This window comes from Rhineura floridana, chromosome 6, assembly GCF_030035675.1.
Source record: "Rhineura floridana isolate rRhiFlo1 chromosome 6, rRhiFlo1.hap2, whole genome shotgun sequence".
NCBI classification, from domain to species: Eukaryota; Metazoa; Chordata; class Lepidosauria; order Squamata; family Rhineuridae; genus Rhineura; species Rhineura floridana.
In genome coordinates, this window is record NC_084485.1 from 56,276,456 (window position 1) to 56,420,634 (window position 144,179).

Consider the following 144,179-nt stretch of genomic DNA (forward strand, 5'->3'; position numbering starts at 1 on the left):
CCTCTCCTCTGTTCAGAACAGAAAGGAGGGTCTGTGTCTGGTCCTGTTATACAATGAAATGTGGGCATATTTAAGGTGGCATATTCTGTGTAGGAGAGGCTGAGCCAGTGCAAAAGGAACTGAACAGGAAGACCAATGCAATACATGACCAACACTGGAGGCATTCAAAAGGCAACTGGACAGCCACCTGTCGGGTATGCTTTAAACTGGATTCCTGCATTGAGCAGGGGGTTGGACTTGATGGCCTTATAGGCCCCTTCCAACTCCAATATCCTATGATTCTATAAATCTCAGGTATTGTGAGTTTTGAGGGGACATTTACTAAGCACTTTCACGGTTGCCATAAGAGATACTGGTGCGCACACTGGTGCCAGTGAGCACCATATTGGTGACTCCTGCTGTAACTCAAAGCAGTAACAGTGCACCACTGATACTTCTGAACGGCTAAGCATATTTTCGAAAAAGATTTTTTTAGAAAATGTGCAAAAACCTGTTGGCATAAATGTTGTCTCTGTTGGTATTACAACAGAGGTTTACTATGCTTCCTCCTCTTTCTTCCCTTCTCAAAATTAGATAAGGGTTCCTGGGTAAAAGATTGATATTAGTTGGCAAACAGAAGAATTTGAGCAATGTAGTTATCTTAAATGGGAAAGAGGCCTTTCTAAGGGAATATGGAATAATAGTAATAATAAAAGACCTTCCCAATTTTACAATTTTAGATTTTACAAGCAATAAATTAGGTACAATTTAATATTTAGCCCATTGCATAGGCCAAGAGCTGAACTAAATCTCCCAAAACTGAAAGGGGAAGGGACCCCACAGGAGCTACACAACAGTAACAGAAGACCCAGATTATGTGAAAATGAGGATTGCAGTCTCAAAATCTACTGGTAAGGTGAAATAATTCAATAATCATACATGGTGCACAACATTCATTGAAACAATACATTAATATTGTATTGGTGCAATTGAAGGAATGAACAATGTCAAATAACACTTATTAGATACATATAACAATAACTAATGAATTGACCAGGGTTAGTTCAAAAAGCACATTATCAGAATCTGATATGTATCAAAATGTTCCTTTCAACACATTTCTCCACCAATTTTGTTCAGTAGAAACTAGCAAAATTCATGGGTTGTATCCAATGAAGCAATCCTGTTCGTGCAAGGATTTCCTTCTGTGCAAGGCCTGGCACCAGTGGGTGGCCAGGTTGGGCAAGGACCAGAGGGACCCTGCAGCCCAGAAGGGCCCCATCCTTAGTCTGAGAGAGTGGAGCTCCTGTTCCATGATCTGCAAAGCAGGAGCTTCTCCCTCCAAGGTAACACACACACACCCCAGCAGCCAGCATGGGCTTAAATAGCTGGCAGCCCTACCTCCCACATCCACTGGAAGCTGCTATTGCAGAAAGAGAGGAGACCATGTTTTGCTGATTTCCCCTTCACCCTGCAGCCCTTAATGCGACCTCCCACACCCACTTTTCCTGAGGGTCCCCAATCCCCCAGAGCAGATTTTCAGGAGACATCAGGGGTTGTAGGCATTGGCTCCTTTCTCCAGCAGAAGCATACAGATAGTGAAATTTTGCTCCAGCATCAAACATTATACAAAATGCTCTTTGTCCTGTAGAAAGGAAAGCTGAATAATTTGGAAATTCAGGTAAATTGGAATGGGGGGGGGGGGGAAAGAACTTTGCTCTTCATACAGTGGTCTTTCTTCTCCAATTCGATAATGAGGATCTCAGTCCAACCAGTTCAGTGTCCCATCCAGGAGATCCTACAAGTGAGAAAAATCACTATTGATTTTTTCCTCTCTCACAAAGTTGTTCCAAACCATCACTATTTTCAGGTGGGATTCAATCACATACCAGCAAATCCACATTGTGTAATTAATGCTGATTTGTGTTGCACAACAAATCCACTTCGTTCCCAAAATCAGATTTTTTTTTTGTGATAATGAAAGTGACAGGAAAATGCAGAAAGTGTGGAATAACACTTGCTGTGATGCAGTGTTGTCTAGTCTCCACACAAACGAATCAGAGTGAATGCTCATTAAATATCCAAAGTAGTCTAATCTTCTTGCAAATAAATCAACATGAATGATCAATTGGCAGATGGTCCAGAAGTGCCCACAATGCTAACTCCATTTTGGGAAGTTCTGTGCCAGAGAGTCAAAGAACAAGTTGTTTCTTTGCATACATGAGCCTCATATACCTGCGAGTGAAAGGCTGTCCTCCAACTGGGCCACAGGGTAGCCCTGTGGAAGCTGGCAGGGATGTACTAAGCTAAGGTCAGGGCCTTTGGTTTAAAGGTTTCCTGAAGCTATAACAGGATCCAAAGGCCATTTTATTTTACAAACTTAAAAGGCAGAACAAAGTTCAGCCAAACATAGGACATGCATAGTTGGCACAAGCTGGACACAGATGATGTGTCTGTTCCTAATGATGACAAGGACTGTCTGACAACATTACAAAGTACTCAGTACTGACCCCAAGAAAAACAGGTTGCCTCTATCTTTTACTTTCTCTGACTTTTCTGGATGCTCCTTTTCCCTCCCAGACTCAAGTGTGGTCAAACTTTGCTTCTCATTACCGAAATGCTAAACATTATACAAGTTGCTGTGGTTAGTTGGCCTTTGGGCTTTAATGATTTCCCTCCTGGGCCTCAGCAAGTTTAGCCCAGTTTGTTAGGAATACTGCTTACAACTTTAAATTTCTTTGAAAAAAATAGTAATCAGGATGAAAGATCATCCCTTAATCTAGGAACAAGGAACCTCAAAATATTGTAAATTCCATCTTGTTTCTTTCTAAGAAGAAATTAGTTGCCCTTCATGGATCTAAAGTGTGTGTGTGTGTGTGTGTGTGTGTGTGTGAGAGAGAGAGAGAGAGAGAGAGAACTCACAATATAATGTGTACCCATATATTTGTATAAAATTAGTTCACTGGTTTATTTTTATAGTTTCTGTGCATAGTTTGATATAGTCACTATTTTTAAAAAATAATGTTGGTATTGTATTGTTTGTAAATTTTATGTTGTATGTTTAAAAATTTGTTTTAAGGATTTTTACTGTAAGCTGTCTCAAGACTGATTAGAGCATTGATACATTATCTTCAAACTCAGCTTTCATGTACCTGTAGTGGTCAATTGCCCAATCACACATCATAGCAAGCCATTCTCAATTTCTGTGGAGCCTTCTGGTTCAGTATTGTCAGTGGTCAGTGTTGTTGTTTTTTAAAAAAGGACTTGGAACCTGGGAATAAGGGACAGAAGGCCTCTTGCTTCAGTGAACTATAAATGTAAGAATCTACTTCCTGAACTTATTTTAGTTGTATCTGGAGATCTCCTCACAGATTTTTGACTGCTTTTTTTTGTCAGCTGTAAATGCAATTCTTGTTGTTGCTACTTACTCTTTCTCCGGAGAGCTGCCTTTGACATCTTCATATGCATTATTGTTCTATTTCCATAAGAAAACAACCATTTAAAACAAAACCATTATTTGAAATGCACAAGGCAGTTTAAATCAGCATGGGATCACAGAATTTGTTATGCATCAACAGGAGGGAACAGATAGAAAAATTGTGACAATGTGTGACAGGAGACTCCAAGCTGTTAGCACTCTTTTCTATTGACTTTGGACCAATTTACATACAATAGGTTGTATCCAGTGTAGGGCTAAGCTCAAGGCACTTAGAAGTATATTTATGCTGGTGAAATATTTTGTGCCAGAAAAAGTTGCACAAGAGAATGCATAAGATGTTTGCTGGCAACTTGTGCAATGAGTTTCTGCTGGTGCACCTATTGCATTGAATTCCGTTGTTGTGCAACATTAAAAGTCACTCATACACTAGTTCAAGAGCCCTTGTACTACCAGACAGAGAATGCTTGATACAGCCCAACTGTGTGTGTGGAAGAGTGTTGTGTTTTTAAATAAGCCTCTGCCCCTATCATTTCACTGAAGTGGCATGCGGGCAGAGAATCCTGCTAAACTCTCCCACTGTCCATCTCCACACGGGATAAACTGTAGATGCACCAGTGATGTGGGGGGGAGGGGTTCAGCTCTTCCTACCTGTGCACTCTTGTAAACTGATGCTTTAAACTACACTCCTTCTTTCTGCTTTAGATGTGATTGAGGCAGAACAACCTTAATCTCTGCCAATTCTGTTTCATCTCTCCTTCTGTTTCTATGTCCTCAATATTTTTTATGCCTCTTTGCCTCCATCTGTTAACCATACTTCTTCCACTCACCCAATGCAACATATTACTTTATCTGTGTATGATGTGTGAATCCCTAAAATTTCATCCTAGCACCCTTGAGGTCTTCCTCTGGTGCCCACAAAGGCTCGAGCTTCCCCCTCACTACCTTCTTGGGCATGAGGCTGTGAGAGTGTTACCTTTTTCTTCCTTGAAAAGTACATAGAGCTGAAGGAAGAAATTGGAAGAGTGATACTTTTTCCCTCTTTCACATCTATGTGCTTTTCAGGGCTCCAATTAATTATGTTGGATCTGACTTTTACACAGGTCCCTTGGAAAAGTGAAGTGTGTGTGCATGATTGTGCATGCACTTTCTCTTTTTCTATCTCTCAGGGGGGACTGATCAGGGGAGGAAGGAGACCAGAGGTGTTGTTACCCACAGCCCTAGTGCAAAAGTCCAACCCATGGGCCTAAAAAAGACTACCGCCCTCTGCCCTAAACAGTCATCTCTCCATGATCATAAAACCATGAGTGCTGTATGCAGCAGACCACAAAGGGTGCTACTGTTCCTCCATTCTCTCTCTCTCTCTCTTTCTCTCTCTCTTGCTAAGTGCAGGAACTCCTAAAGTTGGAGAATGCAAGGTTTGTCTTTGTCGCCTACATGGAAGTAATATTTCATTTAACTGGGAGCAGGCCAAAAACAAATATTTTATCAAAAAAAGGCATTTGTTACATAGCTAGCGGTGTGATCTTGAGTCACCTGATGCAGCAATCTTGCTGAAGCTAAGCATGTCTGAGGCTAGTCAGTGCCTAGATGGGAGAATGTCCAGTGAATCCCATGTACAGTGCCATGGAAGCCTTCATAGGAAAAAAGAGAATGATGAATACAATAAACAGCATTATACAGTGGAGGTATTAAAATATGTGCTGGGATATTATGAAGGGAAAGGGCTGTGGTTCAGTGATAGGACACTTCCTTTGCATGTAAAAGGTCCCAGGTTCAATCTCCAGATAGGGCTGGGAAGGACCCCTGCCTGAAATCCTCGAGAGCCATTGCTCAACGGACCAATTGTCTGATTCAGTATAAGGCAGCTTTCTGTGTTCCTGTGATAATGTTGGGATTCTGTTTGTAATTTTTTTTTTACAAGTGACAAGAAGCGAGGGGGTTAAAAAGTTTTTTTTTTTAAAGTATGACATGTTTTATGAACCATCCCTGTGAGGAAGACTGTGCTCCTGTCTAAAGAGCGGGCAGAGAAAGTTCTTGTTCGCTGATTTTCACCAAATTCCATAGGGCAGCCTTCATCAATGTGGTGCACTCCAGATGTTTTGGGGGTACTATTCCCATCATCCCAGACCACTGACCAGACTGGCTAGAACTGATGGGAACTGAGGTCTCAAACATCTTTGCTGGTCCATGACCGTAATAAACTGTATTGTATTGTATTGAGGTCTCAAACATCTGGAGGGCACCAGATTGAGGAAGGCTGCCATAGGGTCTGCCCATTGATATCCAGAACTAACTTACTTGCTTTATTTATTCAATATTCCTTAAAAGGCACTGTATAGGGATTATTTGGAAGACACACAGGTATTCTTCAATGGATAAATAATTGTGGAAAGGGTTTCCTAAGTGTAGGAAGTTTGGAAACCACTGCTTCCAACATTTAAAATCAATATAATCCTCAATTTGAATGGGGAGGCCCCCATGCTTTTGCTGATTTTGATGGAGTGCTGTCAGTATATCATTCAGATATAATCTGGACTATAGCTGCTTTCAGAAATTGCCTGTCTATGCTAAACTAAATTACACTAAACATGGGGAGGGGGACGATGAGTGCTAACCCAACCCCTAATATCACTGCATCCTGCTGACCCCACCCACCAGACCTTCATATAATAGCTAATCCACAGAAGTCGGGGGGGGAATGCCACCCCCTTTTATTTAGTTAATACATGGATGTTCCTGTTTATATTGTAAATATGGTAAGTGCTGGTTATATAGAAGACATATGGTAAGTGGAGTGAAAGAGGAGGGGGAGTACATGAGCAGTAGAATGCTGGATGATTGGCTGAGCGTTTGAATGGCTGGGAGTATAAATGGAGGAATGGCAGTTGAATCTGGATGGTGGATGTTGGAGGTTGAGAGAGGTGAAAGAGAGGTTTTGGTGGTGTTTGGAGGCTGTTGTTGTTGAGAGTGAGTCGGAGTTCTGAGGCAATTAATGAGAAGTAAAGTACATGTCAGAATATATATGAAACCATAAGCTTGTCAACAAAGTAATTAAGTAATCTTGTTATTTTTAGTGTTCAATAAATATTTCTTGGTTTACAAAAAGCCTGATTCTTCGGCTGGGATACACAATCCAGGGGGGATGGCAGAGTAACCAAGGCTGAACAGTAATTGTATCGAATGGTGGCAGCGGCGGAGGAAAAGATATTGTATCCAGTACCACAGAGAAACCCAGGGCTGTAAGCTTCAGTGCAAGAGGCTGCAGGGGGGGTTGGGAATTACCTATACCCATAGACACAAGGTATCGAGATAGCCTGGCAGAGACTAAGGCACAGTCTAAAGGTTATAAAAGATATAGAGTGATGGGTAGTAAGGCCTAGCAGGGGGATCTTCTGAGAACTAAGAAAACCTGATGTTCCTGTCTGCTGGTAGCCACAAGTGAGAGCTTCACAGGTGGTGCTGGGGAAGGACGCCACAAGGGGAATGCCACCCCCTTTTATTTAGTTAATACATGGATGCAACTGCTGAATGGGGCATGCAAGACCTCTGGCAAGAATAAACCTGGAATACCCTGAACATTTTATTAGCAGGATGTGTATGACTTCATAGGTTGCATTAGTTAGTTGTGAGGATTTTTCTGGGCAAATGCTGGTATTAAGAAATAACAGGTAACCTAAATGAGGGCAGGCCGTAAGGCTCCCAGGATTTGATAGGATGTTTAGCATGCCTTTATTTCCCGAGATATAGGTTAGTTAGTTAGGAACATTTGGATTATTGGCCTAGTAGCAGCTAAGGTCAGTATCCAAGACACACAGTGCATCACTCACCAGTGGTTTGCCCAACTCCATGCGCTTGTATGGCAGTGTGAGTCCCTGATACTTTTCAGGCCCTGCCCTGGTATGAACCACAACAAAGCAAGCCTGTTGTGCATACAGTGAGTGTGTATTTAAGCATGTGCATGTGTGCGCACAATCTCAACGAGAAGCTGAGTCCAAGACATTATTTTGCATGGGGCTTTGTGCAATGTTGTAAGAGAAAATATTCCCTTTAGGATCTTTTTCTAGGTACTGCAAATAACAGCCATTCGACAGGGAGTAAAGTAGCAGCAGTTTATTAGTTCACAACTAAGACCCCAGTCTCTGAAATGAGACTGCAGCCGCGAAGAGAAGAGGCCAGTCATTTTTATACCTTTTACATTATAGACTTTGCATAGTGGTCTCTGCCTCATAGACATGTCACATGGTATCCATGGAGACAGTTCTTTGCATAGATAAGAACTTAGCACTTTGCTAACCACACAGGCTATATGGTACAAAACAAGCATGGCAAATATACTCTGCATAACCACAGAGGCACACTGTCTAGGACAAAGCAGGCTACTGGAACAAAGTTTGTGGTTAATAACAGGATGCTATATAAAATAAGCTGAAAGAACAGGATGTGGTGTTCTGCTACTCCTGAAGTCACTGGGCAGATTTCACAGTGTGTGTCTCTTGCTCGCCTCGAGCCTATGTCTATCGATCACATGGTCTCAGAAATATGGGGTAACTTTGGCTCTTATCACAGCAACCCATCACTAATAATATCAGGGTGTCCTGCCAAATTATCTCCAGTGATCCTGTGACTTTATCCAAAATGACAGGGGGGACTTGTTTATTCTACCAAAAAGGCGTCATTGTATAAACATGATCTGAGAGAATCCCAGTCCTACAATTCTAGTCCTGTTTGGACCTGTGGGGAGAAATGAGAGCCTTCCCTATAATTCCTCATTGCAACCTGAAATCCCCTCAACTTGATCTGCCAAAGCCCTTGGCTGCTGTAGAGGCCTACATTTGATTGCCTTGACAGAAGCCACTTACTAATTGCACTAATGGGGGCTCAGCAATAAGGAGCAGGACAGAAAGATGGAGAGAGTCCTGTGTGGCTAATAAAATGTTTGAAACCCGGCAGAGCACAAGGTCACTCTCTTGCCAAGCTTCTAGCTAAGCTGCCTGTCCCGCTAAATTGAGAACTAGGAGGTGACTCTGGGGAAAAATACACTTTCCCATAACTTCCATTGTTAAAGGGACAAGTGATGTTTTATTTTCTAAGACCGGATGTACATTACAGTATCTGTGGTTGGAATGATGTTGAAGCCTTCCATCTCTGGCATCTGTTTAGGAAATAGTATGGGTGGCTTTCCAATTTAAGATACCTGTGTGTAAATTGGAAAGTCATCTTCACCTCCCAAATGTTTTATTTTAAAAAAGCCTGAAAATGATATACTGTTCCTTACCTTGACATACTACCAATTAAACTATGCTAGTTCCTTCCTTAAAGTCTGAAGTCTGGCTGGAAGAAGGAGAGAATAAGGTTGCATACAAGTTTACATTATTTATTAGAGCCACTGTGAAAGTATATTCTCTGTATTCTACATATGGACAATTTCCTTTTCAGATTGGAACTCAGGGCAGGAAGTGAAGAAGATTCTGCAAGGTTGTCCATTTATACAAATATTTATATATTGTTAATTCATACAGACAACATCTAAGTGGTATACAACAAATATGAAATCACAGTAAACAGAAAAATATAAAAACAGAAAACATAAGGAACTGGCGAATTGCATGAAAACCATTCGACGGACAAGGCCTGTCGACACAAGAAAGTCTTAAAAAGATGTCTTAAAATCAGAAGCAAGGATGCTTGGCAGATCCATCTGTGCTGATTGACTGGTCTAAGTGATGTCATGAATCCCCCTCCATCTCCAGAAAACTGTGATTTAAAAATAGTTTTGTACATTCTTTTTTAAAAAAGCAATAAGGTAATAAATGAACACTTGATTAAATAAATGTACAAATGGAGCTTTCAAGCGTAAAAAAGTAGACAGCCTACCTGATGCATGGGGGCAGGGGCAAGACTGATATGCGAATCAGTGGTATACACATCTTTCTTTTGAACTGCAGTTAAGAGGCAACTGTGCTTAAGCCACAGGAACACCACTGTCACCAACACCTATGAAGGTGCTTTTCAGTAGCTTGCTTGTATGCAGCCAAAGCCCAACCCAAAACAGGTAATGACAGGGCTAAGGGCTTTCTCGGTGGTGGTCCCTGCTTGTAGAATGCTCACCTGGCACTTCTTCTGATGTCTGCCTGCCTGCCTGAAAGATTATAAATAGCCCAGAATATACAACAAATGTATTCATGGTGGACAATTTCAAAAAGAGTTTTAAAGAAATTGTGTCCTGAGTTCCTGGACTTCAAAATTTCCACTACATCTATGATGATTTAGAGTGCACACGAATGCATTACATTTCTTCAGGTGTCAGCTCCCATCTTTGCCCCAGTCTCCAAAGGCTAAATTTGGGACGGGGAATGGGAGGGGAGATGTATCTTAACTCTATTGCATAGCCATATACACTAAATACATGCCCATAGACAGATGCAAAATGCCAGAACACTGCTTCTCTTGCATCCCCACCTTCTACCTAATCAATAAGTAAATTGATGAAGATATTGCTGCTTTTCTGTAATGAATACAACCATAATCACGGTGGGATTAAACATTTTACATTTATCTTTAAAAAGGAAAATTGCTATGCTTAGCAGGGCCAAGTCAAAACATTTTACTGCCTAAGGTGAAGAACAAGATGGCACCTCAATTGTAAGTGTAGACACTGACTAGGCTGGCAGTTGAATCTTATTTAGACACAGATGATGGGGTAGTGATCAGGGCAGCAGACTAACTTAGGGGCTACAGGGAGGATGGTCCTCCAACACCTCACTGCCATTCCTCATCACTCCCCAGCATTTGCCACTTGAGATGACTGCATCACTCTGCCTAATGGCAGGGCTGGCCCTAATTAGGGCCAGCTCCAGGCATGTGGGGGCCCTTGGGCATCAGCTTGCCCTGGCTCCCCGGTATGTGTGTGTGTGTGTGCGCGTGCGCATTGCTGCCATCAACCAAGATGGTGGCAGAGGCTTCATCCCCTTACGGAAACCTCAGCCGCCATCTTGATTGATGGCAAACCTGTGCGCGCAGCTGCAAAAAAGGCAGAAAGGTAGGTGAAGCAGGGGGGATGGGACAGGATGGCGGGTAACTCAGAATCAGCCTAGGGGCCCTCCTCAGCTTAGGGGCCCTGACTCAAGCCGTGAATTATGAGGTAAGCAGCAGTAACGCAGCTGAAGCTCTGCTCACGGTCGGAGTTCAATTCCAACGGAAGGAGGAAGTTGAATCTCCAGTAAAAGGGATCAAGGTCCACTCAGCCTTCCATCCATCCGTGGTCTGTAAAATGAGTACCCGGCATATGCTGGGGGATAAAGAAAGGCCGGGGAAGGAACTGGCAATCCCACCCCATATATACGGTCTGCTTAGTAAACGTCGCAAGACGTCACCCTAGCAGCCGGAAACGACTCGCACTATAAGTGTAGGGACACCTTTACCTTTACAGTGTGCATGTGTGTAATGGGTGAAGGACGACAACAAGATGCTGTTCAGTGCAGCCGTGTGAAAGACAGTTGAAATGCCAGTATATTGGCTGAAAAAGCTACTGTTCCTTAATGCAACATGTACTGCAATGTGAAAGGAATTTTAGAAATTGGGACAGAAGTGCTACTTTTTAAAACTAATGCAATCAGCCCCATGTGTGAAAGCAGCCTAAACAGCCTAAAGGCAGCAGTCAAGGGGAAGGGGGAGGTGGCTGGCTGGTTAAGGAAGCAGAGGCCTGAGGGACAGCTGTCTCTCCTAAAGCTTCCCCTGCCAATATGCAGGCCCTGAGATGATGCTTCCCCAACCCTTAGGAGAGAGGATACTGGGGAACTATCCTACTGGGTGTGACCATAGGAGCCCTAAGATGGTGCCAGCAAGAGGACTACTGGACATGTCACTTCTCAAGCCTAGAGAAAGAGGCTACTCAAGTTAGTGCCACAGGGCACAGAAGTGAGCAAGTCCCTAGCCCCAACATGCCAAGGACACTAGGATTGAACTGAACTCTGGGCGTCTGTGGTGGCTCTCTCATGAGAGGACCCCAGTAAAGAGTAAGAACAGGCCTAAGGACTTCAGAAAAAATTGTTATTGTTTTGGCACTGTGTGTGTGTATGGAGGGGAGAGCGATTTGAACCTGTATTGCCTCAAGAAGGGAGTAGGAGTTTGTACCAAGGGCTAAAGCTTCCATAAAGTCAGAGTTACTGCACTCTTGTCCTTCCTGTTGATAACTGGAGAATGCATTTGAACCTACTTCCCTATGGAACCCACAGATCAAAGGACATTCAATAGGCCAGTCCTCCAGGATGGCCCTGCAAGATCATAAATTAGTATTTACCACAAATGTTACAATGAATGTGTGCTGAGCTGTGATAGGTTCACTTTCTCAATGTCACTGCCCACGTTAACACCCCACCCCCTTTTAAAAAAAGATGGATCCCTTACACGCAACATCAGCAGTTGTATTCATTTGTCCAGCTGTTTATTTATTTATTGCATTTATATCCCGCCTTTCCTCCAAGGAGCTCATGGTGGAATACATAGTTCTCCCCCTCTCCACTTTTTAAAATTTTATCTTCACAACAACCCTGTCAGGTAGGTTAGGATGAGAGGCAGTGATTGGCACAAGGTCACCCAGTGAGCTTCATGGCTGCATGGAGATTTGAACCCCGGCCTTCCAGGTCCTAGTCCAACACTCTCACTACTTTGCCATACTGGTTCCATCAGCATTTGGTGTATGCACTGATGAAAAAGTTCAGTTCATATTGTGGAATCATTGATGAAACATAGCTTTTTTGATGTGTGCAAGGATTTATGTTAAAACCACAGAAAGGAACTGATAGATTGATTCTGGGCAGCTTTGACAAATGGGAAATGATTCTTGAGGATTCTTGTTTTGAACAGGCAGAAATTCTTGTTATCTCAAAATGATCCAAAATGGGATTGTCCAAAATGTGGTAACAATGCATACAACATAACTGGAGAGTGAAGAGTTAATAATCATGGGACAAGCCACCTGCTTTCCAGAGGGAAGAAGGACCCCTGGTTTTTGTTTGTGTGAAAGATAGCTAACTATGGTTAGGGGCTCTAGGCCTCAATTGTGTTTTATATTAAAATAAACCATTGGGTTCCATTAGTAAGTAGCAGTATCTGTTGTTAAAAGAGAACCTGAGAACACCTCTAATTCTCTGATACAGCACAACATTCAGTTGAATTACTTAACAGAATATATACTTGGAATAAATGGTGAAAGAGAAGGCAGATTCAAAGAGCAGCAAACCAGCCTCAGTACTCTTTGGCTTTTTGACCATCCTTATCTTTCTGTTTTTCTGCCTTATTGCTAGACTGACCAAATATTAAAGGAATGTTTTGATAGACAGAAGGGGAATTTAAATTGGATTAGCTGAAAAAATGTTTGAGATTCAACATGCATGGGATAGGGGCCAATAAACTGAAGCTGAATCCTGATAAAACGGATATGCTGTAGGTAAGCGGTCCTCCTGTCCGGTAACTAGGTGGATGACTCGGTCTGTCAGGGGTTACATTCCCTGTGAAGGAACAGGTTTGTAGGTTGGGAATACTTTATTTCAATCTGTCAGTGGAGTCTGAAGTGACCTCTACGGCAAGGAGTGCTTATGTCCAGCTTAGGCTGGTTCACTACTTATGGCCATTCCTAGACTGGGATAGCTTGGCCTCAGTAGTCCTGCAATGTGCTCTATGTGGAGCTGCCCTTGAAGACCCTCTGCAAGCTGCAGCTAGTGCAGAATACAGCTGCCAGGTTGGTGAGTGGTACAGTCTGGTGGGACCATGTGTCAATCATCTTGAAAGCATGGCACTAGTTGCCAGTGAGCTACTGGACCCAATTCAAGGTGTTAGTACTAGCATACACATTCCTAAATGGCTTGTGTCACAAGTATCTAAAAGGTTACCTCACCCAATATCAACCATCTTGGGCCTTATGGTCAGCATGCCTTGTTGGGTGGTGCCACTGCTTAGAGCTGCCTGCTTGGTGCTGACTCACAACAGGGCTTCTCAATAGTGGTCCCCCTTTAAAGGAATGCCTTTCCTGAAAAATCTCTCTACCTTATTATTAAATTTAGGTGGAAACATACTTATTCACCCAGGCATTTGATTATTCCTTGCTACCTCGAAATTATTTAGCTCTGATGATATTTGACTGTTCTAAAAAATCTTTGCAGTATTTTTACTGTTTTGTTGTTTGTCCCCCTGGGCTCCTTTGGGAGGAAGGGCGGGATAAAAATATAATAAATTATTATTATGATAATAAAAAGATTTATTAGATGCTATTTGGGGGATATATATTTTAATTAACTAAAAAACACAACAATAATAAATATTTGGAGTGAAGCCCCTACACATTTTGGAACCTTTTACTCCCATGTGCATATCATAGCAAAGAGATATAGGGTCAGGCCATAGCATGCTACTGTATTTTGGCCACCCACCAACACCTCCAAATATAGCATATGATTGAGTATGAGGTATTAATATATTGAGACTATCCTTATTCTGACTAGTTGGCATGAGACTGAAATACCAAATGACCAACAAAGACCTAAGAACCCATCAAATGTTGCCCTCAGGTCTCCAGTCCTGGAAATTTCTGGCCTCCTAACATGCTCTTGTCTTGTTCCAGTACAAGTGCTGCTTATCCTTTACTCAGCTATGTTTTGTCTTCTTCAGTTTCATTTTCTGTTTTGATTTAGTCTTGTCAGGTCTTGGCCAACAGACAGCAGTGAGGGCAGGGATAGCTGGGAGCCTGGTTCCAGCCAGCCCAGGATCCAAAGGGCCAGAGGCAAATGACAGAGGCAAAGACGGGTTAGATTCTAGAGGAAATGAGGCAAGGTGAATCTGTTCATCATTTCTCCCAGGAAATAGCTGCAGAGAAAAAAGGAACAAAGCTTGGAACAGCACACACAGAGCATGCCAGGTCCCTATTGGTTCCTTAAGTCTCCTGGTCTGGCTGAACTGAAGAGCAGCAGCAGCATCTATAGCTATGCCTGTGAGGAAGGAGACTGGTCTCGACCCTTCCTCAGAGATCCTAAGTATCAATATGCTTTAGTATGCTTTCAACTGTGTCCAATAAGTGCTTTTATATTAACCACAAATAATAAAGCTGCAATAGCTGGCATTATAGAGGAAGTGGTTAAAGTTACACAAAACATCTATATATTGTTGGACTGCAAATCTCAGCAGCCTCAGCCAGCATGGTCAATAGTCAGGTAGATGGGAGCTGTAGTCCTGCAACATCTGGAGTTTCCCCACCTCTGTCATAGACGAGTCTCATAATCACTACTTTTGACCATGATGTCTCCTGGCAAGCAAAAAATGAATAAAGCATTCCTGTGAATAGCAAACTCTTCCAAAAATCCAACCTCTGTTCTACAGTCCCGTACTAACCAACTCATGCTAGGGCACAGCAAGACTCTGTTCAGTATTTCTCACTCATTCCATTTCCACAGGCCAATTTCTACATCACGTTTTTGTTTCAACCAATTTATACATTTGCCTATGTAGGATCCATCACCCAAAAAAGAGGATGCCTATTTGCATAAAATTTGCATGCAATATATTATGTGTTTGGATGCAAAAGCAAAAATTGAAACAGAAATATGATACCACTCAACATAATTGACACGACTGTGTGAACAGGTGACCTGTCTGCCTGCTCAGTCTGCTGACCAGGTGCTGCTGCTAACTGGCAACTTCAAGGACCCTGCAGGTCTCCCTTCTTGTGGCTCTTTATCTTTAAACTGAACCTGGACCAGATAACCCTTCAAACAGTGGACACCTTCAAACAGAGGTCTTTTCTCTGAGAGTCCTCTGAACAGTAGGACACATGACCGCCTTATGTCTATGTCTTTTTTCATTCTGATTTACGCACTGGGAAGCTAGCCTCTGCATGTTTTCAAACTTGTGTACTATGACTGGGGGAGGGGGGAATACACTGGCCCAACTATTTTAATTGTGTCCTTGGGTAGAAGCATGGGTCAGAGAGTACAAGAATGTAATACGGAAATCTGCTTCTGCAAAAAGTTCAGAGAATGAAAGTGAGGTGATTTTTGGAAGGTCTTACTCTTTTCCTGAAGTTAAATTTCTCAAAAATCTGGTATTAGATACAACTGGACTGGAATTTGTCTGGGGTGGTATGTTTTTAATTTCTTTTTGAGAGCAGATGTATCCCAAGCTTGGCACTCTCATATAAAGGATTTAATTGTGAGATCCTACACGGCATCCACCTTACTTGTCAAGATGTTGTCTGATTTCTCAACATCCCAGCCAGGTTTGCTCTCTGTGTACAATATGCGTCAGTACTTTATATGTATTGATAAGAACCCCTAGAGTTTGGGTTTTTCCTTATTTTGCCCTCTTTGAAGAGTGCCTTGCATTCTAGTTCATACACAATAATCACATTTAGCACATTTCAAGTGTTCAAAGCACTCCCGGAAATCCAAATAACATCCCTGTCAGGTAGGCAACCTTTGTTATGCTGATATTGCAGTGAGTGGAGGCTTGCCTCAGGTCACCTAGTAAATTCTTAGCTGAGATGAGATTAGAACTAGGGGCCATTGTGGTTCACAGCTCACATTCTAAGGCTGCAATCCAATACACACCTGGAAGTAAGTCCCATTGAACCCAATGGATCTTACTTCTGTTGGAATATGTGGTTCAACTCAAACTGGTGGGTTGAGGCTGCATGGGGTTAAAAAGGGTATCTAGAGAGGAGACCTCTTGATTGCTAGGCTAATACCTATCCTTTGATCTGCCGACTCTCCCTTCCTGCTAGACTGATATGCTTAGGATGTTGACCACATCTACTGATCTCCTTCCTTCTTTTTTCTTTCTCTTGATAGGGAGAGCAGACTCCTCCAAGCATGAGGGCAAACACTAGGCTTAGTGTTTGCATCTCCAACTTAGCTAGTTAGCTAGATGTAGAACTCTTTCCTATCAAGTATGTACTTCCAGAATAAAGTAGTTATTTCTTATTTTAAAGCTTAAAGTCTCTGTCTGACTAATTCCAGAGAAGGTGTAATCTTCAGCAAAGATTCAAATACACAAAGCTCACTCAGACGCTCAAATATCTAATTTCGCTACTCTGCAACACTTTATAGACTAATGATGGATTAGCTAGTCCATCACACATTTAATAATTTTGTTACTTGATTAAATCCTGAACCTGCAAGAAAGTCATAATCATCTATGAATTAGCCCTACTGAATCTGACTGATGTAAACAGATGAAATAATAGTGTGGATAAATATTTCGCAAGAATGGAAATGAAGGGTTCTTAGAAAACCGGAAGTAAGAGAAATCAAAGTTTTAAAAAGGGATGATATAAAGAAAGGCACTGATCAGGATGCCATCAGCATGATCTAGGAGTCTTACAATGCAATCCTGTGCATGAATACTCAGAAGTAATCCCCACTAAGTTTAATCGGGCATACCCACAGGTAAGTGAATAGGATTGCTACCTCATGATCATACTCAACTGTATATGAGGAGCCACCATAGGGATGCTAAATTGCTAGCTCCCTCTATACTGTTACCAAATATCAGGTTTAGGAAGGACTTGTCTCTATCCTTGGTTGTGTGTGTTCCTTTCTTTGCACACCAAGTGGCCATTACTGCCCTTTTCCATATGTTCAGTATAGAACACTCTACTGTAACATTACTTACTTCCAAATTTACAATTAATCCAAGGGCAGGTGTGTGGGCAAGTATTCTAGAACTGTTTAATCACTAAATATTTCTTATGAAGCAGGAAAGAATGGTTAACCTCCACATTTTGCTCCTATAATGCAAATACCCCACACTATTTTTTTTTAACTGGGCATGGTCCTCCAAGTATAATTTAAAATCTTTAGCTACTACTTTTATAATAACTAGCGTGGCCAGTAAATCTATTCTCAAGAATTAGACAGACAGACAGAGAGAGAGAGAGAGAGAGAGAGAGAGAGAGAGAGAGAGAGAGTATAGGGTTGTATCCAATTTAGTGGTAAATCAGGGTCCCATCAGTGCAAGGATTACCCTAGCGCAATGGGACTCCCCCCTCCTCCCCGCGCATGCCCCTTAAATCTCTTCTAGGGCTTCCTCCAACCCTCTGGAGCAGATCTGAGGTGGAGAGGGAGGAAAGTCCTGCTGCACTAGAGGTAATTCTTGCACTGACAGGATGAGTTAGTCAAATAACTGCTGAAATGCTAGCATAGTCCTTGCCCTTGGATTAAAGTCTTAGTCAAGTGATCCAAGTATTGAGTTGGCATTGGGTAGGCAAGGTTAAGTTGGTTGCATCATTTTAATTATTAGTGTGTTTATTTATTACTTTGTACATTTTAATTGTAAACACAGCCAGAGCACTATGTAGCTCAAATTTCTGTTTACTGTCATGACCTTGTCCTCAAGACATCCTAGGGCCAAGACAGTGACCTTGACATGGATGAGCCAGACTTAAGATGCAAGATCACGAGGGAGAACAATGTGCAAATTGTGCTCTTTTATATTGTTTTGATTGATTTATTGTATCTCTCTGTTGTATTAATATGTTGCTCACAACTTTGGGTGCCTTTGGGCAAAAATATAGTATATATATAAAGCATAATACAACACAACACAAGTAATGGGCAAGAACTGTAGCTCAGTAGTCAAGCACATGCTTTGCATGATGGTCCCTCCCAAGTTCAATTCTTAGCTTCTCCAGGTAGGGCTGGAAAAAAACAAACCCTGACTGAAACCCTGACTGAGCTAGATGGATCAATGGTCTGACTAGGTATAAGGCAGTTTCCTATATGATAGGGAAAGATTGTAGCTTAGAGGTATAGAACATGCTTGGCATACAGGAGGTCCCAGGTTTGATCCCTGCCATATTCATATAGGGCTGAGAAATACTTGGATTTGAAACTATGGCAAGCCACTCAATACGGAGTTGGGTGGCCCAATGTTCTTCTGACTTGGTATTATACAGCTTCTTATGTTCCAAATGTTTGAACTATTCTCCAGAATGTCCAGTCACTTCCAGTGGTAGCATTCCAGCAGCACTTGCAGAGGCTGAATGGCCACCTGTCAGGGATGCTATAGCTGTAAATTTCCTGCATTGCTAGAGGAATGGACTGGATGACCTTTGAAGTCCCTTCTAACTCTGTGATTCTATATCTTTGGAAGGGGCCTGCCGTTGAACTGCTAACATCTGTGTTTCCTGGAAGCCCTGTTTGACTTTGCTGAATCCTCCCTCTGAATCTTTGCTGACATAATTTGGGCTGTTTTCATAGCTTTTGTATTGACAGGAATCTGAACAGCCCCTGGGAAGGCAGAAACAGAGGGAGACAGGAAAGAAAGCATTTTTCAGGGTTAAGGTGTCTGAACAAAGAGCATTTCCAAAGACTGTGCCCTAGAGATGTGACAAATGGCACCAACAGTATTGAACTACAGCGGCCTTTGCCAATGTAATGCCCTCCAGATGTTACTGCAACTCCCATCAGCTCCAGAGCATGAAGTTGGTGAAAGCTGTAGAGAGACACAGGATATTAGCATCTATTCTAACATTCTAAAAATACTTTCCCAAATAACTGTCTGAGGAATTTCACAATTCTTTATTTCCTTATTTTGACAGCACTGAGATTGCTTGCCCTGCCATTAAAGTCTTGCTGAATTAAATCAGTATTGTAATTTCTACATTAGTCTTGTCTTACAAATAGAGAGCTTTTTATATTGTGCAGATTGTCATACCCAAGTGGCTTTTGTAAACTTATTGAAGACTAGAACTGTACTGAATTTCTTCTGCCATTCTGAAGTTGTTGACTGACTTGATCACTATTCATCAGGACATTGCCCTGGACAGATTGCTAATTGGTTCTCATATTGCATGTAGAAGGAGTCCCAGAGATAAAGACAGGCTCGTGTCTCTTCAAACTGTTGTTATGCATCATCAGCCCTGCCAAGTTCATGGTATCTCTAGGGACTTCTGGAGCAGGATGTTGGGCTGATGGCTCTATTCCCGCCACACATGTCAGTTGAGTCATCTTTATTCATGCAATGGCTCTGGAGTCAGGATTTTTGAAAATAAGCAAGAAAAAGCAAATTTCTTCTGGCTTCTGCAACCCACTGAACTCATTTCAGGAAATCCCAAGTCCCTCTTGCACAAGATACCAGCTGTAACTTGTGCTTTGAAAAATCTGCCCTACGCCATCCAGTCCAATAAAGATATGTGCCTATTTTAGGTCAAAATACCAACTGGGATTGTTTGCATCTGTGTAGGAGATAGCAAACTTGATGTTGGGAGTTAAGGGAGAAATGTTCTCTTCTGCTAGAACAGCAGAAAATTTGATTATCTAATTCTGACTGCTACTAGAGCTGACTACTTGGTGGGACACGTCTGGATAAGAGCCAGTCTTTATGCAGAAGTGTATGTGTGGGTTCCATGGCAAGCAACCCTAACGAGAAAGGGAGTCCAAGGTAGGTGGGAGTTTTAAAAAAAAGAAATTCTAAAGGTACAATGGCAAACAGTTCCAACAAGGAAAAAGGGTGGAAGACACCAGAAGAAGCCAATGTGGCTTCACAAAAAGCTTAGAGATGACCTGAAAATAACAAAGGAAACATACAGGAAGTGGAAGGAAGGCCAGGCCACAAAGCAAGAGTACAGACAGGTAACACGGAATGGCAGAGTTGGCGTCAGGAAGGCTAAAGCTGAGAATGAACTGAAGTTAGTGAGGGATGCTAAAAGCAACAAAAAAGCTTTCTTCAGATACATCCATAGTAAAAGACAAAGAAAAGAAATGGTGGCACAGCTACTCAGTGAGGATGGCAAAATGATAACAGATGACAAAGAAAAGGCAAAAGTGCTCAATTCCTACTTTGGCTCAGTCTTCTCCCAAAAGAGGGTCTATGACCCTCCTGGAAAACATGAAGCTGAAGGGGCAGGATTGGAGCTTGAGTCTGACAGACAAACAGTCAAGGAATACCTAATCACTTTGAACAAGTTCAAATCTGCAGGGCCCAATGAATTGCATCCTAGAATATTGAAGAAACTGTCTGAAGAACTCTTGGAATCACTATCTTATCTTTGCAAAAGCCAACATGGATTTATTAAGAACAAATCCTGACTTCAGCAAAGCTTTTGACAAAGTGCCCCATGATATTCTGATTAACAAGCTAGCTAAATGTGGGCTGGATGAAACAACTATCAGGTGGAACCACAGTTGGCTACAGAATTGTACTCAAAGAGGGTTTATCAGTGGTTCCTTCTCAAACTGAGGGAAGTAATGAGCGGGCTTCCGCAAGGCTTGGTCCTGGGCCCACTTCTCTTCAACATTTTTATTAATGAATTGGATGAGGAGGTACAGGGAATGCTTATGAAATCTGTAGATGATACAAAATTGGGAGGGACAGCTAATACCCTGGAGGATTGAAACAAAATTCAAAGGGATCTTGATAGCCTGGAGCATTGGGCTGAAAACAGAATGAAATTTAACAGGGATAAGTGTAAAGTTCTACACCTAGGAAAAAGAAACCAAATGCACAGTTATAAGATGGGGGATACTTGGTTCAGCAAAACTACATGCGAGAAGAATCTTGGAGTTGCTGTTGATCACAAGCTGAATATGAGCCAACAGTGTGGTGTGGCTGCAAAAATGGCAAATGCTGTTTTAGGCTGCATTAAAAGAAGTATAGTTTCCAAATCGTGTGAAATATTGGTTCCCTCTATTCGGCACTGGTTAGGCTTCATCTTGAGTACTGCATCCAGTTTTGGACACCACACTTTAAGAAGGATGCAAACAAACTGGAACAGGTTCAAAGGAAGGCAACAAGGCCGATCAGGGGACTGGAAACAAAGCCCTATAAACAGGGCCAGCTCAAGGTTTCTTGGGGCCCCTAAGCACAGGATACCAGAGGGCCCTTTGGCCCCATCCTTTCATTCTTAAACCACACCCCCACCAAGGCTCCTCCCCTTTAAACTAAAACAGATTTTGAGTGATGTGACAACCACTTATTGTCAACCCCCCCCAAACTTTACTATTCCATTAAGTGTCTTTTCAGTTGTTTTGTCAACCATATAATTTAAGAGATATAACTTAATCTGCAATCCTATGCATACTTGCCAGCCATCCTGGGCTCCCTTGGGAGGAAGGGTGTGATATAAACTGAATAAATAAATAAAATAAACAGATTCATAGGGACTTTCATCCAAGTCGATATGTACATAGGATTGTACTGTTAGATATAGAACCTGAGTTCTAACTTAGCATGCAAAAGATCCCTTGTTCAATCCCTGGCAAGTCCAGGTAGGAATAAGAATATTTCCTGTCTGAAACTCTGGAAAGCCACTGCCATTTAGCCTAGAGAGGGATTTTATTTATTTATTTAATTTCATTTATAAACCGCCCATAGCCAATGGCTCCCTGGGCGGTGTACAACATACAATAATACAATAAATCAACAAAAATCACTAGATATAAAATACAGACACATAATAACACTAAACAGTATTGAGATAACTAAAACATTAAAATATATAAAATGCATTAAAATGCCTGGGAGAATAGGAAGGTTGAGCTAGATTGGCCGCTGCCAGTCCTTATTTGGAATACCAAAATTCAAGAATGGGGAAAAACTGAGTTTCTAGGTTACCTTTTTGAGGGGGGTGGGTAAGGGAGGAGGGAAGAAGAGGGAAAGATCCAGTTGGACTTTGCTCTCTTTTTAGGGAAGGGAGAGGAAAAAAGACTTGGGGTGAAAGCTGCTGCCACCATTAAGGTGAAATTAGAATTTTTGTCCCAATGAATATCACAGTAGCATCAAAAATTGGTGAGTTTTTAAAAATATATATTTATGTTAAAGTGCCAACATGGCAAACAAACAACTTTGTGTAAAAAAACAAGACAATAAGTCACAGTAAAACATTGTGTAGAGCGTGCTTTGTCTCTCCCAGGGCCGGTTCCAAAGGGCGGCCAGATTGGGCACTGGCCTGAGGGCCCCGCAGCTACAGGAGCCCCTGGGGGGCCCCTGAGGGGCCCTCTGCTCCCCTTCCGTGATCCGTGGCACGAGCCATGGATAGCAAGACAAGATCTTCCGAGCCACTAGCCGCTGCCGCCGCTGCCACCACCCACCATCCCCCCTGCTTCACCTACCTTTCTCTGCTGCGCGTGCTGCGTGCTATCAACCAAGATGGCGGCAGAGGCTTTAGTCCCTTACGGAAACCTCGGCCGCCATCTTGACTGATGGCAACCCTGCGTGCGCAGTGCGCGCAGCCGCAAAGAACAGCAGAGATAGGTGAAGCAGGGGAATGGTGGCGGGGGGGATGGTGGCGGGCGGTGGCGGGGGCAGGTGGCTCGCAGCTCTTGCCACGGATCACGGAAGGGGAGCGGAGGGGCCCAGGGCAGGCTGATGCCCAAGGGCCCCGGCATTCCTGGAGCCGGCCCTGGTCTCTCCCTCCCCTTTTCCATAAGTTCTCCTTAGCTTACTGTGTAAAAGGGCTTTGCAGGGTTGCTTGTTTACTTGCACAATGCTTACTATTTACTTATGCAATTTCCAAGAAAGTGCAAAGCCTTTCAGAGAGACTGAAAGAACTGGGCATGTTTAGCCTGGAGAAGGGAGGACTGAGGGAAGATATGATAGCACTATGCAAGTACTTGAAAGGTTGCCACACAGAGGAGGGCCAGGATCTCTTCTCAATCGTGCCAGAGTGCAGGATAAGGAATAATTGGCTCAAGTTACAGGAAGCCAGATTTTGGCTGAACATCAGGAAAATCCTCTTAATTGTTAGAGTGGTACCACAATGGAACGAATTACCTAGGGAGGTGTGGATTCTCCAGCACTGGAGGCATTCAAGAGGCACCTTGGCAGCCACCTGTTGGGTGTGCTTATGTTTGGATTCCTGCATTGAACAGGGGGTTAGACTCGCTGGCCTTAGAGTCCCCTTCCAACTCTACTATTCCATGATTCTATAATACTTGTATCAGCAGAAAGCAACTTGGATAGCCCATGTTTCAGTTGTTTTATTAATTATTATTATTATTATTATTATTATTAAAATTTCTAACCCACCCTCACCATGAGGTCCCAGGATGGGTTACAACAATTTAAAAATACAGTATTAAAATCAGTTAAAACAAATTACAGTCAGGGGGAAAAGACCTAATATAGATATATCAATCAGGTGTCCAAAGTCCAGGGTAAAGAGCTAATTATGTGGTTTCCCCCCCTTCTATGATGCATACTTTAACGTGGGGAGGGGTTTGAGTGTGTTGAAGAAGCTGAAGCAATGCTGTCAGGAGTCTAGACCAAGAGACTAGACTCCTAGCAGGGGCACCCAAGGCGGAAAGGACAAAGCCTCCAGAAGGTGGTGCTTGGGGAACATTGCTTGGCACCCTGGACTCTCCAGTATGGGGTTCCGCAGGGGTCAGTTCTGTCCCCCATGCTGTTCAACATCTACATGAAACCGTTGGGTGTGGTCATCCGGAGCTTTGGAGTGCGTTGCTATCAGTATGCTGATGACACGCAGCTCTATTTCTCCTTTTCATCTTCTTCAGGTGAGGCTGTCAATGTGCTGAACCGGTGCGTGGCTGTGACAATAGACTGGATGAGGGCTAATAAACTGAGGCTCAATCCAGACAAGACTGAGATGCTGCTAGTGGGTGGTTCTTCTGACCGGATGGTGGGTGTCCAACCTGTCCTGGGTGGGGTTGCACTGCCCCTGAAGGAGCAGGTTCGTAGCTTGGGGGTTCTCCTAGAATCATCTCTGTCACTTGAGGCTCAGGTAGCCTCAGTGGCACAGAGTGCCTTCTACCAACTTCGGTTGGTGGCCCAACTACGTCCCTATCTGGACAGGGATAACCTGGCTTCAGTTGTCCATGCTCTGGTAACCTCTAAATTAGATTACTGCAATGCACTCTACGTGAGGCTGCCTTTGAAGACGGTTCAGAAAGTGCAGCTTGTGCAAAATGCAGTGGCCAGATTGGTAACAGAGACCAGATGGTCCGAACATATAAAACCAATTCTGGCCCGCTTGCATTGGCTGCCTTTATGTTTCCGAGCTCGATTCAAGGTGCTGGTTTTGACCTATAAAGCCTTACATGGCTTGGGACCACAATACCTGATGGAACGCCTCTCCCGATACGAACCCACCCGTACACTATGTTCAAGATCAAAGACCCTCCCTCCAGGTGCCTACTCCGAGGGAAGCTCGGAGAATGGCAACAAGGGAGAGGGCCTTCTCAGTGGTGGCCCCCAAATTATGGAATGATTTTTTTGATGAGGTGTGCCTGGCGCCAACACTGTTATCTTTTTGGCGCCAGGTCAAGACTTTCCTCTTCTCCCAGGCATTTTAGCATGTGTTTTATATTGTTTTAAATTTTTAAATTGTGTTTTAAATTGTTTTTTAAAAGATGTATCTTAAATTGTATTTGTTTTTGGTTGCTGTAAACCACCCAGAGACCTTCGGCTATGGGGCGGTATACAAGTAAAATAAATAAATAAATAAAGCTGAGATACCAGCCTAAGATGCATCCAGAGGAAGGCAATGGTAAACCACCTCTCGATACCTCTTATCATGAAAACCCTATGAATACACTATACAATATGCAACACAAGATAGTGGTGGAAGATGAGACCCTAGGTCAGATGGCACTCACCAAGGTACAGGGGAAGAACCAAGGACAAGTACGAGTAGCACTGTGACAAATGATGCAACCAAGTCAAAGCCAAAAGGATGCCTGGAAGCTGATGCGCACAGAGCGAAAGGAGAGTCCGGAGTTGTACAATGTACACAACAGGAACATGGAATGTGAGAAGCATGAACCAGGGAAATTTAGAAATTGTCAAGCAACAAATGGAATGTATTAACACTATAATACTTGGTGTGAGTGAATTAAAATGGACAGGAATGGGACATTTTCATTCAGGTAACTACAAAATATTTTATGCAGAAAATGATAAATTAAGAAGAAACAGATTTGCTTTAATAGTGAGAAGTGATGTAGCAAAAGCAATTAGGTGCTACAATGCCAGATCTGAGTGAGAGATATCAATGACACTCAACGGGAAACCTATTAACATAACCATTATCCAAGTCTATGCTCCAACAGCAAATGCAGAAGAATTGGAGAGATTTTACACAGAGGTACAGGAAGAAATTGATCACACACCAAAACAAGATGTGCTGATAATCATGGGGAACTGGAATGCAAAAGTAGGGAACAGAGAAGAACTAGGAATTGCTTGCAAATGGGGCTTAAGAGATAGAAATGAAGCAGGTGAAAGACTTATTGAATTCTGTGAAGCCAATAATCTGTTTCTAGCAAACACATATTTTGAGCAACTGAAAAGTCAACTGTACACATGGACATCACCAAATGGTCAATACAGGAATCAAATTCATTATATAATTGGTAGCAGAAGATGGAAAAGTTCCATACTTTCTGTGACAACAAGACGAAGAGAAGACTGCAGTACAGATCATGAACTGATAATATAAAAAATCAGAGTAAATATAAAAAAGAACAACAAAGCCATCATAATGCCAAAATACAATTGAAATAACATCCCAGAAAAATATAAAGTTCAAATAAGGAACAGATGTGAGGCTTTCAACTTTGTGGATAGAGAACCAGAAGAACTATGGACTGAAGCAAGAGACATTATCAGGGAAGAATGTAAAAAGATAATACCTCTAGTTAAAAGGAGAGAAAGACCTCAATGGATGACAGAAGAAACTCTTAAAATGGTTAAAGAGAGAAGGAAAGCAAAAGCAAAAGGAGACAGAAACACGGTCAGAATATGAAATAATACAGCAACCAGTACATAGGGACAAAGGGAACTATTACAACTATTGTATAGAAATAGAAGTGGATAATAAAAAGGTAGAACAAGAGCTTTATTCCAAAAGATTAGAGAAATTAAAGGCAAATTTAAACCGAGAGTAGGGATGTTGAATAATCAACAGGGGAATACGATGACTGACTGAGATAAAATGAAAGGAAGATGGAAGCAATACACTGAAGAACTATAAAAAAGAGATGCCAGCATGACAGATTCATTTACGGAGGAACCATATGATGATGATCCAGAAATCTTAGAATGTGAGGTGGAAGCTGCTCTTAAAATACTTGGAAGAAACAAATCACCAGGAACAGATCGCATATCAATAGAGTTGCTTCAGGTTACTGAGACTGAATAAGCCCAAATTTTGAGAAAAATTTGTCAACAAATAGGGAAAACAAAACAATGGCCTATAGACTGGAAGCATTCAATATATATCCCAATTTCAAAGAAAGGGGATCCCAGGAAATGCAGTAATTATTGAACTATTGCCTTAATATCCCATGCAAGTAGAGTAATGGTCAAAATTCATCAACAAAGGCTCTTACCATATATGGAATGAGAAATGCCAGATGTTCAAGCTGGATTTAGAAATGGAAGAGGTACCACAGATCATATCGCAAACATACGTTGGATAATGGAATGGACCAAGGAATTTCAGAAGAAAAACACCCTGTGCTTTATAGATTATAGCAAAGCATTTGATTGTGTAGATCATGAAAAACTATGGAATGCTTTAAAAGAAATGGGGGTGTCACAGCATCTGATTGTCCTGATGTGCAACCTATACTCTGAACAAGAGGCTACTGTAAGGACAGAATATGGAGAAACTAATTGGTTCCCATCGGAAAGGGTGTGAGACAGGGATGTATTTTATCACCCTATTGATTTAATCTATACACAGAACATATAATATAGAAAGCAGGATTGGATCAAGATGAAGGAGGTGTGAAAACTGGAGGGAGAAATATCAATAATTTAAGATATGCAGACGATACCATACTACTAGCAGAAACTAGAATTGATTTGGAACAAATGCTAATGAAAGTTAAAGAGAAAAGCACAAAATCAGGACTACAACTGAACATCAAAAAGACTAAAGTAATGACAACAGAAGATTTGTGAAAATTTAAAGTCAACAATGAGGATATTGAATTTATCAAGGATTATCAATACCTTGGCACAATTGCTAAAGAAAATGGAGATAATAGTCAAGAAATCAGAAGAAAGCTAGGACTGGGGAGGGTAGCTATGAGAGAACTAGAAAAGGTCCTCAAATGCAAAGATGTATCATTGAACACTAAAGTCAGGATCATTCAGACCATCGTATTCCCGATCTCTATGTATGGATGTGAAAGTCGGACAGTGAAAAAAGCGGATAAGAGAAAAATCAACTCATTTGAAATGTGTTTGAGGAGAGCTTTGCGGATACCATGGCCTGCGAAAAAGACCAATAATTGGGTGTTAGAACAAATTAAACTAGAACTATCACTAGAACCTAAAATGATGAAACTGAGGTTATACTTTGGACACATCATGAGAAGACATGATTCACTAGAAAAGACCATAATGCTGGGAAAAAACAAGGGAGTAGAAAAAGAGGAAGGCCAAACAAGAGATGGATTGATTCCATAAACGAAGCCACAGATCTGAACTTACAAGATCTGAACAGGGTGGTTCAGTTGCTCTTGGAGGTCGCCGATTCATAGGGTTGCCATAAGTTGTAATCGACTTCAAGGCATATAACACACACATGTAGTTTTCAGCATGCCACACTACATAATGACAGTGTCAGCTGCACTTCTGTGGGGAGGGAATTCTACAGCTTACGGGCTGCCACAGATAATTCCCTCTCCCAGGACACAACCCCACAAACTACTGATTTCTGCTCTCTGCCAGTCGTAATACCCAAGGAGGTTTTTAGGGAAGCTGGTGGACTTTCAGATATTTGTGGACTAAGTAGTTTAGTTAGGGCTTTAAACATTCATGTTAGCCCTTTGTATTTTGCCTGGAAGTGAACTGGCATCAGCATGGCAGTTTTAAAAGACGGGTTATGTGGCTGCTGCATTTTGGACTGGTTGAAGTTTCTGAGTCAACATCAAGGGCAGCCACACATAGAGCACATTGCAATAATCCAATCTGGAAGTTATCAGGGTATAGAGTCATGTCTGTCCAAAAGGAGCTGTAGCTGTTGAACCAGCTGGAACTGGAAATTGGCACTCCTCGCCACTAAGACCACCTGAACCTGCAAAAACAATGTTGGATCCAGGTGTACTCCTCTGATATGGATCAGCGCCTTCCAGGGGAGCTGAACCCCATCTAGAACAGACTGCCTCCCCACCTGTTGGATCCAAGAGCCTGGATCCAGGACCTTTGTCTTACCAGGATTCAGGTTCCATTGATTGATCCACATTCTGCCCACCACTGGTTCCAAGCACAGGTGGAGCCCTTGAACTGCCTCTCCTGATTCAGGAATGGTGCGAGTAAGAAACTTCCAGCTAACTAGCCCTCTCTTGCTCTCCCCCTTCCTTCTATACTCTGGTTTCTTTTCTCCCACATCACTTTTCTTCCTTCAGTTGTGTGTTTTTGTGCAAGAGAGAAAGACAGCTCCTCTCAGCTCTGAATTGTTTGTCATTCAAAAACACACAGATTCCTTACTTATCCTGACACCATTTCCTAACAATTAGCTCTCCTTATGAGATATCATCTGACCATTTGGACTATTAACTAGCAATTTGCCTAACAAAAGAATGGTTGGCCACCAGCTGAGCCATAATGCCTGCATATTGAGGGAACTCCCAAACTGTTTTGGGTGGGATTCCATCACATCTCCTCCAATTCAGGTTGAACAATTAAGGTTGATTTGGCAGTCTTGTGCAACAAATACTCCCTCCCCATTGGTCTTTTGCAATAGGGAAAGTGATGAGAAAATGCACTGGAAAGTGTGCAACAACAATTGCTTGTTGTAACATCATCTAATTTCCCTGCAAACAAATCAGAATGAATGCTCAATAAATAGCAGACTGCTATTTGCAAGCTTTGTGCAAACAAATCAGAATGAATGTTCAATAAACAGATTGTCTGGGAATGACCTTTAGTTTACGTGTTAGCTACTTAATTCACAAGATCAAATCAATATTTTTAGATATTGAATATATTTATCACAGCATCTAAAACATCTGCTTATGTAGTAAGTGATCTCTATTTCATTCACAAGATTCTTTGAGTATCTTTCCTCTTTGAATTTGGGGAGCCTCTTTTCTCAATGGGCTGTTTGTCTTTCTCCCAACAAAGAAGAACACTAATCTCCAGTCACTTCTTGATGACCTGTTTGCAGGGAGGTTATACAATATTATGTCAAGCAGTTGTTATTCCACACTTTACAGTACATTTTCCCCATCACTTTTCTTATTGCAAAAAGTCCCATTTGGGGGTGGGGTGGGGGTGGGAAGCTGGATTGTTATGAAAGAGCAGTAAGTCCACTTTAATTGCACAACCTGAATTTGCCCATATGTGACTGAATCCTGTCCTCAAAATAGCAACAGTCTGGAAGTGCCTTTATGTTAATAGTCTCATCAAAGCCCTTATAAAGACTCCTTGCTATTCATTCAAGCATTTCCAATAACTGTTGAGTAACTGCTCAAATATAACTCTGTCTATTACAATGGGAGATATTAATAAAACCTTTTCCTCTCTTGGTAAAAATAGTATACAAATGATATCTTGACTCTGTCTTTGAAAAACAACTCATTAGCAAAATTAGGAAAAAGGTCCCAGAAGAATTATACAACATTCTAATGATTTATTATTGTTCGTGGTGGAATAGGTGCACCAGAACAATTTGAAACACATTCTTGGGTAATGTAAAATACACTCCCTTTGCTACATTAGTTCTAGAAAATCAGTTTCATTTATCCCTCATAAGGTACAGGAAAACTTGATGATTTGGTAGGTTTCCAGTCTAAGAAATGTTCATCCTTTTTATTAGGCCTTTTTTGCCCCCAGAGTAAATGGAGTAGCGTTATGATGGTGTTTTTTTCTTAAATATCTCTAACAGACAGGATGAGATCCTCCGTGGCGCAGAGTGGTAAGCGGTGGTAACGCAGCCGAAGCTCTGCTCACGGCCGGAGTTCAATTCCAACAGAAGGAGGAAGTCGAATCTCCGGTAAAAGGGGTCGAGGTCCACTCAGCCTTCCTTCCATCCGTGGTTGGTAAAATGAGTACCCGGCATATGCTGGGGGGTAAAGAAAGGCCGGGGAAGGAACTGGCAATCCCACCCCATATATACGGCCTGCCTAGTAAACGTCGCAAGATGTCACCCTAAGAGTCGGAAACGACTCGCACTATAAGTGCAGGGACATCTTTACCTTTTTAACAGACAGGATTCTAGTTTTTTCATACGCCATGTTGCTGATATGTTAACTTATTTTTTTTTCTTGAGAGATCTATTTGTTTCCCCTATATATAACTTTTCCACATGGGCATTAATGGCTTAAGGCAGACATTCCCCAACTGTGGTCCGTGGACCACCAGTGGTCTACAAGCCTCATTCAGGTAGTCCGCGGAAGTGACGGGGTGGCTGGAAGGGGGCTCTGCCTTTCATAGAGGCATAAAGCTGCAGCTGACGGCAAAACGGGAAGGTCCTGAGTGGGGACAAGAGACTGAGAAAGCTCTTGACAGGAGTGGAGAGTCTATATATGGGAACAAAGGAAGCAGCGGGAAAGAGGGAAAGAAGCTGAGAGAGCGCATGCACAGCGAATTACAATTCCTAAGCAACAGGCAGAACAATCATGAAGATTCTCAGCAATTTTTAAGGGGAGGGGAAGAGGTTTTTATTTATGTATTTATTTATTAGATTTATATCCTGCCCTTCCTCCCAGTAGGAGCTCAGGGCAGCAAACAAAAGCACTAAAAACACTCTAAAACATCACAACAACAGACCTTAAAACATATTAAAACAAAACATCTTTAAAAACATATTTTTTAAAAAAGCTTTAAAAATATATATTTTTAAAAGCATTGAAAATGTATTAAAAAGCAATTCCAACACAGATGCAGACTGGGATAAGGTCTCTACTTAAAATGCTTGTTGAAAGAGGAAGGTGTTCAGTAGGCGCCAAAAACAGAGATGTCTAATATTTAAGGGGAGGGAATAGAGATGTCTAATATTTAAAGGGAAGGAATTCCAAAGAGTAGGTACCACTACACTAAAATCTGCTTCCTATGTTGTGCGGAACACACCTCCTGATAAGATGGTATCTGCAGGAGGCCCTCATCAGCAGAGTGCAGTGATCTATTGGGTATATAAGGGGTAAGACAGTCTTTCAGGTATCCTGGTCTCAAGCTGCATAGGGATTTGTACACCAAAACCAGCACCTTGAACTTAGCCTGGTAGCCAGTGCAATTCATTCAGCAGTGGGGTGACATGTTGGCGATACCCTGTTTCAGTGAGCAGTCTCGCCACTGCATTTTGCACCAGCTACAGTTTCTGGACCAACCTCAAGGGCAGCCCCACATAGAGTGCATTACAGTAATTTAGCCTGGAGGTTACCAGTGTGTGGACAACAGTGGTCAGACTATCCCGGTCCAGAAAAGGCCACAGCCGTCTTACCAGCTGAAGCTGGTAAAAGGTACTCCTAGCCACTGAGGTCACCTGGGCCTCTAGTGACAAAGATGGATCCAGGAGCACCCCCAGACTACAGACCTGCTCTTTCAGAGGAAGTATGACCCCATCCAAAGCAGGCAATGGACCAATTATCTGAACTCGGAAGCCACCAACCCACAGCTCCTACATCTTGCTAGGATTCAGAGTCAGTTTATTAGCCCTCATCCAGCCCACCACTGAGTCCAGGCAGCAGTTCTGGGCTTGGATGGCCTCTCCCGATTCAGATGTTACAGATAAATAGACCTAGGTATCATCAGTGTACTGCTGACACCTCATGCCAAATCTTCTGATGGCCGCTCCCAAGGGCTTCATATAGACGTTAAACAGCATGGGGGACAAGATGGTACCCCGCGGCACCCCACAGCACAACTGCCAGGGGGCTGAAAGACAATCAACCAATGCTATTATCTGAAAACAACCCTGGAGATAGGATCGGAACCACTGTAAAACAGTGCCTCCAATACCCATCTATCAACAAGTCGGCCTAGAAGGATACCATTGTCAATGGTATCAAAAGCCGCCAAGAGATCAAGTAAGAATAACACGGTCTCACTCCCCCTCTCCTTCTCCAGATAAAGGTCATCCATTGGGGCAACCAAGGGTGATTCAGTCCCATATCCAGGTCTGAAGCAAAACTGGAATGGGTCAAGATAATCTGTTTCATCCAAGAGTACTTGCAATTGCTGCACCAGAACCCTCTCGATTACCTTCCCTAAAAAGAGGATATTTGAAACCAGGCAGTAGTTGTCACAAACAAATGGGTCCAGGGTGGGCTTTTTCAGGAACAGTTGGATCACCACCTCTTTCAGGGCAACTGGAACCACACCCTCCTACGATGATGCATCGACCATACCCTGGATCCACTTGGTCAAACCCCCTTGGCAAGCTTTAATAAGCCAAGAAGTGCAAGGGTTGAGAGGCAATGTTGCTGGCCACATTGTCTCATGCACTTTGTCCACGTCATCAAGCCACATCAACTGAAACGGATCCCAAGAAGTTGCAGCAGACGTTGCACAGGACACCTCATTGGGGACTACAATAGATGTGGATGAGGCATCAAGATTGCTACAGAGGCGAGCAACTTTACCCTCAAAGTTCCTTGCAAACAATTCACAGTGGGCCTCCGAAAGTCTAAAACTCCATTTCCTGGAGCTGATGTCCACTTGAGGATGCGATGGTGGCAGAGAAGCAGGCCTTCTTCACCACCCTCACTGCCAAACAGTAGGCACAGTTATGTTTTACGCATGCCCAATCAGCCTCACAACACATGTTTCACCACCTGCATTCTAGCCATCAACCAGCCTGTTTCATTGCTCTTAGTTCTCACTCTGAAGACATCTGGTGACTTTTTCCTATCGTTCAGTTCACTGCACAGGCTCTCACCCTGTGCAGGAACTACACATGTGCCATACGTCCTCCCCACTACCAGTCTCCTCTAGATTGTTTTTTTTAAAAATAGAAGGGGTAGTGCCCTCACCCTTGGGACTCCCTAAGGGGCTCCCCAAGGTGTGACCCCCTTCGGGGGTGACCCTGCCAGCAGCAGACATGCCACCCAAGGTCAGCTACACTTTTATGTCCCCTGACCCAGTGAGGAGCTAATGCAAGAGGTTGCAAGATTGACTGCAGTCTTCTCTCTGGAGTCAGGGTCAGGCAAGGGGTCCCACTCTTTGCAGCATTTACCTGGGACCTCAGCTTTCTCAAGAGATAGCAACTCAGAGGAGTGAGCAAGCAAGTACACAAATGCTCATGCACTCACTCTCAGAGCAGGTCTTCTCCAGTCCCCCAGTGCTGCAGGTTTTGGAACCGCTGGCTTAAAGCTACCATCCAATGTCCATTGATCTGGGAGTAAGCCTCATGGAATGTACATTTGACCAGGGTTGCGTTCATAAATTTTACTATCTACAGGATGAATAAATATTTTATTCTACAAGTTAGCACAGGCACTAAAGAAGGATTTCCTCCCACCAATATTTGCAGGTTTTTATTTATCCTTAGAGAAGTACCAGGAGAATATACTGACCCAGCCTTCTCCAAAGTGGTGTCCTACAGATGTTTTGGATTACAATTCCCATCAGCCCCAACCAGCATGATCAATAGCCATTGATTATGAGAGTGCTTTGGGCAATGTTGTTTGAATAACTTATGGGAGTTCATGGGTTTCTTAATTACAGATGGGAATGCTTCCTAAAAAGAACCCAAAATCTTGGTATCCTTTTGTTAAGACCTTAATGCACCAGATGTACCTGAGGACCATTTTGGAGCTTAAATATGGCTCTACAATCAGTTCCAGAGCTATAATCCTCTCTGTGTTTTTGACTGACCAAAACAGCTTCTGACCTTGATTTGCCTGTCCTTTGCAAAGTGGAAACCAGTGGTCCCACCTCTCATTCCTAAACTCTAGCTTCTGATTGCACAGAGTATCATTCATTAATCCAGAAATGTTTATCCAACCTCTCCATCTATCTACATTGTGCTCGCAGCTATAGCTACTACGTGAGCACAGTTCCCTTGCTGGAGACTGTTAAATTAGCACAGCAAACCTAAGAAGATTATGTCATCTGATGTTAGGGCTGCTGTGAATGCTCACTGTCCTTTTGAATACATTTGAGGTTTGCACTGACTATCTCTCGCATTCCATGGGCTTTTGGCTCCACTCTTCGCAGGTTTTTTTTTCTGCTGTTCCTGTTTTAAGACATACATACACATGTATGGAGGTGTGAAAATTGGAGAGAGAAATATCAATAATTTAAGATATGCAGATGATGCCATAATACTAGCAGAAACCAGTAATGATTTGAAACGAATGCTGATGAAAGTTAAAGAGGAAAGCATAAAAGCAGGACTACAGTTGAACGTCAAGAAGACTAAAGTAATGACAACAGAAGAGTTATGTAAATTTAAAGTTGACAATGAGGACACTGAACTTGTCAAGGATTACCAATACCTCAGCACAGTTATTAACCAAAATGGAGACAATAGTCAAGAAATCAGAAGAAGGCTAGGACTGGGGAGGGCAGCTGTGAGAGAACTAGAAAAGGTCCTCAAATGTAATGATGTATCACTGAACACCAAAGTCAGGATCATTCAGACCATTGTATTCCCGATCTCTATGTATGGATGTGGAAGTTGGACAGTGAAAAAAGTGGATAAGAGAAAAATCAACTCATTTGAAATGTGGTGTTGGAGGAGAGCTTTGGGCATACCATGGACTGTGAAAAAGACAAATAATTGGGTGTTAGAAGAAATTAAACCAGAACTATCACTAGAAGCTAAAATGATGAAACTGAGGCTATCATATTTTGGACACATAATGAGAAGACAGGATTCACTAGAAAAGTTGATAATGCTGGGAAAAATTGAAGGGAGCAGAAAAAGAGGAAGACCAAACAAGAGATGGATCGATTCCATAAAGGAAGCCACAGACCTGAACTTACAAGATTTGAACAAGTGCTGAGAGTTGTTAGGAGAGCACTATTCCCCTCACAGAGTTACAGTTTCCAGAGAGGTTTAACAATCCATCCCTCTTCCCAGGGAACACTATTTTGTTCTCAGGGAACAATATATTAGATGGAAAAGTTAATTAAAATTTCCATATTACATTATGATTTGATTGCGCCAGTAACCATGTATTGCATTATATTAGCTTCTCATGCTGTGTTAAAGAACTATTCAAATTGTAGTTGAAATAGAAGTTAGATGGTTTACACAGCATAGTCAAAGAGAGATGAGTCCCCACTTGGATAACTGCAATTTGAGATCTGTTAGTTATTATATTTATATCCTGCTTTTCAGCCTAGATGGGCTGCCAAAGCAGCTCACAATACATGTGCATACAAAAATTACAAGTATTACAGAAATGAAAGGTACGTTTGGCATGAACATCCAGTCCCCTGGCAGTTGATTATATTGTCCAGATTCCAAGTAGTTCCCTCCAAATGGAACAGGCAAAAGGAGCTGCCAATAGACTCAGAGTCTGGCTGATAGTGAAGATGCCAGGCTGCATAAATAGGCCTTCCATTGATTTTCAGAGACCTCTGGTCCTTGGTAGTTGCTGATTACATTGCTCAGGTTCCAGGTTTTTCCTTGTGTTGATTGCATGCTCTCTCTAGTGCTCAAAGTAGTGCTGCCTGTAGGATTCTTTGATGTCAGCACACTTTGCTTTTATAGTTCCTGCTGGCTCAACCCAGATGTGGAGACTCTTTAAGACAATAGAGTTGAAGCAATTGTACTCATCTGTCTTGTAGAGCTACTGTTTGATTTCCCTTGCCTGAAGTAGTTTTTTCAGAAACTGAGAGGCTAAGTTTTTCTTCCCTGAAAATAAGTAGGCTACACTAAATCTGAATGTTTGCGGGCCCTTTTGAATAGCACTTGACTTTTCACAAGAGACAATACTTTCATTTTATACCAAATTAATGGCACATAAGTTATTATGCAACTTTCCATCTGCTATCTCCAATCAGACTTTCAGAGTGTCTCCAGACTCTCAGAATTTTGCACGAAGGTTTCAAGTGCATACTGGGAAATTCAGGATTGTGACATTAAAGTGTGTTAAAGTACTCTGTTGCCCTAGCACAACAAATCTACTTAAAAACACTTTTTGTGGTTTGGAAAATGATGAGGAAATGCACTGAAAAGCAAGGGATAAACAAATGATTAATAGGGAGATGTACAAATAATGCACAAGCAAATCAGGATGACCGGTCATTGTCATATAACCTCCCTGCAGGCAAATCAGAGCATATACTCAATAAAGACCAGACATAGTCTAACCACCACATTAAGCTCTGTGCAAGCAAATCAGGATGAATGCTCAATAAACAAGTCATCTGGATCTGTTCTCAGAAGAACTAAAGATAATTACCTTTCCACAAGACATCCATAACCTCCTTAAAATCTATGCCTAGGTGTTTCCCATTAAGAAGGCACCATCAGTGAGCATCTCCCAGCTGATAATGTCCCAAAGCGAAGCAATGATTATCACTCAGGCACCGTAATTGGTTATTTTCTCAGCCAGGTATTGGCTGTCTATCATGCATGCCCCCAGCTGCTAGTTCTAATTTTCCCAGGTGAAAGTTCTCTGCTAGTTCTCATGCATGGCTGCTACTCACAGGGAATGTTTGAATGCCCTTTGGCTAGAATATATATGTGGCACAAAGCCCAAGCCACAGTACTATAAACCAGTAATAAAACTCTTATGCCAGAGTTTACACTGAGAGCCAATTCTAATGTAATGTTTTCCTCTGTGGGAGCGCTCTTGAAATGAATCCCATGGAGAAATACATGTGGAAAACATTGCAGCAGAAATAAAACCCATGGCTTTCCAAGAAAGGTTCATGAGTGGGGTACCATAAGCCTGCTGCTGGCTTCTGCCCATGGATCTTTCAGCTGTAACATGCACACTGATTTTCAGTTTTGACACAACATTTTCCACATCTATTCCTCCGTGGGAACACTGTCAGTACCATTCATGTGGAGGAAATTATCACACCAAGCTCTCAGTGTTACACATTATCCTTGCCAGCTCTGCCAGCACTGAGAAGTGAGGCAACACATGCTGCCTGGCCTTTGAATGAGGCAAAATAATACAAAGAGAATATGTTTGTGTGTGTGGGAAGATGGAGTAGGTAAGATCACACAGTTTTAGTCTGGTTGCCAGTTTCCCTTGCAAACCATCAGGAAAGGAGGTGGGGAAAGAAGTTGCATTATCGGCACACATGGGCTGAATTGTCACTTACTTACTGTGATTTTTAAGGGAAATCTGCCCATGGGAAACAACAGAAGCTGCTTATAATGGTCAATCTTTCTTTTGATATCAAAACACAGCTAGATCCCTTTTGTAATAAGTAATGGATCACAGAGAACCATGAGGATCTTCTGGGTTCAGTAAATGCAGATATTTGGAGGAGGATATTATTACAATGACAACCACTATTCACTATTTTTCCATAGCCAGATCACACATGGAATTCCCAGCTGGTTTCCCATTCAGGTACTGCTGGCCAGGACCAGACTTGCTTAGTCTCACATGGAAAGACACCAGCATCTTTGAAACCATACTTAGTATATCAGTATCAGCAGAACTGATACAATTTCACATCCTATATTCAATATGTTAGAAGTTGGAAAACAGCAAGGGCTACAGTGGTCTAAATTATAGATGAGAAGAACTAAAAAAAACAGCCATTCAAGATTCAGATTTAATTGGGTCAACTGGGACAAGATGCTATCCATTTCTTCCAATAATTTGGTACACAAGACACAAGCCTCCTCTTGAGGACACTTGCTTCAGGGAGCTGCATCCAGTTTGAAATTCCCTAAAAGCAGGGGTGAGTAACCTTTTTTGTTGAAGGGTCACATTCACTGCTGCAAAGATAGGGTCATCTTTTAGACCAAGCTCAGTGTAGACTCTAGTTTTTTAGGTTTAAAAGGCTGGGTTCTTTACGTGAAAAAGAGCAGTGTAGAACTCCCCTGTGTAAGAATGCACACCTAGAGCTGGACTGGGGTAAAATGCTTGCCACATAATGCTGGCTGGCAATGAAGCTCAATGAGGTTCAAGTATCTCCCACTTGATAACTAATAGAGAAGCAGGTAACTAGGTTTCTATAGGCTCCTGAGCTCTAAGCTTTTACAGGACTGAGCTCCTTCCACACAGTGTCTTTACTGTGCCCTTATTCCAGTTGAAACTGGTGTTTTAATTAATTGAATAAATAAATGGGTGGTGGCTGACAGTAAACAGTTGCTTAATTTGCTGGCTAGTTTTACACTTGGGCAGAGATGCTCATGAAGCAGGCCTGTACAAAAGAGACTAGCGCTACTTGAACCAGGATGAAACCAGACTGTTATCCATCCACAGTGCATGGTGGTCTTCAGTACTAACTCACATTCTGCCCCAGCTAATAAACTATGCACAAGTTGAGTGGGGTACGGAAGCATTTGCCAAATTACCTTGGCAATAGGGACACATCCTCCCCCCTCCATCCCAACACCCACCCCTTTGTGCATCCTTTTGCAAGGGGCAAATATCCACACAAAACATGTTTGTTTCAACTCAGCACTTGCAGTTTTTTATGGATTGCTTTTCCTCACTTGGGAGCACAGAGTTTAGGAGCACCTGAGAAAAGAAGAATTCCTTTGGGCTGGATGAACTTGCTGTTTCTCACGTAGATCTTTTTTCTTCTATTCTGTATTTTAGTTGCCTCACCTATGTGCAAATAATTTCAATTATGAAGCCACTGTCCAATGGCTATTAAATCTTATCAGCCTGAAGGGATGGGAACAGCCTGCTTCTTATCTAGTTGACAGGCAATGGTATAAAGGTAACTGATAAAATAAAAAACTGAGACATCAGTATGTGAATACAGAGACTTAAGGATCATTTTGTGATAAGATCTCAGCAAAGATTGGCTTCCTCTTGAATGAAGAATGTTTGTGAAGCTGATAGTAGGTAGAAAACACAATAGAAAAAGAACCTGGGCCCTTAGCTATAATTTAACTTAATTAAGGCAGTACTTGGGAGAGATTGATGAACATTACAGAAATTGTTTTACTTCTGTGGTGTGTGGGCCCTTTAGATATTTACACTGCAGCTCTGTTGTATGTCAAGTAATTATTTTATGGCTGTTGTTTATTCTGGATGGCTGTTTTCCTTCTTACATGAAGCCACCCTGTAATTCAGACTGGAGGAAGAGTAGGAGTATAAAAACATCAAATAAACAGCCAACCAAAAGTTTGGGTATTTCTAATCGGTAAAGATCATTTTTTCTAAAGGTAAATTTTTGAACAGTCAAGCAAGTTTATTACCCTGCAGTTAGTACCTTAGAATAGTAGCACTTTATCATCTGATGAATAAACAAACAAATCAGCTCAAAATATCTACCAGGATTCTCTAATTAAATCATAAAGTAATCGTTTTGAAAATTAAGATAGAAATCAAGAGTAACACAGACTCCTGTTTTATTTGGGATCTGCATTTTACATTGGGAGGGGGGAACAAGGTCTCTGCATGCAAATAGGGCCCAAGGCATCTTCATTCAATTAATGCTGGGGTTCTGATGGTAATTTAATTAGTTTAAGTTTTATTAAAAGCAGAGGTATGTTTTTTGTAAAATAGGCTAGCTTTTGATACATTATCTGTTTTTGACATGACTGTGATGGTTCAGGGGATACAGGCACATGATGCAATTAAGATAAATGAGATTTGTATTATACCTAATACCTATATAATTGTTTGATACCATGAATATGCATTAGAGCACTAAAGTGTTTTGTAACATATTTTGCCAAGAAAGATTGAGCAGGTGGCAGTTCTTTAACTCTTTATTAGAGAGTAATTGCAAGCCACTATCAACCTTAGGTTCCATCTAAAATATGAGAATTGTATTCCAGAATTGTATATGGGGATAACTTCAGACTACAAAACAGGTTTGTTGAAAACCATTATCTCTTAATTTCAACCTCCTCCCTTCCCACCTGAAATATAATCACACTGAACTACACTGCGGAGTTGTTGTCAACAACCCTTTCTCAGCCTCACCTTGAAATAAGGGGGTGATAACAGACCTATGATCAATTCATACTATGAGAATAATATCTCAGTTTCATTCTAATCCTCATTTGAAATGGGAGGGTAGAATGATATTGTGCAGATTATTTCTCCACTTCTGGTGCAAAAGCATCAGTGGGACAATTTTTAAGTTTATAAATACATACAGACACAATAACACTTTTTCCTCACACAAGAGGACCTCAGTTTGAAAGGGCATGATGTTTTGTTTTGGCTTCTACTTTCTGGGGTGGAGTGGAGAAATTTTGCTGCCAAATTATAGCTGCCATAAAGTCCTACTTTACTCCATTGTCTCCTTTAACTGTCTGACGTGGGGTCAAAAGTAATTTGGACACATAATGAAATCTTTTAAAAATGTTTTTAAAGATGTTTCATTTTAATGTATTTTACAGTATGTTTTTACGATATTTTAAAGTGTTTGTTATGCTTTTGTTTGCTGCCCTGGGCTACTGCTAGGAGGAAGGGCGGAATATAAATCAGATAAATAAATAAATAAATAAAAAGTAATGAGGAAGTCGTGTCCCCAAATAAAGGAATTATTAGTCTTCTAATATTTATGTCTATATTTTTTATAAACTGGATGTAATGTTTCCATGAGGGGGTGAAACATTAAAGATTTGAAATTGTGATTAATTAACTCCAGGTACACCCTTGCCCCTTCAGTACTTTTTAGACATGGAAACAGGGCTGGTAATCCCAGAGGAATACAATTTTTGCTTTTGGTCTCCTTCAGGCTTGCTTTACACTATGGCAAGTGAAAATGTGGCCCAAGGGTCTAATTTGGCCCACATTGCAGTTTTCCCCAAACCATATCTACCTGCCCGGCCACACCTGATGTTATATTTTAAAAAAACAAACACCCACACATCCTGGAATATTTTCTATTAAGCTCAATCCACTGGTGTAGATCATAAGTGGCCAAATAGCAATGAATATTATGAGTGAAAAAACAAGTGTGTGGATGTGTGTGGCCCAATTATGCACAAACAAAAATAGGATCATTAGGACCTATTTGCAATGTAATGCCTCTGGGTGGAGACAGAACCATTCCTTTTTGAAACAGAACCATTCTTGTAAAACTATAATTTCAGCTGGTTAAAGAGTTGGGAATTCTACTGCTACATCCTCAGATTAATCTGTGAAGATGCTTGAGCAGAAAGCATAATATAGGCTTCTTGCTCAACAGCTATTTCAGAAAGATGGCTGAGTTTCTCAACAAATAAACAATGGCAATTCTCAGAAGTGGGGTAACATTCAGTCTCCCATAATATCCTGCAGCTGACTTTGAAGTCACAGTTTCTGCAGTAAATTTGTTGTCATATGCCTTCAAGTCGATTACGACTTATGGCGACCCTATGAATCAGTGATCTCCAAGAGCATCTGTCATGAACCACCCTGTTCAGATCTTGTAAGTTCAGGTCTGTGGCTTCCTTTATGGAATCAATCCATCTCGTTTGGTCTTCCTCTTTTTCTATTCCCTTGTTTTTCCCAGCAGTATTGTCTTTTCTAGTGAATCATGTCTTCTCATGATGTGTCCAAAGTATGATAACCTCAGTTTCATCATTTTAGCTTCTAGTGATAGTTCTGGTTTAGTTTGTTCTAATACCCAGTTATTTGTCTTTTTCAGTGTTCATGGTATGCCCAAAGCTCTCCTCCAACACCACATTTCAAATGAGTTGATTTTTCTCTTATCCACTTTTCTCACTGTCCAGCTTTCACATTCATACATACAGATTGGGAATACCATGGTCTGAATGATCCTGACTTTGGTGTTCAGTGAAACATCTTTGCATTTGAGGATCTTTTCTAGTTCTCTCACAGCTGCCCTCCCCAGTCCTAGCCTTCTTCTGATTTCTTGACTATTGTCTCCATTTTGGTTAATGACTGTGCTGAGGTATTGATAATCCTTGACAAGTTCAATGTCCTCGTTGTCAACTTTAAAGTTACATAAAGCTTTTGTTGTCTGCAGTCAACAGAACTTCAAAAATGAGACTCCAGCCTGAAATTGCTGAACTAGAATTTAACAACTTATATGATTTTAGCTATTTAGGAAGCCTAGGATTTTCTCTTCTGTTACAGAAGTTCAACTGGTTTAACAAAACTAGAAGATCTTGCTATTTCCCACGATTGCTATTGTAAGTGGTTACTTTGCCTATCTTGTATACATTTGAGCTTTGTGCAGAAATGTCACAGGCTGTGGCCTCTTTCATGTGTTATTCACATGAAGGGTCTCCACATGACCAAATGAGTGTGGGGGCTATGCTGATAGCCCTATCCCTGTTGTCACATCCATCCTTCTGATGCTGTTCCCCAACATCAGCACAGAGTGAAGCAGGTTGCCAGTGGTACCCTTGGAGTCTCAATCATGAAAGGCTCCCGAACATGTGAAGGAGCATCCTTGAGTAAACCTTTTCAAACGTTTGTTCAATGCAGAGTCGAGTTACTAGTGAACCCTCTTCCCCTTTAATTTTGTGGAGCCCCTTCACATGAATAACTCACAAAGGGGGCTTTTTTCTTTTGCATTTCATGTTCTTTTGGGCCTACTGTTGATATATTGTATCTGCTAGCTGAGGATATTTCCTCATTGCCATTTAGTTTATTGTTTTCTCCAAGCTCACAGCTGTAATTTTAATATATAACATGAAATCCAACCTGAGTATTCCAAAATAGAATATACACTGGTGCCAGAAACATGGAAGAGCCCTACTCTTCTATTACCTATGCATCACTCAGGCTGGTTCACAGTATCATAAAACACACAACAACAACAACACAGTAAAAATGGAAATACTTTGTCTTTCTCCACAAAGAAACTGTTTGAAGAAAATTGATCAAGCCATTATCTGAACCAACTAGGAGTCTGTGTTAGTATACTTTAGTGCATGTAATGGCTTGTTAGAATGAGAGAACTCTATGGTTGTGAGTTTGGTACTGAAGTGGAATTTTCCACTCTCAGGGGTTGCTGGTACTAGTATGTAAATAAGGTGGAAGGGGACGGATGTTGTGACAGGATGGGACAGACAAAAGATGAGTATGTGTGTTCATACTTCCTCTTAATGGAGAATTACCTGACGAATCACGGAGCCAGGTGGGAGCGGGAGACAGGTAAAACCCCTTATTGGGTACCTTGGGACGCATGACTGTACATTGTAAAATCTTATAAAAGACCCTCAATTTGGGGAAGATGGCAGTCTTCCTCCACAGCACATGCTAACAGGGACTCCTTACAATTGTAAGTATAATAAACAGCTGTAAGCTTCAACCTACCTCAGTGTTGTTTCCTGGACAAGGACTCCATTAAGGAGAAAATTCCACAACAGTATCCTGGTGACTTGTAGAAACTATGAGAAAGAATTATTCCAGATTTCATTTCCCACAGGTCAGGTCAGGTGACCATCACCATGCTTCTGTCCTCAGCATGTTTAGGTCTGTAGGAAGATGCACCTTGTGTAGTTACCAGCAGTTTAAAACCTCTTTCTCAGAGCTAGCAAAATGGCCAAAGTGTATGGACAGAGTTTGGGGTTGAAAAGGGTAGGAATGTTACTTGTCCCTCCTCAAAGGTGCAGCAGTCTGGACAGCTTTCAGAGATGTTAATGGTTCTGCCAGCACTTAATGGCAATCAACTATTATTTCAAGTACACTAGTCTCTCAGGTCTGGAAAAAAAGTGTAGTATGGACTTTAGATTTATATCTTTTTAAGATTCTGCACAAGATGCAGTATTGAGGAATAAATAATTTAACAGTCAAATAAATATATGAACATTTAAAAGAACCGTGATCAGCCCACATTTTTATGTCTACATTTAGTGACACTTTAACAGTGGATGAATAGAATGGTTCTAATCTGATTTAGAATAATTGTGTTATTGTTAGTGTACAAGGTCCTGTTTCCACTTCTCAGCATCATTAAGTGCCTTAACATTTATGAAGCGTACCTTGAGATATCATATCTGCTATGGGGATGATTTTGCCTTTGATGTGGCAGAAGAGCCATTTCCCATCTGTTTAATGTCACTGCTTTACTGGTTTTGTTCCCTGCTTCTTTCTAATCTGGAGCAAATGACTAGCTATTAAACATTTATTCTTTGGAAAAGGCAAAATGAATCTGCCTCAACTAATTTCAGGAAACAATGACAGGTGAATCACAAATGAAGAGAGCACATGGCAAACAGCACTTTGACAATTGCTGTAATACATCTGAAAAATACATTTTACACTGGGTTTCTTGGTACATAATACTTTACCTCTTTCATTGTCCAGAGCTCAGATATAGAAATCCCTTTTGGTTAGGATAAAGGCCAAGAACTATATGGCAATTGGATTTGGTCAGCATATCTACACACAAAAAACATGTACTGGCAAACCACAGCCAATCTTGATTGCCAGTGTGTGTACTTTATATTTAGAAAAAGTGTAATATTTCAACTTGTCCTTATACTGTGACAGTATATCGCTATGCTTAGGTTTTGATAGCAAATAGCTGATTTTCAAATATTTGCAAATAGCTGATTTTCCAGGCTTCATACACTGGTACATAGGCTGTACTGGGAAGTGCCTGTGATGTCTCATTAAATTGGATGTTTTCTTTTAACTGACATACTGAGCTTGTAAATATTTTATGAAGGATTCATGTAGTTTAGAGAGCATGATTGCTTGAAAAAAGGTAGTGAAACTTTAAGTATCAGATTGTTTCAGTTTAAATACTATAGGTTTATCCACATTGTAGACTTCTAGTATAACCAGATGCAAGAACATGAGTTCCTAGGCTTACTTCCAAATAGGTGTGCACAGGATTCAGGACTGCAGCTTCAAACTGGCTCAATAATAATTTCATTTGCTCTGTTTTGCTTTTAAAGGCTAGGGCAAATGCAGATCTGTAAGATCAATTGTAGACCTCAGATTTTTATTGTTTGTATTGTATAAGTTACCCAAACAATTTAGATTTTAAAAAAAATCCCCCTGGCAGTCTACACTGTTTTGGATCAAAAAAGTATCCTATAACTTTCTCACTCCCAGTGCATATAAGGCTATCCTATAGGTAACAAATTTACATCAACCACTAGCAGCAGACCACATATAATAATGGATGCCAATTATATTTATTCATTAGCATTAGGAGAATACATGTATCATGAAAGTAATTATCAAACTGTCAGCACTCCATCCAGCCTCTGAGCACTTTTTGTAATGTGTTTCTGGCTCTCTGAAAGTTCAGTTGAATATCAGCATAAAACAGTACAGTAGATTAAAATACATGATAAAACATGTATCATTTCCAGATCAAACTAGTTCATCTCTTTGGACTGACCACTGGTATGTAGGACTGTCCCTCACTAACAATATAACGTCACTAACCTCTCAGCCATACACGTGGAAATTAGTCACTATCAGGTAGCAGCACATGATGGGACAGTGCTGCAAACTCACTCTCCCGACACCCGTTGTCACTGCTGTTCACCTGGATGTGGCTGAGATGTGGCTGTGGCGAGGTTAGGGCATTCCCACTGGTGTTGCCAGTGGCACTCTTGCCATCCTACCTCACCCATCCTTATCCAGGTAAGCAACAGTGATGCCTGTGCCAGGAGGGTGGCTCTGCCCCACCTTGCACACTACTACTGTTTTATCTCATGGGCTAAGTACTATGCACATTATGTTATGCAAAGACGGATATGTTGCTGCATTTTCCACTGGAACAATCATAGTTTATACATGGATGCAGACCTAGAGTAACATGTGACATCTGTGAGCCATTCCATGCTGCAACCTGCCTATCAAAGTGATTTAACATCATTCCCTTGTCTAATAGCAAACAGGTGGTGAGTGCTGACAGAATTGGAGCCTAAGCAGGACACTAAGAAACAAGGGGGAAGTAACCTTGTGCTTGGGGGAACCTTAGCATTTGCAGAAATACAAAACAAACAAACAGAAAAAACCCTAAGTGGGCAACCTCTCCAGAACAGATGTTGAGGGTCAGGTGGAAAGGAAAAATGAAAACCACAGAAGAGAATGCCCTTATTGAGTTTCTTACAGCTTACAATATCCTGGAGGAGTATGGCTCCTGCTAGGAGCTGAGGATGTACTCCAACATTTTGTTGCAGATCCCACTTGTATTTATTATTTAGTGTACAGATAAATTCTGTTTTTTCATTTTTTACAAGTATACACTTACATACATACAAAAAATGGTATTCAAGAGGCAAATCATTTGAAAATGAACAAAACCAGCACATCTGCTTCACATTTTGAAATTAGTTATTTTAAAATCAACACTATACATAGATAAAAATGTTTCAAACTGTTGAATAACTCCATATTTAGGAGATGATACAGAAAGCCTGATTTCCTAAACATGTAAGTACAGGAATGTTTTATACATTTGAACTACACCACATCAGCTTAGAAAATGTGTGCAACAGGACATAAGAGATATATACATTTGATTCCTACTCCTCAGAGATACTTTGGTGCCCTCTACAAGAACCCACCTAGATTTTGTGTGGTCTGCTGGCAACAAAATATTTAGATGGAAAAGGAGGATTCAAGACTGGTATGCAAGAGTCTCCTATTTGAGAAAGAAATACCTTAGTATGAGTGATGGGATCTTTCATTGGGGCCTAGACTGTGACATGATCCGCCATGATTTTTAGCTCTGCATATGGAACCCAGGATCCTAAGTTGGAAAGGCCAGCAACTGTCTATCTGGACTAATGGGAACTGTCTGCATTATTTATGCGTCAGGATGCCTTTCATTCTGCCACTCTCTTTTCTTCCCACACAGTCATACCTTTCCCGTGCTCATCTGGATGTTTGCCAATATCCATGGCTATTTCCCAAGAAAACCTTGTGATTGACCCACACCCACCCACACACTGCACAAAATCACCATTACTGGATTTATCTCACCAGTAGTAAGCATGAATATTTGCTTACTGATTCACATTGCAAAGAAATTAAACCTCTCCAGAAAACTTGGACCCAGACGATCCTCGCATCCCTCTCAAAGAGGAATTTCCTAACCCCTCTGTATCTAATCGCTGTCCAAATTGACCCAACTGTATAAGCCTTTCCTTCAGAGTTCAGTCCTAGATAATCTCATTTAGATAACTACTACTGACATTGATGAGAGGACAACCCCATCCAGCTGCTTCCTGTAAGGATTCCAAACAGTTTAATGTTATTTTAAATTAGAGTTCATTTTTTAATTATATCTGTCTATATTTATTTATTTATGTATTATATGCTTTTAACTTTGGTAGGTTTTAATTGTATCTGTTTTTTATCTGGAAGCCGCCGTGAGTTCCAATTTGGAAAAACGGCGGGGTATAAACAGAGTTAATAATAATAATAACTGCCACCACAAACAGTCTTTTTCTGTTGGCCTGCACAGTTACTGTTTTGCTCCTAGCTCAGCATGTTTTGCTTTCCAAGACAGAACTATGTAACTTCATTATAAAAACTATAAGAATGGGTGCCTGGGTTTGCTTTTTTCTTTTTCCCTCCCCATACTATTTCCTCATGTGGTATGTCTTTTAGAGCCTGAGAGCAGGGACTGTTTTACTAATGAGTTTTGTAAGTTGCTGTCATGTTGATAAATGAAAGTCTTTGACTACTTATCTTAAATTAACATCCGTGTATGATTGTGTGCAATATATATACATTTTTTGTGTTCAGTTAGAAATTTTAGCCAGCAGTTCATGTGAATAAGTGAGATCACTGAAGGCTGCTTTTCGTTTTCAGTAAGCATATGCAATTTGTATATAATTTAATTTGTTTTAAAGGTTAATGATGATGATTATATCTCACCCTGCCTCCCAGTAGGAGCCCAGGCAACAAAACATTAAAAACACTCTAAAATATATTTAAAATGTTTAAGTAATGTTTAAATGATGTATTGTCTTTCTTACAGCCTCTGAGGAAGACTTTTAATGATAAGCTGGTGTTGGGCTATATATACATTAAAAAAAAAATCCTTGTCAGCATCTTGAGATATCATTTTCTTTTGTTTTCAGGTTCCTATTTTCATGTCACCTTTCAAATATATTATTTGTTTTCCCACCGTCAGCATTGTGAACATTGATCTGATCTTGTGTTCTTAATGCAAGTGACTAAAAAACTTTAGGCATACTTATAGAGAGAACATCCACTGTGTTCAGCAGGATTTACTCCCTAGTAAGTATGCTTAGGACTGCAGGTTGAATGATTGGAAGTAACATAGATGTTGATGGCATGTGCCACAATTTTTATGAAATTACTGAAGAGTGGTGGGATTAGGCATCCGTCAGGGCTGGGCTCCATCAGTCCAGCCACAGCAAAATAGGATAATGTGCTAAGGGGAGTACATTGTCTCAGGCCACACTCGCTTTTAGTTGCCAAGAAGGGGAGGGTTTAATTTGAGTCAGGGCTTACAGGAGCTGTTTGCTCCTGGGAAAATATGAATTCGTGTTTTTTTTTGGTGGGGGGGTGCTTCTGCATATATATCAAGTACCTCACCAGGTATGTAAGTCAGCACATAGAACTGGTAGAGAAAGGATGAGTGGAAGTGCCTCCAAGTCAAATGTTAGGTTTGAGTAGATGGAAACCTCAGAACCACTTCTAAAAAAGCAATTAATATGGGGCGTTTGCCATTGTACGGGCTGAGGACGGCAAAGGCGGCTACGGAGAAAGCAGAGGGGAGCCAGGCCCCCTCCTTTCTTGCAGGGTTTATTTTGAGCTTTTTTCCTACTGCACAAGCAGCCAACACACCGCCGATCCCCAAACTAGTCAAGTAATTAATCCAATGATATACTATTAAAAAGAAGGTTATGAACATTTTAAAAGAGCCAATATTTATCTTCATTTTCTATTTATTTTTATTTTTTCCTCATCTGTGCTCCTTGTTAAATGCCAAACTGCACAAAAACTTATTTCACATTGCACAGTTTTTTCACACTGCACAAAATGTATTCAGGTGCATATTAGAATAAACCCCGAGTTGCTTCTGGCCATAAACCCACCAGCTCCTCACGCCCCTTTACTACGTGCAGAAACGCCAGCTCTATTTGCTCCTCTTGGAGACTTTCCCGCCACACCGCGGGAGCAGCACCCCCACCACAAAGACTCCCTCAGGCACGCTCTCGTACAAAGGCGCCTCTCTCCGAACTCCCCCCCCTCTCTTGGGGCCGAGCTGGTGGTGGGGACGGCAGCTGGTCCACGAGCCCTCGCTCTGACTCCTCGACACAGAAGCCCGCCCTTTCCCGGCCTCAGCTCCTCCCCGCCGCAAGCATGATCCCCACCCGGCCTGTTATAGCTCGTGAGGGGGCGGGCGCGCTGGAGAGTCGAGTATTGGAGACTGTCTGAAAGGAAGGCGAGAAGAAAGGGGGTGAAAGGAAAGAGCTGCTTCAAGTTAGGCTCGCTATATGCAATAGGTACGGCTTTGCCTGCGAGACCGGGAAGGTGGAAGGCAAGTTCCCTCTGCTCGTCGAACGGGTGGAGAAGCCAGTGGCACTCTACGTGGCGGGATAGAATGGCTCGGGGTCCCGTAGCGGGTGTCTTCCACTGAGTGAGGGCCACGTGGGACAACTTTTCGGTCTGTCCTCAGCCCCCGGGTGGAACACTGAGGAGAAATGGAGGGAGATGGGCGGCACGAATCTGGCGAGCTGAGTATGAGGTGAAAGGGGCTGATGACGACGCGGGGCTGGCATGAAGTCCTGGGGAGGGTTTGAAGCCCTGAAGGCTAGGGATTTCCTAGGGATACCGTGATGATGAGGACATAAAGCGAGAAGGATGAAGGCCCAGGGTGGGCGGTCGTTCTGCCAAGGGGACCTTTGGGAGGGGGATCCGTTACCGATGCTCGCTGGCTGCTCTTCAGTTGAGGAATATTTAAGTAGGGGGGCATTAATTCTACTGCTTGCCGATTCCTTGGGATTTACTTTATGGGATGGGAAGAGGATTAGTAGGCGGGCTCCTTTGTTTAAGTTCAGCATGTGGTGGGTGGTAGGGTTTTTTGGGTTGTATGGTGACCAGGCTTAACGTTTCTCTTGTTTTTGTATCTCGAAAGAGTTAAGGTTGGTTGTGGGGGTTTGCCCATTTGGTTTGGTTTGTATGCTTGCATTTGTTGTGAGAGATCAGAGGATATCTGTTCCTTGTTGTACACGTGCATCTCATGCCGATTTTCCATATAGATAGCTTATCTAGCAGGCACTGGTTCACTTTACCAACCCTGCTCAAAATGATTTTCGGTATATGGATAAGATGACTTTCCATATTACTTTAAATGGCCTATTGTACTTGGCAATCGCTTGATGTCTCATCACTTGATGATTTAAAGCTCAGTGTGAACTGTCTCCATTGAAAAAGCTTTGTGTTCCATTTAAGATGCGGTGGTAAATTAAACGCTGTATCTGATGGCTTTCACACATTGATGTCTTCACTAGATGTTGCCAAGTGATGACATCATGTGTGAATCAGCTTTAAGTCTAGAACTAGTGGATTACCTATTACGGAATACAAGAATGTGATCTTGCCATGTGATATGATGTTAACAGGTATGTGGGACTGCTTGCAGATCTGGCAAATGAGCACGCATTATTTGAGCGCATCACATCTGTTATCCCTTAAAATGGGGATAAGCCATGCCTGTTTCTTGTGTGAGCTCATCAGCATTTCAAATTTGTCACCCTTTGAATTTTGGGGGAGGACAACTTTCTCACAATGGGATTTGCCTAGTTTACTGTGCCTTCTTTTGGTCACATTTTGAACCTTAAAGACTGCTGACACATCAGGCCAGATGAAAATGTTCTTGAGTACAGAAGCAATTGTGCTGAATTAGCACAAACTTTTTTTGTTTTATTCCTGCACAAACACCACTCAGCAGTAATAAGCCTCCCCTCCCCCATCAGTAATTCTGGGTTCCCTGCTTATTTTAGTCAATGTTTTTGTTTACAATGTTGAATAAAGACAATTATCCAACAATGTAATATTACAATTGTTTCTTACACTTGTTCCACACCTTCCCTCATAACTATTCCTTGCATGACCTGAGCTGTGTTGTATGGACCCTTTGTCGCATGGAATCTCAGTTCTATATCATGAAACTGTGTTACAGAGATTTTCAGGTCTGTATACCTTTTGAAAGGTACCATAGAAAGCTGCCTGGCTTAAGAGGCACAGCTTTCAATAGGATTGGATTCTTGTTCCTTCAAGCTGTTGAGAAAAGTCATCTAGCTATGACTATGATGGATCATCTCAAATCTCCCCCCCACACACATTGTCAGTGTCTTCCATATTAACTAAAATATGTATTGGTTATCATGGAGTGCAATGTATTTCCAGATGGAGGAAGATGTTTGCAAACTGTTCTGACTCTTCACAACTTCAATACTTAGTAAATACTTTTATACTAGTAAATGTGATTTGGTTACTTGAATTACATTTATTATACTCTTGTCACCTTTACGTGCAACTGCTTCTTTCCTACAGTGGAGTATTCACACTTGAGACTTTTCTAATAACAGAGCAGTCAATCACGACAGCATGATTTGGCAGATAAAGAGCTGGAAGGACAAAGTCTTTATATGTGCATGCAGACATCTATTATAATATCACAGAAAATGAATTGTGTATAATGTAAATAACCACGTGCTATAAGGCAACAGCCATGTATTGCTGGAGTCTCAGTGCATTTTAGTGTTTGATACATTATTTTGTATTTAAGGCCATGGGATGACTGCTTGTTTGGTGTGTGCTTCTTTGCTTCAGTATGTATGGCAATCTGAGTTCTGCATGTATTCAATTAAGGGGTGGCAGGTAGTGGTAACAGGGCTATTGCTGGCTGGGAAATAAATACTAACTTGCCTCTTCAGCCTTTCTTTATTGCTTCTTTTCCTGTTTCTACACCTGGAGAACTGCAGCCCGTTGAACAGCCAGAAACTATCCCCACTCTGGAGAGTAACTGTAAGAACTCTGCCACAGCTGTAGCTACTTCCAGGGGAAAAATTACTATGTGGGCTATTGGTTGAGCATGGCAGTTGTGTTTATGGTGAGAGCACAAATGCAATTGATGCATGTATAAAGTGGGATTATCATGTACCTGGGTTTTTGTAATGTTCTGTTTTTGTTGATTTATTGTATTGTACTTTTGTATTTATATTTACTATAATTACATTTCTTTTCTATTTTGTTCACCACTTTGGAGGGCTTTGCCAAAAAGTGGCATGCAAATAAACTGATGATGATGGTGCCATGCAGCTTATTGTTAAGCTCCTATTTCTGCCTGTCCTATTATTTATTTATTAAATTTCTATCCCGCCCTTCTTCCCAGAATGCGTCCAAGGCAGCAACAAAAACACAAAAAGCAGTCTAAAAGTTCTTAAAAACAAAAGACTTTAAAACATATTAAAACAGAATACATTTAAAAGCTTATTTAAAAAGCATTTTTAAAAAAAGCTTGAAAAAGTCTTAAAGCAAAGGAGAACATGTGAATGGCCCATATCTTCCCCCAATTCATTTTTTGTACTGCATATTAATTAATCCAAAGTAACAAACACGTGACTTTCTGAATTCCAAGATCCAAAGCTGGGGCACTGCTATGTGTTTAAAGGACTCGGGGCATGGGCCCATGCCGTGGCACAAATTTACCTTTTGGTTGTTGCTTTGCTTACAGTACTTCATGTGCAGTGTCATAGATCTGCACCCAAATGATGCAGTGCGAGGAGGAGGAGGAGGAGGACTCCTAATGGCTTTAAGAAGATCTAGACAGTAGAAGATAGCAGTGCTTTTGACCTTGTGGTTTTGTAGCTGGCTGTTGTAAAAGAAGGAGCAGAAATAACTATTTTGTACTTTTCTTATAGCAGATGCAGCTTTTTGTGGAAGAATGGGTGCCAGCTGGTGAAGGAAGGGAGCATCCTTTGTTTAGGCAGCCTTTATAACTTCTGGCCCACATTCCCAGTCCTGTTATCAGGGCTGGCCCCAGGCATGCTGGGGCCCTTGGGCACCAGTCTGCCCAGGGTCCTGGCACCTGCACACATGCACATCCCACCTACCTACTTACCTACCAGGCAGGCGGAGGAGTGGGAGGTCGGGCGGGCGAGTGAGCAGGTGGGGGATGGGACAGCGAGTGGGTGGGGGGAGAGGGTGAGCTGCCAGGTGGGGGGAGGGAGAGCGAGTGGGGGGAGGGAGAGCAAGGTAGTGGGCAGGCAAGTGAGTGAGAGGGAGGGAGGGAGTGAGCATGGGGAGAGTGAGCGAGTGGGCACAGGCAGGCTGGTGAGCGGGTGGGCAGCTCCTTCCCTGTGATCCGCGGCAGGCATGCCGTGGAAGGGGAGCGCTACTCCCCCACCATAACGAGGGGCCCCTGTGGGCTGTGGGGCCCTTGGCCAGGGCCCCACCTGGCTGCCATTTAGAGCCAGCTCTGCCTGTTATAACAGCTTGCCTGCAGATATGCCTATGTCAAGAAGCATTCTGTTTCTCATAGTTGTAAATAACTCTCTAAATTACATTATGGTTGAATTACCTTGCAATAATATGCTGGTCAAGTGTGAGTAAAGGTAGTATTGAGCATGAAGTAAATCTTGTGTCCTTGAGTGTGTGCATACCTGGCTCAGCATCACATAGTTTTTCCCCCCAGCAGCCTTTTTAATACAGTTTGCCAAACGTTAGCTATTTTTGCTTCATTTGTAGTTTGTAGTTGGTAATCCCATAAAGCTTTTTGCATCCTGACAGTCCAAGTTCCTTGCCCTACTTGATTTTGCTGTTTGGGTTTTGAACAAATAAGGGTGTGTTTCACCAGTGTACTTTGCAACATATTTTTTCATTTTACTTTTTGCCCTGTGTTGTTAATCTTTGCACATTTCTTTTATGTATGCATTTCCTCCTTTTGGGATTGTGGTTTCAGCTTTTTCCTTTAGGAAACATTTCCCAAAGCAGTGCTACATTTCTGTAATTATAGCTGTTCACCCATACACATACTAATAGCACAGTTGTGCTTTGCTAATAAAGGCGGGCAGAGAAAACTTTGAGATGAAATTGATGTGACTGAGACTGTACAAGGTCAGAAGCAGATCTCTTCTTCCTACCCAATAATTACTTTTAATATTAATGATACTTTACACTTCTTCCCATAGAGATTAGTAGAAAACATTAGTGAGGTGTATACAGTAAATAGGCATGTTTGGGCAAAGTTGGTAGGAAACAAGTTTCTGTAATGCGGGAGGGGGCAGTTGCCGGGAAGCAGAATATAATGAGATATTAGATTCAGCTTCTCATGGGACAATATGTACGTCTGTAATGAGGTACCAGCTCCCTTTCTTCAAACAACAGAAAGTGGACTGCTAAACTTGGAAACAGCAGCTAAGATATTTTCCTAATGAAAATAATACCCTGTGGGTATTTTTGTAATGGGGTGAACAGCAGCTTTTGCAATCTTTAATCAGGAATATTATGCAAGGGAAAAGGGTTAAGCCCTTTCCTCATGCCATGGTCCCAGTCCAGACCCCCTAACAACATTGATAAAAGTTTAAATGAAAGTGGAGATGCATTAATATATCTCCATAGTCTAGTTTTGGCCCTCAGTGATGGATTATGGTGTGCGGTTTAAACTGTATCTTCTTTTGTACTATTACAGTTGCAGATAATACATCCTCCTCCAAACCCTGACATCTACAACATTTTGAAGTGTCTTGGCTTAAGTAGGAACAACACTTTTGATAATTTGTATTGTTTTAAATTAGTTCAGTGTTTTTCATAATTATCAATATGAACAGTTAATTCTAAAGATAAGTTCTTTTCTTCCTACTCTTCCAATTTTACAGTGGCTCAAACTAAAATTTCATTCAAGTGAAACTGACTCGTCATGCAGTGGGAAGAGTATTATCCTTGAATTTTGTGCTTCTCATGCAAACTAGAGCTGCCAGTGGATTAACTTTTTAACTGATCTTAACTACTTAACTGACTATTAATGTACAGTAGGGAGGGCTTATATAACACTTTGGCATCCCAACCCTGTACTGCTTCTTCATGTAACTGGCACAAATCACAGTGTAGTCCCACTGCAACTAAAGTGGCATCCTGCATTAGATAAGTAGAGTAGGGTCACGACAGAGAAATAGTGCCCCCAATACTTTTTTGTCCCTTTGCTAGTCATGCTCAAAGTGCAGTGTTGCACAAGGAGTTGGAAGCAGACCCATTTTGACTAAGTCTAGGAAAACATCTCAAGCAATACAATTTGTACACCAGAATATACTGCGGGCAACTATCCCTGCGGAAAAGTAATTATACATGCACACTTCTTCCTGTCTCCCAGTGTCTTTTTGAGCTCTGTATCCTTGGTGGTTTCCTCCTTCCTTAAATTCAAAGGAGCCCACTCTATATAGAACTGGTGGCGGGAAAAGATTTCTAGGTTTTTGGGTGACTAGGCACCTGTTCTTCATTATGCTTAGGATGTTGCACAAGGGCATGTTGGCAGCTTTGCCCTCTAGGCCTCTGTTTGTCTCACTCTTACTCCATGCTTTCAAATTCTTTCTGCTGTGCAGCTGAGTTGCACCAGGAGTTGACAGGAGTGTTTGAAATAGCCTCAGTGGCAGCTACTTTGCTGCAGTAGGGTGAGGCTAGGTTGTAATACCATATTAAGGGGGCAAGTCCCCTTGTGTGGCATGGAATTCTTACACTTGGTATATAGAATGGGACTTAAAAATGTTAAGATCTTTATTTACAATGGGTAGATTTATTGATCTGTGTATGTCACCAATGTTTCAGCACGTATACCGTTTTGTAGAAACTACATAGATTGTTGTTATGTGCCTCCAAGTCAACTACGACTTATGGTGACCCTATGAATCAGCAACCTCCAAGAGCATCTGTCATGAACCACCCTGTTCAGATCTTGTAAATTCAGGTCTGTGGCTTCCTTTATGGAATCAATCCATCTCTTGTTTGGCCTTCCTCTTTTTCTTCTCCCTTCTGTTTTCCCCAGCATTATTATCTTTTCTAATGAATCATGTCTTCTCATTCTGTGTGCAAAGTATGATAACCTCAGTTTCATCATTTTAGCTTCCAATGATAGTTCTGGTCTAATTTGTTCTAACACCCAATTACTTGTCTTTTTCACAGTCCATGGTATGCCCAAAGCTCTCCTCCAACTCCACATTTCAAATGAGTTGATTTTTCTCTTTTCTCCTTTTTTCACTGTCCAACTTTCACATCCATACATAGAGATCGGGAATACCATGGTCTGAATGATCCTGACTTCAGTGTTCAGTGATACATCTTTGCATTTGAGGACCTTTTCTAGTTCTCTCACAGCTGCCCTCCCCAGTCCTAGCCTTCTAATTTCTTGACTATTGTCTCCAGTTTGGTTAATGACTGTGCCAAGGTATTGATAATTCTTGACAAGTTCAATGTCCTTATTGTCAACTTTAAAGTTACATAAATCTTCTGTTGTCATTACTTTCGTCTTTTTGACGTTCAACTATAGTCCTGCTTTTGTGCTTTCCTCTTTAACTTTCATCAGCATTCATTTCAAATCATTACTGGTTTCTGCTAGTAGTATGGTATCGTCTGCATATCTTAAATTATTGATATTTCTCCCTCAGTTTTCACACCTCCTTCATCTTGGTCCAATCCCGCTTTCCGTATGATATGTTCTGTTTACAGATTAAATAAATAGGGTGATAAAATATACCCCTGTCTCACACCCTTTCCGATGGGGAACCAATTGGTTTCTCCATATTCTGTTCTTACAGTAGCCTCTTGTCCAGAGTATAGTTTGCGCATCAGGACAATCAGATGCGGTGACACCCCCATTTCTTTTAAAGCATTCCATAGTTTTTCATGATCTACACAGTCAAAGGCTTTGCTGTAATCTATAAAGCACAGGGTGATTTTCTTCTGAAATTCCTTGGTCCATTCCATTATCCAACGTATGATTGCGATACGATCTCTGGTGCCTCTTCCCTTTCTAAATCCAACTTGGACATCTGGCATTTCTCGCTTCATATATGATAAGAGCCTTTGTTGTAGAATCTTGAGCATTACTTTACTTGCATGGGATATTAAGGCAATAGTTCGATAGTTATTGCATTCCCTGGGATTCCCTTTCTTTGGAATTGGGATGTATATGGAATGCTTCCAGTCTGTGGGCCATTGTTTAGTTTTCCATATTTCTTGACAGATTTTTGTCAAAATTTGGACAGATTCAGTCTCAGTAGCTTGTAGCAACTCTATTGGTATGCCATCTATTCCTGGTGATTAGTTTCTACCAAGTATTTTAAGAGCAGCTTTCACCTCGCATTCTAAAATGCCTGGTTCTTCATCATACGGTTTCTCTGTGAATGAATCTGTCATCCTTGCATCTCTGAGTTCTTCAGTGTATTGCTTCCATCTTCCTTTTATTTCATCTCGGTCAGTCAGTGTGTTCTCCTGTTGATTATTTAAACTCTTGGTTTAAATTTCCCTTTTATTTCTCTAATCTTTTGGAACAGGGCTGTTGTTCTACCCTTTTTGTTGTCCTCTTCTATTTCTTTACAGTAACTGTTGTAATAGTTCTCTTTGTCCGTTTGTACTAGTCGCTGTATTGTTGCATTTAGAGTTCTGACTGTGTTTCTGTCGAATCTGTTAATTTACAGAGTTCCTAAATGTAAGACTAAACTAGTCATGTTACGTAGGCGATTATAAAAGCATTCCTCTTTCATAGAAAATTAATCTGCAAAACAGGCTATAATTTTCCTGAAGGCCTAAGGACTTCAAGCATATCACTCTCTCTTGAAAAATGTCCACTTTGGGAAGGGTGTCCCAGCACAAATTCCTGAACTGGCAGTTTGTTTTGTATCAAGCAGCTGGATAATATAAAGTATTAGTAACTTTTACCCATCTTTTCTTATTTTAAGCTAGCAAAACAGACTGAACTGAACTGTAAAGAAAGATCAGTAAGCTGAATGGGTGCAAAACACTTTTCTAGAATTGAGACCTAATAAGGCAAAGAAGGTGCAATTCTTTTGTGGATTACAGATATGCTTTTGTTCTGTAACTTAATATTAATACAGGAGATCTGCCCAGCTAGAACCTGAATAGGTTATTGTTCTGTTAATATATGCTAGCTCCATCAACCTCTGAGCTATAAGTTGTGCCAATATTAATGAAAATCACCCTATTCAATCAGTACTGTTTTGGGGTACAATTGTAGGTAGTAGTAATGGCACTGGATGGCTCTACATTGTTCCTTTTTAAAGACAACATTCTGTCAGGACACTGATCTGTGCTACAGGACATTGATCTATGCTACAGGTATATCTTTCTTCCACATAAAGATAAATGTAGTGGCTCACGATTTCTAATAAATCTAGAAAAACCCTTGTAATATCAAACAAAACAAATTAGAGTAATTTAAACAAAGGGATACATTGAATACTCCATTAACTAGAACTGGGATGTGGAGGGATCATACTTTAGTGACAGAGCATGGAGCTATTTTTTTTTCCATGCAAAAGGTCCCAGGTAAAGCTTATGGCAGCCTTCTCCAACCTGAAGCCTCTAGTGTTTTGGCCTACAGATCTCTTCAGCCCCAGCCAGCATAAGAATTACTTATATAGCACATGAGTTCATCTTATTGCAGTTCTCTTTGGGCATAAAATATTGATCATTGCATGGAAAAGAAATATTGGGGCATCAGTCATCTTTCTTGAATTGTTTCAGGAATCACTGATAACTTTCTTAATACGGTGGGTATGGGCCTTACCTTAGTGATAGTGCATCTGCTTTGCATGAAGAAGGTCCCAGATTCAATCCCTGGCTTCTTCAGGTATGGCTAGGAAGAACTCCTGTCTGAAGCCCTGGAGGGTTGTTGCCAGTCGATGTAGACAAAACTGAGCTAGATGGACTAATGGTCTGACTTGGTATAAGGCAGCTTTCTATGCTTCAGAGAAAGGAATTGCTATTTATAAACTGAGGAGTGAGTGGCTTTCTCATATCCAAGGTTTAACTATTATGTTACATCGAAGCAAGTAAGCTTTCCACACAGGGAGCTGTGGGAGAGACAATACTGGTGTATTGATAAGAACATGTGGACACCATTCTGGAACTGGAAATTCTGAGGAATATGTGCGGAAAGATCTCAGTGTTCTACTAGGCATCCTTCCAAGTAATATGGTTTGAACTGCTTCCTGAGATATTGCACATTAATCCAATGGAGTTTCATCTGACTTAGAATATATTTTTCAGATCTGAACATACTTAATTTCAGTTTGAAAGAGGTAGACAGCAATGTTACTTTGTATTTGATTTCCCAAAAAATTGTGTAATAGATAAATCAAAACATGAAGCACGATTTTAAAAGTTGTGGGAAAGTTTTGGATGTTGCAATTATTTTTTGGAAGGGGGATGTTGGAGTGATCTCTTTGTGTGTGTGTGTGTGTGTGTGGATGAATTCATATGACATGAATGTTATTATCTATAACATGGACCAAATGAGCTTAACTGTTTTGCACATGCTGTACTCCCTGTAATGCTTTCAGGAGATGTATATCTGTAGAATAATTGAAACACACCTCATTCAACCAACCTTTGAATGTATAAAAATAAATCAAGACTAGAGTTCTGCAGCTACAGTAGAGCCCCGCTTTCCGGTGTTCCGCTGATGTGGCGGCTTTCAATCAGGAAATTCCCCTTTTTAAAGCCGATTTTGCCGTTTTGCGGCATTTTGCAGCATTTTCGCTCGATGTAACCCATTAAAGTCAATGGGTTCCGCTTTACGGCGATTTCCGCTTTACGGCGGGGGCCTGGTCCCTAACCTGCAGGGGTCAGTTCTGTCTCCCATGCTCTTTAACATCTATATGAAGCCACTGGGTGCGGTCATCAGGAGTTTTGGAGTGCGTTGCCATCAGTACGCTGATGACACGCAGCTCTACTTCTCCTTTTCATCCTCTTCAGGTGAGGCTGTCAATGTGCTGAACCGTTGCCTGGCTGCGATAATAGACTGGATGAGAGCTAACAAACTGAGGCTTAATCCAGACAAGACTGAGATGCTGTTGGTGGGAGGTTTCTCTGATCAGATGGTGGATATCCATCCTGATCTGGATGGGGTTACACTCCCCCTGAAGGAGCGGGTTCGTAGTCTGGGAGTAATTTTAGATCCTTCCTTGTCACTCGAGGCTCAAGTAGCCTCAGTGGCACGGAATGCGTTCTACCACCTTCGGTTGGTGGCCCAGCTACGTCCTTATCTGGACAGGGAGGACCTCACCTCAGCTGTCCATGCTCTGGTAACCTCTCGATTGGATTACTGCAATGCGCTCTACGTAGGGCTGCCTTTGAAGGAGGTCCGGAAGCTACAGCTTGTGCAGAATGTGGCGGCCAGACTGATGAGGACCAGGCGGTCTGAGCATATAACACCTGTTCTGGCCCGCTTGCACTGGCTACCAATATGCTTCCGGGCCAGATTCAAAGTGTTGGTTTTAACCTATAAAGCCTTATACGGTGCGGGACCACAATACCTGCTGGAACGCCTCTCCCGATACGAACCTGCCCGTACACTACGTTCAACATCAAAGGCCCTCCTCTGAGTTCTGACCCATAGGGAGGCTCGGAGGATGGTGACAAGAACTAGGGCCTTCTCAGTGGTGGCCCCCGAACTGTGGAACAGTCTTCCTGATAAGGTGCGCTTGGCGCCGACGTTGTTATCTTTCCGGCGCCAAATCAAAACCTTCCTCTATTCTCAGGCATTTTAGTCTTTTAGTCCTTAAATATGCTTAACTTGATTTTAGATTTGTGGATCTCTATTTATATGTTTTTGTATTGAATTATAGGATTTTTATTGTGTATATTTATACTTCTCCATTGTACACCGCCCAGAGAGCTATGCTAGTCGGGCGGTATAGAAATTTAACAAATAAATAAATAAATAAATAAAATAAACAAATAAACCCGCCATATAAGCGGGGCCCTACTGTAGAGATGTGACTGGCTATTTTAATTTTGGGCTTTTTAAATAGCAAAGTGGGATAAAAATACAGCAAATATATGAATGTCAGCCTCTCTCACCTCTGCAGCTCTTGCCTATGGGCACCTTACCACTGATTATTCTGTTTTTCCAGTTTGTCTTCTTTTGCTCTCATTCCTCTGGCCAGCTGCTGTGAAAGCCTTCCTTTTCTAGGCCCTCCATGCTTCTTTAGGTCTCTTCCTGCCTTTCTCTGGGGAAGAGCAGTAGTTCAGTGGTGATCTGCTTTACATGCACAAGGTCCCAGGTTCAATCCCAGCATCTCCAGGTAGGGTTTGGAGAGTTCCCTGCCTGAACCCCTGGAGAGCTGCTTTTTAAAAAAAAGTCTACAAGGTGCTGGCCTTGGCTGCTGCACATCTAAATACCCTAAAACAACATTAAAAATAAACACACACACATACAGACAGAGTAGAATAATTCTTTTTATAGCAATGGTGGTCTCTCCACTGGTAAGGGAAGGAGGCAGAGGCCACTACTCAGATCTTTGCATGTAAAATCAAGTGCACCCCCCCCCAGCCAGCAAGCATAAACTCTCTCACTTAACCACCTCCTGGACCCTGCCCTGCCACCAACTAAGGGACACTCACCCAAGCAAACATTTTCCCCTGAGATGCAAAAAAGTTAAAATACTGCAAATGCAGCATAGTAACCAGAGAGGGTGGTGGAGGCCACTTTATGTGCCAAGTGCAAACACACACACAGACACGATGTCATCTTTCACCTCCACAATTCTTTATCTCCATTCTGCTTCTGCCTCCTTCTCCTCCTTTATCCATGTTCTTGACCTCTGGCTCCTTTTCCCTTCCACTCCATTTTTTAAAACAATTGTTTTCTCCACTCCACCCTGTCTCACTCTCCACCTCCTCCCTTGTTGCCTCCTACCCACCCACAGATCATGATGATAATGAAAGTTGAAGAGGAAAGCACAAAAGCAGGACTACAGCTGAACATCAAAAAGACTAAAATAATGACAACAAAAGATTTATGTAACTTTAAAGTTGACTATGAGGACATTGAACTTGTCAAGGATTATCAATACCTTGGCACAGTCATTAACCAAAATGGAGACAATAGTCAAGAAATTAGAAGAAGGCTAGGACTGGGGAGGGCAGCTATGAGAGAACTAGAAAAGGTCCTCAAATGCAAAGATGTATCACTGAACACTAAAGTCAGGATCATTCTCTATGTATCATACTGGGAAAAACAGAAGGGAGTAGAAAAAGAGGAAGGCCAAACAAGAGATGGATTGATTCCATAAAGGAAGCCACAGGCCTGAACTAACAAGATCTGAACAGCGTGGTTCATGACAGATGCTCTTGGAGATCACTGATTCATAGGGTCGCCATAAGTCGTAATCGACTTGAAGGCACATAACAACAACAACAGGATAAAATGCTTCCTGGATTACTTCCTGCTTGGAAACACGCCTGAAACTATTTAAGCATTTGGTTACAAACAGACCTATGGTACAGGTGAATGAGGAACACAGGCAAAAGAGCAATTTGAACAGCAAGGCTACTGAATAAGCTATCTTTAAAAATATTCAGTAGTATTGGTATGCAGTACCGAGTTTTTTTGGCCTGAAGAGTGCTGTATTGATCAAAAGCTTGCTTTCTGGCATTTTAAGCATTTGATACAGTAAAAGCACAATCTTGGTTGCTCTTTTCTTTGTAGCAACACAGCTACTAAGCCTATCATTCTTGTTTCTTTTTGCAGGTTTTAGTACTTTGCTAGTCTAGATCAATCTGACTTGGATCTTGATAATAGTTTTGTTTTTTGTGTCTTTCCTTAATGTCACTACTCCAATCCAGACCAAGTAGCTCATCATGTCAGCTTATCATAACAAGTAATCTTAAGACTATGGTACGATAGAGTCAATAGCCAGCCTTCCTGGTAGCACAGAATGGGATTGCAAAAGCATTGTTCAAACCAACCAGTGTGCAAGGCACTAACTTGGAAAAAATAGCTGAAAGATACCAAGAAGACTGAAAGTACAACTTTACCATACACATAAATGTTATAGGACACAAGGGAGAATGTATGCATGTATGGGGCCCAAGTCTCAACCCTCATTATCTGCAGCTAGGAGGCTTCAGGAGAAAGGGCTGGGAAAGGTAACTTTTTGGAGTCACAAGCAGAGTTCTTATGGAGACACATGTACTTAGTTGGTCCACTGAACTGACTCAGCTTGCTCCACAGTCAGTTGCTCCTACTTCATTCTGTAGTCACACTGTATAGTTTCTGCAGGTAGCTGGCCTATTATACACTAAGGATCTAGACCCTTTGGAATGGTAGACTAGCATGTAGGCCACCAAACTGTTTCCTAGTAAGCTCCCTAAAGTCAAGGCAGCCAGCACAGGAACTCACCAAGATAAAGTTAATTTGGGAAGTGGCATTCAGTTTTGTTCCCAACAGAAAGAAAACTAAGGCACTGGTATGTTTTCCCACCCCAAAAGAATTCACAATATGGTATTCAACAAGCAAGAGTCCAGAGACATGCACAACCAGTTTTAAAAATTTTAATATCAAAACACATAAATTTGCCTATCACATTGTATTCTTGTGTTTACACAGTGTCTCAGGAGCCAATTACTAACACTGCTGATACATATGAAAGTTTTATGAAGTCATGAGATCCAGTTCTTACCGCAGACATGAACTGGTAAAGACACGCAAAAACTGAGCTATAAAGGGCCCTGGCTGAGCTATAAAGGGCCCCTAACCTCAGCTTATAGCTCCTGAAGGAGAGTTTTTTCACATTTCAAAGACTACAGATCTAATGTATAAAGTAGAGAGAAGCAAGCGAACAATCAACGTCTCTACATTGTCTGGATCACTTCAGGGGCCAGGTCTGTTTCCCTAGAACTACCCTATGTGGCAAGTAGGAGTTACTCTTGGTACCTCCTTCTCCCAGGCTGACAGTTGAGCTCGGTCCCGGGTCACACTCCCTAGCACTTCATGTGGCACAGGTTCCATTTTGGCATCCATAATCTCCTGCCCTGGTAAATGGCTGCTGTCCTTCATGGCTTTCTGGAAAGCCTGACCCAGCTCCTCCAGGTCCAGGCCTTTCACTTCCATATGCAGTTCTTGCTGCTCTGACACACTCAGTTCCTCCCAGAACCGAAGCAGATGGCTCTGTCCTGCCTCAGCCAAGAGTCTGCTGAGCCCCATCGCTGCCACCCAGCGGCGCCCACAGCAGGAGGGGTGAAGCTGCCGGCTGTCCTTTCCGGAGCAGGAGAACTGGCTCCAGGGCTAAGAAGGAGCTGGCTCGGCCTGCCCTCCACGGGTCCTGCTGAGGCTGACAGCAGGCTGCGTGGGCCCCGTCTCGGCAGCCGTTGCTAGGAGACGGGGCCTACGCAGCCTCTCAGCCTCAGCAGGAGCCGTGGAGGGCAGGCCGGGCTGGCTCCTTCTTAGCCCCGGAACCGGTTCCCCTGCTCCAAAAAGGACGGCTGGCGGCTTCACCCCTCCTGCTGTGGGTGCCGCTGGGTGGCAGCGGCCGCGATGCCCCCCCCAGCCAGTCTGCTGAGCCCCAGGGGAACTGGCTCTGGGCCGGGGCTAAGAGGGAGCCGGCCCAGCCTGGCCTCCACTGCCACCGCTCGCCATCACCCTCACGCCTCACCTGTACTTCTGTGGGTGGAGGTAGCGGGCAGGGGCTGCTGCTGGAGGGGTCCCTCGCTGCAGGGGCGGCTGCTGCTCAAGTCCTCTCTCTGCAGTCCTGGACCCTGCCTGCCTGCCTGCAGCCTGACTGATAAAGGACAGGAAGGCGGCCAGCCACAGCCCAACGTATGCGTGTGTCAATCATGCATGCGTGGCTGAGAGGGCCAATGAAAAGCCGGAGATCCACCAGTTTAAATAAAGTCTAGCCAGAGGCCGGAGACCTGGCAACCCTACTCACCAATCACAGGAGCAGACTTCCTGTCCCCCCCCCCAGTAATGTCCAAATGTAACGCGGGAAAGTTATAGTTACAGTTGAAAAGTAATAAAATTACCACTCGTTCTGTTACAAGTAAAATGTAACTAAGTTACCCACTCGTTACGCAAAAAAGTAACTAATTAAAAGTAACTCGTTATTTCTAACGAGTTACTTCCAAGCTCTGGATCTGACTTGGCATAAGGCAGCTTCCTGAACTCTGTTTTGAGCAGCTCAGCTACTCACTACCAGAAGCTTCTCTGCTGCCATCATAACATCTTTTAGGACACTAGGACATTGTTTTGCTTTTTAAAATTTATTTGCACTGGGATGTGATGTATCTTGAGCTCTGAAAATATTTAGAGATGCTTGCTTTGGCCACAAGAATGAGGCAAATGATAGTGCTAGTGTCTGAACTGTAGGACTGAAATGACCTGAAGGTCTTGCAGGCCAGTTCCTTGAACTAAGAATTGATAATAGCTAATTAATTATGAATGAAGCTCTAGGATCATGTTGTAGGCCTGTGTTGATGAGGGGTTTGTAATATGATTATTACAATTAACGGGCATCTAGCCCTTGCTCTAGAACTGGGGCTCTCAAAACCTCTTGGGCCCATTTCAGATAGCTGAAAATTACTGTGCCCCACCAGTCACAAAATAGTGCTGTGGGGCAGAGCCAGTCACAAGATGGTGGCAGATGGAGGCAGAGTTTGGCATAATCATCATGCAATTTCTGGCATAGTTTCAACTAACATATAATCCATCTTTGGAAATTGCTAAATTCTTTGCTACAGTTTTTCCTGTGTCAAGGAATTCCATGGCTCAACTTTCCTCATGTTAAGTACAGACATTTGTTCTTCAGGTATTGTGACAGCCTCCCCGTTTTAGGCAGAACTTGCTCATCCAGAGGTTCCAAGTGGACAAGGCTTTTTCCCTTCTTACTATCACATGTTCTCAAAATATTTTCACACATCTCCTGAAACTTCTCCCATTCTCTATTCACACTCAACTTGTACTTTATCTCCCTCCCACCAAAAAAGTGCCAATTTCTTTCATGCCTTCTCCCTGGTCCTTTTACAGTCACTTCTTGCTACTATAGCATCTTTCCTTTCTTATCCCCTTATCTATTCCATGTTTTGTTGTTGTTGTTTAAACTTTTTATCTCTCTTTATAGCTTGATTCAAACCTTCTGTTTCCCTTTCCTCTCAGAGGATAGAGACCTTCCTCCTCTCCTTCCCCCCTTCTGTCTTACAGCCACGTTTACACAGCATGCAAGGAGGTGCTGTTCCAACCAGAAGGCTATTGCATGACTAGGCAGCAGGACAGGGAAGTGAGAAGGCACTGGACAGGCTGTGGCACTGAGGCCCACCTGAAAGTGGCCCAAGGCCCAGTGGTGGGTCCTGCCCCGCTATTTGAGAAAGTCATATTTGACAAATTGTGTATCTTTCCACCAAGACGAGACTTTAGCTGACTTCTTTGTAGAGGTTTCCTTAGTATTGAAACTGCCTAGCATTGAACTGTTAAGTGTACACATCTTGGGAAGTGAACAGTATCCATAAGATTATGATTAAGTGGCCTTGAGAGATCTTTAAGCATAATTTTTGAGGGAAACTATATGAAACTAGGGATGGGCAGATCATAGTACATGTGTTCAGTGCCACTTGTATGTTTGACCCATAAGTCCATCCCATCCCATTTCTATGTTCTTTGTTTTTAAGTTTGCACAAAAATATGCATTTAAATAGATATTTCTACACCTATTCCACCGTCTCAAAATATACATTTTAAAATGCATTAAATGTACTGGTTGGAGGAATACCTTGTCAACCACATAAAAATCCCAATTTTGTTATCCCAGTAAAAAAATTAAGCATTCCAGTTCAACCATGAAAGAGAAGAATTCAAAGACTTCAGGTTTTTGAGGGGCAGGTTATAGTTTATAGCATCATCTGTACATCCAGAGCATATGTCACCCTGGGCCCCTACTGGGAGGAAGGGCAGGATATAAATCCAATAAATAAATAATATAAACAACCTACAAACAAATCCAGAAATGACTTCTCTATTTTCCAAGAAATTGTTTGACATTTAAACACAACCTGGCCTATAATGTCCTGTAATTCTTTGATTTTTGTAAATAGTACTGTTCTTATTGATATGTATTTCTATATTTGTGTTTATTTTTTGTAAGCTGCCTTGAGGGCCTTTTGGCCAAAAGGCGGCATAGAAATAAACCATAATAATAATATGTGATACATTAGTTGGCCTAATAAAGGTATTGTCCTACTATGGATCTTGGATATTAGCCGTGCTTACATGATGTGCTACAATCTGGCTGATTGCATTGTTGTAAAGATGAGATATTGCCACCTTCATGAAGGTCTACCAGTCTTCTCCCCTTTCTTTGTCCATTGTTTAGAGACTCTGACCACACAAAGAAACGAATACCTAGTTCTTACTTGTGGGAATGCTGTGGTCGACATGAAAAGGAATGTTGTCTTGCTTCCACTAGATGAAAAACCCTCAGTAGTTCTCTGTCTGCCTGTTGCTGACCTTAGTTCACCCTGTGAACATTGCAATAACCAAGTAGGCTCTCAGTCATCTGTTGTGCGGTGCAGAGCCTTTACAAGCCCTGGATAGTCATGTATGCCAGCCAGAACCAGATTTTCTCCCAGCCAAGGGGGTTGAGCAAAGGTCGACTTAGTGAAAATTCTGTAGGTCAGCTTGAACAGGAGGGGGAAAGTGGCTATGATAGAGTTTTATATCATCTTGTGGCTGTTCAGATAAATGCTATTGAGATTTTGTTCTGTTAGACCTTTTCTTCCTGTTGAGCAAGAAATTTGCCCCCTTTTAAATGCCTCCAAGTTTTTAAACTGTTCATGCTATCTGGGGAAAAGCTGTACTCTATAGATAGGGTGGTGACACAGCTCCATCTGAAACTTGCACAGAGCCAGATAAAAGGCTTTTAAACCTATTCTGAAACACTATGTAAACTAACGTGCAGCAGAGGCAGTATGGGGTAATTACTTTATGCATTGATAGGAGAAACCTTGCTTGCAATATGGATCAGAGTTTGCTGTTTGAAAACCCAGTATTTACCCAGTCCAGTAGAATGTTAGATATGTTTTCATGTTTTTAAGTATCTTGATACTACTTTTATTATCTAGTAAATGTTGAATCTAATGTCTTTTAGATTAGTGGCTGCCATTAAGTTGACTCTTCCAAACACAACTTCAGTTAAGTATGTTGGACTGCATAGCACTAAAAATAAAACACAGTGGATCTACTGGTATTATGTAAATTGTGGCCAAATGATTTATAGAAAACGTTGAGATGTCTTGTAACACCAAACATCTGCTGAATTTCAGATTTCTCAGATGGAGTGAATACAGGATATAGGATCCTAGACTCCACTTTCTCTCATTAAGCTATGGCAATATGAAATACTTGCATAAATGCATAAGATTTGACTTATTCTCATTACACATAATTTTTATTTTTGTGGGGACTACTAGTACTTGGATCATCTACTTTCACTCACTGATGGTTGAGAACTGGAACACTGATGTAGGCTAGCGTTATCCTTGTGGAAGTTTTTTTGGTACTATTAAAGAGTAACACAATTGTCAGTCACTTAATTTAATGCTTCCTTTTTACCATGATGGGGACTTCTGTTTGAATTTTCTGTTTCTGGCAAAAAAATATTTAAGCCATCTATAGTGGCATAAGTCAGACCATTGATTCATTGAATTTGGTATTCACTAACTGGCAGTGGTTCTCTAGGGTTTCAGACAGGGTTGTTTCCAGGCTTACCTGAAAATAATAGGGATTGAACCAAAGACCTGCATGCAAAGCATGTACTATGCCTCTGAGCTATGTGACCCCATCCCATGAAAGATGGATGTAATCAAGATTCAAGGAAGAGAGTTTTGGGATATGACTTGTCCTCACGATATTTTCAAGTTCATGGCCGTTCTGATTCCTACATCTTTTGAATAATGCCTTTTAAATGTCTTTCTGATTTTTACTTATGGGAGTTCCTCTCCCACCTTTTGATAGTTGTTCCCAAAGAAGCCTACAGTTCATTACAAATATGAACTACAGTTAAATAACAAGCTCCCCATGAAGGCTTCATTCTTAAGGCTGGTGGCAGTAACTACATCAATCCTACAAACACACCAGCTCATAACAATAAACCAAAGCCCTGACAAAAAGGAAATTGTGCATGGCCTTCTGAACAGGCTAATGGAACAACTCTGATTGAGCTTTTATAGGAGGACATTCTGCTGAACTTTGATTGAGCTTTTATAGGAGGATGTTGGGGGGCAACTATGGGAAAAAGGCCTTTTTGTGGGGGCAGCTAAAGATGTTTTTGTTTCAACATCTGGTAGCACCTACAGAAGGTGCTCATCACTCAGTATCAACTTTTTCTGTGTGTGGCGTGAAGGTGTTCTTTCAGATAGACTTCAAAGTTGCATATCTAGACTGTAAACTTGTTGGTCTGTGCCTTTTAATTTTGTCTGGGAGCCAAATTGTAACTTGTGGAGCAAAGTAGTATCAAGGCCCACACTTTCTAGGAAAGTAGCCTACAAAAGCATTTCTGGCTGTGGCTGCCAGACGCAAACATGGATCTAGAAGAAGTCCTAGATTGTGAACATGATCTGTGTTGTGACCCAGGATAAGGGGGGACTTAGTGGAGGGGCTCAGACTTGGAAGACTGGGGCGAGGAGGGAGGAGAATGAACCACGTGCTCAGTCCCTTGCCCCCCCCGAGAGCTTGCAGAGTGAACTGTCAGAGACTGGTGGGATGGGCACACCCCTTCGCCCATGCTGGAGGAACCACATTACCAGGTTGAAGATACCCAGCCGGGTGCCCAGCAGGTTCCCATGCTTCCGACCCGTTAGCCCTCCCCACTCAGAGGAGGAACCTGAGATCCAACCCCCCTTGCCTCACTCTCAAAGAATTCAGAGGTGTGAAGAGGAACAGTTGGTGTTAAGGCGGAGCCAAAGACTTCGCATGAAAGACAAGCCCTTTTAAGGAGGTGCACAAGGGGGGGGGTTATTTTGCTGAGTTAACGTCTGTAACTTGGAGACGTGTATAGTTAGAATTAGTCAGGGAAATTAGTTCTTAGATAGTTGGATAAGTTGGAATGCTTTTGAAGTTGCTGTAACTTTAATAAAAAGAAAAAAACTCACAGAACCGAGTGTGTCTGAAATTTCTGGCTTTGTACGGGACAGATTGACGCAGCCACAACCTTCTCCCTCTGACGCTGCCATGACCGAAAGGATGGAAGCAAGCAGCGGAGCAGAGGAGGACCTTCACCAAGCCATGTAAGCCATGCTAACTGAAGTTCAGAGCCTAAGAACTGAAACCCAGTCTCTTCGAGCAGAGAATCAAGCCCTGCGTCTCCAGATGACCCAGCTGGTCACTCAGGGACTCCCCATGCAACAGGTGCAGGAAGTCACCCAGCCTCAGCCGACACCCAGAAGCAAGCCCCCGGTGGGAATGCCAGCCCACTATGGGGGAAAAGTTGAGCAATCCCTTGCCCAGTGTGAACTGTACACGCGTGTGCGACAGTCGGAGTTTCCAAACAACAGTGTGAAGTTGGCATTCATCATTAGTCTTCTAGAAGGAGAGGCTGCTCAATGGACCACCCTGCGGCTGCTGCGAAATGATCCTGTCTTGATCCAGTATACTGCCTTTGTTAATGCCATGGCCAAGATCTTCCGGGATCCCCAGCACAAGAAAACAGTGTCCAGGCAGTTGGGGCGCTTGAAACTGGAAAAGCACAGTTGGAACTTACACGATGGGTTCATTCACATGGGAGTTGAACTCTGTTTTAAAGATGAAGCTTTTCCCATAGCGATAGAGTTTAAAGGTTCACACTTCTTACTTTATATGAGCCCTCAATCCACTGTTTACCATTCATACTGAAGGGAAAGGGTCAGTCATGCAGCTTCCTAATGACCACGCCCTCTAAAGGTCAAACTATCACTTTCTCTGGTTACCTTGGCCACTGAGCATGCTCAGTTTGTTCCATATTAAGTTTCATTTAAATAAAGAAAAAATCCTCTAGCGCCATTGTTTATATTTTCAGAATCCAGTAGAAATACAAATATTTATTTGAAAGAGTTGTGCTTTTTTGCACAAGTTAGGGTGGAAAGAAAAAAATACTGTTTGCAGCAGGCTTGCAGAATGGGAGCCAGCAGGAAATGACATAAACAAAGTGGGGAAGGGAGTGGGCGTGGACTCACCAAAGCATCAGAGCTAAGCGTCTACAAGCCCCTAGAGATGTGAAGCACAGTTTTTCCTTTCCTTTTTGGATTAAAATTGGATTGATTTGCTGCAGATTAAAAGGGGAAGCAGCAAGATGCCTTCCCTTTGCCTCCTGAAACCTGATGTCGCTGGAGGGGGTACATAATGAAGTAGAAGCCCTCAGTGACCATTGGAACTTAGAGAGCCTCCAGATGGCTCAGAAATTGAATCAACGTCAAGTGCGTTGGGCACAGTTCTTTGCCACATTCCACTGTCACATCCATTATATCCCTCAGGCTCAGAATCTCTCAGAATCAACCAGTTACTTCACTACATCACATTATCCTGCTGGATAAGATGGTAGTTGCCAGCTGCCTGGATTTGTGGGTCAGGGAGTTGTGCAGCACTCAAGAGACCCATTCATGCAGCTGTGGCTATGAGAGTTGGAGCAGGGAACGCAGGACAGCCCACTGGGCTTCTTGCAAAGAGAAGGGCTGCTCTATCATTATGAGACTCTGTATTGCCTCCTGGGCATTGTGATCCAAAGTTCTTCATCAGTGTCATGACTCCCCCACGGCTATCACTTTGCGGGTTTTAAGACTCTGCAAACAGTCACGTGGGACTTTTGGTGGCCAAAAGTTAAGCACGAAGTGGAGAGATACGTTCAATCTTGCCCAATCTGCATGAGGGCAAAACATGTACAGGGACTACCTGCGGGCTTGTTAGAACCTCTTCTCATACCTGAGGGGCTGTGGCGAATGATGACTCTTGATTTCATCACAGACCTCCCCACCTCCCAAGGAAAGACAACAGTTCTGGTGGTGGTGGATGCATTCAGTAAAATGGCTCATTTTATCCCTTGCGCAGGGATGCCAACTGCTTGGGAGACAGCACAGCTGTTTGTAGAGCACATTTTTTGGCTGCATGGGCTTCCTTCCAGCTTGATTTCAGACTGAGGAACCTAATTTATTGCCAGGTTCTGGCAAGCACTTTGACACTTGCTAGGAAGTGAGTTGAGGCTGTCCTCAGCGCACCACCCCCAAATAAATGGACAGACTGAGAGAGTGAACTCTACTTTGGAGCAGTATCTCCACTGTTATGTAAACTACCAACAAGACAACTGTGTGACCTTGTTGCCTTTGGCAGAGTTTGCCTATAACAACTCTGTGCGTGCCTCGATGCAGCAGACCCCGTCCTTTGCCATCCTGGGGTATCATCTGTGCACCTTTGCCCACCCCAGTGTTTCCCCAGTGGTTCCAGTGGTGGCAGAGTTTGTGTAGGAACTGCAAGCCATGCAGCATCTGCTTCAGGAGCAACACATGTGTACGAAAGCAGACTATAAGTGGCAGGCAGATCTACATTGTCAGGCTGGTCCTGAAATCCAGGTTGGGGACAAAGTGTGGTTGTCCACACGTTACTTGCCCACTATAGTTCCTAGCCAAAAGTTATAGGCTCAAAGACTAGGGCGCTTTGAAGTGGAAACTCAGATTAACCCCGTGCCTTTTCGCCTCTGTCTCCCTCCTACTTTGAAGGTCCACCCAGTTTTTGTGCTCACTCTAGAGAAGCCACCGGATCCCCATCAGGAGGTGGATGTCCCGCCCCCATCCATATTGCTGAATGATCATGAGTAGTATGAGGTGGAGTGGATTTTGGACTCATGTAGACGTCACAGGAAGCTACAATACTTGATTCATTGGTTGGAGTACCCCCCTGGGGAACGATCTTGGAAGTTAGCAGATGACGTGTATGTGCCGGATTTGGTGAGAGAGTTCCATGAAGCTTATCCAGACAAGCCCAAGTTGCCAGGGTGGGGGGAGATTCAGCATGGGAGGGGGGATGATGTTGGGACCAAGGATAAGGGGGGGTCTTAGTGGAGGGGGACTTGGAGGACTGGGGTGAAGACTTGAGGGAGGAGAGCAAACCACATGCTCAGTCCCCTACTCCCCTGAGGGCTTGCTGAGTGAACTGTCAGAGACTGGTGGGATGGGCACACCCCCTTCACCTGTGCTGGAGGAACCACCTTGCCAGGTTGAAGATACCCAGACGGGCGCCCAGCAGGTTCCCACACTTCCCCGACCCGTTAGCCCTCCCCCCCTCGCCTAGCTCTCGAAGAATTCAGAGGAGCAAAGAGGAATAGTCAGGGCTAGGGCGGAGCCAAAAACTTCACGCAAAAGTCAATCCCTCTTAAGGAGGTGCATAAGGGGGGGGTATTTTTTGCTGCGTCAACATCTGTAGCTTGGAGGCATGCATAGTTAGTCAGGGAAATTAGTTCTTAGAAAGCATAGACAGTTGGATGAGTCGGAAGGCTTTTGAAGTTACTGTAACGTTAATAAAAAGAGAAAAACTCACAGAGCCAAGTGTGTCTGGAATTTCTGGCTTTGGGTGGGACAATCTGTAAGCAATTGTGACCCCATCCAGGACCCCATATGGCTGGGCAGTGGGCCACCCATTACAAGGATATCTTTCTGGATTGAGTTTCTCATTCATCTAGTCAGTTACTGGATTTTAGAAAGATACCCAGGGAAGCTGCTGCCTCACCTGTCTCTTGAGAAGAATACTGGAAGGGAGCATACTGAGTGGTATTCAACAAACTCATCCCATCGACAACAAGGATTTCTGCTTGCGTAATGAGACTTCCCCTCCCCCCATGCTCTCCCCAAATCTGCTCTGGAGGGTTAGGGGAACCAATATAACATATACAGAGAACACGGGGGGTGAAGTCCCTTGCACTTGCAGTAATCCTTGCGCTGACAGAACTCTGACTTAGTACTACATTGGATATAACCCCCAGAGTAGACTTTGATGCAAATCCCCATATAAATTCTCGCAGTAGCTTTGTAAGAGAGATTCCTGTTGAACCTTGCAGGACCTCTCACCTGAAAAGGAGCAGTAATCTGGCAAAATAGAAATTGAAACATTGCAGAGAGGTTAACCTCAGCACCCAGTCTACAAAATTGGTACAGAAGAATATCATGGTTAATAGTACTGAAATCTGATAATAGGTCCAAGATGATCGACGGGGTCATGCTCCTTCTGTCTCTCAGTGAAGATCATTTGCCAGGAAGACAAACTTTGAGCCCTGAAACCCATCCAGTTACCAGATAGATATGGTTCCAGATAATCTGTTCAAATCATGAGTGCCTAGAACTGCTGGGCCACGGGTTGTTATACCACTTTTGGTGGACAATAATGAACTGCCTTCAAGTTGATTCCGACTTGTGGGTGACCCTATGAACAGGGTTTTCATGGTAAGCAGTATTCTGAGGGGGTTTACCATTGCCTTCCTCTGAGGCTGAGAGGCAGTGACTGCCCAAGATTACTCAGTGAGCTTCATGGCTATGTGGGGATTTGAACCCTGGTCTCCCAGGTCATAGTCCAACACCTTAACCACTACACCACACTGGCTTTCACATTGCAGACCACTTTTGGTAAGAAAGGGGAAATTAGACACTGTCCTATAACTTCCAGCCCATGAGAGTTAGGGAGGCCTTTTTTAAAAATTTAAAGTAGAGGTCTAACTACACTTTTAATACTGCTGAAATTTCTCCCTCTGACATAAGATGTCTATAGATTTTTTAAATATATAGATCTGCAATCTCCCCAGATCTTCGTTACCAACCAGGATGGACATAAGTTAGATATGCAAATAGTGGCCCACACTATAAGGCTATGCAAAGCACTTTATGTTCTGGTATCAGTAACTGAAAATTATCCAGAAAAGCTTGACAAAAGGAGGTTTAGTAGGTTGCACTTGAGAAGTATTACTGAAGTCCACTCACTTTTTGAGTACGAGGAATGTTTTGTCCTTTACTTATGAAGGAACATTTTAAGGTGTTATCAAATGATGGAAGAGGATTTATCAAAACAATACTTGTGGATGGGTCAGGCTACTGGCAGCTTGAGTCGCACACAAAAGATGAAAAGAAAACTGACTTCTTCTAGTTAGAAACAGATGGTGAAGCTTCATGTCCTCTAAATGAAGTGATTAATAAGGTGTTATAACAAGATGGTTAACAAGCAGCAAGAAACTGAATGCGCAAGCATCTGCCACTTTCAGCTATTCAGTTCTGCCAAGTTATGGAGCAATTTTACCAGCAGTGCCTTGCTAACATTACTGCAAGTCAAGGCTGTGAATGGCATGTACAGTGGGTCTCCTGGAGAATGGGTATGGTATACTCCTAACCATATTCATCAGCTGGCTTATGTACAGCTAATACCTACTGGAGTTTCGGGAAACTTTTGATCCAGAGCTATTGCAAAAAACAAAGTTAAACAGAAGAGAGGTGTGTTGGTTTCAACAGCACTATGAAGAGCAAAACACTTGACAAATAGAGGAAAACAGTCTCTTTAGATAAAAAGATGCAAGTAAATATGGCATAGAGCCTCATACGGGTTGCTTACATGAGAGGTTGTGTACTTGCACTGATCAGGAGGTCGCTAACAATGAATACTGTAGGAGATTGCAAAGTTTTTGATGAAGGGGCAAGGGACATGGGTCAAATTTTGATAAAACATTAGGTGACAGGTACTTTGTACTTCTCTTTCACTTGCAACCCACAGGAGCTGAAAAAAAATATTGTTTGAACAAGTGTGCATATTGGCCAGTAGTGTTTATCTGGTACGGGCTTTGGTTTTTCTTGGCTTCCATGCAGTCTGTGTGTTCAGTAAAATTTCTGACTTTCATGGTTGCAGACGGACCATTTTGAAAATGGGTTGGAAGTGTCTGTTTATAGGGCTCAGAAACCAAACCAGGGACAAGTTTGGGTGTAATAGTAATAAATTGTCATAGGTCTAACTGAATACTTCTGGGCAGAGAATTATACAGTAGATCTATATATGATTTACTACTATTTTAATATTTTAGCTTTGAAGACCTTGGAATCGTTTGAGATGATGGCCTAACTGAAGAAGGCCTATTGGAAATGAAAATTCATTTTTTGTTGTTGATTATACTGCCAATTTGGTAAAATTTACTTGGAACATTTAAACTTGTGCATTCCAAAAGTGAACAGAAGGACTAACTTGATCCCACATGTTGCTGCCTGTTGTCAGCAAGTCTCTTTCAAAACATTTGGCTTAAGTTAGGTGTCTAGCTTAAAACAAGAACAGGTGGTATGTGAGTAAGTGAGCACTTCCTAAATTTAAGCCTTGAGTCTGCTGTTGAAAACTGGATAGCAGCTATTTAAAAAAAGTGGGCTGTAGATGCCATCTTGGATGCGGCGTTCAGTCTTCTCTCCCACATAGGAGGGGGTACCCCATCTAATATGGTGTCTGCTGTGACACAGGTGAATAATCTGGAAACAAAGTAGGGTTTTTTTTATCCCAGCAGTTATGTTTACATTCAGATGCATGCAGATTTAGTCAATGGGCCTTGCAGTTCTATGGTTCCTGACGGTATTTCAGGGCCATGGGAAATACTGGATCTTCTGTCTGAGAGTGGAGAGAACTCTCATCTTGGAGAAGAAAATCAAGTGTTTGATATCCCCTCTCTGCTGCCATGGAAACTTTAATGTCACTTTCTGTATAGATATAAGAGCTCTGATATAGGTAGGGCAAAAAGGCAGCATGCTGGGGGCATTCTCAGGGCAGACCAGTGACTTCCCAGTCCCCCAACGCTACCTAATGTTTGCTTTCCTCTCATTGATCCAGATGAGATGGAAACTGAAGGTGTTGGTATGGGGGTGGGTGGGTAGGAACTTGCAAAAGTACAAAGGAGGCAAGAGCACTGTTCATCCTATTTAAATGCCTGGTGGGCTTCTGCCAATTGGGCAAATGACTGCATTTGATTATCCTCCACCTTAAGAGTTGCAGTCTAAAATGGCATACACCGACTCAATGTTGCAATCCTATACAAACTCTCCTAAGCATAAGCCTTACTGAACACAGTGGGGCTGATTTCTGAATAAAACTTCATAGGGCTGTGCTGCGCAATTTCTGTTATTGTGTGACAGCACTACCTCCTTCCCATATATAAGATTATTCCATTTCATAGAAAAATCGAAAGGAAAAAGACAATGACTGCTTCTATTATAGTAGAAGCCTGGTGTGAATGTGAATCTGTTTCTGGAGTACCTTTCTTGAATATTGGATTCTGTGGTGGGGTTTCCATTAGTTAGCAAGTGGGAAACATGATTGCATGTTTCCAAGATGTGGGGCTTCCATACAGTACTCTTATTAATCAACATTGAATGTTACTTCTCAGACTGAGAAAGTTGTTACAGTAGAACCTCATTACGACATGGCTCGCTGAACTACGGATTTGGATATATAGCGGGCATGACAATATCCCCCAAGTAAAATACTGTCTACAGAACACAGCTTTTGTTATAACTCGGAAGCCCTATAACATGGCCATGTCCCTTGTCCCCTGACCCCTGCATTATATTGAGGTTCTACTGTACTGTTCTCCATAAAGAAACATTGTAAAGAGACTGCTGTGCCAAATAATTATTTGAATGTATTGACAGCACTTTACAATTGCAGAATTATGCAGTTTGCTTCTCAAATTTTGCTTCTTCTTTATAAATAAACACTGTTAATCCTATCATGTGACAACATGGGCATTTCTTTTTTTCAGCACCTTGATTCAAATAGAAACTGAGGCAGTGCCCCATATTCCTTCTTGCCTAAATAGAATTCTTTCATTTTCCCTCTTCTTGTACCAACATCTAGTCTGGATTTGTCTCGATTCCCAGAGCTTGGAAGAGACTCCTTTTTTTGCAGCATCACATTTGACTCATCAGTCTTATTTACTGTAAATGTGGCTTCTTTAATACCTATACATGGCTGCTTCCAAACACGTTTGACACGTAGCAGTGTTTTCCAGATGGAGCTGGAAACTTTACAAGTTGTGCTTTTGACTTTGAGGAAACTCTTGTATGCACAACTGACTGCTTCAGCTGCTTATTTCTTTCCTTCTTTCATATTAGGAGTCCTGAAAATAAGACTACAAGAAGGCATTTAAAACAGGTCTGCCTTAGGGGCTAAAAGCGATAAAACTAGCACAGTGTCACTTGATGTGAATTTATTGAAACTCTGACCAGCTCAGGAAATTCCAGATGCTATTGGTACATTCAGTGTGTCACAGCATTTGCACAGAATGAAACAAAGGAGGGCTTAAAACCATTCCACCTTATGGTGCTCTGAAACAGCAGCCTTTTAGCACCATTTACACTATGCTTTTGTACATTAAGTCAGAAGCAGAATTGCAGCTGTGAGTCCACACCATACTAAATAATGTACTCTTTTCTTCACTGCAATTTTGCAGTGTTTCATCTGTCTCTGTGGCAAGGCAAAAAGTCGGTGGGCATTACACCACAGCTCTGTTCCTTAACTATGTAAGTTCCCTTCTCAAAAACTTTCCCTCTGATCTGGTTTAAAATATCCCTGCCTCTCTGCAACACTGTTTAAACTGCTTACTGGTTAGTTTCCAAGAGCCTGCACCCCTCCCTCTCTTGCCCTGAAGCAGAGAATTGATTATTGGCATGGCTGACATAGTTATACACCGTTTAAGTGCAGTGGTTTCCTCAGAATAGAATCTGGTGAGGAGATTCTATTCTGAGAACATCCCCCACCCTGGCTTGTTAACTCTGGACTCTGCCTTGTTGGTAAGCCTGCTCAGAATCTGGCAATTTTATCTTCTTGGGTTTGCTCTTATAACTGTATTGCACTTTGTTGTCTTGAGTTAATGGTGGATGGCAGATCATTAACACTGTGAATGTAATAACATTGTCTGGGCAACTGTATATTGTGTGTGTGTGTGTGTGTGTGTGAGGCAGAGAGTCCAACATGATGAAACCCTAGCCCAAAAAGAGAGCAAGAAGCGTACCTTTTGGTCCTTGATCATATCATTCTGTTTAGATTGAATGAATTCTGCTGTATAATTATCAACTGCTTGGAAGGAAATAGGTCTATTAGCAAGTTTCTGAACACACACTGAATGCTATGCCAACTTTCCATTTCCGCTTTTTCATATTTTGAAGTAGTGTTAAAGTGATCACAACTGTTGCATTCTTTTTTTTAAAAAAAGTCAGGTTGATGAAAAAAGATGGAAGGAGAATGGGGAAAACCCAGGAGGATTAGGATTTGATACCTACGTCACGTGAATGCCCTGTAAAAAGGAGATAATACAGCATGATAATCCCACACTTTAATGTCTAGTGTTAAAGCACCGTATGTGACCTACATCACACTCTACAGTAACATAATCCAATCTTCCTTCCTTCCTTCCTTCCTTCCTTCCTTTTATATACCGCCTCATAGCCGAAGCTCTCTGGGCAGTTTACAACAATTAAAACATAAAAAACAAGTATACAAATTTAAACCATACCAAATTAAAGCCCATAAAAACCAATAGGCAAATTAAAACACATAATATTCAAATGCTGTTAGAAAATGCCTTCGAGAAGAGAAAAGTCTTGACCTGGTGCTGAAAAAGATAACCGCCAGGCGCACGTCATCAGGTTCATCATTCCATAATTTGGGGGCCATCTTGCCAGCCTCCCAGCTTCCCTCTGAGTAGGCACCTGGAGGAGGACATTTGATGTTGAGTGTAGTGTAAGGGTGGGTTTGTGTTGGGAGAGGCGTTCCATCAGGTATTGTGGTCACAAGCCGTGTAAGGCTTTATAGGTTAAAACCAGCACCTTGAATCGGGCTCGGAAACATACAGGCAGCCAATGCAAGCGGGTCAGAATCAGTTTTATATGTTTGAACTGTCTGGTCCCTGTTACCAAACTGGCCGCTGCATTTTGCACAAGCTGCAGTTTCCAAACCGTCTTCAAAGGCAGCCCCACGTAGAGCGCATTGCAGTAATCTGACTTGGAGGTTACCAGAGCATGGACAACAGAAAACAGGTTATCCCTGTCCAGATAGGGGCATAGTTGGGCCACCATCTGGAGTTGGTAAAAGGCACTCTGTGCCACCAAGGCTACCTGAGCCTCAAGTGACAGAGATGGTTCTAGGAGAACCCCCAAGCTACGAACCTGCTCCTTCAGGGGGAGTGCGACCCTGTCCAGGACAGGTTGGACATCCACCATCCAGTCAGAAGAACCACCCGCTAACAGCATCTCAGTCTTGTCTTGATTGAGTCTGTTTATTAGTCCTCATCCAGTCCATTGTCGCAGCCAGGCACCAGTTCAGCACATTGACAGCCTTACCTGAATAGGATGAGAAGGAGAAATAGAGCTGCATGTCGTCAGTGTACTGATGCAATGCACTCAAAAATGCCAGATGACCACACCCAATGGTTTCATGTAGATGTTGAACAGCGTGGGGGACAGAACTGACCCCTGTGGAACCCCATACTGGAGAATCCACATGGCCGAGCAGTGTTCTCCAAGCACCACCTTCTGGAGCCGACCCACCAAGTAGGAGCGGAACCACTGCCATGAAGTCCCTCTCACTCCCAAGTTAGCCAGTCTTCCCAGAAGGATACCATGGTCGATGGTATCAAAAGCCACTGAGAGATCAAGGAGAATCAACAGAGCCACACTCCCCCTGTCTCTCTCCCAACAGAGGTGATCATACAGGGCAAACAAGGCTGTTTCCATGCCAAAACCAGGCCTGAAACCCGACTGAAATGGATCCAGATAATCGGTCTCATCCAAGAGTGTCTGGAGCTGGCCTGCAGCCACTCGTTTAAGGACCTTGCCCGGGAATGGAACGTTTGCCACCGGTCTATAGTTGTTAAGATTTTCTGGGTCCAGGGAGGGTCTCTTCAGGAGTGATCTCACTACTGCCTCTTTCAGGCAGCCAGGGACCACCCCCTCTCGCAGAGAGGCATTAATCACTTCCCTGGCCCAGTCGTCTGTTCCATCCCTGCTAGCTTTTATTAGCCATCAAGGGCAAGGATCCAGCACAGAAGTGGTTGCACGAACCTGACCAAGCACCTTGTCAATGTCCTCAAGCTGTACCAACTGAAACTCATCCAAGAAATCAGGACAAGAATGTGCTCTGGATACCTCGTTTGATTCACCTGCTATAACACTGGAGTCTAAATCATGGCGGATGCTAAAGATTTTATCCTTCTTTATCCTTTTTATTGATTCTTTACTATGGAGAAAAAGGAGAAGATTAAGGTACCTTGCTGAGTATGTAAGTGAACCTAATGAGAATTCTTTCATGTATGACATTCTTCCCGTAACAAATTATCTCTGTGTAGGGAAAAAATGTATGAACTAGCTTTGAGTGGGAGCGTTTGTTTAAGCTAAATCTTCCCAAGAAGGGGATAGGAAAGATCTTGAAACTGTGCAACTGTTAGAATGTCTAATGATGTCTGCTTACTACAAAACTATCCAGAGTCTATATATGGAGCTATGTGAAAGAGGAATTCAGGATATCTTAGTATGAGTATAAAGCAGAGTAAACTCAATTTAGAAGGCTGTGATCCTCAAATCTGCATATTAAAGAGACTATTAAAGCTTGCCTTTTGATTCTTTCCCCCCTCCACTAGTAAGAGACTTACGTGAGACAGTTTTGATATTAGACAGGAGGTGATAGAGGGGAAGTGAAAATAGCACAGAATATGTGCTCCTGTGTGTGTGTGCTCCTACAAAATAAGCTGTAACACAGAAAAAATATTGTGTTTAACCCTCTGATTTCAACAGAAATTAAAGCAGTTTTAGCTGTGGCTCATTTTGAACACTCACTTTGAATAAGTATGAGCGTAGCACTAGGTATTCTTCATGAGGAACATTGAAGTAACAACAGCAGCAAAGTCTTTATTCATAACTTCCTAAAGCATCTTGTGTATGTCATGTTGCTGTGTTATGTTTTCATAGATCTTGGGCATGATCATCGATGTCTATCCATGGGTAATGGGTTCTGTACAAAAGTTTGAGCCGTATTCCAACTCCTGTGTGTCTTTAGTCTGCATTAAGGATCCTGTTTGTGTGATTTCTTACTGTGATGAATGAAAGTCAGAAGTAACTACTGTCGCCTAATACACAACCAGACCAGGATTGGAGAGAATAGTTCAATTAATAGGATTTATGTTTGTGTGTGTTTTGTAAGTGCTTTCTTTTGTTAAGGTTCCAGTGTGGCTTGGGTCTATGCATGGCAGTCATGTGTTGTGGTGGTTTTGATTAAGAAATAGTAAAGCCAACATGGCAAATCGCTTTAAGAATTTAAAATTATCTTAAAAGTTTACATTCCATATGTGTTTGAAGTATTAGGGAGAAAAACCACTAACTGTCAATTCAGGTTTGCATTGTTTTGATAGCAAAATCAGTGAAATATTCTGGCAACTACAAATACAGTATATGGCAAGCTTGACAACATCAATGTTTTGCTACATTAAATCATTCTCTAAGGCACCAGAAGATTTCTGATGCTAACTGAAGTGTAGCTCATGCAAATTAACCTAATTTGCCTAGGAAACTTTTCTCAAAAATGTACTTTTCCATGATGGTGATGAACTGCCTTCAAGTTGGTTCTGACTTATGGCGACCCTATGAATAGGATTTTCATGATAAGCAGTATTCAGAGGTGGTTTACGATTGCCATCCTCTGAGGCCGAGAGGCAGTGACTGGCCCAAGGTCACCCAGTGAGCTTCATGGCTGTGTGGGGATTTGAACCCTGGTCTCCCAATACTCTAACCATTATGCCACACTGGCTCTTTTCCATACAGTTTTCCAATTCACAATTTCCTTGAAAGGCCACATCACTGCTCAGAAGTGAGCCTTACTGGATTTGATGAGGTTACTCTCAAATAAGTATGCAGAGGATTTTATTTAGTGTGGCAAGTCAGTGCAGTCACTGATCCGGCAAGCAAGTGAAAGCAATTTATCTCTTTCTTTAGTGTATTATGTATAATTTGCATACACATGCCAGAAACTATGATGTAACCAGGAAAAACCATGCAAAAACTTCCCAATTGTCCTGAAAGTACATTAACATCTGCCATAAAATTTGTGTGCCAGCTTCTTTCTGAAAATGTTTGAACAATAGTCCAGTACAGAGTTTTTGCATTCTTGGGAGCTTATGCATGCCTAGTAATGGACCTTTTCAGGCAGTGAGGAATCCCAATATTGTACAGGCTTATGAAGTTTGCTTACTTTATTCATCACTGTTGAAATACCATATCACGCTGTGACAGTACAGAAGACTTGCCATGAAACTGAGGATGCATCCAGAGGCTAGTTTTTTGAGATTTGAAAAAATTGCATGGTTCTCTGGACATGTGCCTTTCCTTTGTAACTTTGTGAGTTATTGGGCTCCCCTAATTTTCCTAATACTAATATTCAAATGCTACTAGTACAATACTCAGAAACTGTTTTGATTTTTTTTATTCTTGCATTGACAGTATTACGCGTTACAGCTAAAGTTAAGGGTCATAAAATATTCCCTGGCACCCTCTTCTTCCCATTGCTGCTGATGCCAATTGTTGGTCACACAACAATTACACAATTTTTTTGTCCGTTTCATGCATTGTGCAGATGCCATGCAAGGGAATGTGGCTACTCTAGTACTAATATAGTGGGGATTTTTTATATAGACGTCTGTGCGACTTGATTTTTTTAAAAAAAATATTTGAGTCTGAGGTTTGTACAAGCCCAGTAGTTCTTGTTGAGGGTCTCTTCTAGGTAAAATAACTGGTATTACCTCAGCTTGATTAACTGCTTTGGAATCACTCCAAAATGGGGTTTTGGATGCCCTTGCTTTGGTGGATTCCTAGGCTGCACATGCTTGGAACATTTGGAGTCATTTTTATACTTACTGCTGAGGTCCCTAATATTGTTAGCAGGCCATCTGAAAGATCTGATGCTGTGGCATCCATTAATGCTTCATTGTACCCTGAAGTGTGGGAAATCTGTAGCATGAGGTACATTCCAAGCACTTAGGAAATCAGATCTGCTTATGCAAGGCAGACAGGCACCTACCAAAATAAAATTATCAGCCGCTGCTAAATATACACTAGTTTACTGACCTTCAGGGCTCTTTCCAAAAGTGATTGATTGTAAAGGATGTGGTGTTAGGGCACTTAGACCTTTCTACACATGGAAAGGTGTTACTGGTAGGTCTTTACAATACTGTCCCCGCCCACCCACCCCACCTTCTTTCAGATATGCCATTTAGAGCCCTTCTTTTTTGGAACCTTTGACACCTTTAAAATTAGTCTGCCATTAGTTTAGAAGCAGTCTTTTGATGTCAAGAATGAAGAGATCTCCTTTGATAATTCAGGACTTCTTGCCTAGTCTAGCTAATTAGTATGCTGTTTTGACAATCTGAGATTTTCAAATTTTCATACTACTTGTGTTTATGTCCTGTAGCTTGAGGAATTATAATTGTTAAGCCTTATAACACGTCTCAGTTGAATAGGATATCCTGAGAGGGTCTACCACTTTTCAAATGTAGCTGGAAAAATCTTTTTACAGCTCTACACACGTATAGAGCAGCAGGAGTTTAGTGTAATATGATTCCTCTGACCCCAAAAAAGCGTAAGTGAAAATGGTGAGCCACTGCAGCATCTGAGAACAATTGGCAATACATGAGCATCGAATGTCTTTAGGTTTGGAAAATCTTGGGCGATGTTACCATGGAGAGCAGTGAACATTGGGGATTCTAAGAGCTACTGGCGAAGAAGCTAAGAATGAGTTCCTCAAGGCACCAAAATAAAAAGAGTAGTTATAGAATAATCTAGTTATAGATTAGTTATATAACTAATCTTAAATGGACAGATTTAGAGTGGTAGGGATTCAAAGAATGAAAAAAAGAAAAAGGAGCAAATTGATTATAGGAGGAGATATGTGTTTGCAGAGTTGAAGAAAAGGTTTGTGCAGTTTGCTTCCATCTTTTTATTATATATTTTCTAAGTAGTCATAGCCGTACAGAAGTGATAAATGCTTAAATAGTGGATTAGTTTCCCATATTGCCTCCTTGTACCCCCTTTAGGAATATGGACTTGGACTTTTTCTGCTGCAATACTAAACGATAATGACCATCTAGACAATTTAAAAATAGGATGTTATTCAAGCTAGAATAGCTTCAGAGGATATTCTGTCTTCTGAATGTCATCAGCCTACGGTGTGATTCATTTGTTGTTGCTGAGGTCGGGGAGGGTTGTTAAAAATCAAGTTGATTTGATAGGTGTGGTCACAGGGGGACAGTATGATTTAAATTGGTGCACCTATGTTTGCAGTGCACCAGGATCCACTCAGCCATTCTTGGGTTCATCCAGAATTTTAACTGATAGTATGTGCTAATTCAAATCAGGTTGACCCCTCTGAAAAAGATACAGCCTAAAATAAATTTCCCTAAAAGTTATGTTGATTGATATTTGTGCTACCTAAATGCTGTAGACCTTGAAATGGAACAATTTCAGAACTTTCAACAGCAGCAAAATGCTTTTGAAATGCCTTGCAATTAATCATGCCCATGTGAGAAACTTATGCAACTGTTTTACAACTACCAGGTCCCATATGATTCATGTTTTTGTAATTTGTACTTTGTGCATCAGTTTTATTGTGCTGTAAATACATACACAGCTCCAGGACCTAGCTAGCGTGAACAGTGTTTATGGAAGTTTGGAGCATGGTATTTCCAAAAATTCTGAGCAAAGAGACTTGCTAAATATTGCTAGTTATTACTTCTTGCTTGAAAAACCCAACTAATCTATTCTTTCTGATTTCTAGTTGCTCAGAACATGTGTGCATAAAAACAGAACCTTAACTCTTAAGTTTGAGAATTTTACAAACTGGTACAGATGGGGCCTCATTCATAGCAAGGATTAGGCCACAGCAAGCTGCAATTAATGGACCTTCCAAACCTCTGTGGGACTGCACTAGAAGAAGTAGGGGGAATACATGAATCCAGTAGGAGACTAGGCTTGTTCTTGCAATGCTAAACTATGTTTAAGCATTGCATCCAAATGCAACCAAAAGCTAGTATTAATTTCAAATGATGATTATTCTCTGCAAATGGCTATCTTGCTGCTTTCCAGTTGTCTAAAAACAGTCCTGCAACTCAAAATTCAGATATTGGGTTTTATTTAGACGGACCATTCTTCTCAAAAGCTTCTGGATAGTGGTAGAGGGAAGTTTCAGAATGTAGAGATATGCATCTCATTTTAGCAGATCAAGAAAAATGAGATGCTTCAGTAACCCTAATGATCTTGCTCTGTTTTTTTACAGATCTTTAATTTCTATTTGAATTACTACCACTTCAATCAAGATGCCCCCAGCAATTGGAGGCCCCGTGGGATACACCCCACCAGAAGGAGGGTGGGGCTGGGCAGTAGTTGTTGGTGCCTTTATCTCTATAGGCTTTTCCTATGCATTCCCCAAATCCATTACAGTATTCTTTAAAGAGATAGAAGTCATATTTGACGCATCTAGCAGCAAAGTGTCCTGGATCTCCTCCATTATGCTGGCAGTTATGTATGCAGGAGGTAAGTTTGCAAACTAAATAAGCTCCATGCCTGTACAATATGATACGTGGAGGCTTGACTTAATTGCTCATTGTGCTCTAATTTCGTTCATGTTTTAACTGGAGGCAAATGATTCATTAATATGTTTGTTGTAGATGCCTTATTCTTCCATGTGGTAGAATGAACTCTAATACTCACATTGAAAAGAAAAAGTAGGCTAATCGGTCTTGCTTCTTTACAAAGCTGTAGATAATTTTTCCCCGGGGTATTATTTTTTGCATAATTCTGAATTTGCAGTATTTACAATGTGCCTCTTTGACATTACCTTTCAGAAGGCTGCTCTAAATAGCTAAGGCAAGTACATGATTTTTCTGAGTTAGCTTGGACAAGGAAGACCCATGAATGCTCAGCACCGCAAGTCATAGGAAACTTTATTATGGGAGCAAATAAAGCATTGACTTTATGTAAATCAGACCTTATTATTTCTGAATTCCTATTCTTACCTGTTCTTTTACTTTTTTTGTAACTCTGTTTTCCTTTTTTAATTATATTATTTCAATTGTTTTCTTGTTTGGTTTACCACTTAGGGACTGTTAACATATTAAGCTTTTAAATAAACAACTTCAGCACTAAGAAATCTGGCCTGGTACAGAGTAGAATCGTAGAATAATAGAGTTGGAAGGGGCCTATAAGGCCATCAAGTCTAACCCCCTGCTCAATGCAGGAATCCAAATCAAAGCATTCCCGACAGATGGCTGTCCAGCTGCCTCTTCAATGCCTCCAGTGTCGGAGAGCCCACTACCTCTCTAGGTAATTGGTTTCATTATCGTATGGCTCTTAACAGTTAGGAAGTTTTTCCTGATGTCCAGTCGAAATCTGGCTTCTTAGTAGTAGACTAGTAGTAGACTAGCTACGGCTGTGTTCTTGCTTTCACCCTGGTTTCTGGCAACTGGCATTGAAATGTACAACATGAACTTCCCCCCTTTTATGTTAGCATGTCCCATAACTACTACAAGTGGAAGCTGAGGTACAAAAGTTAGAAATCTTCCCTCCCTTGCTGCTTTCCACAGTGGCGGGTGGATTGCAGTTACTATTTAATCAATTTTCCTCTGAAAATTGAAACTGTTTGTAACAACATTTCATGTGCGTTAATCCCAGGGCCCAACTTCACTACTTTCTCAGCCATCTAAATTATATATATGCTGAACTCACAGTGAAAACCCAACCAAAATTGGGAGTTAAAATTTATTGCGTTAATGGAACAAGAAAATAAAGCAGCAGGATGGGACATCTAATTTAGTCAGGTGGGGTGTAGATATAAAAAAAAGTTTGCTTTTCACATAGTTCACTATGAATGTCCATGCCCTGCTTTTCTTAGAAGCAAATTCGTGGGCTGTGAATTTCCCTTATTGGCCTGTTATTGGCCTCTGCACTGTGCAGTATGTGTGTGTGAGTGTGTTTGAGAGGCTTTGACCTGACAGTTTTAAATAAATCTGAGAGATGGAGAAAGTGATGTCTGCTCTTGATACATCCTCTTGTTTGTCTAGCTTCAGAGAAGACTTCCTGGTTTATTAAATCACAGTGTCTGAACCAGGAAAGTGTGACATAAAGTGCTTCCTACAAACCATTATGAAACTGATTTGTAATCCTGGTTTGTAGTGTGTACTTAAAACCATAGTTTCCTGGTTTGAATATTGCAGAAATTACTGGTTTCATAAATCATGGTTATGTGACTAGGAAAATGTCATTTCATTTAGGCTTGTATGTTGTTGCTCATCAACATTTCAGTGGTTGTATTGGACTGTGGTAAGCAGGGTTGTGGAGTCGGTATTTCAAACCTTCGACTCCAACTCTGACTCCGACTCCTATTTTTTTACTGTCCAACTCCGACTCCTTCATAAATGGCAAATGTATATTAATTTTTCTACTGTCTGACTCTGACTGTGACTCCTTCATAAATGCCAAATTCATATTAATAAATTAATATTAATAAATTAATATTAATATTAAAATATTAATTTTATTTTGAAGTCGGAGTCAGTACATTTCTTCCAACTCCGACTCCACCCAAAATTGCTCACGACTCCAACTCCAACTCCACAGCCCTGGTGGTAAGAGGACTTCCTTTAGAATGGTCTCAGTACAGAAGTTAAGAAACTAATGTATTTGTGATTTAATTTTTACTTGAACTGAAGTATTTCCACTCTGCCTGCAAGCTTTAGAACAGTGCTTCCCAATCTGGGGGCCGTGAAGTAATCCAGAGGGGGCCACAAACTGTAAAGAAATGATTAAAAAAAAAAAAGTCTTCAGGGATGATGACACCTCCCCCTTTCCTCCATACAAGAGGGGGAGGACTTTTGCTGAAGCACCAGAGCATCTTTCAGGTGTGCAGAGAGAAGGCATCTGCCTATAAAACACATGGCAGATGCCAAAGGAGGCTGAGGGTGGAGCTACCAAGAAGAAGAGGGGATTACTATCACTGACTTCATCTCCTTGCACTGCCACTGCTGCTGATACCCTTACCAGAACTAGAGAAGAGGGCTTTTGTGAAGCAAAAAGAAACAAGGCTACAAGAAAAGGCGGCTTTCCCCCTTCTGGCAGCCAGTCTGCCTGCCTTTCTTGGCTCCTGATTAGCTGCCATTTCCTTTAAAAATTGTTCTTATTTGTGAGGCCGTCTAGATTTTGCCCTCGGCCCAGACGAAGCGAACGAGCAGTGAGGAAGCTCAGGACTTGTTTGTCCCCCCATCTCTGAAGCTAAGTGTGTGTGTGCCAGCATCCTCCCTTTCTTCCACCTACACTCCAACCCCCCCAAACTCTCTCTCAAAGATGCTGCAGCAGTTGAGGGGTTCCCCCCTCCCACGTGTCCCAATGCATGCAAAAGGGGCACATGTGTTTATATGTGTGTGTGCTGATCTGTCTTCTGCTCCACTCTGATTCCTCAAGTGCATGCTAACCAAGTCATCAGTTCTGATGATCATCGCAAGGCCTAAAAGCACTAACTCCCCAGCTCAATTTGTCCACCCTTTTGTCTTCACCCTTTAACATCCCCACCTCTACCACATTGCTGCTTCTGTATTTATTATCATTATTATTAAAAAAAACTCTCTAGGATGCACACCTTAACATGGTAAGCGGGTTTGAGAGTGTTGAAGAAGCTGAGAGCAATGCCGTCAGGAGTCTAGACCAAGAGGCTAGACTCCTAGCAGGGGCACCCCAGGAATGGTCAAAGCTGAGATAGCAAACTAAGATGCATCCAAACTCAGAGGAAGGCAATGGTAAACCACCTCTGAATATCTCTTACCACGAAAACCCTATGAACAGAGTATCCAAAATGCAACATGAGATAGTGCTGGAAGATGGGACCCCCAGGTCAGAAGGCACTCACCAAGCTACTGGGGAAGAACAAAGGACAAGTACGAGTAGCGTTGTGACTAATGATGTAGCTGGGTCAAAGCCGAAAGGAAGCCCAGAGGCTGATGCGCACAGATGAGGAAGGAGAGTCTGGAGTTGTACGATGCATACAGTAGGAATATGGAATGTGAGAAGCATGAACCAGGGGAAGTTAGAAATTGTCAAGCAAGAAATGGAACATATCGACATTACAATACTTGGCATGAGTGAATTAAAATGGACGGGAATCAGACATTTTCAATCGGAAGTACAAAAATATTTTATGCAAGAAATGAGAAATTAAGAAGAAATTGTAATAGTGAGAAGTGATGTAGCAAAAGCAATTAGGAGCTACAACACAAGGTCTGAGTGAGTGATATCAAAGATATTAAACAGGAAACCTGTTAACATAACCATCATCCAAGTCTATGCTCCAACAGCAAACGCAGAAGAAGAGGAATTGGAGAGATTTTTGTGGAGAAGTACAGGAAGAAATTGATCACACACCAAAACAAGATGTGCTGATAATCATGGGGGACTGGAATGCGAAAGCAGGGAACAGAGAAGAACTAGGAATTGTGGGAAAATGGGGCTTAGGAGACAGAAATGAAACAGGAGAAAGACTTATTGAATTCTGTGAAGCCAATAATTTGTTCCTTGCAGTATGCTGATGATACCCAGCTCTATTTCTCCATAACATCTGAATCAGGAGAGGCCGTGCAAGCCCTGGACCTCTGCCTGGACTTGGTAGTGGGCTGGATGAGGGCCAATAAATTGAGTCTGAATCGTAGCAAGATGGGGCATCCTCCCTCTGAAAGAGCAGGTCCATAGTCTGGAGGTGCTCCTGGATCCATCTTTGTTGCTAGAGGCCCAGGTGACCTCCGTGGCTAGGAGTGCCTTTTATCAGCTAAGACAGCTGTGGCTGTTTCTGGACCGGGATAGCCTGACCACTGTTGTCCACGCACGGGTAACCTCCAGGCTGGATTACTGTAATGCACTCTATGTGGGGCTGCCTTTGAGGTTGGTCTGGAAGTTGCAGTTGGTGCAAAATGTGGCAGCGAGACTGTTCACTGTGGCAGGGTATTGCCACCATGTTATCCTGCTGCTGAAAGAATTGCACTGGCTGCCCATTTGCTACCAGGCCAAGTTCAAGGTTCTAGTTTGGTGTACAAAGCCCTATACAGCTTGGGACCAGGATACCTGAAAGACCGTCTTACTCCTTATATACCCAGTCGATCACTGCACTCTGCAGGTGAGGGCCTCCTGCAGATACCATCTTATCAGGAGGTTCATTCTGCACAATATAGGAAACGGGCCTTTAGTGTGGCAGCCCCTACCCTGTGGAATTCCTCCCCTTAAATATTAAGCAAGCGCCATCTCTGCTATCTTTTCGGCACCTATTGAAGACTTTCCTTTTTCAACAAGCCTTTTAAGTTGAGACCTATCCCAATCTGTGTCTGTGTTAGAATTACTTGTTAATATGTTTTTTTAATAATGTTTTTAACCCTTTTTAAAATAGATAGATAGATAAATTTATTGCAGTCATTGACCAAAAAAGAAACATACAATATTACAACATACATATAACAAATTCTGACATCAAAAACTTTTATAAAACATTTAATTAAAACCATTCTTTTTTCATTACTTTTAAAAAGATTCATTTAAATTAAAATTATTAATTAGGTACCCCTTTTGTCTACACCTTGTTTCCTGCGTCTAATGGCTAATTCGCAGAATTTCACAACTTTTTCAGTTACATCAGGGGAATGATCATCCAATAAAAACTCTACACAAAATATGTCCTTCCTACCTGGTATTGAATCTATAATGGGGATAATTATCTGGTGTCTAAGATCAGAGTAAAATGGGCAATATAATAAGACATGCATAACTGTTTCGACCTCCTCATTATCACATGGACATTTTCTGTCCTGATATGGGACTTTATTAAATTTGCCTATAAGTAAAGCCGATGGGAGGACATTAAATCTTGCTAAAGTAAAAGCTCTATGCCTTTTTGGTTGGGTAAGGTTCGATAAATAAGCCATAGGAGCCGATGGTTTACTATTATATCTCGACTTCTTCACTAGCATTAATTGATGCTGGTGGTCAATGTCTCTAATTCTCTGAAGGATACTCTGTTTAGCCTTTTCATAGCCCATATCTAATATTATTGATGGTGAGAATCCTATTGATGAAATTTTGTCTTGGATTAATTTTTTCCACGCTGACTCAAAATTATCCTTTAAAATGTGGGGTGCTAATCCAACCGGGTTGAATATTAGTTTTAACCAATAAGTAGTTCTTATGCACCAGATCCAAGATTCAATAGATGGTAATCCCATTTCTAATCTTAGAATACAGTTTGGAACACAAGACGGGACAGCTAGAACTGATCTTAAAAAGGTGCTTTGAACCACCTCTGACGCTAGAAAATTTGTACATGTGGTAATTTGAGTGCCATATATTAACTGCGGTATAACTTTCGCTACAAACAGTTTAACAGCTGAGGGTATGAGCTGACCTCCTTTATTATAAAAAAAGGATAATATGGCTTTCGATGTTCTCTTTGCATTCATGATTAACATTTTCGTATGTGATTGCCATGATTTATTTGACTGAAAAGTTATCCCCAAATATTTGAAGTCATGAACTTGTTCTATAGACTGCCCGTTAAGGCGCCAGCGATGATTCAACCTTTTCCTTTTGGATCTAAAAATCATAATTTTTGTTTTATCGTTGTTTATTATAAGTTGTTCCTTTGAGCATACTGTCGCCACGGTAGCCAGTAATCGCTTTAGGCCTATTGGGGTTCTTGAAAATAATACCAGGTCATCGGCATACATTAGGATAGATCTTGGGATTTCCATTAATCTTGGCGGATGGGAGGAGACTGATGCTAAAGTTGTAGCAACTTCATTTATATAAATATTAAACAACAACGGTGCTAATATGCATCCTTGTTTTACTCCCTTAAAGGTTGGTATGGGTTTAGTCAAATGTCCTTTGTTATTGCATCTAACCTGCAGATACGTATTTTTGTGGAGTCCTCGTATTAAAGCTAGCAAATGAACATCAATATTGGAGTTATACAATTTTTCCCAAAGTTTACTTCTAGATATTGAGTCGAAAGCATTTTTTAGATCTATAAATGCCGAATACAGGGAACCTCCATATTTTGCTGTATATTTTTCACTCAGGTGATGTAAAACCAAGGCCTGATCATAAATTGAACAACCTAACCGGAAACCTGCCTGTTCCTGGGCCAAGATTTGTTCTAGTTCTACCCATAGGCTTAATTTACTTTGTAAGTGGGCAGCATATAATTTACCAATAATATTTAAAAGACTTATAGGTCTGAAGTTAGTTGGATTTAACATTGAGCCTTTTTTGTATATTGGACAATTATAGCCCTTCCCCAGTCAATTGGTACTTGCATTGTATGATCGATGTGTGAAAACAGAGTCGCAAGCACAGGTGCCCACCAGGCTGCATCAGCTTTAAAAATTTCAGCTGGAGTATTGTCTGGTCCTGGTGCCTTATTAGCTTTCAGATTAGTTATTAATTCTAAAATTTCATCTATTGTTACAGGTTCCCATTCCGGAATATTTCGATGTATATCCAAAGGCTTTAAATAATAGTTCAAATCATTTTTATATAAATTTAAGAAATGACTTTCCCATACCTGGGGGGGGGGAATATGACAGTCTAAATTATTATATGATTTTGACCAATTGTTTGTTATTATTTTCCAGAACAGGTTAGAATTTTTTTCTTTAGAGGCACAAACAAAAGTTTTAAAAAATGTTTTAACGTTTTGTTTTAATGTATTTTAAGGTCTGTTTTTATGATTTTAAAAGTGTTTTTACTGCTGCTGTTTGCCACCCTGGGCTCCTGCTGGGAGGAAGGGTGGGATATATATATATGTATATGTAAGCTTGGTTTTATAATACCAATGCACTCATATCTTAAAAAACCCTGAAATAACTGAAACAAATCATCGTATTGGATGCGTTTGGATAAAAAGCTAAACCAGCCTAGTCTGCCCCTGCGTTCCCCCTCCCCTCTTCTCCTGAATGAGTAAAAGGAGAAGTTTGGAAGCTTTTGCTATAGCTTTCCCTGGACTTCCTGATTAGTTTGAATCTGAGATCATGGTTTAAACATAGGTAATGTTAATTTCAAAACGTGGTACCTTCAAGGCTTGTTGAAGCTAATCATAGCATTAAACCATGAGCCCCTGTTTAGAAGACACTGAAAGTTAAGGGAAAGCAAAAGCTTCCAAACTCGAACTCCTCAATTGTGTGGGAGGAAGATAAGCGAGCGGGGGAGCACTCAAGTTCAGGTGGAGACCAGGCTTGGTGATATAGCAAGTAAACAGTGGTTTAGTGTTGTATCTGAACACACCCATCATATATTAACTCAGTCAAAAGAGTAATATAATAATTTATAAAACAGCATGCTAAATAGTGTATATGGATATATGTTTTGTGTATGTGTGATGAATTCCTCTTCTGTTCATTTCCTGTACTGATGATTTTGTTTCTGTTTTCTTTCGGGATGATATAAGATCCTTTGGAACCAGATCTGGATGTTTGTGGCTTCAGTGCAGCGATGTTGGCGGGTGAACTGCCTCACTTCTGTTTTGTATTTGTGCCTCAAAAGCAAGTGACAGTGTGGACTGAGCGCGAGACTTTTCCTTGGAAGGGAACAGTCTCTGCTTTGTCCTTACTCAGCTAGTGAGGAAACCAGCAGACATTTCTGTTTCAGTGTTGCAACAAGCACATAAACTGTAACTGTCTTCACCAGACCTCTGTATTTGCTTTAATGGTTTAGAGAATTCATTTGTTGAATGCTCACTTTCAGAAAATTGAGAGGGGATCCATACTGTAAAAAATAAATAGATGGACCAACAATATTTATTTGTCCCCAGAATGAGACATCTGTGCATTTATTTTTCATTCTCTTCCTTCTTTGGAGAAAAGTCCTTGTAAAATTATACCTGGATATTTGTGGCTTTAATGCTGCTGCAATGTTGATGGGTTCACCAGCGCCCCATCATAAGAGGTAGTTGTGCAAAAGTGATATTACCTGGGATGTGGTGACTTGCATCTCTAGTTCTAGTTATATTAGAAATATACAATGCTAAGATGTGACTGTTTTTGTTTTTGTCATGATTTTTCTATCAGGAGTATTTCTATGAGCGAGCACCATTACTCTTATTCTGGAGAGGAGTCTCTCCCCAGTCACTATCCCCCAGTCAACATCCACTTCAGTTCAGATGATGGAGCATCCAGATCAGGGCCTCCACAGATTATCACAGTGTACAGTCATGCTCATATGGACTAGGCAACTTTTGTGAACCTAGGCCTAATACCATGTAGGGCTTTGTTCTATATAAAGCCATGCATGGCTTCAGAATGGACAGTTCCATGTGGTGCTCAAGTTGGAGTAAGTTTAGATTGTTGCTTCAGCAGCCAGTAACTCCAGACTAAATCTTAAAACAAGGCTACAGCTCCATTTGGTTAGTTAGCTCTGTCCTCAGTGGGAGAAGCTCTTCTGGTTAAAGCAGCCTTGTTTGTACCAGCAGCCATTGTCTCCTATAATATGGGGGAGGCAGTGATTCCATTGGAGCTTCAGGACTGGAGTTGGAGAGCAGCCAGGAGACCTCCTCAGCCAGGAGACCTCCTCATTAGCTGGAGAGATGTTGGCAGAATCAACTCCTCCTGTGCCAGAGGGACCAGGCAGGGACCAGTGTGATAGGCTCGGTAGGCAATTCTCCCTCACCCTCTGATTCTTTCTCCATGATTTTTTTCTCCTGAAAAGGGAAGTTGGACTGTGAGGTCATGACAGCACCAAAACTTTGAATTGTGCCCAGAAATGGTCAGAAGCCAGGGCAACTGTTTAAGAACTGACAAGATACTTATATTCCAATTGACTGGTCCCAGTTACCTACCTATTTCATTCCCATTGACAGTGGTAGTACTATGTTGACTCCTGTAATTGTATGATATTTATTGCTTTGTGTGACAACAGGAAATTACTTCAGTGCTATTTAACTAACAAATGGGAGAAAAAACTTCTCATCATTTGTTATACGACTAGAGATAAGGCCTCAGTTCCTACCTATTACAGTTTGTCCAGGGCATGGGAATCCTTGTTTCTTTATTCAGAAGGAATAATGTGCTAGATAGCATCTGGGTCACAAAGTAGTATTAAAATATGTGGTCACCAGATTTGTCCTCAGTACTTTGCAGCCCTGAGACACTTTGAGGATGGACAAAAGAACTAAACAGTTCTTAGTAATGTTTTTCATTTAAACACAATGTCCCTATTTTTTAGAGTAAATTAAGTCTCTGTTTCCAAAAGCAAGATCCCTGTCTTCCTATTCCCAGTAGCCTGTGACCCTGCCTGGATTCTTATTCATGAATCTGTAGCCAGCCAACTAAGAATATTAAACATTTTGTAAAGTTTCTCTTGTGCAGCTACAGTGCAAGCTGTGATAGTTCCTGAATGATGGATCCTGAAAAATGAATCCATGAAGGAACTCTTTTCTCCATGTCTGAACTCCTGGGCTGTGGGAGGAAGGGCAGGATATAAATTTAATAAATAAATAATAAACCACTGGAAGTTCTGATGAGAGTGTTCCACTGTCTTTAATAAGCATCCAGGTGTTACGTGTATGCAACCAATTTTCATGCAAGGCAACACACAGTGCAGTTTACATCCAGTGACCTGCTCCCCTTTGTTCTGGCTTAGTGTTACATTCCCAGATTACTTTTGGAAGTTTGCACTTGGAGACATAAGCTTTCCCATGATTGGCCTTGAAATCTTGCACAGTGTTTCTTTTTGTTGTCCTTCTCTTCCTTCATTATTAAATCTTCCCCCTTCTAAACTTGTGTGTTTATTCTAACATTGTATCTGTGCAATTCAACACACCTGCTAATTTCTTTTAAAACCCTAACCCTAACCCATAGTCCTGAAACATAATGAACATCTCAAATCCCCCTCCATTTGGGGGCGGGTATGCAGTTTTTTGCTCACTGTGTCTATTTTATATGGGTGTACCCAAGTGCAGTTCTACAAACTGGGTGCTGATTTTTTGGAGAGGGGGAGTTTAAGCTTGAAGGTCTGTTATTCTGTCAAGAGAAAATCTACAATAAGTTTTAGGACCACAAAATGATATCTATGAAATGATATAAAATACTAGGGGCTGCACCCCTGTGCACATCGTTCACCAGCTCCTTGCCATCTACCCTTCCCTTTACCCCTTGCTAAAGCTTCCCATCCGCTCCCTTTATTCTGTCTACCTCCTCCACTGGCTCTGCAGGTCTCATAAGTCTGTCATCACACTGTAGTTTGCAGCACAATCTTTCGACAGCCATGCAAACTGCAGCTATTTTGATAACAACCTTACAATTTTGTGCATATGAATAACAAAAATGTTTGTTTAACAAACATTAAACAAACACCCAACCCACAAAAAGTATTTTTTTTGTTATTGCTGTAAATGTTTTATAGGCCTTGATCGTTTGTTAAACCTTGCCTACTATGCAGTTGTCATCCAACAAGTGTGAATCTTGTAATAAACTTTGAGAGCTCTCCATCTCTAGGCATAATCCTGCTTACATTGTATGGCGCTGAACAGGCATTATTTTCTTTAGCAAGTGGGTGGGGCTACATCTGATAACATAGACCTGGTATGTTTCTGTTAGGATGTTCTGCTGAGGGCTAAACTAGTTGTCACTGATGCTTAGGTGCTATTGTGCTGCTGAAATATTTATTTAATTAACTTATATGCTGCCCTTCTTCTCAAAGGAACCTTAGTAGCATTTGCCTTTCGCTGCCTATGCATAGAAAGTCTCTTCATATTACAGAATACAGTGAAGATGTTTTTCTTTTGCTTGGAATTATGGATAAAATGAGAGGTTTGTTCTAAAAATAGGGACAAAATGACTTCATTAGCAGTCTATATACTTCCAAAATATCCAGACTCAAGCAGTATTTTCAGGTCTCATTTGGTCATGGGTATTGGTTTTTAGTGTATATTTATTTGTGGCTGCACTTCTTGTTAAGAGTCCTTGTCCTTTTTAAACCTTTTAAAATGTTTTTATTAAAATCATAGTTTTGCACTGTGCTCTTTTTCAAGGTACTTTAGTAGTGACTAAAACCTTGGAAGCTCTCCTGTTTAAGAGTTTTGTATAATCACAATGCAAAGTTCATCTTCTGCAAAACTTTACGTAAGCCACTCTTTGATGGAGATTTTATTCTATGAAGCCAAGAGTAATTTGGTTTTGTGCTCGCCCTGTCAACTGGATTTGAATTATGCCAATTCTCCATGTTATAACTTAGTACAACTCAGTAGTGTCCACTTTAAGTGTTATTCTTATAGGACACAAGTGGGCAAACTGTGGCCACATGTGACTCCATCTTCATTTTATGCCGTTTGTGATAATCACTGAAAGCTGCTCTGTTCTTCTACCTGATCAGAGTTCCTTCCTTCCTTCCTTCCTTCCTTCTTCCTTCCTTCCTTCCTTCCTTCCTTCCTTCCTTCCTTCCTTCCTTCCTTCCTTCCTTCCTTGCCTCTTAATAGTGGGTCTGCCCCTCTTTTTTATGTAGCTTCAGTACTATTTGAAGGGTTTGTTTGATGTGCATTTGTTTTAACTTACTTTTTTTCCTTGTTGTATGTCTTGGGGAACGTTTCCCCCCCTATAGCTATTGGATAGTAGGCTTCTGTAGTAGTATGTAGAGAGCGGATTTAAGTTGGAAAGGAACTACTTTCCCTTGCTTTCCAGGAGTCTGTTGTACTTCAGAACAAATCTTGTCTACTTGAGAGTAATACTGTCAAACTCAGTGGGTCTGCATAGGACTGGAACTTCTAATATGAGGTAACTATGGTGAAAATTAAAGTAGGGCAGTTGTTATTTCAAATAGTTAATCTAAAACACTCGGTTATTTGTTCTTACTCCAGCTATTGCTGGCATGCAGCCCCTAATGGATTACCCTTGAGGAAATGTAGCCCTTGACAGAAAGAAGTCTACCCTCCTCTCCTATAGGCATAATTTCAAAGGAAAATTTCAAGGAACGCTTTTGTTAATGTCTGTTATATAAAAAGGAAACAATGGGTAAAGTGCCATAGTGCAGTGGCAGAACGTATGCTTTGCCTATTAAAGTCCCATATTGAGTCCCTGTCATTTCTGTGATAGACATCTGCCTGAGACCTTGGATTGTGGCTGTCTGAATAAATAATACTGAGTGCTGAACCACCAATCTTACCTAGTGCAAACAGCTTTATTTGTATTCACGCTTGGAATTTGGGAGTCCCAGATTTAATTCTGAGATTTCTCATCAATCAGTCTTTTAGCAACCCATCTGTAAAATGGGGCTAATTCCTTCACAGCGATTTTTTTTTAAAGTAGGGCTATTATGAAAATAACTGATATGCTGAAAGGAGCCTGCTGTATTTTGTATGCTTCTCTAAAAAGAGCCAGAAGGACACCAAGTGGAATAGGTGATATGACCCAATTGGAATTCTGTTGGGATTTCAGAATGTCTTCTTTTTCAACTAGGATGCTTTTGTCAAGGCTGGCCAGCTTCTGTTTAGTTATCCAGGGCAAGGGTCATCATGGGTTCTGTGTCGTTTTGATGACCTTGCTACTTGTTAATGGAGAAACCAGTTCATTTAACATTCATGGCATGCACATTCACTTCTATTTAAACAGACTTTAGTGTCTGTAGAACCCTGAGTCTGCCCTTAATCACTGTTTATTTTGGATTTAGGGTACTTCTATAATGAAGTATTTTAAATGCTGCCGTGTAAATTAATCAGACTGGAATCTTTGGATGGTAATTAAAAATATAATTTGTACATAAAATACTTTGACTAGAGAGGATTTGAACTGTGATTACAGTTACTGACTGGCTGGGAACTGGACACACAAATAATACTAAAATATCTTCTCTTTGCTAACACTGTTTTATAATTGGGTTGCAACTGTTCAGTTGATTGCTATGCCCACCATCAAACTACTTTTCACCACTCATGGACCTGCCTTGGAGCTAACATAACAGATTCATGTACAGTAGGGCCCCACTCATATGGCGGGTTACGTTCCAGACCCCCGCCCAAAAGCGAAAACCACTGAAAAGCGGAACTCATTGAATAGAATGGTGCGCGATGCCCGAAAACCGCTGTAAAAGTGGAACAAGCACCGTATGAGTGGGGCTTTAGTCTAATTGCATCTGAGACCGCTGCATTAGTGAAGCACCATAAAGTGAAGCGCCATAAAGTGGGACCCTACTGTATTGAACAAACAGCAAATTTACTACAGGCTGCTTACCGTCACAACCAGTCTGTGTTTGCCACTGGAGAAATACTGCTGTCAGCTGTGTCAGTCAATGACAAGTGGTTCATATGCATTTGCACCCACTCTGCTACCTCTCCTTCATTTTGCAAGTTGTTTATGAAATGTTAATGTAATTAAACCACTTCTAAGGTAGTGTCAGATGAAACTACCATAAGACTGAACAATGTGGCTGTGGCCTTAAATACACATTTTAACCTGTGGGTCATCAGCATGGCACTTGTGGGTGTAGTGCCCCCCTTGAGATCTACTCCTGGTGCCCTTGAAGACAATGACCCCCCCCCACCTCCTTGGTCAAGAGGTAAATTGCTTGAAGGTTTTTTACAATCAAGTGGTACATACATTTTGTTAAATTAGGTGGGGTGGCAATTACCTTTTTTTCTTTGAAAAGTACATAAAGTGGAGCTCTTTTCCACTTCCTCTTTCAGCTCTTTGTGCTTTTCGAGGCTCAGATTAATTCCATTGACTACGACTCTTATCCAGGTCCCTTGGAAAAGCAAAGAGTACACTTGTTTTCTCTTTTTCTTCTTCTCTGTGGGTGAAGGGCCTGATCTGGAGAGAAAAGTGACCAGAGTGATGTTGTCCATTGCACTTACTCAAAAGTCTAAATGTGCCTGCTGTTGTGATTCCTCTCCTAAACCAGCCTGACTTGGGTACTAACATAATAGATACAAATGGAACATAAGTAGCTCTTGGGTGAGCAAGGCACCCCCTAGAGGGTATAAAAGCTCCCCTTGGAGTCCATCACACACATTTCTTACTCAGATATGGCTGTTCCTGTTACTAAAAGCTGTGAAAGAATCATCTGTATTCCATGCATCTCCTCATTCATTAATAAAAATGTTGAAGAGCACTGTGCCCAGGACTGAACCCTGCGGTACCCTGCTCGTTACCTCCCCCCCAGTTTGAGAAGGAACTATTGATAAGCACTCTTTGAGTATGATTCTGTAGCCAACTGGATTCACCTGATAGTTGTTCCATCCAGCCCACATTTAGCTAGTTTGCTAATCGGAATATCATGGAGCACTTTGTCAAAAGCTTTGCTGAAGTCGAGATATATTATGTCCACAGCATTTCCACTGCCTGCTAGGGAGATGACCTGATCAAAAATGAGATAAGATTAGTCTGGCAGGATTTGTTTTTGATAAATCCATGTTGGCTTCTAGTAATCGCTGCATTGTTTTCAAGGTGCTTATGGAATGACCTCTTTATAATATGCTCCAGAATTTTCCCAGGGAATTAATATGCTAAAGTAATCCAGATGTTAGCCAATATGTCTTTAAGGAACAGCTGATACTAACTGGGACCGGAGATTGTCTTGCTCATCCCTCTATTATTGGTGACACATTTAAACTTTAATTTGAGTGTGTGTTGCTCTTTTTTCCAAATGGTGGGGCTCAAGTGGTCTATATCTCTATACAGGTATATCTGATGACTGAGTTTTGTGTTGTCCCCCCCGCCCCGCCCCGCCCCCAAATAATGGAAACAACCAAATGCACTTGAAAGGAGTAAGTCTCTGCATTCATTGTACGTTTGATGACACATCTAATTTACATTTGCAGTTACTGATATCAAACCTACTTTCACATACGTATCATCTATTCTGGTGTGCAGTAGCAGTCCCTCCTAAACTGTCAAAAACAGTTTTGAGAAAGCTAATGCTCTAGTACCTATAAGCTGCCTCATTCTGTGTATCCGCAGGATTTTTTTTAAATGATTCATAATGCCCTGTCGTTATTTAAGAGCCCCAGCATGCAAGTGCATCAACACCAGCACAAATCCATGGGTCAGTTGCATGTTGGTACATATTCCTTGGACAACTTACCCCTTGCACATTAGGCTACTGTTAGAATACGGCAGACATTCACAGTTTGTGGGAAAAATGGGTGAAGTATCTGCATGTGCACTGCATTAGGAACGGCTTTATTCTGTGCTATTTTTATTTATATTTAGAGGGATTTATATTTTGCTTAATTGTCAAAACCTCTAAGCAGATTACATAAAATATGAAATGTACATTAAAGTTACTGTTAAAATCACATGCTAGAAACAAGTTAATCTAACATTTTTCAAAATATAAATAAAAACAGCAGTTTTTAAAATATACATTATAAAATTACATATCAGATTTACATGTTTGGGTAGGCTTCCTTAAACAAAAGCTTTTAGCAGACACCAAAAGTAATAAAGTGAAGGGGCCTGCCCAACAGCAGTGGGCTTCGATGCTGGATTTTTCTGCACCATCTTACTACTTTTTCTTTAGCTATCTCCCATTCTAAGAGACTTGACAGGGCCACAGATGCCGACATAGGCTGAAGTGTGTTATAGTACCTCAAAAGGTAGCAAGAAGCCAGCTTTCCTTAAAAAGTCCATAGATCCCAATTTCTTAAACATGTTGCACACTTGACAGGAAGCTAGCCTGTGAGACTAGTGAAAGGAGGTATCTCATCTTAGGCTGCAATCCAGTACATGTCTACTCAGAAGTAAGCTCCATTGGGTTCAATGGAACTTACTCCCAGGTAAGTGTACATTTCATTGCAGCCTTCAAAGGAAGTTTGAAAAAAAAAAGCCTTCTACAGATAAGACTGGTAGAAGAGGAATGGTCTCTACCAGCCAACTGTATTTCCATGCTGGCCATAGAGGAAGATGTTTTCCTTCCTCCTCAGCTGGCATAAAAGCCAAGCAGGCTGGCAGAGTGCTTAGTCTCTCCTCCATCAGGCCATTCACTTGCCTGTATAGAATTCCAAGCAAGTTGTTGTTGTTAATTACCTGCCCTTCACCCAAAGGTACCACCAAGGCAAGTTACAACAATTTTAAAATACAGCATTAAAAGCTACCTAATAGGGTGGGTCCTAAAAATATATGTCTCAGGCGTCTAAAGCTAGGGTAAAGAGGTAACGTTGTTGCATACAAAGCTTGTGTACACCTGAAAAAAATAATAGGCTGAATCCAAAGAGCTGCTTGCCCAAGGGAGAAGGTCTTCAATTTGTCTCCCCCACAACACTTTGCATGCTATTCACAATAGTCACCCACCACACAGTTTTTTTAGGGTGTTGCAGTAGAACAACCCTTGACCACAAGCAGAACTCCAATTGCAGTTCGTAGGATTCAAATGCAATATACGAATAAGCCCAGGATGAACAGGCTAATATTTAGTATTCATTATATTATCCACAGCCTTCAAAAGCTCATGCTTCACTTGGCAGGCACCTGTTCCAATGTGTGGGAAATGGAATAAAATGTAAAACTGCTCTCACATCTGGATAATTGTCTTTTCTATTTTCTCCTAGGTCCCATTAGCAGTATTCTCGTGAACAAATATGGCAGCCGGCCAGTCATGATTGCAGGTGGCTGCCTTTCAGGGTGTGGTTTGATTGCTGCATCGTTCTGTAATACTGTAGAAGAGCTTTATTTTTGTGTCGGGGTTGTAGGAGGTGAGTGGCACAGTTCCAGGACACCTACTTTTTCTTGGTTAATCCTTGTAATGTGGTTCTTCCTTTGAAGTGATAATATTGGATATGATACTGATGTAACAAAGCTAATGTAGCCTATGAAACAGACATGCAAGTATTATACTATGTAATTGCAAAGGATTTTAGAGAGCTCAGATTAATTTATCTGTGTCTGAGGAAGCTAAGTTGGAATATTTAATATGTAGAAATTCATATTCTGTTTTCAGAATGATCAGCCTCTTGGGCCTGGAGGTATGCTTCTTGGGAGCCTTGTCTGTGACATTATCAAAGCTTTGCCAAGGACAGTCCACTGTACCTCACCTTCCCTAGCTCCAGCAAGTGGCTTGGGACCAGTGTACCTCATGGGCCACTTGCTCCCACATGAATATGTAATTTCTTCAGATGCTCTTATTTAGACCCTCCTGCTATCTAAAGTGAAACAGGTGCCAACCTTTCTCTATTGTGGTATCCCATCCTACTCAGAGAGGCTCACATGATGCCAGTTTTGTTTGCTCTTTGGTACCAAGTGAAGACCTTTGTATTTGCCTAGGCTTTTTAGATGTTATATTTATTTTTTTATCCTCCTGACTCTTGTGTCTATGTGGTTTTAATAATTCTGTTTTTAATGTTCTGCTACATTTATAATGTTTTAATTTATGGTTTTTAATATTAATAGTTTTAAATAGGTTTTGAATAACTTAGAGCTGGGGGCGTGGGGGGAAGGAGGGTGCGTTGCCTTCAACCCAGCAGGTACCGCTGTATGGGAAATAAGGTATTACTACGGTTACCTCTATGGTGACCTCTCATTTTGTAAGAGGAGAAACCTCTGCATGGAAGATGCAGCACATGACTCCCAGTCCCTGCCAAACCGCCCAACATTGGATTGTTATTGTGAAGCACAGCACCACATCTTACCTTACAGGAGCCTGGTAAGGAAGAGCCAATGCCCTTCACAGTCTTCCCCTGGTCTGCCCTTACATTCTTTAGTATCTGACTCTTTAGTATAAATATGCTCCCTAAAATGGTGGATTTGCGTAGCGGCTGTTCTCATGTCCTTAATCTAATTATGCATTTACTTTTCTTCCCAGGCCTTGGACTGGCATTTAATTTAAACCCAGCCTTGACTATGATTGGCAAGTACTTCTACAAGAAGCGTCCGTTGGCTAATGGACTAGCTATGGCAGGCAGTCCTGTATTTTTGTCTACTCTGGCTCCCCTGAATCAGTATTTCTACAGCATTTTTGGGTGGAGAGGAAGCTTCTTAATCCTTGGGGGCCTCTTGCTGAACTGCTGTGTTGCTGGATCTCTAATGAGACCAATAGGTACCAAGCTGGAGCAGCAGAAGAAAGAAGTTAATAAGGAAGCATTGCAGGAGGCTGGTAAAACAGGGAGAAAAGAAGAAGGAGCAGGAGATGTGAGCGCAGACCTTATAGCTGGGAAGTCTAAAAAGCAGAAAAGCACAGTTTTTGAGACTATTAACAAGTTCTTGGATTTGTCTCTGTTCACACATCGTGGCTTCTTGCTGTACCTGTTTGGCAACGTCGTCATGTTTTTTGGACTGTTTACTCCATTAGTCTTTCTCAGTAATTATGGGAAGAGTATGCACTTCTCTAAAGAATCTTCTGCCTTTCTGCTGTCAATTCTAGCCTTTGTGGATATGGTTGCCAGGCCGTCCATGGGCTTGGTAGCAAACACCAAGTGGGTGAGGCCCAGGATCCAATACTTCTTCGCTGTGTCTGTAATCTATAATGGAGTGTGCCACCTTCTGGTCCCTTTATCTACCACCTATGCCGGCTTTTGCATCTATGCTGGCTTCTTTGGATTTGCCTTTGGCTGGCTCAGCTCTGTCTTGTTTGAAACACTGATGGATCTGGTTGGGGCTCAACGGTTCTCCAGTGCTGTTGGTTTGGTGACTATAGTGGAATGTTGCCCTGTTCTTTTGGGACCACCTCTCCTAGGTAGAGTATTTTCTGTATTTCTTTTGCAGAGGGTAGTGTTTGGGGATGCCTTTTGGTGAGTTGTAGGTGTGACATGAGAGGAGGGGGCAGGAAGGTTCATTGTACCATTAAAGTCAGGGTGGGAAACCTTGGGGCGGGGGGCAAATTTGGCCCTCCAGGCCTCTCTGTCTGGTCTTTGGAACTCTTCCCCAGGCCATATCCTTTCCTTGAGTGTTTTTGCCTGGCTGGAATGCACCTTCAATGCTGATCATGCCTTATGGTTGCATGGATGGGGATGTGTGTGTGTAGAAACCACTGTATGAAGTTTAAAATTTACATTTTTTTTGTTTTTGCCCATCTTTGTATCTAACCCCACCCACCAAAGATAGGTCACACCTGAGAGGTGGCCCAGATGTGAATAAGGCCCTGTTATAAAGTCAGAAATGGCCTGACAATTATGTTGCTTCTGGCACTATGCAAATGCCAGAAGTGATTGTACCAGCTTGTAATACAGTTCTCATAACCCTGTATTACATATTTATGGTGGAGTTAACCTATCTACTTCCATTGTTGCTTATGTAAACTAATGTATGGGTTTGCACCTGTGTAGAAAACAACCTAAAAAGGGAGAGGAGAAAGTTGCCACAGTCCTTAGTATTAAGGTTGAGACTTGCTTGTCTAGCCATGAATTAAAAAGGGAATAATCTTATAATGTACCTTTTTTTTGCCTACTAGGTAAACTCAATGACATTTATGGTGACTACAAATACACCTACTGGGCATGTGGCATCATCCTAATTGTCTCTGGGATCTTCCTGTTTATTGGAATGGGCATCAATTACAGGTTGCTGGCAAAAGAGCAGAAGGCTGAGGACAAGCAGAGGGCTGAAGGGAAAGAAGAGGAAACCAACATTGATGAGGCTGAAAAACAAAAAGAGCCCAGCAATGATGTGGCCAATCTTCCTCTGAAAAACATAGAGGATGCTGTAAAAGAGGAGGATAGCCACATGTGAGGGACTTTTCATCATGCCTTCCTGGATTTATCAACATGATAAATTGTGTGTGGATGGGTGGGGGAGCACTGTTGGTAGTGAACAGTGGTGCGAAGTGTATAAATCAGGTGAATTTTTTTTAGAAAACAAAGCTACAAATTGTCTTTATCAGCATTTGACAGGAGTAACAGAACTCAGTGGGCAGTGCCATCTTTTTATTGGGTACTGGGAAGGGAGGGAAATTTTTATACTCTGACTTCTTTTAACAGTAATGTGAATGTACTATGTGCCTTAGAGCTTCCACATTTAGGGTATTCTGGAGCCTTAACCTGGTTCTACAAACTGTACCACTTACTGTTTTGTAGTTAGTCTCTATCCATTAAGGATATCTGACTTCTTTTTTTATTCAGTAGGTTTCAAGGTTGGGTGTTAAATCAACACTACTTCACATGCTTCTAAAATCTGTTGTGACCAGACTCTTGGTAGTAGTATGCATATCTTTGGAGCATAGGTGATTAATGGGTTGGTAGATTTTTAATAAATAGTATTGAAGTTCTAATGTTTCTGGATTCTGGTTCATGCCAGTTTGGTTGTGTTTCTAACAATTTTGAAATCTCTTCTTATTGTTGTGGGGTTTGTTTGTTAAAAATCCCTTTCTGGTTAAATGTTGAGGTCTCAAAATTTGAATAAAATATGCAAAGTTATTTTCATACAGTCTTTCACTTGACTTGTTATGGAGTCAAGCCTACTTCTTAATCATCACAAGTTTACTGGTTGTCTTCAGCCTAGAAGATTTTTGAAATGAAATGGGTATTGGTGCAAGAGGATGAGTTGATTACTTTGGGTGTCTTGGACATTGAGAGAACCTATATTTAACCCTTTTTCTTTATATGTTTGACTCATGCAGTGCTTGAGCTTAGCTTTGGAATAGGAAAGATGAATGATGTCACCTCAAACACACTTGCTTGGAAGCAAGTCTGGTTGAAATTGGTGCAGCTTGCACTTGAAGAAGCACATCATTGACACTCATGCTGGTATGGCATCTCATTGCCCCCTCCTAACTCCACCACTTCCAAAGGGATTCATTTTCATGTTCCTCTAAGTATTGATCTGATTGGGAGGGGGATCTAGTGCCCTCTTTTGTAGAGAGTAGTGCCCAGAAAACAGTATTAACGCTAGCTACACTATCAGAGCAGATACGTCTTTCTTACCTGTTCCAAGGATATATTCTTTGAAGAACAGTAGGTGTACTCTAGAACTGATCAGAGACTGATACATTACTTTTTCTTAGTTTCTTGTGCTTTCCATTTTGGTTCCTTACTCCACATGGGCTAAGAATTTCAAATGATATGTAGCTGCACAACTGTAAAGACACTTTATTTGGTAAAGATAGGAGAATCCTTTGCATGTATTTATTTATTTTTATTAGTGACAGCAAAAATCACACTTTACGTGGCAGGATAACAAAGAGCAGCTTGCAGGTCACAGACTAGTTGTACTGAAAAGTTAATAAATAATTCTGCAAGACACTGATTTGTTCAAATAAACTCTTTTGTATAATTCCCCCAAATGCTGATGGTTCTCCCTGCTACTTTTAACTAATTTTATAGCATATCACTTTTCCTAGTGATTCCATGAGTATATTGATTTCTGACTTGTGAGCCATCTTGTTAGGAGATAGATGCAAAGGATCCCTTTAACACGTAAAGTTCCACTAAGAGTGCAGTCCATATATATGTGCTTACTCAGAAGTAAGCCCTACTGAGTTTAATGGGGCTTACTCCTGGGTAAGCATATAAAGGATTTCAGCCCAAGACACCAGTAACACAAGTCAATCTTGTAAAAACCAAGAAAAAAGAATAATACAGAAACACACTTTCTCTTGGAATGTACCTGCTGCTTGCTTGTGTGAACTGTATATGTCAATATGACTGCTGAAGTGAATGCTAGTACCTTGCTCGCATACCTTTTTAATAAGGCAAAATTGTTACGAATTCTATATCCTTAGACCAGAAACAGACATTATGGAAGATATGTGGCAAACATTGAAAACAGCAATGTCTCCTCATCTGGTAATGTCTAGTAATACAAAATTATGCCATTGGCCTCCTAGATAATTCCACCCAGCTCAGTTTCATTGGTTGCTGCTTGCAATTCTCAGAAAGTCCTTAACATACTGACATTGTTGCACATTTTGCACTATTAGGGAGGAAGAGAAGGTGTTGAACTTGTCTTTGGTGGGAGACACACATCTTCTAATGCCTTTTTCTGGTTTCAGTGTGTAAAGTGTGTTATCATCTTGCTGTGCTGCAGTTATCTTTTTAGCATATGTAAAAATTAAAAATTTACTTTGTTGAGCCTGTTCTGGGAATCTCAACCTGGCTTAATAGGAGCCAAATTGTTTAGCGGTGTCTCGAAGATTACTTCTTTTCCTGTTCCATTCCAAACAGCTGGTGTTGCAGTATTAATGGGTGTTCTTAATGTTCTCAAATTCTCTGGCTTGATACATTGCAGGATGGCTCTCAGTACAAAGGCTTCTAATCTTGAAAGCTGAGATTCTGTTGGCTTCTTTCTTTCTCTAGGGCAGCCTTTCCCAACCAGTGTGCTTCTAGATGTTGTTGGACCACAACTCCCATCTTTCTTGACCATTGGCAATGCTGGCTGAGGCAGATGGGAGTTGTGGTCCAACAACATCTGGAGGCACACTGGTTGGGAAAGGCTGCTCTAGGGCAATGTCTTTGGATGAACATCTGCACAGGAACTTCCTGTATGTTGATTGAGCACATTAGTAATATGCCACAAGTACAGGAAACTTTGTGCCACCGAAAAGCAGGTTCAATGTGGCACATCAGTCCCTCCCACCAACATTTCCAATTACATCTGCAGACTTTGTTTCCAGTGTTCTTATCCTGTGATTGCCTCAAGTTGTTACATGCAGGACCCTGCAGGTCCTTCTAGATGAATAGCACAGACTTGTGTTTCTCTTTTTAGGAAAATAATAGCGAGAAATACAATTGCAAACCTTCAGCACCAGAATGTCCAGGATGCATATTGGTGGTTTTCTAATATGAGTGTTGAAATTCATTGTTCAGTACAACTTAACAATTTATCACTCTCCACAAAAAGTTCATACAGATACATCCTTAAATACTAATCTTAACATTATGCTCTAGCAGAGGTGGCGAACTTGTGGTCTTCCAGATGTTGATGGACTCCAATTCCCCTCAGTATTCACCAGCATGGCTAGTGGTTGGAGATAATGGAAGTTGTAGTCCAATAATACCTGAAGGGTCACAGGTTAGCCACTCCCACTAGCTTTCCCCCTCTTGCTAATGCCAATATCTCTCCTTAAAGATTAGGAAATTGATGAACAAGTTTAAGATATCTGATTTTTCTTTAGTGTGTATCCTGAAGATTTTTACTGAAGGTAAACTACTGCTCTGTTAAGTGCTTGCCTTGTTTGAAACTTATACTGAAGAGAGAATTCTATCAATTTTGTGGAAACTCAAGGATGCTTTCTTAGAATACTGTGCAAATAGTAGAGCTAATAACTGTCCCATTCTTTTAGTTTATGCAAATAAAGCTGAACAAATTGACTGTGTAGTTTTCATTCACTCACTCAACTATGTAGATTCTGACAAGTGAGCTTCCCTTTATTTTTTAAACAGTTTGTGGAACTCTCTTTCCAGTATTACACAATGCACTGTGAAATCCTCTTCTGTTGTCTTGGCTGCTTAGTTTATTGGATTTTTTTAAAAATGTAATTGCATTCTGTTCTAGAATTGTACAAAAAGGAACAGGTCAGGGTATTTTCATACTTTAGTTTATGTTTGTTTATAAAGCCAACAGAGTATTTTATATAAACAGATTTTATTGTACTGTTTTGAACTGTGACATTGTAAACACAAGTTATATGTTCAGAAGTTCCATGTGTCAAGAGTTCATAATAAACTGGCTCATAATGCAATAAACTAACAATGAAACCTTTCAGGTGTGATTAATGTTGTTTTTAGTACAAGGAGTCATGATAATAGCTGCAAATATATAGATTTACTCTCAACTCTATGCTTACTGTGTAAGTTAAAAAACTCTGGGTAGAATCTAACATGATGTGAGCACACTTCTCCCTTTCTCTCCTCCCCCTGCAGCCCTTCACATACCCCCAAATCTGTTCCAGAGGTTCTTCCAACACTCTAGAGCAGATTTTGGGAGTGCACAGAGGGGAGGAGAAGTCTATTTGCATGAGTGAAAGTCTATCCCACTCACATACAAATACCATTGGATGCAAACCATTGCAATTACAGCCCCTTGGGAACACACTTGGAGAGTGGGGGAAAATGCCTGTAATATAATAAAATAGATAAAATGAATTATTACCTTTATAATGTAAGGGACATGCTGGCATCCAAAAGCATTATGCTGCTACTGTTTCTTTTGGCATGTAGAATTGCTTCCTTTCCTCAGTCACGAAACTATATTTCATTTTAACTCTTAGCAAGGGTAGAGCTAGATGTCCACTTTGTAATGAAGATATTTAAAAACAGAAGAAGAGACCTGCTGCATCAGGCTAAAGGCCTGTCTAGTCCAGCATCTTCTTTGCCGTAGTGGCTGATGGGAAGCTACAAGCAGAACACTTGTTGTTATGTGCCTTCAAGTCAATTATGACTTATGGCGACCCTATAGCATCTGTCGTGAACCACCTTGTTCAGATCTTGTAAGTTCAGGTCTGTGGCTTCCTTTATGGAATCAATCCATCTCTTATTTGGTCTTCCTCTTTTTCTACCCCTTCTGTTTTCCCCAGCATTATTTTTTCTAGTGAATCATGTCTTCTTCTTATGTGTCCAAAGTATGATAACCTCAATTTCATTATTTTAGCTTCTAGTGATAGTTCTGGTTTAATTTGTTTTAACACCCAATTATTTGTCTTTTTTGCAGTCCCTGATATGTGCAAAGCTCTCCTCCAACACCACACTTCAAATGAGTTGATTTTTCTCTTACCTGCATTTTTCACTGTCCAACTTTCAGCTTTGACCATTCCGCCTTGGGTGCCCCTGCCAGGAGGCTAGCCTCTAGCATTGCTCTCAGCTTCTTGAACACTCTCAAACCCCCTTACCACGTTAAGGTGTGCATCCTAGAGCGGGAGCAGAACACTAGTGCGATAAATTCTTCCTGCTGTTTCCCAGTGAATGATGTTCAGAGGTATTCTGCCTCTGATCCTAGAGGTAGTTATATAACCATTCAGTACTAAGGCACCAGACCAGCTCTGTGAGAGCAAATATGGTCTAGTGGAGAATTCTGGATTTTGAACTAAGCAGTGATTTGAAGTGGAGCTTAGCTGTTGATTCATTTTGTCAATGACTCTGAACAAACCTCTGCCTCTGTTCTTGCTTTGTAATACTGGAATACCAATGGTCTACATTGTTTATCTTTAAAGATCAACAAAGATTATTGTAAAATGCATTGCATGTGACAAGTGCTCAGTCAGAGCCTGATCCTGTGGTCTTCAGTGTATAGAATAACTGAATCCTGCCAAGATGGAGGCCTTGTAGGCAAGTGATTCCTGGCTCCAGGAGATACGTCACTTGCCTGTTCTGGATGGGATGCACTCCTCCCGGAGTACTGAATATGTAACCTGGGGGCAATCTTTGTCACTAGAAGCCCAACAACCTCCAGTGACTCAGAACACCTTCTGTCAGCTTCAGCTGGTATGCTAGCTATGACTGTTCCTGGACAGGGTTAACTTTGCCATGCTGGTCCATGTACTGGTAACTTTAAGTTGAATTACTGCAACACACCTATGTGGGGCTGCCCTTAAGGTTGATCTAGAAGCTACTGCTGGTACAAAATACCATGGCTAGGTTGTTAGGAGTGACTTACTGCCAGTATGTCACACTGCTGTTAAGAGATCTGCACTAGCTGCCAATTAACTACTGGGCTAAGTTTAAGGTCTTACTATTGATGTACAAAGCCCTAAACACTGGCTTACCTGAGACACTGGTTTTCCCCATATCCTGCTTGAACCCTCAGGTCACCATTTGAGGCTCTCTTGTGGGTGCTAAAAGGGAGTTTCACAAGTACCAGGGCAGAGCTTTTAGTGTGGTGGCACCCACACTTTGGAATATGCTCACCCTGGAAATTAGGATGGCACCAGCAATTGTTATTGTAGGCATTTCCTTTTTTTATTCCGGCTTTTTGATCCAATATTGTTGGATATTCCTGTTGGTTTTACAAATGGATTTAATATTGTTTTTATTATTTTAACTTTGTATTTTTGTTCTTTAATATACTATTTTGAGTGGTAGGCAGCATAAAGTATTTTAATAAATTAACAGAACAGGACTCCTTTGTTGGCACAAGAGGACAATTGTTTGCTTGTAGAGAACTGGCATGAGCTGAGTTGAAACAATTGCTGCTGTCACTTCAGCTCAGGGAAAATCATTTACGCTGTGCGGAAACACTTTAGTTGGGGAGGGGATCAGGAATGGTTGGAAAGTAAGTTTGGCTCCTGGTGCTACATCCTAAGGCAGCTGTTCCCAACCTGGTGCCCTCCAGATGTTTTGGACTACAATTTCCATCAGCTGCAGTCAGTCTGTCTTTTATATTCTCAAGATGACATGGGAGACTGTTTTCTGCCTTCCAAGGGCTAGTTAATGTTCGAGACACTGACCGATCAGTATGATGGTCTCCCTCTTCCGTATTCCTGTTCCTGTTTCTGATATAAAGGGACCATTTTTGAAGTCTGTGTACCATATTGACAGTAGCTGCCTCCTGTGCCTTTTTTTGTACCTTTCAGCAGATGAATACAGAAATGTGGACATTTTGGAACTGCACTCAGAGAAGTCATTATGTATATAGCACATCTAGTTGCTGCCTTTACTAAAAATCAGAATGTTGCTCTATTTATACTGGTAGAGTGAACAATAGTATATGGCAAGATGGTTGATGCTCAGTCTTCATTCCTTCAACATTATTGTTTTGCTGTTCGTTTTGTTAAACTTTTCCAATTGGGAGTCAAAATCTTTACCAATTTCTTTGACATCCTGGTGAATTGCTCGTTGTTATGGCAACCACATAGAATTCTTTGAACTGGGGTTTGAAAGACTCCCAGTGTGAGCAGTAGTGGGCAAAGATGTCCAATATATGTGGGGGTGCTTACTTTACATGATGCTGTTAACACTGTTTTCTACCTGGTGGCAGTGGCATCAACACTGTTAAAAGTTAGGCTGAGTAGATTTCATTGAGTCTCATCCAAATACATTGTAGCTGGATACAATCCACAATAGATTATGGACTGGATCCAGACTAAGTTAGTCCCTGCTGAAACTAATGGGAGATTCTGATGATGATTGAAATCCCATTGATTTCAAAGGGCACTCAGTTCAACCAACTTAAACTCTCAGTTCACTCAACCCCATAAGAACAAACCACTGTTTTGGGCATGCCTCCTGACTGGAAGGAGGCATGCCTAGAGCAGCAGTTCATGCAGAGGTGCAATGGGAAGCATCCTCCATGGGTGGGAACTTAGGTTGCCAAGAACTTCTGAATGTTTAATGTTGTTTTTCAGCACTGACAATCCTCTTGTTGAATCTGTTTATGCCCTGGAATACAGCTTGGGAAATACAGTAGTAGATGCATGAATAAGAGAAATACTGCCTGGTAAGTGGTAATACCCATGCAGCTTATGGGTCTTCAAGCCAAGCTCTGCTGTAATGACTCTGATGACTGACTGCCCCAACATATAAGATTCTGCTGGCAAATATACTGAAGGGTATAGGTGTGGAAATAGCATACCTTTATCTTGATGTCAGTGATCTGTTGAATTTGGGAGACTTAGTAACTTAGTACATCTGTCCTCTTTTGGGGCCATGCTGCTAGGCAGGAATCCAGTTCTACAGCTCTAACCTGAAACACTGAAAGAGAGCAATGTAACATTCAAGATAACATTCTCTGTTGCCAGATATGTTTTTAAGGGGCACAACAGCAGTTTCTGATCAGATTCTCATACCTACTTAGATTGAGGGACCCTTTCCATTGTGGTTATTCCTAAAAAATAGAATGGTGTTGGCTCAGATTAATTTTTCTCTTTGGGCATCTGAACCATTCTTTAGTATGCACTACTTACTTACAATATATGTATATATATTTGCATTGGCAGTGACAGAAATTGATATTTGAAATATTTTCTTTAAAGTATTTGGAAAAGTTCTTCCTATTAGGGATAAGTCCTTGTTTTCTAAATACAGTAGGGCCCCGCTTTACAGAGCTTCGCTTTACAGCGCTTCGCTAATGTGGCGGTCTCAATTAGACGCAATTAGACTAAAGCCCCACTCACACTGCGCTTGTTCCGCTTTTACAGTGGTTTTCGGGCATTGCACGCCATTCTATTCAATGACTTCTGCTTTTCAGCGGGGGTCCAGAACGTAACCCGCCGTATGAGTGGGGCCCCACTGTACTAGCAGCACACATGGGTCTCATATCTACAAGCTTTCTGTGTTACTTCTACATCTAGAAGATAAAGTAATGTGTAATGCTTGTATCTCCATCTTGAGAGACGGGTTTGTTTCTTGTGGCATTCCTGTGGTTACAGCCACAGTGTACAGTGTACTATGGTTACAGTTTAACTGTATTAAGCTAAGGAGTGCTGATACAATCCATTGCAAGCAGAACTGCTCTCTTTAGCAAAAGAAACAACTCAGATATGTTCAGCCAATCCTCAAAAATCAAATGGCAGCAAACAAGCTGGGAAACGAAATACATTTTTTAAAAACTATACAGTACAGCTAAATACATCAAATTTTATAAAACAAATTACTGCACTGCTAAATATATCAATTGTTTAAAATAAAATGTGATATATTTAACTGTGCAGTATTTGAGAAGGTTTTTTTTACATATTTCTTTTCCCAGCTTGTACCTTCAGCTCTTCTTAGCTCCACACTAGGTAGCTCAAGCAGTTGTCCTGAAGAGGAAACCAGAAAACACATCATTTTAGTAGTTTCACTGCTTACAGACGCAAGGAAAGGAAAAGAGATGTCACTAAGATTCCTTCCATAGCTGCTGTAACTGCACAAATGAATTTTTTTTGGCAGCCTATTAATTTTTTTTCAGTACTACTGCCCTCCACCCAAATCTTTAAAAGAGGGTTAAGCAAATTCGTGGAGTTCAAGGCTGTCAATGGCTTCTAGTGATAATGGTTGTCTACTACCTGAAGTATGCCTCTGAATGCCAGTTGCTGTGCATTGCAGGTGTGCAGAGTGCTGTTGTGTTCAGGTCCTGTTTGTAGGCTTCCCATAGGCATCTGGTTAAACTGTGAGAACAGAATGCTGGATTAGATGGGCCAATGATCTGATCCAGCAGGGTTGTGCTTAAATCTTTCCCCCTCCCCTCTCCTTTATTGGTTGCCACTGATGGAGATGCCAAGTGATTATTCTGTGGCACTCCCAGTAGTGGCCACAGTTGCTCTCCTAGCTTCCCAATACAATGTATTGCTGCAGGCTGGGGAGAGGGGCAGGGACAGGGGCAAGACAGCAGGAAGCTTGGTGCGGGTGTAGCCTTGGGAGCGTCAGATTGGTTCTGCACTTCCTGTGGTGTTGGGAAGCCAGGAGCACAGTCCCACCAGCGTCTACTGGGCATTCCCCTGCTCTGCAGCACAAAGATGAAAAGGAGGAAACGGTGGGGTGGGGTGGGGGAGAGAAGAGGGCTCCGTTTGGTCTCTGCAACTGGCACTAGAAGAGCTGAGAACAGCAGAGCATCCTGGATTAAGTATTCATGCCTTTAGGACAAGTTCCTACTAAGAGAAGGAATTCCAATTTGAATCTTGCGTAGGTCAAGGATATCTTTTAATAGCAATGGAAAATGACTGTTGTTCATCTCCAGAACAGATTGCATCATGGGCAACTAATCATATAAACATTCCTCTTCACTAGCCCGGTCCATGTTTATTTCTAGGCTATTCTTAAACTTGAGACTGGTTCACAATCCCTGGCCCATTTCCTCCCCAACTCCCCCACCTCTCCCAGCTATCCAGGAAACTTATGTCATGCTTGCACAAAAAGTAATAATTTTTTTTCTATCAGGACTGTTCTTATGGCCACTTCTGCAAGGCATTTTTTAAGTAATAGTTGTGTGTTCAAGTGGAAACTTCACTGAACTAGAATCCTTACTGTTGACCTGGGTCTCCATGCACATTTCATGCACACTCTGGAAAAGAACAGGATAAAAATCCAAAGGCTTATCTATCAACAGAAATGGCTCGTTTGTGTCCAAGATAACTCTCTGTGTAAAACAACTTGCCATTCTTTGTTTTGTAAGTTATATTTGAAGGAGTTTAAAAGTAAGGCACAGGGTTGGGTAGTCAATGTGATATCCTCCAGTTGTAAGGAGTTGTAGTCCAACAACATCTGGAGTGCATCATCATGGTTACCCCTGCTTTTAGATTCAAGGGAAGATAAAACTTAGGAGCCTGTTGGAAATGTCCTAATCTTTGACCTACACTGTATATAAATTAGGTGGGTTTAAAAAACATATCACTGTCTTGTCTTAATGTTTTCCTACAGAAAAAAACTGGTGCTCATTTTGGCAAAGGGAGCATTTCTCTGCTCTTGCTATGCCATGAGGAGCACACAGCTTGGCCTGCCTTACTCTGAATTGAAATTATAGCTCTCCCTGCAACATGTGCTTGAGCTGCTTCTCATTTAACAGGATGACATACATATATTATTGGAGCTGCCTGTAACTATACCTGCCTGTAGTTTCCATTGCTGCAACTGATTCTTGACGTCAACGTCTTGCTAGCCTGTCTTGTTGGTTCTGCAGCGGTGGCTGTGAGCACTTCTGTAATGCATTCTGTTGACACAAACGCATCACTCTTCCCTCATTCCCTTTTCTGGCATAGAAGCAGCCTGTCCTTGTGATCTTCCCCCAATCCCTTGACACACAAAGGCAGGCATTCAAACAATTGTAAAGCAGCTTAATCATTAACATAATGCACTTCTATCCTCTTCCAAGACAGGAACACTGCTGAGTGCATTCATGTGATGGCCATGAGGAGGGGACTTGAATTCTTAAATGTCTGTCTTGAGCCTATGGGCTATTTGTTTAGGTTTTCAGGAAGATTTGAGGTCCACTGAGTCAGGAGCTCTTTTTCCCCTCCAAATTGTGTTTTGTGAAGGTGTTATGGGCTGTTAGCTGAATGAGACCCAACTTACCCCAGTGAAAATGAAGGATGAGAAAGCTGCTTACCCAAAGCTCTGTGTCTTGGGAAAATTAGGTCTAGAGGGAGTTGCAGGAAAGCCAGAGGACAAATAGGCACTAAGCTCCCATGTTGTCAAGCTCATACATTTCCCTGTCTTAGTGTACCTGTCACTTCAGTACGTTGTTAATTTGTTCTGTTATTATTATATTGGCTTGGGGAAGGCTTCTTATAAAGGTAATTTTTTAAAAAAAGTACAATTGTCAGTGTGCAGAACAGTTTGACCTTCAGGAAAATCTTGTCATGAAAGAAGCTGCAGGTCAAACAGCCAATCTAACAGTAGTTGGCAGGGCTGTGCATTGGAGATGGCCAAATATTTCTTTATTTAAAATATTTCTTTCCCACCCTTCTACCCTACAATAGGGCACTCAGGGCGGCTGCAATAAAATAGCACACATATATGGTAAAATACACAATAAAAACACAAACATTACAGTAAATTAAAATGCATAAAATACAATTAAAATACATAAAATGCATTATGCATACACACACATACAAACATACATACATGTATATATGTGCATACACATATAAGAGTGAGAATAAAAGAACTTAAAAGATAAACAAACTTTAAACAGTGTCAGGCTGACCCGTCAGTCCCAACCAAAGGCTGTCCGGAACAAAATAGTTTTTTACAAGTTTCCGGAACACTATTAGAGATGGTCTGAACTGAATTGGGTCAATGGGAGGGGGGAGATTCCCCAGAATGCTCCTGGTTGGAGCAGGCTATCAGGAGGGATCTGGGGCTATTGGGAGGGAAGCAGAGGTAGGTGCTGGGCAGGAAAAAGGAGAAGTAGTGAAAAGGCCTAGGAAGGGCCTACCCGGCTGGCTCAGTTAGTGGAATAAGTGTTTGGGTGAAGGATAGGTCCTGTGTCTCCCCTCCTCCCCTGACTAAGAGTGGAGGATTCAATCCTGTGGGCTTCAGGCTGCACCTTCACAAGCTCCTTCCCTGCTTGCTGCATATAAGAATGGCAACTTCACACTCTTCCCCCCCCCGTACACCAATAGGTAAGGTACTCTAAATAAATGCGCTTAAGACACTCAGTCCATATAGGATTATGCTAGTAGCCTAACTAGAAAGGTCAGCATATGTGGCAGACTACAAATGAGCAATTGTAGCATCACGTCTTTGGGCAAGTTCATACAGGCAATTTTGCCTTCACTCAAATTTCCATGACATTTCCTTGCCCCATGTACATTCACAATCATGTGAGGAAATGTTAGTGTGTGACGTGGACTCTACATAGATATGGATGCAGAAATTCCTATGATCATAGCTAGTGGGAAATAGCAATCATGGAACTGTTGCTGACTGTCCCTGTGGACAGCCTGGTTCATGCTGTTTTACTGCCTGATTCATGCACCATACTTGCTCATTTGCCTGTTTTAACCAGCCTTCCATAGCTCTTTTTTTGCAGGCAGTTTTTCTCCTGCTTCAGGTTTAGCACCAAACCACAGAGCTGCACCGGAACATAAGAAAATAAGAAGTGAAGAAGCTGACTTACACTGAGCCAGACCAGTGGTCCATCTAGGTCAGTATTATCTACATCTACTAGCAGCAGTTCACCAGGGTTTCAGATAGGATTCGTTCCCAGTCCTACCTGGAGAGGCCGGGGACTAAACCAGGGATCTTCTGCATGAAAAGCAGATACTGAGTCACTGAGCTACAGCCCTTCCCAAATTTCAGGATGGAAGAATCTGCCATCAGACAGTCTTAAATACAACATGGGCGTTTAGCTTTGTAGGTGTTCTGTTTACTATTATATATATATCTGGCTGGATTGTGTTTACATTCTACATATATGGTTGAATTGCTATTATTTCCACAAGCAAGCTGTATAATTCCTAAAGGCAGAAATGACACAGCCTTTCTCTGCAGCAGGTTCACAGAGTCCTAAGGCTGCCACTTGAGGGGAAAGTTCAGGTGTCTTCAGACCTGCAGCACTTACAACATATTCTGCTTTCCAAAAGGTTTGCACAACTTCATAGAGCCAATGCGTAGGCCTTAAACCTCCCTATATCAAGCACAGTAGTTTAGTCAGCAGTTGCATGGAGTGTACTTTCCGTTCCGGAAGCAGGACAGTGGGGGAGCCCCTGTAAGAAGCAGCAGGTGCTTGCTCCAATTGGTTAAAAGCAGTGAAAAAACAAACAAGCCCTCTCTTTAATATATCAACCAAGCAGCACTAAACAGGGAAAGATAATCAATCCAACATGTTAATCATCCATTATTTTTCCTGCAGATTGCATTCTATTAATGAGAGTCCTCTTGCTGAGTTAAAAATGCTACCACTGGTTTGGATAAATAGGTTATTACAGCAGAAATCCCCTGAGGCTCATGGCAGGCCATGATACCCCCATGCCCCTCCTTAGTAATTATTATCTGTTTATTTTAAGAAAGGCACTTCATCATTGTAGAGACAATGTATATATATTTGTCCCTGCTGAAATGGTGTCCACTCCAGCTTCCACATGACATCCTGGAGGTGAAAGATGCCTGACCCCCAGCCCCTGTTGTCATAAGCTTATTTGTGAGTGGGAGGAAACTATACATTTTTGTTGAAGGTTTTTAAGACTAGTCTGGCCTCTCTTCAGTGCTGTTGCCCCAGGCAGCCACCTACACGGGCTACTGAGATGGGCTGGCCCCACTTCTGATGTTTTTCTGCTATTTGATGTGGATGCAATGACTAAGAATGCAGTTTACCAAAACTGTTGCCACACCAAATATTTGGGTTGTTTAGGAAACACTGGGCAGGCTATGGCTTTAGGAGAAGCATGTCTAAGGCCTAAAGCAGGTTGCAGAATCCTTTTCTCTCTGAGGGCTGCATTCACTTCTGGGCAACTTTCTAGGGGTCGCATGCTAGTGGTGGGCAGGGCCAGAAACAAAAGTGTGTGGAGCAATTAATATAAATTTTATCTTTGTACAACAGACACTCATACATCTCAATCATCCTTCTCGATTCCCAGAGTGCAGGACACAGAATAATGGGCTCACGTCACAGGAACATCAGGAAAACCTTTCAAACTGTTAGAGCAGTGCAACAATGGTGGAACCAATGACTTGGGAGCTGGTGGGCTCTCCAACACTAGAGGCATTCAAGAGGCAGCTGGACAAGCCACCTGTTGGGTATGCTTTAAGATAGATTCCTGCACTGAGCAGGGGGTTGAACTCGATGGCCTTATAGGACCCTTCCAGCACTACTACTCTATGATGCTCCATCCCGGCAAGCAAGAGAAATGATCAGAGTTCAAGGACCTATTAGCCAGGCAAAAACATTCCAGGAGGGTGCACAGCAGGGCCAGTGAGGGGTGTGGCCTAGGGAGAGTCCAGACTCCAGAGGACCAGATAGAGAGGCCAGGACAGCCGCATTTGGGGTGCCTGGGCCTGACGTTCCTCAGCCCTGGCCTAAAATCATTTGCCCCATATGCTGGTTACTCTTTAGATTTGTAAGCACGTGTGGTGTGGTGTTCATGAGTCTTAAGGTTGTCACGTATTCCAAGTTACTTATTTGCATGAATGTTTGAAACAGCTCAGTCTGAAAACTTTAAAAAAGTATTAAAGTTTATATAACCCAGAACCCCAAAGTAAGTTTTGGAATACCCTATTTCAATCCATGAGTGTGGGATGAAGTGCTATTTGAGATACACAATATTTTCTCCAATAAAAATGGTTATGTTTACATAACACTCATGCATATGTGATGACCTCAGAAGATGACAACAAATAAGGAACTTGGGTTTTGCACCCCACAGTATTTGGGCCAGCATAAATTACAGCTCCATACATGATATTCATGTGGGTTCCTTGTGCATCTACTCATGTGATTGCACACGTCCCTGTTAATCACGTATTGCAGCAGACTCCTTGGGAACAGTTGCTTTATCAAGCAGGAGTGGCTGTGAGGCTTGCTTACATAAAATTGAAGCGGTGGAAGAAACTAACACAAACATAAACCCCACCCACTGAGTCATATGAGGATTGATGGTTAAAGTCAACATCCTTTTAAACTTTTATATGCATATACCACATAATGGAGTAGCTGCATCATTCGGCTTCCAGGAATGAAGTAGAAATATGGGATGCAAAGAATGATCTAGATGAGCCTGGATAGTTCAGCTACACAGAAGGAGATAAGTGATTTGCTTATTTTCCCATCTTGCCATGAGAAACAGCCCCTTTACAGAACAATTGCAATTTCAGACAGTGCATTGATGTTTCTGGGCCTGATCCATCAACACCAGACTTTGGCTCACTCATGAATTCTGTGATTGCTGGATGGCAACAGAGCTTTTGGCAACAGTGGCTGCCTCCATCTTGAGACTTTAAGGACACAGGCAGCCCCTGTGACTTGCAGAAGCAGCAGACTGTAAATCATTCATTCCTCTTGTGCTGCAAGGGTCAGTCGTTCCTCCAGTTATTGCATGGAACAGACGAGCTGGTGAAGCTTTCCCTGTTGTCACCAAATTTTGCATCATCAGATTATGCATGGTGTTGCAGGATCTCTCTCTCTCTCTCTCTCTCTCTCTCTCTCTCTCTCTCTCTCTCTCTCTCTCTCACACTCACACACACACACACACACACACACACACACACACACACACACACACACACACACACACACACACACACACACACACACACACACACACGTTGCAAGCCTATGGGAGGAAAACAGCTAGTGTTCTTTAATGGGTTACTAAATTGCATAAGTACCCCATAGATGTCTGTCTAGAAAATGTTAATACCTGCTATTGCATCCACACAAGTCACAGGGACAGAGTAAATCAGGCAAGCTACCCATCAAAACGGGATTGTTCTTCACCTGCGCAAATGGCTAACCTCATCTGGGATCTGCCATTCCCAATAACAGAAGCATCAGCTGCCCCTCACAGATTGTTAGATTGGTGTTTTGTAATCTCTGACAATAAACTGAAGCTGAAATTTGTGTGTCAAAAAGTGTTAGCTAGTTAAAGGAGTTCCCACTAATCAGAGGAAGTCTTAAGAGGTGAATGAGCAAGAACTGAAGAGCAGGAACAGGTAAGCTGTGACCCTGCAGATATTGATGTATTACAACTCCCATAATCCCTGGTCATTGTTCATGGTGGCTGGGACTGATGAGATTTGTAGTCCAACAACATCTGGCCCGTAGCCATCTTAAAAATTTCAAGAGGGCCACCAAAAATTTGGAGGGGATTTTTTTCTGTAATGATTTTAACTTTTTTTTGTAAAAAAAAAAAAGGGGGCAGAAAAAATTAGGGGACATGCCCCCCAGTGCCCCCCAGTTGTGGGCCTGTGGAGGTCCACAGTTCCCCATCCCTACAAATAAAATGAAAAGTAAAAAAACATGCAGTACAAACCTATGCGTATTTATTCAGAAGTGAGAGTTCAGTGGAGCTTATTCCCAAATATATGTGTTTAGCTTTGTTGCTATAATGGCTTTACTTCAATCACAGATATTTAAGGTGGCAATCTTATGCATACTTACTTGGGATCAAATCCCGCTGAACTCGGCATGACTTACTTCTAAGTAAACATGCATAGCACTGTGCTGCACAACTAGAAAGGAGCCGAAAATTATAGAGCTTGGAAAAGTTACTTTTTTGAACTACAACTCCCATCAGCCCCAGCAAGCATGGCCACTGGATTGGGTTGATGGGAGTTGTAGTTCAAAAAAGTAACTTTTCCAAGCTCTACATTGAAGAAGTCATCTGACCAGATTTGCACATAATATTCAGGTTGCAGAATGGTCCAAATGAAACAGAAGGAAGCAATAATGAAGGAATATTGTTAGAATATATTATATTGTATATAATATTGTTAGAAGAACAATCCTAAATGGTAAACAAGCACCTACTATGAGAAGCTGAAAGCCTACATACCTACTGGTTTTCTTGATAAGTTTCCATGTCCTGGAGAAAGTTATGCTATCAAACGTTTCTAGCCCCAATGTCTTCAGGAGAAGTAACAGGTCAGACTGCAGCCCAAGCCTGGCACCCGAGATTATTGTTGTTATTATTTATAAAATTATATCCCACCCTTCCTTCCAGAAGGGTTGGGATTCTTGGGTAGCTGCCAAGGCCCTTTCCTCAGTGGAGGACTCACTGTTGCTCACTCTGCTGCTGCTTCTCCCTGCCAGTGCTGCCTACTTTATCCCTGTGGTCCAGCATGAGCATGAATGCAAGTAACAGGAAAGAGAAGATAGAACAGCTGCTGCTATCTGCTCCTTTGCCTACTCTTTCTCTCTGGATGATGGTGGGGATTGGGGCCAGAAGGAAAGGGAGAGTGAGTGGTTGATTGCAATGAAAGGAATGGGGTTACTGAGGACATCTTGTCTGAGGGATCCCTAAAACCAGGAGCTGGCACTTCTGCAGCCTGTATTTTATATATTTCCCCCTAGTGTAGGACTGGGAAAATCGGGATGCCATCCTATTATTGAAAGAGAATATGTTATTCCACACTAAAACCCTTTTTTTTTTAGTGCCAAAGCTGGGTAGTTCAGATAATGCAAAAACAACAACAACAACATAGTGGTGCATTCTTGCAACAGGGAGAAAATGGTGAACTCTGGAGACTTGTAATTTAGAAGTGGATACTGCAATCTCACATTTTAAGATTAGCCACAAATGAATATCTTAACATCACTAGATGGAGACTTACTGGACAACAAGAACATACAGGATCATCAGCAATTCATGATAAGGAGTTCCTCTGTCTCACAGCTAAGGAAAAAGTCTTAAAAAATCTGTGAAAAATCCAGGTGTCAGTTTTCTGGCTACCATACCTTGCCCCTTTGTCCAGGAATGAATGGGAGGGGGATGAGAAAAGCTTGAGGCCCTGTCTCTGCATATCACTAACAGGTTGTGCTGTCCAGATCTGCTTGAGAGAGAGAACATGCTCATTACGCATTCTTTAACTTGGGAAAAAATGTTTGCTCCTACCAAATAATAATGATGATGATGTATAGCTAGAAATGCATTTCTGGAATGCCTTGAATTGTTAAAATATCACCTGCCAAGATCCTGGGCTGCACACCTGTGGGGATTGGGATGGAAGGAATGTGACTCTTGACAATTTTTGTACAGCATGTTTCAGGTAGGGTTGCCAGGTCCATGGCCTGAGACTGATCCTGTATATTTAGGAGAAGGTCAGCCAAGTGTAGATGTTCTTGCAACTCTGTAATGGGAAAAACCACAAGGTGGAATTCTCCCTCCCCCCTCCACAACTTTTAAAGATACAGAAGACCTCTTGGAGGCCGGGCCTGGCAACTAAGAGGTCTTCTGTATCTTTAAAAGTTGTGGAGGGGAGAGGGAGAATTCCACCTTGTGGTTTTTCTCATTACAGAGTTGCAAGAACACCTGCACTTGGCTGGCTTTCTCTTCTCCTAAAGATACAGGCTCAGGCTCAGAACCTGGCAACCCTAGTTCCAGGTGATATTATCTTTTTGTTTAGCCTAAGGCCTGGCTTGATTTTGCAGTTTAGGGCATCCTCTAGTGTCAATTTCTCTGATTACATCTCTCAGCAATCCAAAGATCGAATTACACACAAGGGTTCAGATGGTCATAGAGCAGTACAGCTGTCCTGCACTGGGTACTCACATATACATAATTCAAGCATAGCCTCTTGAAAGAGTTCTTGCTAGAACTTACAATTAAAATAATTATTTGAAGAAAAAGAGATATCTTGTGCTATTAGCCCCATACTTAGGTATCTCAATCATTTTGTGCAAGACAAAAGTGAATAGCCACTGTGTCCTCCCTTTTGTTCCATTGCTTTTGTTTTTTAGCCTATGACCCATAAAGTGTCCTGCTATCCATATAAGTGTATTTTCTACCTGTTTCTGCATAGACATCGAGAATTCCTTGAACAGTTGCTGGTGCTTGAACAATTATCTGCACCACAAATTGCTGTATATCCTGATTTGGACAAAATCGCTAGTCAGTCTCTTTGTTAGTTTCCTGAGCGAGGTATACATTAATGAAATGGCAAATGTAACTGCACAATTTTTATTAAGAGGACTCTCTAAAATACATATCAAACTATATTATTTGTTAGCAATTTCAGAGATAGTGTTGTCCAGCAGCTGCATATCTTTGCAACATTTTTTATCAAAATTTAATCTCAGACATAACTGCAAATTAGCATTTTTCATATATTTCAGCAGTGTTCTGTTGAAAATTAAAATGTGTCATGGACTTGCAGTTATTATGGTGAAATATATTTTCTTTGCAGGCCATGAAATCTGTGTAGCTAGAAAAATGGCTTAAGGGTTTATTTCAAAATAGCACAGTTCTAATAAAATGGTCTGGAAAATGCCATTCGGATTACATGGCATGTATTTTGTCAAATACACATAAAATGTTACTTGGGATGTATATGTTTTTGCTTCCATCTACCTTATGTATAAAAATAAGTTAGTTGGGACCATGTGCAACCTGTCTCATAATGTACAAATTCTTTCTGAAAGCACAACAGAATTCATGTTATTTCTGAAACATACATTCCTCTGGCCTATATTTTGACCAAGCACTAGTTTGGAAGAATGTCTTTTAAGTAAGCATTAACACTTAAGTGAGAACTAGCTTTTGGTGTATTTCTTTAATTGTTAAAAACCGAAGAACTGTCCGTAAGTGACTGTAGAGGCCAATTCTGGATCCACACAGTCTCCCACAGTGAGGGCATAGGTTTCCAGATGGAAGATGGTCATGATGAGGATTTGTTTGACGTGCCTTCCACTTAGCTTGTTTAGCTACAAAGTCCATAGCCACTTTGATAATAGCTGACCTCCACTTGGGATGTTCATGGGTCAGACTTCTCAGTTCTCAATGTTCATGTTACATGTTCTTATGGAATGATCTCCCTGCCGAGGTGCGCCTGGCACCAACACTGTTATCTTTTCGGCACCAGGTCAAGTCTTTCCTCTTCACCCAAGCATTTTAGCATGTGTTTTTAAATTGTTTTAAATTTTTAAATTGTGTTTTAAATTGTTTTTTAAAAATGTGTTTTTAAATTTGTATATTTGTTTTTAATGTTTTTAATTACTGTAAACCACCCAGAGAGCTTGGTGCGGTATATAAATGCAATCAATTAGTTGCAAACAATGCGGTTTAATATGGTGGTGAAATATGCAGATCTTAGAAGAGATTTCATTTCTGAGACAGGCACCTAGGAGTTTGGCAGACAAAGTGGTTGCCATCTTTTAAAAGGACCATTTTCCTATGACTTTTTCAAAATCATTTGGCAGGTGATGCTTTTCCTGGAAAGAAGGGGTGGGGAAAGTTTCACTTCCTAAATCTTTCTGTATCAGGCAGTTCTTAAAGGGCACAGAGGCAGGAACATAGGAAGTTGTTTTATACTGAGCTAGAGCACTGGTCCATCCACCTGTTGTCTACACTGACTGGCAGTGGCTCTCTGAAACTCTGGTTTCAGGCAGGGGCCTCTTCTAGTCCTACCTGGAGATGCCAGGAATTGAAGCTGAGACCTTCTACATGCAAAGCAGATGCTTTATTGCTAAGCTAGAGGCCATGAAAAATAATGTCTGTGTTATCAACTTTTGTGAGTTGCCACTGTTCATCACATAATTATTGTCTGTACTTCTTCGCATGTTATTTCCCTCTGATCTCACTGTTTACAATCCACTGTCCCTCAAACCATGTGTATACACCTGCAACACATGATAACTCTCATGCAGCTGATGCAGTGGACTGTAGTCCACAAACACTTATGGCATAATAAATTTGTTACCATTTAAGGTGCCACAAGACACTTTGTTGGCTTTAATTTTAAAAGGTGGTAACCCTAGAGGTAAACTCTGATCTCATCCCTCTCATAAGCCCAGTTATTTTAGAAACTCAGTTACCCTGAAATGTATGGATGTTGTAGAAAAAAGTGTGGGTAAGTAATGGAAGTGTTAGGACTGCCATTCTTTTCTTCCTTTTTTTAATGGAGAGACGTTCTTTGCCAGCAAGAATACAATTGGAAAGCTTTCCTCATGACTATATTTCCATACCAGAAAAACATCATAACGTGGTTGATAAAGCTGAAGATGCTTTGACAATAAAAAGGTGATGATCTTAGGGAAGTGGCAAGAGATAAACAGGAGGGGGGTATGCTAGCAAAATTTAGGAGGCCATGTAAACGCTTTGAAATGGAAAAAGGCCCGTGGCTGCATGAAGTATATATCTAGTTTGCAAACTCCTTCTGGCTGGAAGAAATCTATTGCTGATTCTAACCCAGTGGTGTGTAAGAATGCAAAGGAAAACAGGCCAGAAAATTAGTTTAGCCCCACTTATTTACACGCATGCTAACTTTGAAAATGTACTGTAAGCACATGAGAACAGCCCTGCTGGGTCAGGCCAATGGGCCATTAATCTAGTATCATGTTCTCACAATGGCCAACCAGATGCCTATGGGAAACCCATAAGCAGGACAGAAGCACAACAGTACACTCCCCAGTTGTGATTCCTAGAAGCTGGTATTCAGACATAGGATTGCCAGGTTCCGGGCCTGAGACTGATCCTGTATCTTTAGGAGAAGAGAAAGTCAGCCAAACGCCGTGTTCTTGCAACACTATAACGGGATAAACCACAAGGTGGAATTCTCCCTTCCCCCTGCACAACTTTTAAAGATACAGAAGACCTCTTGGTTACCAAGCCTGGCCTCCAAGAGGTCTTCTGTATCTTTAAAAGTTGTGGAGGGGGGAGGGAGAATTCCACCTTGTGGTTTTTCTCATTACAGTGTTGCAAGAACACCTGCACTTGGCTGACTTTCTCTTCTCCTAAAGATACAGGATCAGTCTCAGGCCAGGAAGCTGACAACCCTAGTGTGAATACTGTGTTTGCACTTGGCACACAAAGTGGCCTCCACCACCCTCTCTGGCTGCTGTGTTACATTTGCAGTATTTTAACATTTTTGCATCTCAGGGAAAATGTTTGCTTGGGGGAGTGTCCCTTAGTGTGTGAGAGATTATGCTTGCTGGCTGAGTGGGGAGGGAGTTTGCACTTGGTTTGACGTGCAAAGATCTGAGTAGTGGCCTCTGCCTCCCTCCCCACCTCCCTTACCAGCGGAGAGACCACCACTGCTATCTTATGGATAAAAAGAATTATTCTACTACCTCTGTATGTGTGTGTTTATCTTTAATGTAGTTTTAGGCAACAGATGTGCAGCAGCCAAGGCCAGCACCCTGTAGGTGTTTTTTTTAAAGTAACTGAAATGTAATTGCAGTGATTACTTTTGAGGAAAAGTAAAGTAAGCAGGTACTTTCAGAGCAATTGCAATTGTAATTGTAACGGTAATTGCTACTTTTTGGGGGCCATGTAATTGTAACTGTAATTTATTACTTTTTAAAAGTAATCTTCCAAGCTCTGGTAAATTCACATTTGCGTGTTCATCATTTGATGATTACACTATCAAACAATGACTTGTATGGATACAACAGCCACCTCAAAATCAGCTTCACAAGCAGAACAGTAATCTTACCTTGCAACACCTGAAACACAGTATTTTTCAACAGAGGCAGTTCTGTCACGAGTGTCTAGATGATATGCTGTAGAGTGATGTATATTTTAGCTCAACTAGGAGTCTTTGAAATGCTGCTTCATACACTGCCCCCCTCCATGCAGATGCTTCCTATGCATAAAAGATCAGCTGACATTGTCCCTTCCTGAGAATCAGGGAATAATTGCATTAAGAAAAAAGTAACAACAAATAAATCAGAACAATCTGATCTTGATCATAATGAGCAAAGCATTTATTAATGGTTTACTTGTAGACCAGCCAGCTAATTATTTTCCACAGAAAATCAAGGTGGGGCGAGGGGGGATAGAAGAAGAGAAGGGGAAAAAGGAAATGTGTTTAACATTTAATTAGAAGCTGCACATCATGCATGAGGGTGAGCTTGTTTCTTGCAAATGTAATTGTTTGCAATTAAAGAGCAGCATCTCATATTCATCTCCTCCCTGTCAGGCAATTAGCCATCTCCCTTATCTAGTACCACTTGGCTCAGTGCATCTATTCGCATAAACGCCTTCTGGCTAATGGTGGAGCCTGGCGGGTGTCATGCCACTGAGCCAGGTGAAAAGGAAAGTTGCCAACCCTCCCCAGGTTCTCTGTTTAACAAATGTTGCTAGGATTTTAATGTCATTGTACAAAAAGACTTAGTGCAAGGGGCAGAAACAAGCCAAACTACAAGATAACAGCAAAGCTCAGCAGATCCAGGCTATTTCTGTGTTACGAGTTTTGCAGATCACATTATGGATTGGAATGTTAAATATTCCTCTCCTGGTAATGTGCTGAAAATGCAGGCCATTCCAAGACAGAAGGCACTTTCACAGGGCAATTTACTGTGGACTTTGGTGCTGCTCATGCATGCAAGGTGTTGTTTTTTTGCAGCATCCTCATGATGTCATCCTCATCAAATGCTTTCCTGTATTGCCCCCTTAATCCAGATTTTCCATGTCCACAGGTTTTTTTTACTTAACAGATCTTCCTTAGAAACTGTGCATTTATTAATAAAATGTTTATAATGCTTAATTAATAAACATTTCTCAGTGATTTACATAAAACCTATAAAAACACAGGAGGATTCAGTGCAGTTTCCTAAAAACTAGATAAAAATGAGATTAAAACAAAACTCCATCTCACAAATAAAACTGAGCATTGATCTGGATTAAATGGGAAAATAATATGGAATAGCACTTTGATGAGGACATCATCAACTTGCATGCATGAGCAGCACTGAGTCCGCAATAAATTGCCTTTTGGAAGTGCCCTTGGTAATACTTTCTAGGCATTCTGGAGTTGCACTCCACCACCCCTTCTGGCCAGAGTCCAGAGCTTTTAGATACTGTATAACAGTTAGAAATTGAACTGGTATAGACCTATTAGAATGGTCCACCCCAGGCGCTTGATGGATCCTGATGGATTCCTGACTGCGCTTGGGGAATTGGAACCTGCTGAAGGTCGCTCGGTCGAAACCCTGGTGATGGAGTGGAATGAGGGGATCACCAGGGCATTGGATCGAGTTGCCCCGAAACGTCCTCTCCCCCTGAACAGAACTCAGATAGCGCCATGGTATACACCACGGTTGTGCAATCTGAGGCGGGAGGTGAGACGACTAGAACACCGGTGGCGGAAATCTCGCTCCGAAGGTGCTCGGACACAGGTCAGAGCAGCAGTAGCTGCCTACCAGGTGGCAGTGAAGGCGGCAAAGAAGGATTTCCGCAGAGTGTTGTCCCAGGAGGTTGTTCCAGGTGGTCCGAAGCCTGGTCGGTCCAGTTGCTCAGGTACCCCTGGAACATTCTAAGACCTCCTGTGACAAATTGGCAAAACACTTTGCTGATAAAATCGAACACCTAAGGAGCTCGATTCCGTACGCCGTGGATGCAGTGAATGAACCAGAGTTGACCATTTGCAATCCGGTCCAGTGGGATCGGTTTCGGCCTCTCCCTTCTGAGGAAGTGGACAAGGTGCTTTCATCTGTGAAGCCTACCACTTGTCTGATTGATCCATGCCCATCATGGCTCCTTGTGAATTGCAAGGAGAAACTGGGCGAAGGGATTAGAGCGGTGGTAAACGCATCCTTAGTGGAGGGTGTGATGCAATTATAAAACCTATCTTAAAGAAGTCCTCCTTGGATCCCCAAGTTCTGAACAACTTCCGCCCTGTTTCGAATTTACCATTTTGGGGCAAGATCATTGAGTGAGTGGTGGCTAACCAATTGTCAGCACACTTGGATGAAACGGATTATCTGGATCCATACCAATCGGGTTTCAGGACTGGACATGGAACTGAAACAGCCTTGGTCGCTCTGGTGGATGATATGAGGAGGGCATTAGATAGGGGAGAATTCACCTTTCTTGTCCTCCTAGATCTTTCAGCGGCTTTTGATACTGTTGACCACAGTATCCTGATGGATCGCCTGGAAGGACTGGGAATTGGAGGCACTGTTTTACAGTGGTTCCGTTCCTTTCTCTCTGACAGGCACCAACAGGTAGCATTGGGAGATGAGGTTTCAGACCCTTGGCCCCTCACTTGTGGAGTGCCACAGGGTTCTATCCTCTCTCCCATGCTATTTAACATCTACATGAAGCTGCTGGGATCTATCATCAGGAGATTTGGGCTGCGGTGTCACCAATATGCGGATGACACACAGCTCTATCTCTCGTTTAAGTCTTCACCAGAGTTGGCTGTGGAGACCATGTCCAAGTGCCTGGAATCCGTGAGTGGATGGATGGGAAGGAACAGGCTGAAGCTAAATCCTGACAAGACCGAGGTACTGCTTGTGGGAGACAGGGGTAGGCTGGGTTCTGTTGACCTGAGGTTTAATGGGGTACAATTGCCCCTGAAGGACCAGGTCCGCAGCCTGGGGGTTGGTCTTGATTCCAGGCTGTCCATGGAGGCTCAGATTTCGGCAGTGAGCCGGGCAGCCTGGTACCAACTACACCTCATACGCAGGCTGCAACCCTACCTCCCTGTTCATCAGCTCCCACTGGTAGTACATGCCCTGGTCACCTCTCGATTAGACTACTGCAATGCGCTCTACGTGGGGTTACCCTTGAAAACGGTCCGGAAACTTCAACTGGTACAGAATGCGGCGGCTCATTTACTTACAAACAGCCGTCGCCGTGATCATATTACACCAGTATTATTTAATCTACACTGGCTTCCAGTAGTTTTCCGGGCCCAATTCAAGGTGTTGGTGTTAACCTTTAAATCCCTATATGGTTTCGGCCCGGTTTATCTGAAGGAGCACCTCCAGCGTCACCAACTATGCCGCCCGACAAGATCCGCCACGCAGGGCCTTCTCTCAATCCCACCAACAAAAGTAGTTAGGTTGGTGGGGACTAGAGAGAGGGCTTTTTCGGTGGCGGCCCCCACTCTCTGGAATTCCCTCCCGTTCGATCTTCGACATGCCCCTTCCCTGGATACCTTCCACCGAGCATTAAAACTTGGCTGTTTGGTCAGGCCTTTGAGACTATCGGGATGGGCTAATTATATACTCAACCCCCGCTGCTATGTATTACAATTGCTGCTATTCTGTCACTGATGATTATTTGTGTTTTATTGTATTTATTGTATTTACTGTATTTTGTATTTTATTGAATTTAATATGTACGCCGCCTAGAGTGGCTTCGGCTAGATAGGCGGCCTAAAAATTAAATTATTATTATTATTATTATTATGTGCTGAATTTTGGCAGAATCCCTGCCAGAAAAAGTGGGATCCAGTTCATGTGTTAAATTCAAGAAATGACCTACATATTCCCTGTGTTAAAGAGAGTCCCTTTAATCAGCCTTGAATTCCTCAGATCCTGCCATAAAACAGCGTTCCCTATTTGTTTGTGCGGGTTTTTTGTTAGACCTCTGTGCCTTTAGCAGCAGCATGAAAGCAGAACTTTTCCTGGTATACTGAAACAGTGATGGGAAAAGCTTCATCTGCCAAATTTCTTCCTGACATGCAGCTCTGTGGTGGGGAACCCTTTTGGCTACATGGGCCAGAACCTTATCAAGATTGGCCTCACAAGCGAAATTTGACAGATGGGTGGAACCAGGCACCTGTCAATCACATGGAATCATTGTAACATTTCATGATTAACATGTAGGTTGCCCTGCCCACCTGTCAAAATCCCTTCTAAAGGGTTTCCAAGCACTGATCATATGGCTGGCAAAGCACTTCTTTCTCCTCTCCCCCTAACAGTTAAAGGTACAGGAACCCTGCCAGAAGAAGGTGACTACTATGCAGGGAAAAGGTGCACCTGTTGAATTTCTGGCTTTCCTTGCCAGGGGAGCTCTGTCAGAAAGATGGTGGCAATCACAGTTCCCAGCCAGATTGCTCCAAGCCTGTTGCTTATTAGGATGATGTGAGTTGAGAGGGGAAAAAGCAAAGCTAGATAATGTGGCTCCCAACTTATCTGTCGGAATTCAATCTGCTGGATTTCTGAACCCCAAACCTACTTTTCATGCCATTTCAGGACCTCAAATTAGGATATGAAGAAAAACAATGTGAGCAGCTGTGCATCCAAAGCAGCGCTAACATGCCCTTGAGGTTGGTCCGGAAGCTGCAGCTGGTGCAAAATGCGGCAGTGAGACTGCTCACTGGGGCAGGGTATCACCAACATGTCACCCCACTGCTGAAAGAATTGCACTAGCTACCCATTTGCTACCAGGCCCAGTTCAAGGTTCTAGTTTTGGTGTAAAAAGCCTTATACAGCTTAAGACCAGGATACCTGAAAGACTGTCTTATCCCTTATATACCCAGTCGATCACTGCGCTCTGCAGGTGAGGGCCTCCTGCAGATACCATCTTATCAGGAGGTCTGTTCTGCACAACATAGGAAGTGGACCTTTAGTGTAATGACACCTACCCTTTGGAATTTCCTCCCCTTAAATATTAGACAGGTGCCATCTCTGTTATCTTTTTGGCGCCTATTGAAGACCTTCCTCTTTCAACAAACCTTTTAAGTTGAGACCTTGTCCCAGTCTGCACCTGTGTTGCAATTACTTTTTAATATGTTTTTAAACCTTTTTTTAAAAAAAATGTTTTTAACTTTTTTTAAAAAAGGATGTTTTTGAAAGCTTTTTATAAAAAATGTTTTTAAAGATGTTTGGTTTTAATGTATTTTAAAGCCTGCTTTTATGTTTTGTTTTAATGTATTTTAAAGTCTGCTTTTATGATGTTTTAAGTCAGTGGTTCTCAACCTTTTTTGCTCCATTCCCCCCTTTCACCATTGTTCAGAATATAATTCCCCCCTTCCCAAGATAGTCTCTCATAGCGTGTTGACTTTTCGCGAGTGACGGTGGTGTTTCTCGTGAGAGAAAAATTTCTTAGTTTATATTATAACAGAATTTCTTGGAGCACTTTCTGGTCTTTAAATAATAATTTAATTTTGCAAATGAAAATAATGCTGCATGTTCAAGAATCAATTTTAATCTGTGACATTCAATAAACTTTACTGAATGTCGCAGATTAAATTAAAAACAAACTACAATTTTACAGATTGTACATAATCTACAGGACATCACACTTTGCTGAATAGTGGTCCCAATTCCCCCCCGGAACCCTAAAATTCCCCCCGGGGGGGAATTCCCCCCTTGTTTAGAACCCATGTTTTAAGTGTTTTTAGTGCTTTCGTTTGCCACCCTGGGCTCCTGCTGGAAGGAAGAGCGGGATATAAATCAAATAAATAAATAAATAAATAAAACATCTTGAAGAGCTACTCCTTTATTAGAATTCCAGTTTCAAAAGCTTGTACTTGTCAAATGCTGAGCCAAAGTTTGAACCAACTCCCCCCCCCCCCGGGCAGGGTTCTGCAATAGTCTGCAATAAGGGAACTGCTTCATCCTTAATGGCTGCAGACAAGAGCACAACAGGGAGCCAGAGAAATAAAATGAGTTCTATGCTAATGTGCCATTTCCCCCAGCTGTGCCATGAGTCTGAGCATTTAGACCGGGATTCTGCAGCCAAGAAACAGCTGACCTTGTTCTGAGAAGCAGCACCGATGAAAGTTGATCAGAGTGCCAGATGTTAGCAGATGATGAGGCTTGTTCCAGATGTGAAATCAAGAGTCAGTGACTGATAGTAGGAATGGGTTCAATATCCTACAGAGCTGAACGTATATGCATAGGAAAGTAGTACTCCATATCCTTCTCAAGTCATCCAGTTATGCTAGGCTTTAAACAGACAGCACACACAGAAACAGTTTAAAAATGTGCAACAATGACTAAGATTTCTGCTTCCCCAACCTTCTCTGGGCTCCTTTACCTTGAAGAGCGGCAGAAGGCAGAAATGCTGTGAAAACCTGCTGTGATCAGTTATGCATCTGCTAAAGGAACAGTGCAAAAAAACAAAAGCAAAAAGGAAGTAAGGAACCAAAGTAGATATATAGATACCACATATTACAAGGAAAGGTGAAGCTCCTTAGCCATTCATGATTTATAAATCACTCATAGCAGTATTGATCGGCAAGAGCAGATATGATTTTTATATATCACCTGTGTGTGTGTATATATAAAATGGGCATAAATCAGACACAGACAAGCATAAGAAGAGATTTGCTGGATCAGACCTTCTAGTCCAGCATTCTGATTTCACAGTGGCCAACCAGATGCCCATGGAAAGTCCATATTGCAGGACATGAGTGCAACAGCACTCTTTGCCCATCTTCCTTTAAAATCAGTTGGGCTGTAGTTCATACTAGAGTGTTCTAAATGTGACTTAGGGAAAAAATGCACAAACTGCCCAGATATGTGTACACTTAGAGACCATCCCTTCTGGTATCAACCACCATGCCAGCTGAGCTGCTTAAATCAGGTGCTGCTTCACATGTCAGCACTGGAAAGTTAGAACTGTAGTTGCGAGAATCTGGACTTTACAGCAATGACCCTGAAACTGTGGAACAATCTTTTCCCTGAGAAGGCAAGCTGCACCTCCCTATTCAGCTTCTGAAAGGGACATAACGTGTAGGTGTTTGGGGCTGAGTTTGTAAGGATTTTTGTATTGATTTTTTAAAAAAAACAGATATAACTGCCTGCTGTGCATTTAACATAATGTGTGTGCTCAGATTGGCATATGTTGGTATCCGTCAGGCCCAGGGTGGCTTAGCTTCAGAGATGCAATGACCTTAAGAATCTTCTGGCCAGTCTCTGGCTTAAAATCACTTAAGGGGATTCTTCTCGGCTACTACTGAGTCTGAAAAATGCTGAGAGGGCCCTAACCCTACTGCCACCCATAATTCCAGGTGTTATTGTTCATGAGGTCCATTAGATGTGAAATGTGACAGTCACAAAATAAATGAATGTCTACAGGATCCTTGTGTATGTACTACATACTACTTTCTTCATTTTAATGTCTTTTATTTGAGCAACTGCTTCTGTTGAAACAAATCTCTAAGCAGGTTGCAACAGAGATTAAGACATCATAAATAAATAAATAAATAAATACATTTTCTGTAAGACGCAGTTACCAGCACATGGAGAAGCTTCCACTGCCTTCACTTTGCTGAACTCCACTTTAAAGCAGGGATGGGTAACCTTAGGTTTGGGGGTTAAATGCACCCCTCCAGGCCTCTCTGTCTCCAGGAAACTTTTCCCAGGGCACAAGCTCTCCTCAGCCATGCTCCCTATTCCCAAGCCACAGCCCTCAACAGCCCTGCTTCATACTCTCCTGGAGTATTTTTGCCTGGCTGGAATGAGTCCTTGAATGCTGAAAATGCATTTTAGCTGCCTGGATGGCAGGGTAGAGAGTGATATGTGACTGTACTACCCTACTGTACTAGGGTGAAATATACATGTGTGGCTTTGCCTGCTTTTTCCTCTGACCCCACCCACCCACCACTGGCAGGTGGCCCCTGGCAGGTGGCCCAGATGAGAATGTGTCCCTTGCTCTGAAAAAGGTTTCCAACCCCTCAAGTACATGGAAAACAATAGTATGACTTTGTCTCATTCTCCTGATTCCTGGGGCAATCCAGGTCTCAGAGGAGGGCCATGGTAAAAGGACTGACAAAACTTACCTCCAACATGGAACCTCTCTGTGTGCCCAGCTTTTTGAGGTCCATGCTTCACGCCATGGAAGCTGCATGAATGGTAGGCCATAAAACAATGCCATGCCACACTAGCGGCACATGCATGCTTCTGTTTAACATATAAGTCTCTCTAACATGGTAGTTCTCAGGTTATTTCACAAACCATCCCCCTGCGCTGAACATTTTCCTCCGAGTCTGTTTTTTCTTTGCAAGTGTTCCTTGAGCAAAGGCTTGTCGTGATACATCTTAATGAATTAGAGTGATCCACTTCCACAGGTGCTATTGCCATTTCCGAGTGCTTCATTGACCTCTCTAATACCCCTCTCTCTTTGATGTCTGTCTTAGGAGTGCAGGGAGCCCTTAGAAAATGAAATGCTAAAGCTAACCAAGCTTTGAACTTACAATAAACTGTGGGAAAATGGAATCGATCCCACAGCTTGATGAGTCAGTAATGAAGAGTCAAGTCTCACACCACTGAGTGTCACCTTTTTGATGTCTTCATCTGCATGGCAGAAGGAGGTAGCAGAGCTGCTGAGGGCACAGCAAATGGACTGCTTATTATTCTCTTCCCACAGGAGTCCTAAAGGCTAAGCCCTTTATTTGCCTCAACACATCCAAGCGGCAGGGAGGTTGTGAGGATGAATGCATTAAAGCCTGTAGTACATCATGTTAAAATGGAACTAGAGGCAGAATGTATTATTCTCAACATCATCAGGCATTGTTAACATCCTCTAACACGGGGCAGCACTGGACTGGTGCTTTCTCAATTGTGCCAACTCAAATATCATATCTTAGTTTAGGCTATACAGCTCCAACCCAGCCCTTAGATAGATGGAAGGTTTCTAAAACACTGTTTAGTAGCATTCCTTGGGGGCTTCCCAAGGAAAATCCTGTCAGAGGCAAAGCTCTATAAATCAACCCGTGGTCCTTCAGATGTTGTTAGACTACAACTACCATCAATCCTGACTACTGGCTGTGGCAGATGGGAGCTGGAGTCCCACAACATTTGGAGGGCCACAGGTCCCCCATCCCTGCTATAAATGTTCCAAGCACAGAATCTCTTGCTTTCTTATGCAGAGCCCCAAATAGGAGAAGGTAAAATTTTGGCTCATGAGGCAGCCTGATCAAGTGTAAAAAAAATGAATCCTGGCACTAAATAATATGGTCTCTTCTTTAGCTCATTTTCTGGATTCTTGCAGCCCTTTGAATGCTATTTTCATTCCTGCAAAATATGCACACAGCCCCCAAATGGACCAAAACAGAATGGACATTTTCATCTTTTATGTCTGTAGCATGCTGAATCCATCTCTCTGAAATGCCAAATTGTCTAGGTGTGATAGTGGCTCTTCCTCTCATTGTCTGTGGGAAAATGAATATTGCCCCAAGCAGCATTTTGGAAGTTACTACATCTCTGAGGAGAGTTATTAGTTAATATTTGAGCAGAATTTACTAATAATAAGCCCCACACAATATTCTGAAGAACTGTGCTACCTCAATTGCTAGCTGAATCTTTCTAATCTATCAGAGGAAGGGGAATGTACGAATGTGTCATCCCTTGGGAATACGAATGGTTTTGATGCTTCAGCTGGAATTTGTAGTAGTTTAAGGATATTTCATTCCTGTGAAGATGGCCAGCAGAAGGTGCCACTTAAGTCTCACTTGAGTCAATCTTCTTTGGGAGTGGGTGAGGTAGTGGTGGCCCTATCATTAGGCAGGGTGAGGTAATGGAGGAATGGTGGCGAAACACTGAAGAACAGAGGTTGTGTGCATGCCACAGCCTGCCCTTCTCCCCTAAGCCAGACTGTTGCCCTTAGATACAGTGAAGAATGCTGTCCCATGAACAGTGTGGAAATTATATTCAATTGCCATTCCAGTTGACTTCTGTATATGTCATAGGACCCTGCCATCCTGCCCTTTGTCTCAGGCAGCAAAATGTCTTGGTGTGGAGTACTTGCTTGGCTTCTTCCACAGATTCAAAGCTTTGGACCTAACTACACATAATAATAATAATAATAATAATAAAATTTTATTTCTAGGCTGCCTATCTGGCCGAATTAACGGCCACTCTAGGCGGCATACATAGACTAAAATATAACATAGAGTAAAATATAACATAATACGAAACAAAACCCCAGTAGTCTATAGACATCCCGAGCAGCAGGTTCACGCACACATACACACACACGGTCTCTGGCCCCTTCAGCAGTTGCTGCTTTTGTAGCTGGAGAGAGACAGGGCCCCACCCTTCCAGGCCAGGTGGAAATCAGCCAGAAATGCAGGGAGCAGGTCTTGCAGAAACTCACACAGATAGATGGTCTCTGGCCCCTTCAGCAGTTGCTGCTTTTGTAGCTGGAGAGAGACAGGGCCCCACCCTTCCAGGCCAGGTGGAAATCAGCCAGAAATGCAGGGAGCAGGTCTTGCAGAAACTCACACAGGTAGATGGTCTCTGGCCTCTTCAGCAGTTGCTGCTTTTGTAGCTGGAGAGAGACAGGGCCCCGCCCTTCCAGGCCAGGTGGAAATCAGCCAGAAATGCAGGGAGCAGGTCTTGCAGAAACTCACACAGGTAGATGGTCTCTGGCCTCTTCAGCAGTTGCTGCTTTTGTAGCTGGAGAGAGACAGGGCCCCGCCCTTCCAGGCCAGGTGGAAATCAGCCAGAAATGCAGGGAGCAGGTCTTGCAGAAACTCACACAGGTAGATGGTCTCTGGCCCCTTCAGCAGTTGCTGCTTTTTTAGCTGGAGAGAGACAAGGCCCCGCCCTTCCAGGCCAGGTGGAAATCAGCCAGAAATGCAGGGAGCAGGTCTTGCAGAAACTCACACAGGTAGATGGTTGAGTGGTTGAGTGGTTGTTTCCCCCCCCCCCAGATATCTTCCTAGTTATATTTGGTAAAAGAAAGATACGACATGGGGTCCCTGCATTTAGCATTTTTACCCACTCCTACTTCAATTAATTGGCTGCCATTTTCAGGGATGGTGCAACACTGACTATGATGTTGCCACATCATATGTTTCTTTTATCAAATATGGTAGTGGTGGGGAAGATGGGAGTTAGGAGCAGCTCCAGTATGGAGACCTGCAGGGAACCCACAGCAAAGTGCCATCCTGTGGGACCTCTTCCACTGTTGATGCTGCCCTAAGCCCCCTTTTATTTTAATTTTTAATTCAGCAGCTTAAAAAAATTAATTCAGCACTCCATTGACAAGTGGCTTCTGGCTGCTATCTTGGCTTTGGCTCCAATGTCCCAGAAACTGTGTATTCTGGAGCTTTTTGAGGAGGGGATGGGGAGAAGGTTGCCACCAAGAGAGCATGACTGCTGCTATGTATTTGCAATTGTGGCCATATTTTACCCAATAATGGTCCAAACAACTTCCAGGACATTGGGGTTAAATCTTGGCACGAGTGCTGGTTTTTGTTACTTAAAACAATGATGACAACAACAGGGGGCCATGACAGGAGCAAGGGTGGGTCTTTCCAAGATACTGGAACTCAGACATCTGTCTATGTCTCATGATGGTGACAGGCCTTCTGTTGGGATGTTATCCCCTCACACATTTAATCTCATGAGAGGGAGAGTGGGGTCATCCCTACTGCCCTTATAACACTGTTGTGTCCCCACTGGCCCTGTCTATGCCTTGGAAGAAGGTCTAAAGAGAGGATTCTGCTCTGTACACCTAGGTTCTCCCTGTGATGTAGAACCCTGCATGTTAATAAAGGGTGGGGGGCACTATATACGTAGAGCAGGCTCCTCTTTTCAGACTTCCCCTCTGCCAGCATATGGATATCAGTGGGTGGGGCTGGTGGGAGTATGATAGCAGGGGTGCGGACAGCAAGTGTGGGCCTGTTCTCTTCTACAATATTCAGCCCATTATTATTATTATTATTATTATTATTATTATTATTAATTACATTTATATACCACCCCATAGCCGAAGCTCTCTGGGCAGTTTACAGCAATTAAAAACAAATATACAAATTTTAAAACACAAAAAACAATTTAAAAACACAATTTAAAAATAATTTTTTTAAAAAAAAAAAATAAAAACATGAGAGTATAATGCTAGAATACAACTAGAATTAATCCCTCAGTCCATCCATTCAAGACCACTTTGCTACTAGCTTAGAAAGTGCACTTTTAGCCTTTGTGATGTGTGGTTGCATAAAATCCTCAGGCAAGTTGAATGTGCTTTCAGATGTTACATTTATCCCATGTTGTAATCAAGATGCCTGAGAATACATAGAGCTTTAGTACTTGTTGCTACAATGGGTGATATAATGTGCCCTGGACAATAGCTAGACACATTTATGCCATTTCCTTCTGCCTTATATAGGCCTGGGGAGCCTCAGGCTCAGGGACCAAATCTGACCTTTGGGACTTCCCCTAGGCCATGCCCCCTCCTCAGGTCACCCCCCTCTCCCTTGGCCAATCCCTCACTGGCCCTCCTCTGCACCATCTTCAACTGCTCTTGCCTGACTGGGATGGATCCTTGAACTGTGATAAAGCCTCTTGCGTGGCTGGATGGAGAGGGGTGTGTGTATGTGTGTGTGGACACACATATGTGGAAACCTCCTATTTCTTTGTTGTTGGAATAGAACATTGCCCTGTCCACTTTTATCTTTGGCCCTGCCCAGCATTAGCATACTGCCCCAGGAAAGGTCTCCAAGAGGGAATGTAGCTCTTGAGCTGAAAAAGCTTCACTTCCCCATACCTTCTGGCAGGGGACGGAACCTTTTTTTTCAGCCCAAGGGCCACATTCTCTTTTCAGCAGCCTTCTAAGGGCCTTATGTCAGTGGTGGCGGAAGCCAGAGACAGAAGTGGCCACTGCCACAAATATGAATTTTACCTTTGTACAACAGGCTAGTCTCTGCACACCGTCACAGAGTTCAAGGACACATTCCAGCCGCGCAGAAACACTCAAATAGGGTGTAAAGCAGGCCAGCAAGGGGTGTGGCCTGGGGAGAGAGGGTGTGGCCTAGGAAGAGTCCCAAGGACCAGACAGAGAGACCTGGAGGGTGTCAGTCTCTGCTGACTGAGTGGCTGCAGTAACGTAATGAGCAGATGACAGCCAGCAGCCAGGTCGTAAATCTGTCAGGCTTAGGGTTGCCAGGTCAGAAGCATCCCAAACCCTGAGATTTCAGAGGCAGGCCATAGTGATGTCATAGGGGGTGGACCCTAGTGATGTCATTAAGCATCAGCCACAGTTGCTTGGAGCATACTACTTAAATAAAAAGAATCTCTGATTGGAAATTAAGATAGAAATCTAAATGAGGGTGTTTCCAGGTCCAGCTGAAGTGACGTGATCATTCCTTCTCACCTGCTTAGAGAGCCTGGGTAAGGAATTGCTTCTGGCAAGAAGGGTTTAAGTCACCACAAGGCCATTGTAGGAGGAAAGCCTAGTGTTGTGGAGATGTTAGATGGGAACACTCAGGAGTAAAGATGGATGCCCCTGAAGACTGCAATTCTAAACACACTTACTAAGGGACTAAGCCCCATAGACCTCAACAGGACTTACTTCTGAGTAGATATTTTTAGGATTGTGCTGTTGGTAAGGCTTGACTAGGGATCCTCTGAAACAATATCAATATCAAAGCAGGGTTGGCAACCCCCTGCCTGGAATGCCCTGCCTGCCTTTTAACGTGGCTGCTCCAAACGTCTTTACAAACTTAACCCTTCACTGAAGAGAGAGATTTGAGAAATGAGTAAGAGTTAAGAAGATTTTCTACTCTGTCCTGCCTACTCTGTGGCCTGCTATAAACTCACTTTGACAGCCAACCCAATTCCAGTGAGTAATTATTGATAGAGAGAAATCACACATGGTTTGGTCTACCTTCACAGGCAGTAGCTTGGGAACAACAGCAACTGAAGCCACACTTCCCAGTATGTGAATTCTCTTTTACCACTATTGGGCAAGAAACAAATCATCATGCCAATAATAAGGTGAATCATCAGTGGGTTTAAGGGGGTTGAGCTGAGTACATGGAACCAGTGTTATTGCTTCTATGGATGTAAGGGAGTAAGGTCAGAGGTAAATGAAATGCAAATAGAAAAAGAAAAACAAAAGACAGTGATGATTTCCTAAATGCAATACTATACCAATCACAAGATTCCTGTGAAAAAGACAGAAAGTATCCTACAACCAGTCAGGGTTCCTAACCAAAACTAAAAAAACATCCTGGCACCCAGTCAGCAAAGGTCACAGAAATCCCCATGCAGCATAACCTGATCCAGGGGCTGCAGTTAGTGCAGAATGCTGCAGTACAATTGCTAACATGAGTGAGATCCTATCAGCACCCAATATCTCTGTTCTGAAATCTGCACTGGTTGCTACCAAGCCAAGTTCAAGGTGTGCTTTCTATGTCATGGGTT

The 144,179-nt window shown here is 41.9% G+C and overlaps 2 protein-coding genes and 1 long non-coding RNA gene across 6 annotated transcripts; 2 read left to right on the forward strand and 1 right to left on the reverse strand.

Moving 5' to 3' along the window:
* Window positions 1-911: 911 nt before the first annotated feature.
* LOC133387360 (uncharacterized) lies at window positions 912-59,287 on the reverse strand. Its single transcript, XR_009763456.1, has 3 exons — window positions 59,135-59,287; window positions 43,699-43,859; window positions 912-1,777 (listed from the first exon to the last, which is right to left on the reverse strand). It is a non-coding gene; the product is annotated as an uncharacterized LOC133387360 (long non-coding RNA).
* On the forward strand, window positions 49,530-111,039 carry SLC16A1 (solute carrier family 16 member 1). Of its 4 annotated transcripts, none has more exons than XM_061631984.1 (5): window positions 49,530-49,870; window positions 86,681-86,937; window positions 103,961-104,104; window positions 105,211-106,080; window positions 106,795-111,039. In XM_061631984.1, the coding sequence occupies exons 2-5, from the start codon at window positions 86,721-86,723 to the stop codon at window positions 107,070-107,072; spliced, it is 1,509 nt and encodes a 502-aa protein (XP_061487968.1). In that variant the 5' UTR covers window positions 49,530-49,870; window positions 86,681-86,720; the 3' UTR covers window positions 107,073-111,039. The 4 variants fall into 4 exon arrangements, with proteins under 4 accessions (XP_061487968.1, XP_061487967.1, XP_061487970.1 ...); XM_061631983.1 differs by having other exon boundaries at window positions 49,540-49,835; XM_061631985.1 differs by lacking the exon at window positions 49,530-49,870 and adding an exon at window positions 52,427-52,447.
* On the forward strand, window positions 70,634-72,831 carry LOC133386835 (protein LDOC1-like). Its single transcript, XM_061630604.1, has 2 exons — window positions 70,634-71,087; window positions 72,698-72,831. The coding sequence occupies exons 1-2, from the start codon at window positions 70,634-70,636 to the stop codon at window positions 72,829-72,831; spliced, it is 588 nt and encodes a 195-aa protein (XP_061486588.1).
* Window positions 111,040-144,179: the final 33,140 nt, after the last annotated feature.

Bases quoted from the DNA above. Each gene is read 5' to 3' on its own strand.
- LOC133386835 (XM_061630604.1), top strand. From the start codon at position 70,634: ATGCTAACTGAAGTTCAGAGCCTAAGAACTGAAACCCAGTCTCTTCGA. The intron at 71,088-72,697 runs GTTGGAACTTAC...TGCCTTTGGCAG, and splicing joins CTTGAAACTGGAAAAGCACA to AGTTTGCCTATAACAACTCT.
- SLC16A1 (XM_061631984.1), top strand. From the start codon at position 86,721: ATGCCCCCAGCAATTGGAGGCCCCGTGGGATACACCCCACCAGAAGGA. The intron at 104,105-105,210 runs GTGAGTGGCACA...TTTTCTTCCCAG, and splicing joins TTGTGTCGGGGTTGTAGGAG to GCCTTGGACTGGCATTTAAT. The intron at 106,081-106,794 runs GTAGAGTATTTT...TTTGCCTACTAG, and splicing joins TTTGGGACCACCTCTCCTAG to GTAAACTCAATGACATTTAT.